The 121,896-nt window shown below is 38.6% G+C and overlaps 2 protein-coding genes across 2 annotated transcripts; one reads left to right on the top strand and one right to left on the bottom strand.

The window, feature by feature from the left end:
* Positions 1-18,007: 18,007 nt before the first annotated feature.
* On the bottom strand, positions 18,008-100,269 carry anapc1 (anaphase promoting complex subunit 1). The gene is made up of 48 exons (XM_062995857.1): positions 100,148-100,269; positions 92,935-93,176; positions 91,938-92,099; positions 91,684-91,726; positions 91,471-91,571; positions 83,734-83,816; positions 83,521-83,594; positions 83,290-83,435; positions 82,202-82,425; positions 81,677-81,886; positions 79,588-79,683; positions 79,318-79,408; positions 78,228-78,293; positions 76,627-76,764; positions 76,054-76,194; positions 72,799-72,859; positions 68,292-68,479; positions 67,692-67,766; positions 67,334-67,599; positions 63,780-63,871; positions 63,457-63,605; positions 57,205-57,283; positions 57,075-57,111; positions 56,855-56,928; positions 51,589-51,767; positions 51,192-51,418; positions 48,557-48,675; positions 46,337-46,608; positions 43,017-43,251; positions 41,943-42,034; positions 39,911-40,045; positions 39,694-39,776; positions 39,401-39,479; positions 38,229-38,303; positions 36,955-37,025; positions 32,974-33,064; positions 32,794-32,856; positions 32,486-32,679; positions 29,853-29,939; positions 29,442-29,559; positions 29,017-29,094; positions 26,988-27,055; positions 26,760-26,898; positions 25,601-25,684; positions 25,292-25,387; positions 20,096-20,300; positions 19,501-19,635; positions 18,008-18,402 (listed from the first exon to the last, which is right to left on the bottom strand). Exons 2-48 carry the CDS (start codon positions 93,148-93,150, stop codon positions 18,272-18,274), a joined length of 5,868 nt encoding a protein of 1,955 aa, XP_062851927.1. The 5' UTR covers positions 93,151-93,176; positions 100,148-100,269; the 3' UTR covers positions 18,008-18,271.
* Positions 100,270-113,098: 12,829 nt separating this feature from the next.
* Positions 113,099-118,317, top strand: vip (vasoactive intestinal peptide). The gene is made up of 5 exons (XM_062994969.1): positions 113,099-113,196; positions 115,960-116,064; positions 116,973-117,104; positions 117,243-117,351; positions 117,582-118,317. The coding sequence occupies exons 1-5, from the start codon at positions 113,102-113,104 to the stop codon at positions 117,588-117,590; spliced, it is 450 nt and encodes a 149-aa protein (XP_062851039.1). The 5' UTR covers positions 113,099-113,101; the 3' UTR covers positions 117,591-118,317.
* The last annotated feature ends 3,579 nt before the right edge of the window (positions 118,318-121,896 follow it).

Here is a 121,896-nt window from a genome sequence, read left to right on the forward strand (position 1 = left end):
TTCACCCAATTATCAATCCAAATTAAGAACTAACTGGATAGGTCAAGTGTACCAGGCCCCTTTTACCTCTAAAGCAAGAGGTGTGGCGATTCTTTTTAGGAAGAATATCCCATTTCAATTGGAAACAACGAAGGTCGACGCTAATGGCAGATTTATTATGATCTCAGGATGCCTTAATCATGTCCCAGTGACTCTGATTAATATTTACGCGCCAAATCTCGACGACCCCAGTTTTTTCCGTAAAGTATTTGACTTAATTCCAGATACACATGCAAATGTGATTTTGGGTGGCGATTTCAATTGCTGCCTGGATCCGTATGTTGACAGACTTTCGACTAAGCCCCCTCCTGATTCGTCAGCTGTACAAGTATTAAATAATCTGCTAAAAACCAGGAAAATGGTAGACATATGGAGATTACAGCATCCAACAGGTAGAGAGTACTCTTACTATTCGAATGTTCACAAATCTTACACTCGAATTGATAATTTCTTAATCTCAGCTGAGCTAATCTCTAAAGTCGTTAACACAAAGTATCACAATATACTGATCTCTGACCATAGCCCGGTGACACTTGACCTTTCCAACATCCTCCCCAAACAAAAATATAGTTGGCGTTTCAACCCTAGTTTAGTCAAAGATGAAAAATTTTTAGACTATGCGAACACAAAGCTAGACGAATTCATATCCTTTAATGACACAGGGGAGGTATCCGATTCAACCTTGTGGGAAACGATGAAAGCGGTTATGCGCGGACATATTTTGGCATATGAAGCATCAAAGAAACGGGAACTAAACAATAGGCTAAAACAGATAGAAAACTCTCTCACAGCACTCGAACGATCTTATAGATCTTCACTTTCACAGACAGAGTACAATAAAATACTTCAGCTAAAATATGAATACAACACCATTCTGAGCACAAGGGTCGAATCTTTGTTGCTTAAGCTGAAGCTGAAACATTTTGAATTGGGAGATAAACCTGAACGGGTTTTAGCTAGACAACTGAAAGGAGTTACGGCTAAGCAGACAATTTATAAGATTAACTCAAGCTCTGGTAGTCTTATTACAGACCCTAAAGGAATAAACAACCGCTTCCGAGAGTTTTATTTGGATCTTTATTCCTCAAAATACCCAGATTCAGATAGCGATCTCAATCATTTTTTTGATGGTTTAGATTTACCACATCTCCCTGACTCAGCGAAACAGGATCTTGAATTGCCATTTACTGAAGCTGATATCCACAAGGCTATTCAGTCTTTCCCAGTGGGCAAGGCTGCAGGTCCAGATGGGTTCGGTGGCGAGTTTTACAAGGCTTTTTCGCCAAAATTAACATCTTTGATTCTTAGAATGTTTAATGACTCCTGCAGAAATGGTAAACTCCCTAACTCTTTGTACGAGGCTAATGTGTGTCTCATATTAAAAAAGGATAAGGATGCCACAGACCCGGCCTCTTATAGGCCTATTTCCTTGTTAAATTATGACCAAAAGATTTTTTCTAAAATTTTGGCTCTCCGATTGGCTAAACATATCTCCAGAATTGTGCATCCTGATCAAACAGGATTCATACCAAATAGATTTTTGCTGTCCAACGTACGCCTACTTCTAAATGTGTTATACGCAGATCATGATGAAAGACATTCCGCTGCAATTGTTGCTCTCGACGCCCAAAAGGCATTTGATCAGATTGAGTGGCCATATATGTTTGAGACGTTGGGTAGGTTTGGGTTTGGGGAGTTTTTCATTAAGTGTATAAAGTTGCTATATCTATGTCCAACCTCTGCAATACTAACGAATGGAGACCGTTCTGACCCATTTAAGCTCCATCGAGGTGTAAGACAGGGTGATCCATTGTCTCCGCTGCTATTTGATCTAGCTATAGAACCACTTGCTATAGGAATAAGAAGTCATGAACGGTTTAAAGGAGTTAGATTCGGAGATCTTGAATGTAAAGTGAGTTTGTATGCGGATGACCTGCTCCTGTATGTTTCTGATCCTGTTGTCTCTGTTCCACATTTGTTAAATTATATTGAAATATTTGGTAGCTTCTCCGGATACAGAATCAATTGGTCAAAGAGTGAGTTCTTGCCTATAGGCAGGAATTTAGATGCCTCTTTTGTGGGTTCGCTACCATTTAAACTAACGGGGGATTATTTCACTTACCTTGGGCTTAAGATTCCTAAGAACCCCAAACTACTATATGAGCTGAATTTTCTGGGTGCACTACACAAGCTCAAAGAGTCCATAGAAAAATGGAAGTTATTGCCTATATCCATGATAGGACGTATTAATGCCATCAAGATGGTGACACTCCCAAAATTCTTATATCTTTTTCAGAGTCTTCCCATCTACCTCCCGACCGTTTTCTTTAAGAAACTGGATTCAATAATCTTATCATTTGTTTGGGCGTATAAAATATCACGCATCTCAAAAGTCCACCTGCAAAAATCATCCAAGGTTGGAGGCCTGGGACTACCCCAATTTAAATATTACTATTGGGCAGCAAACATTAGATCTCTTGCTTTTTGGAAAGACATTTCCCAGTGGCCGGAGAATGTTGAGCCTCGAGAGATTCCTCGCTGGGTAGACGTGGAAAAGTGGTCCGTAACCAAATTTTCACTTTCAGCTTTGCTCTACTGCAAGCTGAGACCGGGTGACCCCTTGTTGCGGACAAATTTTGTAATTAGAAACTCGATTAAAATTTTAAATCAAATAAAAACATACTGTAAGGTTCCTTCAGTGTCAATTTATAGCCCTATTCTATACAATCATACATTTTTGCCTTCACGGATGGATGAAGTCTTTAGTATTTGGGCTAATAAAGGTCTCTGTTCAGTGACAGATTTGTATATTGATAGAATTTTTGCCTCGTTTGCTCAACTAAAAGACCAATTTGACCTCCCAAACACTCATTTTTACCGCTATTTACAGATTAGAAGGTATGTACAAGAACATTTTCCAAATTACTCCTTGAAGCCTACCCCCCACCCAGTTTTTGAATTCCTTTACAAAACCTCCCCTTTTGCTCGTCGCATGGTGGCCAACTTTGTAACACTACTGTCTTCAACCCCTGACACTAATAAACATAGGGAAGATTGGATTAAAGAAATAGGAGGGTCTTTGTCTGAGCAAGACTGGGAGGAAAGCTTGTCCAGAATCTCACGTTGCTCCATTAATTCTAAATACAGGCTAATACAATTCAAGGTGCTTCACAGGCTGTACTTCTCTAAAACTAGATTAAATAAAATATATCCATCAGTCTCCTCGATCTGTGACAAATGTAAAATTGCAGAGGGCACTTTGGCTCACTTATTCTGGTTTGTCCCATGCTACATAGCTTCTGGACTAGCATATTTTCTTTGCTGTCAAGGGTGCTCGGTGAACGTATCTATCCTAATCTTGCGTTGGCACTTTTTGGATATAATGATTCTATAAATGTTTTTTCACAACTACAGCAACAGTTCTTGATGACGAGTATGGTGGCAGCTAAGAAGACTATACTTCTTTGCTGGAAGTCTCCCCAATCCCCTTCTTTTGGAAGGTGGCTGTCTGAGATGTCAGTGGTTGCTCAGCTGGAGAGATTGAGGTGTTCTAGCGCAGCCGCACGTGGGTGTGCTGAGTTATTATGGAACACATTTATGGATGAGTTAGGAAGACCATAGGGAATTTTTTGTTTATTATTATTATTATTTTTTTTTTTTTTTTTTTAATTGTTTAAATATGTATTTATTTTTCTTCTTCTCTAATTGTATTTAGTTTGATTATCTGTTTTGTATTTGTGTGTAGGGGTTGATGTTCTGTTTGTTCATGTTGTTCTTCATGAAAACTTAAATAAAATATAATAAAAAAGAAAGATGAGAGAGGTCTGTAATTTTCATTATAGGTACACTTCAACTATGAGAGAAAATGAGAAAAAAAAATCCAGGAAATCACATTGTAGGATTTTTAAAGAATTTATTTGTAAATTATGGTGGAAAATAAGTATTTGGTCACCCACAAACAAGCAAAATTTCTGGCTCTCACAGACCTGTAACTTCTTCTTTAAGAAGATCTTCTGTCCTCCACTCGTTACCTGTATTAATGGCACCTGTTTGATCTCGTTATCTGTATAAAAGCCGCCTGTCCACAGCCTCAAACAGTCAGACTCCAAACTCAACCATGGCCAAGACCAAAGAGCTGTCGAAGGACACCAGGAAGAAAATTGTAGACCTGCACCAGGCTGGGAAGAGTGAATCTACAATAGGCAAGCAGGTTGGTGTGAATAAATCAACTGTGGGAGCAATTGTAAGAAAATGGAAGACATACAAGACCATTGATAATCTCCCTTGGGGTCAAGATCTCATCCCGTGGGGTCAAAATGATCATGAGAACGGTGAGCAAAAATCCCAGAACAACACGGAGGGACCTGATGAATGACCTGCAGAGAGCTGGGACCAAAGTAAAAAGGCTACCATCAGTAACACACTACGCCGAGAGGGACTCAAATCCTGCAGTGCCAGGCGTGTCCCCCTGCTTAAGCCAGTACATGTCAAGGCCCGTCTGAAGTTTGCCAGAGAGCATATGGATGATCCAGAAGAGGATTGGGAGAATATTATGTGGTCAGATGAAACCAAAATGGAACTGTTTGGTAAAAACTCAACTCGTCGTGTTTGGAGGAAGAAGAAGAACCCAAGAACACCATACCTACTGTGAAGCATGGGGGTGGAAACATCATGCTTTGGGGCTGTTTTTCTGCAAAGGGGACAGGACGACGACTGATCCGTGTTAAGGGAAGAATGAACGGGGCCATGTATCATAAGATTTTAAGCCAAAACCTCCTTCCATCAGTGAGAGCATTGAAGATGGAACGTGGCTGGGTCTTCCAGCATGACAGTGATCCCAAACACACCGCTCGGGCAACGAAGGAGTGGCTCCGTAAAAAGCATTTCAAGGTCCTGGAGTGGCCTAGCCAGTCTCCAGACCTCAACCCCATAGAAAATTTGTGGAGTCCGTGTTGCCCAGCGACAGCCCCAAAACATCACTGCTCTAGAGGAGATCTGCATGGAGGAATGGGCCAAAATACCAGCTACAGTGTGTGCAAACCTGGTGAAGACTTACAGGAAACGTTTGACCTCTGTCATTGCCAACAAAGGTTATGTTACAAAGTGTTGAGCTGAACTTTTGTTATTGACCAAATACTTATTTTCCACCATAATTTACAAATAAATTCTTTAAAAATCCTACAATGTGATTTCCTGGATTTTTTTTTCTCAGTGTACCTATGATGAAAATTACAGACCTCTCTCATCTTTCTAAGTAGGAGAACTTGCACAATCAGTGGCTGACTAAATACTTTTTGGCCCCACTGTATGTAATATAAGCATATACAGGAATGGGCTAAACAGAAAAAAGCACATAAAATTATCTTATAAATTGCAAACATACAGTCAAGCCGGAAAGTCTGCACACCCCTTTCACCTTCTCCATGTTTTATTACATTACAGACTCATTCTATAATAGATTGAGTTCATTTTTGTCACAAAATTCTACACAAAATAGTCCACGATGACAAAGTGAAAGCATTTTTTTAGACATTTGTGCTAATTTATTAAAAATCTAAATGTAAAATATCATATGTACACAAGTGTGCACACCCTTTGATATGACACCCAAATATGAGCTGAGGTGCATTTTGTTTTCACTGATACTGCTTGAGATGTTTCTGCAATTTAATTGGAGTCCACCTGTGGTAAATTCTATTGATTGGACATGATTGGGGATTGCCAACACCTGCCTATATAAGGTCCCACAGTTGACAGTGCATATCAGAGCAAACTCCAAGCCATGGGGTCAAAGGAATTATCTGCAGACCTCAGAAACAGGATTGTGTCAAGGCATAGATCTGGAGAAGGGTACAGAAAAATTGCTGCAGCTTTACGGGTCCCAAAGAGCACAGTGGCCACCATCATTTGTAAATGGAAGAGGTTTGGAACCACCAAAAATCTTCCTAGACCTGGCCGTCCGGCCAAACTGAGCGATCAGGGAAGACGGGCCTTGGCCAGGGAGGTCAGCGGGAACCCGAGGGTCACTTTGACAGAGCTCCAGCGTATCCTTGTGGAGATCAGAAGATCAACCATCCAGGCAGCACTCCACAAATCATGCCTTTAGGGTAGAGTGGCCAGACGGAAGCCACTACTTAGTAAAAGACACATGACAGCCCACTTGGAGTTTGCCAAAAAACACCTAGTTGACTCTCAAACCATGAGAAACAAGAGTCTCTAGTCTGATGAAACCAAAATTGAACTTTTTGACCTGAATACCAAGCGTCACGTCTGGAGGAAACCAGGCACATCTCATCACCTGGCTAATGCCATCCCTACAGTGAAACATGGTGTTGGCAGCATCATGATGTGGGGATGTTTTTCAGCAGTGATGAATAAGAACAAAGGAGTGGTTTCAGAGAAAGTCTATGAATGTCCCTGAGTGGCCCAGCCAGAGCCCAGACCTGAATCCAATCGAACATCTATGGAAGGAGTTAAAAATGGCTGTGTACCGACGCTCCCCATCCAACCTGACAGAGCTTGCAAGGATATGCCAAGAGGAATGGGTAAAAATGCATCAACCAAGAATTAGGCTAAGGGTGTGTACAGATATGTAACCCCTAAATAAACCATTTTTGCCAGTAAAATAAAATTGCATATTTTCTAAACCCTGTTCTCACTTCGTAATTATTGGTGATTGTGTGGAGATGTTTGAGGCAAAAAAAGAACTTAATCTATTATAGAACGAGTCTGTAACGTTATAAAATGTAGAGAAGGTGAAAGGGGTGTGCAGACTTTCCGGCTTGACTGTAGCTGCTGAGTTAGGTTAGGATTACTGGACAACGCAACATAAGGCATAAGGTTTTAAAGGAACCAAATAATGTCACTGTCACTTCACAGCAAGAAGGTCCTAAATTAGATTTCAAGGTGGAGTGGTCCTGGTTTTGTTCTGTGGGGAGTTTGCATGTTCTCACTTTTTCCGCGTAGGTTTCGTCCCACAGTCCAAAGACATGCAAGTGAAGTTAATTGGAGATACTTAAATTGCATTAGGTGTGAGTGTGAATGTGTAAGTGAGTGTATGCCCTGTGATAAAGTAGCGGCCTGTCCAGGGTGTTTCCTACCATTCGCCCAATGACTTGTATCCACCCTGAATAGGATAAAGCGGTAGTAAACTAGACAATGAATGAATTACTTTATTAATGAATCTGACAAAGGTGCTACCACCAAGTGCCCTGAATAAAGCCCTAATATTAATCCAAAACAAATCTGCTATACCCCAGAATCCATTATGCTGTCCCAGAACATGCATACATTACTTTAAAATGTCCGATTTATCAGTGATGCTACTCTGTCTTGGTTGTTGTGTAAAAAATCGTTGAAATTTTATATGCTGAAATATGCACTCTTTATAGGTTCCAGGGAATGATGACTTTGGTCATCATTAGTCAATTATGCCATTGGACCAATAATGCATTTGTTGAATTTGAGTTTTAATATACTGTGAATGATTTATAATGTTTCACAGAAACTTGGTTTGACATTTAATATTTTTTTTCATCTTTTACAGCTAAAATACACTCTAGCTTTAATGTACCGCTGATGAACAGTTATGCTAACAGAGTGCGTAGAGCGGCAGGAGGGATTTATGATAGAAGCATATCTGTCAGAGTGAAAGGTAAATTTTTACAAGACAGTAGTAAGGTCTGCTATGTTGTAAAGCTTGGAGGCGGTGACACTGACTAAAAGACAGGACAAAAAGCTGAAGGTGGCAGAAATTTCGATGCTAAGATTCTCACTGGGAGTGATGAGGATGGACACGTTTATGAATGAGTTTATTAGAGGGACAGTGCGAGTAGGATGTTTTGGAGAGTTGGGACAAGGGTGCTAAAAATGGAGCCTCCAGACAGTCAAGTCAACTTTCAAGTCAACTTTATTTATATAGCGCTTTTTACAATAGACATTGTCTCAAAGCAACTTTACAAAATCCAGGACCAACAGATACAAAAACCCCTACAGGAGGGGTAGAAGAAGGCCAAGGTGTTACGGGAGAACATGCAGGTGGTTGGGGTGACAGAGGAGAATGTTCATGACTGGACAAAATGGAGACAAATGATCTGCTGTGGCCACAACTAATGGGTACGGCTGACTCAGGGGTCCAAGTGTCTTGTCCTAAAACCAAGATATGTATCTTCCTGCATCAGCATTTTATAAAATGAGGTTTAAAAAGCAAATGTGTGTAGTGTGTGAGGGTGAACCTTATCCAATCCAAAGTTCCAGTATAACAACACCCTGAGAGACCAAATGAACAATAATGACTGACTGACTGTTTATATCAGAATGGTCCAGGACTGAAAGGCTGCACTTTCTCTTTTAACACTTCTAATGTGTGACCTCATAACTATCAGCCTCGTTTAATATATAAAATAGCTTTTTATTTTGTCAGACATATTTATGAAATGACTAGAAAATGCAATAAATTACAGCTTTTTGAAGCTAATGACAGTTTACAGAATGGTACCTAAATGGCTCTAAATTGTCCATCTATGCCTGCATTATCTAAAAGAGAGGTCTTATTGAGTTTTTGTTAATAATCATTTATTAGTGAGAAATGAGTTTTTAAAACCATTACACAGTGTAGATGCAGGTTTAGTTTTAACTGGGTTTGTGTACATTGTGTAGGAGCTTCAGTTTGTGGTGATTCATATGTTGGTGCTGATTTTAAAATCAAAAATAAAATATAAATGCCAAAGATGAGTTCAGGTGTCAACATTTAAAACAGTGAGGTCACATTACAAGCATGAAGATTGTCAGAGTAAACAAACTGTCACACAGCTCAGTAGCTTGGTCCTAATAAATGCTGTGAGAAAGAAGCCTTGGTGCTTTCTCACTGGCTCTGGCTCTGAATGACACAAAAAACACTGATCAATATTCTCCCATTACACTCACACTCTGGGGAGTGGGAAACTCTAGAGGGACTCATCATGAGTTCCATTCAGCGTCTTTTACACACAAAGGCCTGCTCTGCTACAGTGCACCTGTAAGGACTATCAATATTCCTTCAATGAAGCTACAATGACTTACAATTTTCTTCCCATAAAGGTCACAAGAAAGTGTCACCCTCACATGGCATATTGATTAGTTATTTAGGGCATATCTGCAACAAGCTGTTGAGGATGGAATGACTAAGCAGGTTTAAATAAGCCTAAAAGTCTTAGTGTCTGCAGAAGTAATAACAGACTATACAGACAGATAGGAAATGACTAGGTGTGCTACTGTGTGCCTTACAATGCAAACATGCACTATTTTAATTTCTTACAATAAATTACTCTATTGTTTTGCTGTTGTAAACTGATGATTAGGTGATGAATTATTATTATTGTTTATTTATTAGAATTTTTACGTCATGTTTTACACACTTTGGTTACATTCATCATAGAACAGGTAGTTACTGGTTACACAAGATTCATCAGTTCACAAGTTTAATGTCATTAATTAACACATTAAATGGAGAACCCAAAAAAAGGACACAGACCGCCCCACCTGGGGATCTAACTCAGGACCTTCTTGCTGTGAGAATAGTCCACCAACTAAAAATATCCAGTCAACAGTGCCCCGTAGGCAGCGTTCTGTGACCACTGATGAAGGTCTAGAAGATGACCAACTCAAACAGCAGCAATAGATGAGCGATTGTCTCTGACTTTACATCTACAAGGTGGACCAACTAGGTAGGAGTGTCTAATAGAGTGGTTAGTGAGTGGACATGGTATTTGAAAACTCCAGCAGCACTGCTGTGTCTGATCCACTCATACCAGCACAACACACACTCACACACCACCACCATGTCATTGTCACTGCAGTGCTAAGAATGATCCAACACCTAAATAATACCTACTCTGTGGTGGTCCTGACCATTGAGGAACAGGGTGAAAACAGGCTAAAAAAAGTATGTAGAGAAATAGATGAACTACAGTCAGTAATTGTAGAACTAAAAGTGTTCCTATATGGTAAGTGGAGCTGATAAAATGGACAGTGAGTGTAGAAATAAGGAGGTGGTTTTAATGTTATGGCTGATCAGTGTACAACCTTATCCAATGCAGTGTAAGCAATTTACAGCAGCCAGTTTACCTCATGACATACTGAAAGTGAGAGAAAACTAAAGGACCTGAAGGCAACCCCCACAAATGTGAGGATAACATGTCAAATTCTATGCAGTAACATTAGTCGAGGTTTGGACCCTGGAGTTTTAACAATACACTTCACCACCATCAGATTTAGGGTCTCTTTGGCTGGGTGTAATGTCAAATAATCTGTTGTGTGTTTCTCAGTTTCACAGTAATTATAAAACTTACTTTGCCAACTTAGCCAACAGTGAACTGTGATTAAGGGAGAATTTGTGGAAGGCAGAAGATACTAAATTTGTTTGGCAAGAGATTTGTCAGCAGAGGTTCTGCAGTGTTTATATTTTAATTAGACCCCAAATGAACTCACTGAAATGTTAAAATAATTGGTTGCTACATTCCAATAGCAGTAATTGTGTATTCTGATTGTGTTTTTCCATTTCCCAAGTCTCATTATTTTACCATACAAAGACTCTCACCTTGGATTGCATCGTGTATGCTGCCACCTTGTGGACAAATCAAAACCTTCCTACAATTAATTAAACTTGTTCATAAATATTTTTGAATATTTCTCACACACAAGAGTAGCAGACATGGAGAAAAACACATAGTTTTCATAAGGATGATACAATTTAAAGCACTTTTGGACTTTTAAATGGGCTTAGAGAGACCAGTATGGCCATAGTAAAGCTGTACTCCTGGCCATCAAAACATTTTGTAATTGGGTATAAGTTTAAAATTGTTGAACTGCTAAAAAAATTCCAGCACAACACAATTTAAACCTTCTTGTAACAGGCAGCCAGATTTACATTTAGAATTTTAATTTAAAAGTCTATGGTGGTCCAAGGTTAATGATAACAGCCCCAAAATATCACATATCATCCACCATACCCAACATTAAAATTGCTCTTTTTCTGATAAGCCATTTTCTTACTTTGGCCAAACCCAACCCATGTCTTTGTTTTAAATATGTTCTTGTGTAAATTCTTTTGTTGTAACTATGTGTTACTGCCATTCTTGGCCCGGTCACCCATGTAAAAGAAATAAGTGATCTTACTTGAATCAACCTGATTAAATAAAGGTTCAATTTAAAAAACTATTAAAAATCAACAAAATATGTTAGTATAATATATTAGTTAGCCATGAGTGGTTAAATATTTTATATAAGAGTCATATACTGTAGATCCAACAGATTATATAAAATATTACACTTAATAAGCAAATGCCTAGGAAGCCTAAAATTGTTCAAGTGCCTGATCTACAAATGTTTTAAAAGCTACCACTTTAATATTTTTATTAAACTGTTTAGTACAAGAATTTGCATTTTTACTATTCAGTCATTACCCTCTTTCCAGGCGGAAGTGAATGTAAGAATGACATGACTTCCTGATTAATATATGCATGATGTCATTTCCAGGCCCTGTGCCTATATAGTACTATATAGTATATATGGTACACATCATAATGTGATGTTAAATTTTTATGTATATGATTGATATTGTTAACGACTTTAGAAACAACTGTGATTTGAATGCAAATCAAGCATTTTTCAGGGTGTAAGACATATGGCTCAAATTTACACACACTCCAACCAGATGTAAGTTTAATTGTACAGTACACATATAACAAACATAAAATTAATGTATAATTAAACTACTGCTGAAATGTATGTAAACAGACGTAACTCAAATGTGGGCCAGTGTGTTTGTTTGTTATAATTTGGATAGAAATCCATCCACATTCACAATCTTCTTTTCCAGTAATTGAATATACACCAATCAGCCATAACATTATGACCATCTCATTGTTTCTACGCTCACTGTCCAATTTCTCAGCTTTGTTTACTATATAGAAGCACTTTGTAGTTCTACAATTACTGACTGTAGTTCATCTATTTCTCTACATACTTTTTAAGCCTGCTTTCACCCTGTTCTTCAATGGTCGATACCCCCACAGGACCATCACAGAGCAGGTATTATTTAGGTGGTGGATGATTCTCAGCACTGCAATGACAATGACATGGCAGTGGTGTGTTAGTGTGTGTTGTGCTGGTATGAGTGGATCAGACACAGCAGCGCTGCTGGAGTTTTTAAATACCGTGTCCACTCCCTGTCCACTCTATTAGACACTCCTAACTAGTTGGTCCACCTTGTAGATGTAAAGTCAGAGACGATCGCTCATCTATTGCCGCTGTTTGGGTCATCTTCTAGACCTTCATCAGTGGTCACAGGACGCTGCCCACGGGGCGCTGTTGGCTGGATATTTTTGGTTGTCGGACTATTCTGAGTCCAGCAGTGACAGTGTGGTGTTTAAAAACTCCATCAGTATTGCTGTGTCTGATCCACTCATACCCTTACAACACACACTAACACACTACCACCATGTCAGTGTCGCTGCAGTGCTGAGAATGATCCACCACCCAAATAATACCTGCTCTGTGGTGGTCCTGTGGGGGTCCTGACCATTAAAGAACAGGGTGAAAGCAGGCTAAAAAAGTATGTAGAGAAACAGATGGACTACAGTCAGTACATTTAAAACTACCAAGTGCTTCTATACGGTAAGTGGAGCTGATAAAATGGACAGTGAGTGTAGAAACAAGGAGGTGGTCAATGTTATGCCTGATCGGTGTATATGCGTACCTGACAGAGTGACCAGATGATGGGTACAGAGAACGTGCACCTTTTGGCAAGTCTGAGCAGGTATTTTTTGTGAACTCTATAAGTGCATAAGGCAGTTCCATAAATAGACACAAGGTGGCACAAAACACTAAAAAGTTCACTTTCATTAACATCTGTTGTGTAGCTTTTATGAATGTTTGCAACGATTAATATGAAAGTTCATTGTAACGTTTTGTTAACTTTCTAGAAGATAGAAGAATTGTTTTTAGTCAACAACCAAAACAAAATTAAGAACAGTTTTAAAATAGATGTTAGATTAGTCTATAACCATGTAAAACCTGTTAAGGTTTTAACATCTTAATAGTTTTAACATCTAAGAATTAGAGCATGCTGATGAATTAGCAATTAGCAATCTCACACAAATGTGTGAAGCAATTAAATAAACATGAACCAAAAATGCCTTTTGGTATCCCTGCAACAAAAAGAAGGCTGTTCTGAGACCAAATAGTAGGGGGTATTAATTATTTGTATTGCTTTTATTATGAAGTGGTCAATAAGAGTAAATTGTCTAGCACACTAAATAATTTCATTGCTTTTTTCAACTGATGTCAGCTGATGTCAGCTGATGTTTTGGCTGCAGTTAAATCAAAAATCAGAATTAGACTTAAGTGGCCAAGTATGCTCACACATACAAGGATTTTGGTTTGGTTACAGTAGCTTACATTGTGTAATAACAGAGAATATACAAAATTTCACAGTAGTAAAGTAGTAGTATTAGTAGTAGTATTGTGATGTACTGTAGTTTTTGCCATATGTAATATAATAGTAACCAACAGCATTCTTTGCATGTTTAGGGACTAGTTTTGTTACACTGTTCACAACTGTTTTGGCTTCATAGCCAGCAGGTGTCTAGGACAATAATTATTTATTTCTTTATTCACTGTCTGTTTTACCACTGCTTTATTCTGGTCAGGATCGCACTTGGTCCTATTAATTGGACAAAAGGCAAGAAACACGTCTGACAGTCACACAAACTCACACTATTGGCCTGACTGCATGTCTTTGGACTTGTGGGACGAAACCAGGGCACCGGGAAGAAACCCACACAAACACAGGGAGAACACACAAACTCCAAACAGAAAGGACCCTGGTCGCCTGGCCTGGAAATCAAACCCAGGCCCTTCTTGCTGTAAGGCTACCCACTGTGCCACCATGCCACAAGAACAGACAAACATTTCACTTGCAAAACTTCAAAAACTAGTGTCCTCAGTTACTAAACCATTAAAAAGTGTCATTAATAGAAAATATGGTGGAACACATGGGTGAACATGCCCTACTTTTTTGGAGTGTGTTGCAGGCATGAAATTTTAAATGTGGCCGCCTGGCTGGGTAATCAAACCCAGGCCCTTCTTGCTGTAAAACAACAGCGCTAGCCTGGACAATAATCAGCAAACAGCAGACACACCCTCACCCTTTTTATATAAAGACGCATTCTTCACATTCATTTCGGTGTACATATACACATCATTTGCTTTGGCCAGTTTTATTTGGACAGTTCACTACCTAGAAACCTCAGCACCGACCTATTTAAAAAGCCACGGTTTACTCGCTAACCACATTATAATTACCACTACCTTAGAACAAGCGTGTTTGGTCAATTTAAAGCTAAAATTGTACGAAAAAGTCGACTGACTTAATGTCACATTCGCTAAACTTTGAAGGCGCTTGAAATTAACAGTTTATTCAGATTCGTGAATGCAGCGCGAGAACCGCTCGGCTAAACCACATGAATGGAGAGAAAAGGAAGTCAGATGAAACTATTCTGTATGAAAAAAAGAAAAGGGAAAGACTGTTTGGGGGACACTTGAACATTAATAAACTTATAAACAGGACAGTGAAGGTCCTTATAACTGCTCATGGTTTAAATCCTCACTCGCTACTGCTTTTCAAGGCTGAAATGTAAAACTTAATAACGCACCATGGAGACAGATCTCCTTTTTCGACCCAACACAGAAGCGCGCGTGCTTTCACACACCACGCCCACCAGACACGCCCTCTTATCGGCTTAGCAACGGTGGGAAATAAATAGCAGTACGTGACTCAACACTCTTGAATATCAGTAACCCTGTTGCTCTCACGTTTACACGTCACATGGGGTCAATATTTCACATAGAAAATAACATGGTATCTGGCTTAAATAAAGACAAATTATAAAACAAATGGGTACAAATAAATAAAAAAAAATCAGCACAATTATATAAACAATTTTATGAACATGCTTTGCATTACTTCTGTAGCTATCTTTTTTTTAAACAGAAAAAGGAAGAGGAAGTTATAGCTCCTCTCCCAGCTTTATCGCACACTTCCTCTTACTGTCGTCCAACCGCCCATTAAGAATAAAGTGACCTAACTTGGCAATTCCGTTCATCAAATTATATATTTACGACTATCATTTACTTTATGCATAATTAAAACTTTTTGCAATTTCAAGTGCAAAAGCTTGAGTAAATATGCACCTTTCTAATGCATCATTCATAAAATCATCATGGTTTAAGTGGCCTCCAGTATAGATGTCTTCTAAAAGTATAATTACTCAACACGGCTGTGCATTCAGAAAAATCCATGTGTTTAGTCATAGAATACCAGCAGTACAAATAATTACAACATTTTGCTTTTAATGTGTTACAAACTGCATGCAGGAGTTTCAGTTTAATGTGTAAAGACTTACCGATATTGTAGCTGAGTGTCTACTGAGCCCTCGTGTTGTGACCAAAAACTTTTGAAAGTAATTTAAGTGTGCACTTTGCACACAGCCCCTGCACCCACACGCAGTGAATAATGTAACAACCTGTTCTCTTTCAGCTGGTGTGAATTGGTCTTTACCCTTGCTGTGGACTTAACTCATTTAAGAAGTGTATAGCCTGAGAAGTTTGGTCAGCGATTGGTCACGCCCACCTCTCCCGTGCTCACCGCAGCGATTCAGATCTTCCTGTTAGTGTGAATGAATGAGGTTTCACTCAGAAAACGTAATAAAGTTTATCTGTAACATCACACTTGTTACTGTCTCTGCCAAGTCTTTTAATACTCCAGTTTGATGTAAAGACAGTAACGACAGCATTCTACCAGAAGAAAGTTTACAGCTGAAACACATACAACTGCTGACTGCTTTGGGTGGTTCTGTTTTTGAAAACAGGGAAGGAAGGAAAAGAATGCAGTTTGCTCAACATTAGCTTTGCTTTTCCGTGAGCTGGTATGGTGAGCTATTAGAAGTACTGGGGTGTGTGGAAAAGCCTATTTACACAAGCTTAAATATACACTGATCAGCCATAACATTAAAACCACCACCTTGTTTCTACACTCACTGTCCATTTTATCAGCTCCACTGTAGTCCATCTATTTCTCTACATACTTTTCAAAACCTGCTTTTACTCCGTTCTTCAATGGTCAGGACCCCCACAGAGTAGGTATTATTTAGGTGGTGGATCATTCTCGGCACTGCAGTGACACTGACATGGTGGTAGTGTGTTAGTGTGTGTTGTGCTGGTTAGAGTGGATCAGACACAGCAGTGCTGCTGGAGTTTTTAAATACTGTGTTCACTCACTGTTCACTCTAATAGACACTTCTACCTAGTTGGTCCACCTTGTAGATGTAAAGTCAGAGACGATCGCTCATCTATTGCTGCTGTTTGAGTTGGTCATCTTCTAGACCTTCATCAGTGGTCACAGGACGCTGCCCACAGGGTGCTATTGGCTGGATATTTTTGGTTGGTGGACTATTCTCAGTCCAGCAGTGACAGTGAGGTGTTTAAAAACTCCATTAGCATTGCTGTGTTTTATCCTTTCATACCAGCTCAACACACACTAACACACCACCACCATGTCAGAGCCACTGCAGTGCTGAGAATGATCCACCACCCAAAAATTACCTACTCTGTAGTGGTCCTGGGAGAGTCCCGAACATTGAAAAACAGCAAGAAAGGGGGCTTACAAAGCATGTAGAGAAACAGATGGACTACAGTCAGTAATTGTAGAACCACAAAGTGCTTCTATATGGTAAGTGGAGCTGATAAAATGGACAGTGAGTCTAGAAACGAGGTGTTTTTAATGTTATGGCTGATCAGTGTACATCACCAAAACCATGACAATTCTTGAGAAATAAACTTGAATACATTAAATGTAATTTCCTTAATAAATCGTTTTCCATGAAACAGAACCCCTTAAAACTTAAACATTTCAAACTCAGTGTTAGGAAATATTACAAATCCAATTAAAAAATATGGGGCAGCAGGTAAAATGCAAATAAATACAGCAATCATTAGCAAAATCTGTTTCAATTGTATTTGGGGTCTCTATTGTACATTTTGTAAATAGCTTCATAAGTCACAAATTGCAGGGACCACCATGGCACCTAAAGTGCATTGTGGAGCAACATTTAGATGACATCTGTTTAGGGATGGGTTTGCTTGCTTGAGCAAGACAATGTCAAACCACATTCTGCATGTGTACCCCAGCATGACAGACAGTGCCTTTTGAACTTTGCATTGGTAACAATCTAGAGAATGGCTCTTTTCTTTTTTGGCCCAGAAAAAAACTACCAGTATTTCCAAAAACATCTTAAAAAGTGGATAATTTTATGGATCGTAAATGGTAAAATTCCCTTTCCTGCAGCTGTAGATTGTAAAACATTGTTCTTAAACTGTTGATTTATTTTTGCAACTGTTTCCTTTTGATAATTCTTCTGAGGTAATTTTATATCAAACGTGGAAAGTTTCCAAAGAAGTGTTTTAATCATTCCATAAAATTCCTAGTCTTATACTGCCCATCTTAAATTTGTGGAGACCTTATTAATAATGGCTCTTTAAAAGAATGATCTTTGTGGTTTTTTTTAAAGGAGGTGGGTGGACATTGTACACTTAAGCACTAGCAAACAACACCAGACTGTGGCAAAATATTTTAAAAAACATTATAGGCAAAGAATAACTTAAATAAGCCAAAAATGGAATGAATTGAAGTAAACACCATTTAAAACTGCGAAATGTAGCCATGCACATTGTGTGGAATGTGTGTGGGTGTTTGCCAATGTGCCTCCAGGATGTGGAATGATTACATCTACATAAACTGCTCTTGTTTACTTTCTCAGAACCAATACTTGTTCTGTCAGTGATGGTAAATTTTGAAAAGAAAGTTGCACCATAAGTTGTAAATTTACTATTTTAGTTATAGACAACATATTCTTTAAAAAAAAAACACTGATCCTGAATGTCATTTATTGACAATAATCAAAGGTACAAACATGGATACAAAGTATTTACATAACTACAATCCTGCAATGGTCAGAAGAATCAGATATTGCATGCACCTTACATATTAAGTCTATCTTTTAAATGCACTAGTATGTATTTTCAGTTAGTTGAATAATAGAGTAAACTCTTCCATGATGAAGTTTCCCTGATGATGAGGTTTGCTAATCTGCTGCAATTCATAAAGGAAGAAGATTGGGATCACGGCATCTACCTATCAAAGGCAAAATTGACGTGCTAGGAAAGAGTCACGAAAGTGTGGAAGTAGAGGACTGAGATGCAACAGGCCTCGAACAGGAACACCCAACTGTCTGAACTTCAGTAGCATTTCTGGAAAGGAGGAGCATCCTGTAAAAGAAAAAAAAATATGGAGTAAATCATGATGAACCACAAAAGGAACACAACATTGAAAATGCTATATCTAAGTAGACTGTATATACCACATCTAAAACAGAATCTCAGCAGCCTGCTTCAGTAGTTGTTTCTGCACTCCTTATTTGACCATCAAATATAAGAAAAGAAGTAACAATAATGCTAACTGATATAATATTTTTTAAAAAGAAAAATGTCTAAGATCTGCTAAAAGTACAGGAATGTATTATCAAAGTGCATGTTATGCTTAATCATGAAACCTTTTGTTATAATGTCCTTATAATACAGTCTTACTATTCAGAATCAAACTACCTGCTACCTATACCTAACTGCAACTCAGTTCAGTTGATTAGTATGGTAGTATCTAGTTTGGGACAGTTTCCACATCAATTTCTTCTTGCTGGTGATTGAAAATCACATGGAGGAAGATCATAACAAAAAGGAGCTACATAATGTCCAACAAGTTACTCTACTTTGGGCATGTGATGAGTGACCCAAATGAAAGCACGTAAAAGCGGAAGGACTCAGATGATAAGAAAGATTACTTATAAGCTAAATTGACATCATGATGTGGATTATATTATCAGTAGCTAGTCTGCTACAAGCGACGCAAGACAGATGGGATTGAAGACAGCTGACCCCTCAGTGTAGCCAACCCTTGCAAAGCAATGACAGCATAGTAATGTTGACATCATGATGACCTCGTTGATGACCTTACACTAAATGGCTGATTACCAATAATTTAAAATCTGTGAAAAATGTTGGAGACTCAGAAGCTGATCATGAACTAATGAAAACGATGCTGCCAAACCTCTCATTTCACACAAGCAGTTGACAAGCACACAAAGTTTGGTTGTCTGTCTTTGCTAGGACTAAAAATTATGTAGTTTACTCTAATGGTTAGGGACATATTTATTTGACCTAAAATCGTTAAATAGTTGTATGAAAACACACCTAGAGATAGCCCTATAGACCAATGAATACCATTAGAGGTCAATGCTGACATGCCCTGTCACACATGGCTTTTTCATGATGGATATAACATACACATTACATACACATGCATCTCTTTACCATTAAGATTTGTGCTGGCCATCTTCCTAAAGCTGGGAATGGAGTGATAGACCAAGAAGCAGGCCAACATGCTGGTGTCTGCATCATTACTGGTAGGCTGGCCATTTATGTATGCCTGCAGTACACACCTGTTGTCTGTAAAAAAAAAAAATAATAATAAATAAAAATAAATAAATAAAAAAAGATAAAAAGTTAAGGGGAAGGTCGTTCATATTATAATTCTGCTGATTTAATATTTTAGAAACAATGGATTTAATACAAAATTACCAATTTCGAAGGCATCTAAGGCATTTTTTTTTTTTTTTTTTTTTTTACATTTTTAGGTGGTTAATAAATATTGCCAAACATGTTTTTTAGCATTATGATGCCTGTTAAAGTTCTTCTGTGCAATTAATGACAGATGTTTAGTGCCTTCCTATGGGAAAAGTGAAGGTAGCTTACTATAATTTACATATAATAAAATATACAAGGTCACTATAAAGGCTATCTAGTTATCACCCGTGATCATCAGAGGCCATAAAATACTTACTTTTAGCTATTAAAAAACATAATCTAAAACAACTCAGCTGTAACTTTAGTATATAGGTTTTTGTACCACAAAGCCAGCGATCGAGGGCCTGGTCAGCTGAGCTCTTCATGACAGGCAGGAACTCTGAGCTTAGCAGCAGACCACGGCTTTGCCTATGAGTGTTCCGCAGTCTTTGCTGTAATATCCTGCTCTCACACAGCTCCAGCACCAACTTCAGCTGCCACAGAGAGAATGTCCCATTCATCTCTCCTTGCTGCAGAGCCTTTACAACCTAAAGGTCACAACCACATATACAGGTCCTTCTCAAAAAATTAGCATATTGTGATAAAGTTCATTATTTTCCATAATGTAATGATAAAAATTAAACTTTCATATATTTTAGATTCATTGCACACCAACTGAAATATTTCAGGTCTTTTATTGTTTTAATACTGATGATTTTGGCATACAGCTCATGAAAACCCAAAATTCCTATCTCAAAAAATTAGCATATTTCATCCGACCAATAAAAGAAAAGTGTTTTTAATACAAAAAAAGTCAACCTTCAAATAATTATGTTCAGTTATGCACTCAATACTTGGTCGGGAATCCTTTTGCAGAAATGACTGCTTCAATGCGGCATGGCATGGAGGCAATCAGCCTGTGGCACTGCTGAGGTGTTATGGAGGCCCAGGATGCTTCGATAGCGGCCTTAAGCTCATCCAGTGTTGGGTCTTGTGTCTCTCAACTTTCTCTTCACAATATCCCACAGATTCTCTATGGGGTTCAGGTCAGGAGAGTTGGCAGGCCAATTGAGCACAGTAATACCATGGTCAGTAAACCATTCACCAGTGGTTTTGGCACTGTGAGCAGGTGCCAGGTCGTGCTGAAAAATGAAATCTTCATCTCCATAAAGCTTTTCAGCAGATGGAAGCATGAAGTGCTCCAAAATCTCCTGATAGCTAGCTGCATTGACCCTGCCCTTGATAAAACACAGTGGACCAACACCAGCAGCTGACATGGCACCCCAGACCATCACTGACTGTGGGTACTTGACACTGGACTTCAGGCATTTTGGCATTTCCTTCTCCCCAGTCTTCCTCCAGACTCTGGCACCTTGATTTCCGAATGACATGCAAAATTTGCTTTCATCCGAAAACAGTACTTTGGACCACTGAGCAACAGTCCAGTGCTGCTGTTTCTGGTTCAAAAGTGGCTTGACCTGGGGAATGCGGCACCTGTAGCCCATTTCCTGCACACGCCTGTGCACGGTGGCTCTGGATGTTTCTACTCCAGACTCAGTCCACTGCTTCCGCAGGTCCCCCAAGGTCTGGAATCGGCCCTTCTCCACAATCTTCCTCAGGGTCCGGTCACCTCTTCTCGTTGTGCAGCGTTTTCTGCCACACTTTTTCCTTCCCACAGACTTCCCACTGAGGTGCCTTGATACAGCACTCTGGGAACAGCCTATTCGTTCAGAAATTTCTTTCTGTGTCTTACCCTCTTGCTTGAGGGTGTCAATGATGGCCTTCTGGACAGCAGTCAGGTCGGCAGTCTTACCCATGATTGCAGTTTTGAGTAATGAACCAGGCTGGGAGTTTTTAAAAGCCTCAGGAATCTTTTGCAGGTGTTTAGAGTTAATTCGTTGATTCAGATGATTAGGTTAATAGCTCGTTTAGAGAACCTTTTCATGATATGCTAATTTTTTGAGATAGGAATTTTGGGTTTTCATGAGCTGTATGCCAAAATCATCAGTATTAAAACAATAAAAGACCTGAAATATTTCAGTTGGTGTGCAATGAATCTAAAATATATGAAAGTTTAATTTTTATCATTACATTATGGAAAATAATGAACTTTATCACAATATGCTAATTTTTTGAGAAGGACCTGTACATGCAAACACACAACAAGGCCAAATTATTCTATTGTTAGAGTGATAGCACATTTTTGAGTTAAACAAAAAAAAGAAATAGTAACAGTATTTTTGTTATATTACTGTATTTGCTAGGCTAAACTTACTAAAGAAAAGAGATTAAAAAAAAAAAGATGTAGTAGGATTCTTATGCTGCATTCTCATGATACACAGCTTTTTGGTGGTGCCACTAAACATGTTGCTGTGCCACCTTGAACATACAGTCAAGCTGGAAAGTCTGGACACTCTTTTCACTTTCCCACATTTTATTACGTTACAGACACTTTCTATAATAGACTGAGTTCTTTTTTTTGCCTCAAACAGCTACACACAAACGGCAATAATTATGAAGTGAAAACAGGGTTTAGAAAATATGCCAAACTTTCAGAGCTCACTTTTGAGTGTCATATCAAAGGGTGTGCACACTTGTGTACATATGATATTTTACATTTTGATTTTTAATGAATTAGCACAAATGTCTAAAAACCTGATTTCACTTTGTCATTGTGGGCTATTTTCTGTAGAATTTTAACTTAATCTATTACAGAATGAGTCTGTAATGTAATAAAACGTGGAGAAGGTGAAAGGGGTGTGCAGACTTTCCAGCTTGACAGTAATACACTCGTCTTTTACACTTTGCTGCTGCAGTCCCAGTTCAATGTGACTGAACTCTGACCCTGTTTGCCACTGACTTTATTTTATTTCACTTGAATTTAGAACCATGGCATTGTGTTTGTTTGTTTTTGTAACACCATGCTGTCATATTTATGACATTCACAGCAGGAATCAGTGTTTTACGCTGGCTGTATTTGTTTTGTATTATGATGACACTGTCAGAGCTGCCTCCTTTTAATCTAAAATATGCAATCATGTACAAAATATACAATCTACAATCATGCGAGTGTAAACATGGTGAGTGGGGTAGAGGCACATGGCAATATGCACCCATCACTTAAAATGTGAAAGCCGTCTGAGACACACCTGCATTTTAAGAAAACTTGTTTTAGTTGTCAGACTACTCTAACAACTTTGGTAATAAATCCCCACTATATACACAACACAGGATACAGTCTCTTATAAAGACACATACAAGAGAAATGTAAATGATTACACTTATTTTATTTATCTGAGTATAAAACCTAATAAACGTGTTGTCTTTTTATAACAACTGAAAGACCCAACACCTAGGCCTGAATATGTTCTTATTTTTTTCAGCTGCTTTCGTTAAAGGTCGCCACAACAGTGAATCATTCATTTTCATCTTGCCCTGTCCTGAATATACTCCTTTGTTACCATAACAATCTGCATGTCCTCCTTCACCACATTCATAAATCTCCCATTAGGCCTTCCTCTCCTCCTCCAGCCTGGTGCTCAATCTGGGCTAAATATAATAAAACTAAGATTAATTTAAAATTTACTAGCCTCTACCTTTACCCTTTCCCAAAAAAGTTTTTTCCTCAAAAATAAAATAAAAATGCAGTGCTTCTTACAGTACATTCACTTTGAATTTTATTTGATAGCAGATAGTTTGAACCCAAGATGTGTCATGTCTCGACTTCATTTAATTTGTTATTATACCTCCATTCCTGCATTTCAGGTCTGCAACACATTTCCAAAAAAGTTTGTACAGGGGCAGTTTAGGGCTAGTAATGAGGTGAAAAAACTAAATAATGATGTGATTCCAAACAGGTGATGTCAACAGGTGATTGAAATCATGGTTTGATACAAAAGCAGCACCCAGGAAAGGTTGAGTCTTTGATGAACAAATATGGCCAGAGGATCTCCAGTTTGTCTACAAATGCGTGAAAAAATGATTGAAATGTTTAAAAACAATAAACCTCAAAGAAAGATTGGAAGGGATTTGCATATTTCTTCCTCTACAGTGCATAATATCATTGAACAATTCAACGAATCGGGTGGAATTTCAGTGCGTAAAGGCCAAGGGCACTAGGCACAACACTGCATCAAGAACCGCAACTCAACAATAGCTGATATAACCACATGGGCAAGGGATTACTTTGGCAAACTTTTGTCAAGCACTACAGTATGGAGGTAGATGCACAAATGCCACTTAAAACTTCACTGTGCAAAAAAGAAGCGTTATGTTAACCATGTCCAAAAGCGGAAGTCCAGAAGACTTCTCTGGGCTCGGAGGCATCTAGGATGGACCATCACACAGTGAAAACGTGTATTGGAGTCAGATGAATCAGCATTCCAGTTCTTTTTTTGGAAAAAATGGACATCGGGTGCTCCGACCCGAAGACGAAAAGGACCATCCAGACAGTTATCAGCAAAGTCCAAAAGCCAGGGTCTGTCATGGTATGTGGCTGTGTCAGTGCACCTGGCAACGGGTTATTTACACCTCTGTAATGGCAGCATTAATACAGAAAAGTACATTGAGATCTTAGTGCAACATATGCTGCCTTCAAGACGTCATCTTTTCCAGGGATGTCCATGCAATTGTCAACAAGACAATGCAAAACCATATGTTGCACACATTACAAAGGCGTGGCTGAGGAAGAAGAGGGTACGGGTACTGGACTGGCCTGCATGCAGTCCTGACCTGTCCCCAATAGAGAATGTGTGGAGAATTTTGAAACGAAAAATGCGACAACGACGACCCGTGCTGTTGCACATCTTAAGACGTGTTTGCAGGAAGAATGAGACAAAGTAAAAGCTGAAACACTAAATCACTTGGTATCCTCGGTGGCAAAACTTCTTTTAAGTGTGGTGAAAAAGAATAACAACATTACAAAGTGGTAAATGCTTTACTGTCCCAACTATTTTTGTAATGTGTTGCAGGCCTAAAATTCAGTAATGGATGTTTATTAATAAATGAAGTTAACCAGACAAAACATGAAATATCTCAGGTTCATCAAGTCAAAGTAAAAGTTGAAACTGTTTTCTTTTTTATAATTTCCATTTTCCATGCTGTCCCAACTTTTTCTGATTTGGGGTCGTACAAAAGGTGCTATCTGATTTTAGTGGTGCTTCAAAACAATAAAGACTGCAAAGCTTTCTCTTAAGTGTTGTGCACTTCACTACAGCACAGCATAAGCAAAGGTTGCAATCAATACTCTTTTAATTAAACAATCTAAAATGCCACCACTTCCCTAGTTTAAATACTAGCTGAGAATAAAAAAGCTTGGGATAAAGGAAAACAGGAAAATAACTTCTATAGGTTTGTCCAGGTTAAGATGAACACATCCAGAGTGGTATATTATACCCAAGAGAATTAATTAGTTTAAATGTACAATACAGGTTTTAGGGTAATGTAAGCCTCATGCTACACACTATGCTTGCATTCCTTGGTCTGTGAAACCATAAAGGGCTGGCTAAGTGTAAAAAATACAACGCTTAGCAAAACTGACCTGGTCAATAGAGATGTGGGTAGGCAGCATCTCTGGGTTTTCCTGAGTCACACATTCGTATAGAATTGCTGAAAATAAAGCCACGGTGTCCTGTTTCTGTGTAAATAAGCATATTCAAACACATGGACAATTACTGGAAAACAATTTCTAATTAATTATGACAAATTTTGTAGAGAAACTAGTCAGTCAGCATGTACTTCAACCTTAATTTTGGTGTTTAGCTTGCTGGCTGATTTAAATCAGTCCTCCTTAATGACAGTTGTATGTGTCTTTGTAGGCATCATACAGAGTACTTTTGTGCCAACTCACATGTTTTAGGTTTTCAGTCCTGCAGAAGTACTTTGCAAAGGAAACCAAGGCATCATCTGATGTAAAGGCTGATATAGCTTCAGGCTGCAGAGAAAAGATTTTTTATCATAAATGTCTTTAAAGGAGCAATAAAAGAAAGCTATTAAAACACATAAAATAACATTCTAAACATGGCTCTTTGATTGCTTACTGATGGCCCGATATTGTCCTTATATTATCCAAGTTACAGCACATTTGGTTTAAAAAGTAATGCATTAAGGTGGAACATTTGTTTCACGGAGATATTATATTAAGTATAAGAGAGATATACTTTATTTGTCATATAAAGTTGTACAGTACAATGAAATTCTTTCTTCACATATCCCAGCTTGTTTGGAAGCTGGGGTCAGAGCGCAGGGTCAGCCATCGTACGGCGCCCCTGGAGCAGAAAGGGTTAAGGGCCTTGCTCAAGGACCCAACAGTGGCTGCATAGCAGAGCCTGGATTTAAACCGCCAATCTTCCGGTTGATAGCCCAAAGCTCTACCCACTAGGCTACAACTGTCCCATAAGTGTTTACATAAGTGTAATATACAGTATAATAAGTGATTAGTTATTGAGTGACTAATTTTATTTTATGTACTTTAAATTTGCTCATACTCATACTAAATCTTTCATACCTGCCGATTCAATTTGTGCTGAAACTTGAAGGGTTAGATTAAAGAAGTCCCACCCTCTGCTGGCAGTAAAAAACAGCAAGACAGCTGTACATTCTCAGAGGTCCAGAGCAAATGACAGTAAAATTGACCAATAGCATCTTCCCTCTAAATTACCAGGCTTTGCTGACACTAACATTGTGACAAGATACACACACTGTGTAATATAGAATTGTTAATAGTGATTGTTTCTGTATGCACATGTTCAAGTCTAACACAAGTGTCAGTATAGTGAAGTGACACACGGACCGGTAGTTAAGAATGAGTAAAATGGGCATATACAAAAGTAGTGTTATTTATTTTAAGAACCTTATTTACTATTTAGTTTGCATGTTGTATGTTTGACAAAACTACAATCCCCTGAAACAAAAAACCCATTTAGGGACATAAAGATATCACAATATCAATAAATTTTAGTCAACGAAGTCTGTGTTTGGTGTGATATTTGTCATTTGCAAAGGCCAACCTTAAAAGTGCGCACTTCCATGTTTCTGTTGTTGACACTAGGGGCCAGCAGACTTTTCCAGCCAAGAGGATCATCCTTGTAGGGCAGCTGTCCAGCGCGTAGCTTCACATAGAGCATGCCATCTCTAGAGAGAATTGATCTGAAGCAGAAAAACAATACTTATGATCTGAATATTACACAACATTAAAGGTGGAAAATCCAATCACACAGCTCTATCTGGAGACTTACTGCAGGCGTTGAGTTCCTTTACTAAGATCGATGTTCAATTCCCAGTACCTTGGACCTTTCACCTTAACCTGTGCACACATATGGGTTTCACTGATTTCATGTTCAAATTTAAAAGGCTTTATTGTCATTTCAGCTTTATACAAGTACATATAGAAATGAAACAATGCTCCTCCAGGACCAGGGTGCAACACAGAACACAAGTGCAAACAGCACAGTATAAACAGTGCTGACTAAAAGGACTGTAATAAATTCAAGGAGCCACAATAAATATAAAGTTTTAAAAAATAAAGGGAAAAAAACCAAAAGATGAATATACAACATATTTTGATATCTAAACAGCGGTGTAGGGTTTTGTATGACAGCTGACATATAAGAGAATAATGTGCAAAAATACAATGGTGTGCAAAAATGTCACTGTATTTTTGGAAATTTGAGTGTGTATGTATTTGAATGTGTCACTGTGACTGTGTGAGAGTCTGTGTTTGTGTGCATCAGTGTGTGCACAACATACTTTTGGGGACAAATGGCAGACATATAACTAATAAAAAGGGCACCTCTTTATAAATGACAAAATCTCATGTCCCCAATCGCAAAATTGCCAGTTTATTAGTGAGAAAGGGTCTGAGACAATGGTTGCTTATTATCATACATTTATTGTTATCATACATACACGCAATATGCAGAAAAATCATTATGAAAGCATGTGAAGAACTACCCAGTGCAACCAATTCATGTCCAAGGTCCTGGAGTGTGTAAAAGGTATGTGATGAAGTATCTCTACTGTGAACAATGAGAGATGATGCATTTTGCAATTGGGTGAACATTTATTTAGACAAATGGGATCAGATCAGAGTAAACATGACTACATCCGGCCAAAATTAAGAGAAAGTGCCAGACTTCTCCAAAAAGCAAGTAAGAGGACCCCACAGATAAAGATGGAAGACTTATTTGTCCCTGCCAACATTTCACATGTCATTCACTGCAGTATTATAGAATCAAATGCCATAATGTTGGAAATCCTGACCTCTCTGTATGCTTTGTTAGCCCCCTTTCAAGCTGTTCTTCAATGTTCAGGACCTCCACAAGACCACTACAGAGCAGGTATTATTTGGGTGGTGGATCATTCTCAGCACTGCAGTGACAATTACATGGTGGTGGTGTGTTAGTGTGTGTTGGTGCTGGTATGAGTTGATCAGACACAGCAGCGCTGCTGGAGTTTAAAAAAAACCATGTCCACTCACTGTCCACTCTATTAGGCACTCCTACCTAGTTGGTTTACCTTGTAAATGATCGCTTATCTATTGCTGCTGTTTGAGTTGGTCATCTTCTAGACCTTCATCAGTGGTCACAGGACGCTGCCCACGGGGTGCTGTTGGCTGGATATTTTTGGTTAGTGGACTATTCTCAGTCCAGCAGTGACAGTGAGGTGTTTAAAAACTCCATCAGCACTGCTGTGTCTTATCCACTCATACCAGCACAACACACAGTGTCAGTGTCACTGCAGTGCTGGGAATGACCCACCACCCAAATAATACCTGCTCTGTGGTGGTCTTGACCATTGAAGAACAGGGTGAAAGCAGGTTAAAAAGGTATGTAGAGAAATAGATGGACTACAGTCAGTAATTGTAGAACTACAAAGTGCTTCTATATGGTAAGTGGAGCTTACCGTGAGACAGTGACTATAAACAAGGAGGTGGTTTTAATGTTATGGCTGATCAGTGTATATGAATATTTGTGTACAGTACAGTAAATTATTTTGCCACATATCCCAGCTTGTTTGGAGACTGGGGTCAGAGCACAGAGTCAGCCGTTGTATGGCGCCACTGGAGCCAAGAGGGTTAGGGCCCTTGCTCACTGACGCAACAGTGGCTGCATGGCAGAGCTAGGATTTGAACTCTCAACCTTTCGATTAATAGTCCAAAGCTCTACCCACTAGGCTACCACTGTACCAGTGCACACATACTTAGATAGTTTATTATTTTTTAAACATACAGATACTTAATTCTATTTTTGTCATTTAGACTGTTACCTGTTTTAGAAGATGAAGTTCAGGCAGCATGGCAGGAGCCATCAATTCCACAGTTGTCTCCTCATACCACTGTGTCTCCTAAAAAGAAACATTTTAAAATCAAAAACATTCAGTATGCAACACCTAGTTACTCATCGCAACTGTGTTCAAGGTGGGTCACGTCTTGGTAATCTTCCAAATATAATTAAATGGCAGCCCCTGGCAGGTCTGACAAAAGTGTTTTCGATCCAACAGTTTAACACCACCTGAAATATCTACTTAACAGATCATCCTTTAATTATCACATACCAGCTATTAAGAGGAGCCAAAAATACTTCTTTATTCACTGTATACTGTTTTTTGTGTCTAATTGCCAAAGAGGTTTTTGTCGCTGCAGTCAAGTTTTTTTTTTTACTCCATCTTCCACACCTGTACACAAGCAGTACCTTGTAGGTGACGTCGAGCAGGGCATAGCAAGGTTCTAGAGTGTCCACATCCACTGGAACAAGCAACCGAGGCTCCGCTGCAAGCACGCAGAGGTGACGCAGGGCCTGGAGGTGATATCTGAGAAAAAACACCAACACATTTCACACACACACACTACTACCAAGACTAAATCCTTTTAACCATTTTAACAATAACTAACAACAATAAATTGAACAACAATAATAATACCACTTCCACCATCACCACACTGGTAACCAATAACTCTAAGAAAATTGTAGAACAAGCAAAATAACCAGTAATTCAAAATAAATATTAAAATCCCACAGAATAAAGAATAGAATACACACCAACATATTGCCAATACATTTTATAAAACAAAAAAGTAGTAGTACAGGCTGTAGCATCTTTACCTGTTATCAGTGCTATGAGCAGGAAAATGGGGATAGAGTGCACAGAGGAGGGCAGCGATGGCTGAGTTGGAGGTACTGAGAGTGTACCTGTGAATAAAGCATGTATTGTTCCACACAGTAAATTGGTACTTCATCATTTAATAGAGAGATTTAAGCACTCTTGTAAATGTTTTCAGTTAAAAATAACAGTCACATTAAAGTAGGTTCAGGTAGGAACAGAAGGTGGAGATAGAGTGATGTCTGCAACCTACAAACCTCATTTCCGGAAAAGTTGAGACATTTTGTAAAATCCAATAAAACAAAAATCTGGGAGTTGATAATTCTTCTGAACCTTCATTTTACTGACAAGTACAAAGAAATAATTTTCACTGTTTTCAATAATCAAAACTGTAGTCCAAGAGAACTCTTCCAAACCCAAGTGGCAATATTTAATCACAATAGCATGACAGCTTCTCATGCAGTGCCATCTGAAAGCTCTAAGGTCACGCTTATTCAACAGTGGTTTCTGGCCCTGTCTTGCAGGAACTGAAATTAAACCTTTTTACAATATTATGCTTAGTAGATGGTGAAAGACCTACAATCTTGCATTAAGATATTCTTTTTGAACTGTTTGACAATTCTTTCACAAAGTTGGCACAATGAGGTGAGCCATGACCCATCTTTGCCTACAAAGACTCAGCCATTGGTGGATTTTCCATTTATACCCAATGATTATAACCTTATTGGTTACTAATTCACCTGCTTGTTGTAACATCAATATTCTACAAACTTTTCACTTATTTTGCCCCTGCCCCAACTTTTCTGTGTTGTGGGCATCAAATACAAAATTTTTTTCTAATTACATAATGCAAAATTACAATATATTATCGAGGACAGCCAAAACATTACGAAGGTAATTTTTTAAAACTTTTCTCAGTTAAATAAAGGTTTAATGGAATTAACAAATTACAGATTTTTTTTTATAGCATTTTACAAAATTTCTTAACTTTTCCAAAAATGAGGGTTGTAGTTCTGCATGTTTGCATGTAAACAACAGTCTCTGATAATTAAACTAATTATCTTCAAATAAAAACTGCACATTTGTGGAAAAATATATCTAACAACTCGTACCAAAAAAAGTTCTTAGAAGTAATATTAGAGCATTAAACTTTAGAGATTCAAGAGTGGGTTCTTTAGAAAAGAATTACCTCAACACTATTGTGCTTTAGCCAAAATGCAAGAAATATACATTACAGACTGTTAATATAATCTGTATATAACTGAAACATGGTGGAAAAACACTACAATAGACAAATGGTTGGTTGAACTACTTCCATGATCTTCACTATTATAAAGTTTTACTATATACACATGCAGTACTGAAAATGACCACATGATTCATAGAGAGCCAGATTTGAAATTGTGCATACTGTATATTATACCAATTAATTAAAACAGTTAGCTTTTTATTAGTGACTGCGTAGCAACTGTATAGTCATTTTAATCTGAAACTACTATACTTTAAATCCTAAAACTGTTTAAATAATAAACTGTCCTAAATCATATATAATTCCTGTTAAGTCAAGCTGACTGTCTGTCATGTCTGTCATCAAGGAGCGGGAAGAGATTTTCAAAAGTGAATCAGTTGGTGTCTTTAGTCCCTAAATGATTATTATCATTAACAGCATTGGTAATATAACAATGGTAAACATCCTGTCTCAGGTTTTCCAGACTGTTTGCTCTACTGGATTTGATACTACAAACAACAGACCAAATCCCACCTATACACGCAAAGGTACTTCTCTTAGCAAATTGTCTTCAATTCCACAAGGTTATTCTTGAAAATCTTCTATACATTTTCAGAGGGGTTTAGGTCAGGGGATTGGTTAGAGTAGGAAATAAAGATGATAGCTATGTAGCTCATTGCAAAATGTTTGTTCACTGTGTATCTGTTGATCCCTCCGTTTTCACTTCATTCTGCAACTCTTATCAAGGTTTATTTTTCACCTTTCTTATCATGAGTCTGAGAGCATGCTGTGAGAATGCTAAACACTTCAGAAAGTTTCTTTAGCTTCAATATCATAGCTACTTGTTGCATGGAATTTTCCCAACCAAGGGCACCATATGTTTTAAAATGAGACCAGGTGAAATACGCAACAGAACACTTGAATGTGTTATTTGTTGCAGTTTGTTTGTTTAATTCTTAACGCCATGTCAGCTGCAATGGCTATTACCATGGCTAACTAATAGATTATGTAAACGTCAAGGTGATGGGTCTATTTTTTCATGTATGTATGGTGGTTAAGAGTGTTTGTGTGACTGTGAGGGTCTAACTTATATGGTATTTGTTGCAGTACTGATACATGGTACTGGACTGTACATTTTTAATAAGGACTCAATAAACTACTGCACCCTTTTTAAACATGTTTGTTTATGCTTATAAATCTGTAATTTTGTTCATATTTATAAGCATCAAGCCAAAAAGCATTGTGTGTAGGTTTGAAGTGGAGATAGTACAGCATCGTATGTACCATAACAAAAGGAAATAAAATTAAATGTAATAAACCATAACAAAAGCTAATAAATTATTGTTTTTATTCACTGTACACCATAGAGCAACATGAGATACAATAGCAGTTCTAAAGCCCACTGACCTGCCTCCTCCGAGAAAAAGCAGACCCAGAGCCATGTGATGAGCCATGTGGAATCCATAGTTCATCTCACCAAAGGTGCGCTTGTGAAGAAAACGGCACAGCTGAAGTACTTTTAGGTTCCCCGAGCCAGCCATCACCATGGAGGTGGCCAGCAGCACCATGCTCAGACATGTCTGCAGGTTATACTGACCTGACTGTTGGACAAATATTTACATTACTTACGTGTCTGACTATTTCTAGCATGCAATAAAGATGTAATTAAATAAGTAATTAAATCATCTTTATTTGTCTTCTGACAAACAACTTACAACTGTGGCAGTAGATGTTGCAGTGCTGGTAAGAGACTGCATGAAGTTTCGAGCTAATTTATACTGTGAAAGTAAGAAAGATATTAAAAGAAACTTAATAAAACATCAGGAAAACTGTTTAAATTGACTAACTCACACATGGAAATTAATCAGATATATTTGCAGTACACTTCATCTTACCAGGCAGTCGAAAGCATCCGAATTTGAAGATCCAGCAAATTTAAAACCCACAGCCATGCAGGCCCCAGCTATAATATAGTCATGAGCTTGCCTAAAAAAGGGAAGAGCATGGTTCTAGCAGGACCTCTTAAATTTAAACATTTATGTTAGTCAGTGATGACTAGATATATAGATAGATAGATACTTTATTGATCCCGAAGGAAATTAGAGTCCCAGTAGCATTGTACATCAAATCTAATCAAATCAAATACACACTATAAAGAAAAAAATTACAACAATATGAATTCGAGAAAGTACAAACACTTTGACAGATTGAATGTAACCTGAGTTTTACATATACTGCATAGCTACAGAGCAGTTATTAATGATGAGGATGGATTGAGTGTGAATAAACAAAATAACCAAATGGAATGGAATTAAAAGTAAAAATGCAGGAAGGTGCGGTTCCAAGTATACAGTACACGATCCAGATTCAATATAGATTAAATATTAAATATATTATATATATATATATATATATATTATATATATATATATATATATATATATATATATATATATATATATATATATATATATATATATATATATATATATATATACTGTATATATACAGTGTATCACAAAAGTGAGTACACCCCTCACATTTCTGCAAATATTTCATTATATCTTTTCATGGGACAACACTATAGACATGAAACTTGGATATAACTTAGAGTAGTCAGTGTACAGCTTGCATAGCAGTGTAGATTTACTGTCTTCTGAAAATAACTCAACACACAGCCATTAATGTCTAAATAGCTGGCAACATACTGTAAGTGAGTATACCCGACAGTGAACATGTCCAAATTGTGCCCAAATGTGTCGTTGTCCCTCCCTGGTGTCATGTGTCAAGGTCCCAGGTGTAAATGGGGAGCAGGGCTGTTAAATTTGCTGTTTTGGGTACAATTCTCTCATACTGGCCACTGGATATTCAACATGGCACCTCATGGCAAAGAACTCTCTGAGGATGTGAGAAATATAATTGTTGCTCTCCACAAAGATGGCCTGGGCTATAAGAAGATTGCTAACACCCTGAAACTGAGCTACAGCATGGTGGCCAAGGTCATACAGCGGTTTTCCAGGACAGGTTCCACTCGGAACAGGCTTCGCCAGGGTCGACCAAAGAAGTTGAGTCCACGTGTTCGGCGTCATATCCAGAGGTTGGCTTTAAAAAATAGACACATGAGTGCTGCCAGCATTGCTGCAGAGGTTGAAGACGTGGGAGGTCAGCCTGTCAGTGCTCAGACCATACGCCGCACACTGCATCAACTCGGTCTGCATGGTCGTCATCCCAGAAGGAAGCTGACGCACAAGAAAGCCCGCAAACAGTTTGCTGAAGACAAGCAGTCCAAGAACATGGATTACTGGAATGCCCTGTGGTCTGACGAGACCAAGATAAACTTGTTTGGCTCAGATGGTGTCCAGCATGAGTGGCGGCGCCCTGGTGAGAAGTACCAAGACAACTGTATCTTGCCTACAGTCAAGCATGGTGGTGGTAGCATCATGGTCTTGGGCTGCATGAGTGTTGCTGGCACTGGGGAGCTGCAGTTCATTGAGGGAAACATGAATTCCAACATGTACTGTGACATTCTGAAACAGAGCATGATCCCCTCCCTTCGAAAACTGGGCCTCATGGCAGTTTTCCAACAGGATAACGACCCCAAACACAACCTCCAAGATGACAACTGCCTTGCTGAGGAAGCTGAAGGTAAAGGTGATGGACTAAACCCAATTGAGCACCTGTGGCACATCCTCAAGTGGAAGGTGGAGGAGTTCAAGGTGTCTAACATCCACCAGCTCCGTGATGTCATCATGGAGGAGTGGAAGAGGATTCCAGTAGCAACCTGTGCAGCTCTGGTGAATTCCATGCCCAGGAGGGTTAAGGCAGTGCTGGATAATAATGGTGGTCACACAAAATATTGACACTTTGGGCACAATTTGGACATGTTCACTGTGGGGTGTACTCACTTATGTTGCCAGCCATTTAGACATTAATGGCTGTGTGTTGAGTTATTTTCAGAAGACAGTAAATCTACACTGCTATACAAGCTGTACACTGACTACTCTAAGTTATATCCAAGTTTTATTTCTATAGTGTTGTCCCATGAAAAGATATAATAAAATATTTGCAGAAATGTGAGGGGTGTACTCACTTTTGTGATACACTGTATATATATATATATATACACATATATATATATATATATATATATATACAGTGTATCACAAAAGTGAGTACACCCCTCACATTTCTGCAGATATTTAAGTATATCTTTTCATGGGACAACACTGACAAAATGACACTTTGACACAATGAAAAGTAGTCTGTGTGCAGCTTATATAACAGTGTAAATTTATTCTTCCCTCAAAATAACTCAATATACAGCCATTAATGTCTAAACCACCGGCAACAAAAGTGAGTACACCCCTTAGTGAAAGTTCCTGAAGTGTCAATATTTTGTGTGGCCACCATTATTTCCCAGAACTGCCTTAACTCTCCTGGGCATGGAGTTTACCAGAGCTTCACAGGTTGCCACTGGAATGCTTTTCCACTCCTCCATGACGACATCACGGAGCTGGCGGATATTCGAGACTCTGCGCTCCTCCACCTTCCGCTTGAGGATGCCCCAAAGATGTTCTATTGGGTTTAGGTCTGGAGACATGCTTGGCCAGTCCATCACCTTTACCCTCAGCCTCTTCAATACAGCAGTGGTCGTCTTAGAGGTGTGTTTGGGGTCATTATCATGCTGGAACACTGCCCTGCGACCCAGTTTCCGGAGGGAGGGGATCATGCTCTGCTTCAGTATTTCACAGTACATATTGGAGTTTGTGTGTCCCTCAATGAAATGTAACTCCCCAACACCTGCTGCACTCACGCAGCCCCAGACCATGGCATTCCCACCACCATGCTTGACTGTAGGCATGACACACTTATCTTTGTACTCCTCACCTGATTGCCGCCACACATGCTTGAGACCATCTGAACCAAACAAATTAATCTTGGTCTCATCAGACCATAGGACATGGTTCCAGTAATCCATGTCCTTTGTTGACATGTCTTCAGCAAACTGTTTGCGGGCTTTCTTGTGTAGAGACTTTAGAAGAGGCTTCCTTCTGGGGTGACAGCCATGCAGACCAATTTGATGTAGTGTGCGGCGTATGGTCTGAGCACTGACAGGCTGACCCCCCACCTTTTCAATCTCTGCAGCAATGCTGACAGCACTCCTGCGCCTATCTTTCAAAGACAGCAGTTGGATGTGACGCTGAGCACGTGCACTCAGCTTCTTTGGACGACCAACGCGAGGTCTGTTCTGAGTGGACCCTGCTCTTTTAAAACGCTGGATGATCTTGGCCACTGTGCTGCAGCTCAGTTTCAGGGTGTTGGCAATCTTCTTGTAGCCTTGGCCATCTTCATGTAGCGCAACAATTCGTCTTTTAAGATCCTCAGAGAGTTCTTTGCCATGAGGTGCCATGTTGGAACTTTCAGTGACCAGTATGAGAGAGTGTGAGAGCTGTACTACTAAATTGAACACACCTGCTCCCTATGCACACCTGAGACCTAGTAACACTAACAAATCACATGACATTTTGGAGGGAAAATGACAAGCAGTGCTCAATTTGGACATTTAGGGGTGTAGTCTCTTAGGGGTGTACTCACTTTTGTTGCCGGTGGTTTAGACATTAATGGCTGTATATTGAGTTATTTTGAGGGAAGAATAAATTTACACTGTTATATAAGCTGCACACAGACTACTTTTCATTGTGTCAAAGTGTCATTTTGTCAGTGTTGTCCCATGAAAAGATATACTTAAATATCTGCAGAAATGTGAGGGGTGTACTCACTTTTGTGATACACTGTATATATATATATATATATATATATATATATATACACAGTATATATACTATACATACATATACATATATACATAAACTTACACCAACGTTTCCATGTTCAGATCCTCAGAAGCTAGTGCTTCTTCCTGAAGTCCAATGTTCTCTTGAATTATCTGTCAACAACATGCAATTCTGTTAGGATTAAAAAAAAAAACTATATGCATTATATATCAGTATCTGCATTCGAAAATATGTGATGTAACATTACACTTCAGTTAAATTCTTGATCATGTATTTTTAATAATAGATAAACAGAAGGCTGTGTTAAATTGTAGTGTTGTAGACCCATTTAAAAAAAAAATACATATGATATGAGAATGCTAAAAACAGAAGGGAAAATCAAGAACTCAGTCAGTACTAAGAACTCGGTTGGTTGTCTACACAGACATGATTGGCTATGTCTGAGGGGGTTGTGGAATGACCAGACAGCATAGCTACTAAGAGGTACACTAGTCTCTTCCCAGTGTCTGGGGACACAGTGTCGGTCCCCAGCCCAGATAGAAATAAGGGTTGCTTCAGTGCATCTGGTGTAAAAACCCTAAATATGGGAACAGCTAAAAGAAAAAAAATCCAAACTTTTATGCTAAGAGAATGAACTTTTGATCTTTAGCAAGTCAGCATGCAAAGTAAGTCTGTGAACCATTCAAAGTCAGAAAACTAATAACACCACCACTAGTGAACTAATCTGACATAGCATTTTGTACAGTTTATGTGGTTTGGGACACCCGAAAAGTGAATGGACATTGGAGGTTTATATTTTAAACACTTGGGCTGGTCTGCTCTTATAGGGTCGCAATTAGAGAATAAAGTGTATCTTACAGTAAAGTGTATATTTATGAATATTTATAGATCCATATATTTTACCAAGGAAAAATGTAAAGGTGCACTATTTTTTATTTTTCCAAGCATTAACATTTATAATAGATTAATTATGGCTAAAATAAAAGTTCTAAGGATCAGATAAAATCATTTTGAGCTTCCTACACGTTTATTATTCAATTTCAATTGAAAACAAAATGCCTGAGCAACCAACAACTGGAAATCTTAAGCACAAATTTACTGCACATTTCTTAATATATGGTAAACATATTCCATTTAAAAGAGTGTCTTGCAAACTCTGAATTGTAAAATATCCTAATGGCTCTAGCTTAGTACAGCAAGAAGTAACACTAAACCAGTGTTAAAAGGTCTCCTTCTACCAAAATGCTAATATTTAGGGGAATGTTATATATGTGGCTGTACAGTGGAAATGCTATGAAATCAAAGAAATCATGTTTCAGATGTGTGCATGTAAGCAAAATTTTTATGTTTTATACCTGAGGCACATTGCCAGTCACCCATTCTTCATTAGGCAGGATCTCATCCCACATGATAAGGCATCTGGCCAAAGTCTGAAAACAGAACAGAACAGAGTTTAGTAATCACTCACATACAGCTTTCTGCCCATCCTTTTGACAAAGGCCTGTACAGTCTCTGTGCTGCCAACAAGATAAGTGTCTTATTCCCATTAAAACTTTAAAAGTGAAGCACTCAAGTGGCACAGCAGAATATTCTGCTAGCACACCAGCTCTAGGATTCTGAACTCTCGGCTCAGAAGTTCGAATCTCAGCGCTGCTACCGGTGGGCTGGGCACCCCCCTGCAGGCACAACTGGCAGTGTCTATAGCAGACGAAATTGGCCACTGGTCTGCTGGGTGGGTAAATAAACAGAACAACAAGGGAATGTAGTCTTCAACAATTTGTAAGGACCATGGTTAGTATCCCAAGGTACCTGTACAGAAGTGAAAGAACACTGAAAACAGTGTGTGACTTCCTGTGTGTGAGACTGGCCTCATGTTCCACAGAAGTATGAGCAAATAAGAAGAAACTGTGGAAGGGAGCCTGTGTCAGGCAAATATACAAGCGTGATCAGGGTCCCCAGCAGCAGAAGACAAACTGGCTATGCTAAATTGTGAGAAAAAGGGAAAAATGCGTAAATAAAATTATTTTAAAAAAACTTGTGGTGGTAAGGGACAGGTAAGCAACTATATTTAGTGAAACAAGTTATTAGCTAATTTGTTATTATTGTAAGAGAATTATCTCTTACAGGTGTGAAGTTTAATGTGATAAGAAAATCAAGGATAAAACTTCATAACAATTATCTAAACAGTATTGATAAACCAAATAATTAAACACTTAAATTACTGTGGTCAGAGAGTTGGTATTTAATAGTTGTAAGCTAATATGCAACAATGTGAGAAATTCAATAAGTCAATAAGTGATCATACACAAGTGTTTCATACTATTTCATCCATGGGTAGCATTAACCTAGAGATACATTTTAAAATTATCCTTTAAAAAGTGTAAATTAAAAAAAACACAGACACAAAAAGCCTGGTCAGGCCAGGCCAATGGAAAGTGTAATGGTGTGAAGCCATTAGAGCTCAAAGTTCACAGTAAACTTGTGAACAGCACTTGCATCACTTTTTTATGTGTTCATTTCTTCTCACCCTCAGAAGTAGAAACTCTGGTTTGATGAAGTCCAGCAGGAACATGGTGTCTGGGGCTTTCAACCAATCAGCTATAGACCTGAAGGCCCAAAGACAGAGAGCAAGGGAGGTGAAAATGTTGGTCATGAAATAAAAAAAAACTAAGTACATCGAAAAATATAAAAACTAAAAGTAGATGAAGTTTTTCAGGCTAATGGAAGATGACTGAGGAAAAACATGAAGACATAAATGTAAGAGACAAGAAAAAAAACATCTGTCTGTCTGTAAATCTGTCTGTCTGCATAGACACTTGCCTGTTGTTGGTTTTAAGATAGATCATGGCAAGAGCTAAGGTGGCACCAGGGCAGGTCACATCCACATTGATTGTGTCCCCTTCCTAAGATTAATAATTAACATGTATGAGTATATTTGACGTTTAATTATAGGAAATGCTGTGCTGATAAAACAGAATTAGTCTGCAGCATGTGTAGTCTGTTCTTTTAAAAGTAACTGTACTTTTCTTTACAGCACCTTGATTTGGTAGCTCGGGGACTTGTGCTTCTCTCTGTTTATACCAGTGTGTGTCCGCCGATGCCCCCCAACCATGTACTGGTAGAGCTGCTCAGGTACATTCAGGTCAGTCATCCCAATCAGGTTACTGCCATGCTACAGGTAGAGAGGCTTAGTCAGGATGAAAATAAAATTGCTTTAAACACATTAAATACACATATTGTGCTCTACTGTTCAAGGTGAAGACTACAAGATCAGTTTTTGAGAAGTTATGTGAAAATAAAAAACAGATTTATTATAATCTGGTTCTGTTTACTGGAATACGTTTATAATAAAATACTTAATCACCACACTTGTCTTTTAGTCCCGTCCCCTTCTTTTTTTAGGCTGAGAAAATGTCACTTATATTTATTGTAAGTCCTTGTATTTATTACACTTCTTTTTTGTCTGCACTGTTCCAATTGTGTTGTTTGCACTTACACCAATCAGCTATAACATTAAAACCACCACCTTGTTTCTACACTCACTGTCCATTTTATCAGCTCCACTTACCATATAGGAGCACTTTGTAGTTCTACAATTACTGACTGTAGTCCATCTGTTTCTCTGTATGCTTTGTTTGCCCCCTTTCATGCTGTTCTTCAATGGTCAGGACTCTCCTAGGACCACTACAGAGTAGGTGTTATTTGGGTGGTGGATCACTCAGCACTGCAGTAACACTGACATGGTGGTGGTGTGTTAGTGTGTGTTGTGCTGGTATGAGTGGATAAGACACAGCAATGCTGATGGAGTTTTTAAACACCTCACTGTCACTTCTGGACTGAGAATAGTCCAACAACCAAATATATACAGTCAACAGTGCCCCGTGGGCAGAATCCTGTGACCACTGATGAAGGTCTAGAAGATGACCAACTCAAACAGCAGCAATAGATGAGCAATCGTCTCTGACTTTACATCTACAAGGTGGACCAACTAGGTAGGAGTGTCTAATAGAGTGGACAGTGAGTGGATACAATATTTAAAAACTCCAGCAGCGCTACTGTGTCTGATCCACTCATACCAGCACAACACACACTAACACACCACCACCATGTCACTGCAGTGCTGAGAATCATCCAACACCTAAATAATACCTACTCTGTGGTGGTCCTGACCATTGAAGAACAGGGTGTAAGCAGGCTAAAAAGATATGTACAGAAATAGATGGACTACGGTCAGTAATTGTAGAACTACAAAGTGCTTCTATATGGTAAGTGGAGCTAATAAAATGGACAGTGAGTGTAGAAACAAGGAGGTGGTTTTAATGTTATAGCTGATCAGTGTATGTTCTGTGTTGTACCAAAATTTGTGTCAGTCATTTTGAAGTGTGAGGCATGCATTAAATTGCAAGTAAGCAAATGTTTACAATAATCAATTACTAATAAAATACCTATAATGAATAGTTTACAAGTCACCTGTTTTTATTTGAATTTGGATATATAATTTCACTTACCTGACTATACATACAAATATAAAATGAATACTTTTGTAAAGAGAAACCCAAGTGTAATTGTTCTAAATGAAATATAATCAATTTTACAAATTACATGGTGCTCCAATGAGAGTGTGTGGGGAAAATTGTAATGGTAGTTAGTTTTTGAATAAACACAATAAAGTGTGTTACAATTTAACAGAATTTTTTTATAGCAGTGGTTATTAACAACATACAAACACTACCTAAATCATGAGGTAATAATAAAAAATGTGAATAAGATCATGAATTAAACAATATGATGCTAAAGTTGCCAATAGCTGTTGTGATTACTGTTAACATGCACAATTATAAACTTATAAACACTACTGTGTGTTGTTTTTTCTAATGTGCTACCGACTTTTTGTTTAGGTGCTAGAAAGTTCGCTCTGTTAGCAGTTTGAATGATAAGCAGGACATACTTCAGGTGACCTTGAGAACCACTAATGCAAATTGTGCTGATAAGCTAGCAGATGGCTTTCCAAGAAAACATAGTTTTGAAAGTCCACATTCTCAGCATTATTCAGCAATGCTAGTACTTACTCCGAGACAAACCATGCCTAGTGCCAGGCCTGCTGCTAGAGAGTAGGACTCTCTGTCTGTGCAGTACTCCATTTCAGGTCCAGGAGGACGGCCTGTGTAATCACAAACAGCTTAATCAAGATCACAGTTTGTATAGAACCAGTAAAGAAAGCATGCACATACAAACAAACAAAATAGGTCATTAATTTCAAATATAAATTAGGTTGTTAGAGGGATTTTATTGTGTTTTCTTAATGCATTTGCTGCTTGGGAAGATAAAATCTTGACTAACTAGCATACACTACTGCTCCTTTAGGACTGAAAGCTAAAAAAAAAGCTGAAATATTATTATAGCACATGTAAAAGCACATGGGATCAGAAATTGGACTGTTGTTCACAGCAAGCATTTAAATACACACTGTAAAAGAAAATGGGCTACTGTAGCATTTTGATTCAGTCATGTACCATTTGCATCAAAAAGCTGCACTTAGTAAGTAAGTGGTGCAGCTGCTGCGCACCAGTGTTTTATTTGCCATTTTGTTGAAGACAATAACAGTAGTAATATTAATATTTATTTAAATATTAATTTCATAATGTCTTAAAAGTCTTATATGTGCATTTATCACGTATGGACAGACATGATATCCCGCATGTAAACCCCCACCCTCCCAATGCCACCTGTGCTGGAACCCAGAGCAGTCCCACAAGGAGAAACCATATTACACCTTCCCTCCCTCATACACGGCAATTGTGTCTGTTGGACGCCAGGCCAGTCAATAGCACCACTTAGATTTGTTAGTTAAGAGATTTAATTCCATTCCTGGCAGGAGCAGTTTTAAACCAGTGTTTTAGTATTGGTTTGGGTGATGATGTCTTTTCTTGTTGGAGCTATGCAAAGTGTTCTTCTTTTGTGATAGTAGATCGTGCATTCTATTATCAAGTGTTTAACTGTAGGGGGGCACTGCTGACAGCTGAACTCATAAGCTCGAACACTCTTTTATACACCCTTAAACACATTAACCTCTAACATATGAATTTAGCATAAACTCTGACCACCATCCAAACACAATATATTTACAAACATGTTACACTGACCGATCTCAGCAAGCAGAACCTCAGCATTATGACGGTGTCCAGTGCCCTGGTAAACTAGACCGATGCCAACCACGGCAGCCACCTGCACGCTGTGTGGCACATCCAGTTCAGTTGAGGTTGGTGGCAGGAGTGCAGGCACATGAATGCTCAGCAGGCGAGTGACGGACATGTCCATTGTGCCCAGTTTAGCGGCTGAAACACCCAGCAGGAGCCCAATGCTTGTCATTTCATGGCCCTTGAGATGAGTAAAAAATAAATAAATAAAACTAATACTAGCTAGCCAAGTATTACATGACCTAGACTGTTTTATAACCAAAACAAGGATTTTCCTAGTTTATAAGCACTGACTGTAGAGTGTCTATAGAACTACAGTGAGGAAAATAAGTATTGGATCCCCTGCTGATTTTGTAAGTTTACCCCCTTACAAAGACTTGAACAGTCTATAATTTTTATGGAAGGTTTATTTTACCAGAGAGAGACAGAATATCAACAACAAATCCAGAAAAAAAACATTAAATAAAAGTTATAAATTAATTTGTATTTAATTAAGGGAAATAAGCATTTGATCCCATACCAACCAGCAAGAATTCTGACCCCCACAGACCGGTTATGTGCCCATGAGGCACACAAATTAGTCCTGTCCCTGTATAAAAGACTCCTGTCACAGAATCAGTTTCTTCCGTTCAAATCTCTCGACCACCATGGGCAAGACCAAAGAGCTATCAAAGGACGTCAGGGACAAGATTGTAGACCTGCACAAGGCTGGAATGGGCTACAAGACCATCAGCAAGAAGCTTGGTGAGAAAGAGACCACTGCTGGCACGATAATTCGAAAATGGAAGAAATACAAGATCACATTCAATCACCCTCACTCTGGAGCTCCATGCAAGATCTCACCTGGTGGGGCAAGAATGATTCTGAGAAAGGTGAGGTCAGCCCAGAATTACACGGGAGGAGCTTGTCAATGATCTCAAGGGAGCTGGGAGCACAGTCACCAAGAAAACCATTAGTAACACACTTCGCCGTAATGGATTGAGATCCTGCAGTGCCCGCAAAGTCCCTTTGCTCAAGAAGGCTCATGTGCAGGCCCGTCTGAAGTTTGCCAGTGAACACCTGAATGATTCCGAGAAAGCTTGGGAGAATGTGATATGGTCAGATGACACCAAAATTGAGCTCATTGGCATCAACTCCACTCGCCATATTTGGAGGCAGAGAAATGCCCAGTGGGGATGGTGTTCTTGGGGTCATATCCAGCATTTCTCTGCTCCCAGCTCCCTTGAGATCATTGACAAGCTCCTCCCGTGTAATTCTGGGCTGACCTCACCTTTCTCAGAATCATTCTTACCCCACCAGGTGAGATCTTGCATGGAGCTCCAGAGCAAGGGTGATTGACTGTGATCTTGTATTTCTTCCATTTTCGAATTATCGCACCAACAGTGGTCTCTTTCTCACCAAGCTTCTTGCTGATGGTCTTGTAGCCCATTTCAGCCTTGTGCAGGTCTACAATCTTGTCCCTGACGTCCTTTGATAGCTCTTTGGTCTTGCCCATGGTGGTCGAGAGATTTGAACGGAAGAAACTGATTCTGTTACAGGAGTCTTTTATACAGGGACAGGACTAATTTGTGTGCCTTTTGTGCACATAACCGGTCTGTGGGGGTCAGAATTTTTGCTGGTTGGTAGGGGATCAAATACTTATTTCCCTTAATTAAATACAAATTAATTTATAACTTTTATTTAATGTTTTTTTTCTGGATTTTTTGTTGATATTCTCTCTCTCTCTCTGTTAAAATAAACCTTCCATAAACATTATAGACTGTTCAAGTCTTTGTAAGGGGGTAAACTTACAAAATCAGCAGGGGATCAAATACTTATTTTCCCCACTGTATGTACTGTTGCGTACACATGGCCAGCAAGACTGGCTAGTGCACATTGATGTAGCTGTTGTGGCCCAGCTGACAAAAAGGTAGGAAACCACTGGTCTACAAAAAAGAAGGGACTAATAACTAGACATGGGATACAGCTAGAATACACTCAGGGTATTCAGGGCTACATTTAAAGCTGAAGTGATAGGACTTCAGCTCTAAAACTCTAGACACTGGATGAAAAATCTCTGCTACCAAGTATCTGATTCATAAATCAAAATACCTACAATTAGACAATGACTTAGTTTTCATATTAGTATAAGTAAAACAGGATGTTTTCCGTTGGTTTCTCGTAACGAAGTACTATCAATATACTAAAACACGCCGGCTGCTATTCTCAGTGTGGTTAAGGACCAGTGTATATACACAGTGTTAAGATGATGCTATAGATTATAGATTTACATTGTAACCACAGAAAGTCACTATAGAGCATGGCCTGACTGGAAATGAGAGGTCTCTGTACTGTCATAGTGAAACTCTGCTTCACATTTGCCTTTCATGTGAGAAAAACAACAGGATGAGAGCAAAACCCAAGAAGAAGAATCTATAGCTCCAACACTGGAGAAAAGTATAAAATTGAGGCTAATAAGAGACAAAGTAAAAAGACAAAATCACAAGAATAGTTTGGCAGTGTGATGTATAAATAGTAGCTGATGCAGCAGTGTTGTTGGGATTTTCAAACACTTAATTTCAATTCTGAGAGATGAACAGTGCTCTAACCAAAATTATAAAGCCAGCAGCGTGATGTGATCAGAAAACACCCACGACTAAATACCAGAGGAAGATTAACCCACGTTGTGTGTAAAAAGAAAGTAGTTCTAGTCTCTAAATGTACACCTACAATGAGTGCCAACAGGTTACGTTGCTAGTTGCCTACACAGACTTGATTAACTGTGTCTGATGGTTGGCAGGCTGAAGGGATTCTTTATTACTGCTGCAACTGTGGCCTCTGCTGGCTGGTTGGAGCAAAGAGACTAGGAATATTGAAGAGCAGTGGGTGACTCTCCATACACAATACTGATCCTTGTGTGAACCCACCTCATGGAAGTGAAAAGAAGCAGTTGACTGCCGAGGGGGTGTGTGTTAGGTGTGGCCCGCCTTGGTCAGGTAGAAGTTTGCAGCAGTACAGGAGATATAACTGAGTAATTGGATATGACTTGACTGGGAGAAAAAGGTAAATAAATGCAGAAGTAAAATAAAAAAGCAAACCCCCAATTGGGATATGGAGTGACGGCATGGAGAGCAACAGGTGGGCTATAGTTAGTAAATGTTTATCCTCCAATTTGTAGGGTAGCTGTAGCTTAAAAACTAATGAACGAATTCACCACATACATGTACCTAATAAAGTACTTGAAGAAATGACAGTTGCATAGAAAGTCCTAAAATGAGACTGTTTACCTTGGTAAGATAGTCATGGATATTAAGAGTGGCCAGCTTGGTGAGGTGGCCATTAAGACCAAGTGCCATAAGGAACCCTGCATACTCATTAGCTAGTTCTGTGCTCTTGGGTTTGTTGTAGGCAATCCAGGCTGATTCAACACGTGATGCTGGTGCAATTTTCAAGCCTGCTGCTACACCATTGTGGAAGCTGGGCCAGCTGGCCATGTTGGGCGGCACATCCACGTTGCCACTGTTAAGGTCTACCGTGGTGTTTCTGGGAGGAGCTCGACCTGTAATGTAGAAGGCATAAGTTTCTTTAGTTTGCTACCTTTAAACTAAGCAAAAAACTTGGAAATGTGAATGATGTTTGCAAACCAATGTGTGAAGAAAAATACTTGATATTCAGTGCATGCTTATAGAATTTATCCACCCTCAGCAAAAGGTAAAATGGGAACCTGGCGTGTTTGCACCAAAAATGTCAAGAACTCACTACGGACTTTATCACAGACTGGACTGAATAATGAAGAACTGCAATTGTTTACATTTTTTTTTTTTGCTAGTTATAACTTTTAGTTCAATTAAATTTTGCATATGTATGATTTGTGTAAATCCTATTTATTCAAATTATTCTCCAGGCCACCCAAGGAGATTGGGGGTCCCTGCTGAGTCTGCTTCCTGTATTTTTAAGGGAGTTTTTCCTTGCCATTTCACTCTCGGCTTTCTCAACAGGGGTTTTTGGTCTGTTAGTCCTGGATTCTGTAACGTTGCTTAATAAATTTGACTTGACTAAAATTTTGAAAATGTTTTACTGAGAGCACCCCACAGCAAGATGTTTCCACTTTAAGGATGGTATTAGCCGTTGACGTGCATTTGTCATTGTGCTTGCAGGTCGGCCAAAAAGGAATTTTTATCTATTAATCAGAATTCCCCCTCAAAGTGCAGTGATATTTCTGTGAATTAATAATGCTAGTCATATGATCAAGATTGCCAGTTCCTGCAGCAGAAAAACATCCCCTCATCACTGACCCACTTCAATGCTTGACCATGGAATGGTATTATTCAGGTCATAAGCCTCGATTTTCTTGCGACAGATGAACTGTTGATCCATTGGCCAAACAGTTCCAATTTTAATTCATCACTCCACAAAACTGTCCCAGTCAAGAGTGGCATGCATTGTGAAGTCCTTGTTTGTGAAGTGATCATCTTATGGTTGTCACTGACACATTAGTCCCAGCCTGCAACAGGTCATCCTGTAAATCTTTTGCATTAGGAAGGTGTTTTTTCCTCACCGTCCTGATGAAATTGTTAAGCTCTCTAGGTGAAATTTTAAGCTTTCTCCCACAGCTAGGCAGGTTTGCTGTTATGCCTTAAGTTTGGAAATTCCGGATAAAACAAAACTCTACATCTAAAATAAATCATCATCTCCTCATTTCCTTCATATATTTGCTTCATTATTCAAACAAAAGTGTAGAGTATAAATATTTTCTTTGGGGGAGGAATTATTCTACTGTAATTGCAACTGTATACTCTTTCTATAATTAACTTTTTACCTATATTTTAGAAAACCATGGTCTGTGCACAACTTTATCTTCTTTAGACCAGTGTTTGTGTGTCATGTTCATGGCCATCATGGTGGAAAGGAAATAAAGTAATGTAGGATGCAAGCCAAAGACAATAGGTGTTGCTATGTTAATCTGTGACCAATACAGTGTTGTATGCTTTAGAGTGACTACCTGGGCTCATAAGCGCAAAAGGCATTTTGAGCAAGTAAAATACTTGCTTCAGTAGTTTTAATGTTTGTTAATAATTAATTGATAGGTAAATATCCACCACAATAGGTTCCCAATGTTCACACAAAAAAATAATAAAGTGTGTGTCTACATCATTGGGTAGGTTTTTTTTTTTTTTTAATTTGCTAGTTTATGAACAATCAAACTATTAAGACCAACACTAAAACACTGCACCATTAGGTTCTTCTCATGGACTTAAATTTCATGTATTAGGTATGTATTTCAAGGCAGATGAACTTTTTCTGTCAATTTAACATAAATGAGGGATTCACTGTTTAGTGGTTGAAGTTTTTTGTATATTATTCAACCCATTTGTAAAGTGCTGTTGTAATGATATCACATCTAAAACTGATTGGCTCTGTTGTATCTGCTTTAAGATGCTTAAGCCTGATTTATTCTTTTTGTTAATGTACGATCTAAATTGCCCACAAAATTAAAATGTGCTTACCAGTTAAGTTCAGCTTTGGTACCGGCAGAGGCTCAGTTGGCACTGGATGATAAGAAAACAGTGTAAAGAGGCCTCTGCCCACAGGAAGAGCCATGGTGCGTTGACACAGTTGAAGAAGTCTGGCAAACATAAGACACTGTTATAGATGAACTATTTGAGGTTGGCAATCCTAAATATTCAACCTGTCTAATGGGCAGAATAGTTATTAAAGTGTTTATAAGGTGTTTATAACCTTACCACACTTAGAGGATTTTTATCCATTTGTTTTACTACGTACCAAATAAATCATGGATACGATTTAAACCATTTTAAATGGCTGTACATTCTGGCTTTGTAAAACATACTTTAAACAAAGTAAATGGCTTTTTGCAGGTCAAGTAGAGGTAAAATATGGAATCATTCAGTGTTGGAAATCAGTGTTGAAATCACCTTGTAATTTTCTTTTCTAAAGCAAATACCAGAATAAATGCAAATTAGTCTGCTAGAGGACTGCTTACAGACCTTAACAAGGTGTTGGATCTGGTTATTTAAAAAAAACAAGGATCCAACATGAGCTGTTAATTGAAACAATAGAACAAATTTTAAAAAACTCTTTCAAAATGGAAATACAACACAAGTTACAAAAGACAAGAAAGACATCAAGGCGGCAGGATGGAAAACTTTTGACTTGAAAATAGAAAATGCACAACAAAGCAAGTAACAATGACTGAAAGCAGAAGTCAAAGTTTAGGAAATAATGGTAGAAAATCTGCTAAATAACATTTACAAATACAACCCCAAGTCAGAAAAAGTTGGGACAGCATGGAAAATGCAAATACAATAAACATTTTACATTTACTTTGACTTTTATTTGATTCCAGACAGTTTGAACCCAAGATATTTCATGTTTAATCTGCTTAACTTCATTTCATTTATTAAAAAATATCCATTCCTGCATTTCAGGCCTGCAACACATTTTAGGCAATTTAGGGCTAGTAATGAGGTGAAAAAACTAAATACTGATGTGATTACAAACAGGTGATGTCAACAGGTGATTGAAATCATTGGTTTGGTACAAAAGCAGCATCCAGGAAAGGCTGAGTCATTGATGAGCAAAGAGAGCCAGAGGATCTCCAGTTTGTCAAGAAATGTGTGAGAAAATTAGTGAAATGTTTAAAAACAATGTACCTCAAAGAAAGATTGGAAGGGATTTGCATATTTCTCCATCTACAGTGCATAATATTATTAAACCATTCAAGGAATTTGGAGGAATTTCAGTGTGTAAAAGCCAAGGGCGCAAGCTTAAGCTGAATGCCCGTGATCTTCGATCCCTCACGCGGCACTGCATCAAGAACCGCCACTCAACAATATCTGATATAACCACATGGGCAAGGGCAAAGCAAACCTTTGTCAAGCACTACAACACGGAGTTACATGCACAAATGCCACTTAAAACTGCAAAAAAGAAGCCTTATGTTAACCATGTCCAGAAGCAGCATTGACTTCCCTGGGCTCAGAGGCATCTAGGATAGACCATCACACAGAGGAAACGTGTATTGTGGTCAGATGAATCAGCATTCCAGGTCTTTTTTGGAAAAAATGGATGCCATGTGCTCTGGACCAAAGACGACAAGGACTATCCAGACTGTTATCAGCAAAGTCCAAAAGCCAGGGTCTGTCATGGTATGGGGCTGTGTCAGTGCCCTTTGCAAAGGTCATTTACACTTCTGTGATGGCAGCATTAATGCAGAAAAGTACATTGAGATCTTAGCGCAACATATGCTGCCTTCAAGACGTCACCTTTTCCTGGGACGTCCATGCATTTTTCAACAAGACAATGCGAAACCACATGCTGCACACATTACAAAGGCATGGCTGCAGAAGAAGAGGGTACAGGTACTGGACTGGAGCTGCCTGCACTCCTGACCTGTCCCCAATAGAGAATGTGTGGAGAATTTTAAAATCAAAAATGCGACGACAACAATGACCCTGTACGGTTGCACATCTTAAGACGTGTTTGCATGAAGAATGGGACAAAATACAAGCTGAAACACTAAATCGCTTGGTATCCTCTGTACCAAAACGTCTTTTAAGTGTGGTGAAATAGAATGGCAACATTACAAAGTGGTAAATGCTTTACTGTCCCAACTTTTTTTTAAATGTGTTGCAGGCCTGAAACGCAGGAACTGATGTTTATTAATAAATGAAATGAAGTTGAGCAGATAAAACATGAAATATCTCAGGTCCATCCTGTCTGCAATGAAATAAAAGTCAAATTAAATGTAAGAAACTCTACGTTTTTTAATTATCTGCATTTTCCATGCTGTCCAACGCTTTCTGATTTGGGGTTGTAGAATAGGTGGGCTACAGTGGGTTAACAAGAGGCAAACATAGCGTGACTAATTGGATGAAAGTAATGTTTAGTAATGACAAATCTACAGTGGCCAAAGAGATAATGCTGGAACATCTCTCTGATACCATTCTAATGAATCATATACAGATGACTGCCTTATTTAAACTATTTAATTTCCCCAATCAATGATGATATAGAGTTGCATGTTAGGTAAACGATTTGGGGGAAATGGCAATCATTACTCTACCATTTAATGCATAAACGTAAAAAAAAAAAAATCAGTGGATGGGATGTATCACTCACTTGTTCTCCTTTTCCTCAATGTACTCATGGTCGCTGACCTCTGGGAGATGGGGCACATTGACCCGGACAGGTCTGGAGCTCTGAAGTAGACGCTGAACCTCCTGAACACGCAGATCACGGCTCCAGATCAGACCTGTCACATCAGGATGAAGATCTGCCATACCATCCTCCTCCTCATCTGCCTCACTTGTTATGGGGGATTCTAGTGGCACGTTTAGCCCTACAGTCTTACTTATAGATATTGGTAAACAAACACACAAACAAGGCATGTTGAAAATGGCATGGTATTTATATAGTCCTGTATCCTAAAGGTAATTTGCTGCTGAATCGGTGCACTATACAGCATATAAATATAAAACTATAAATATAAAATATAAAATATAAATCGCTTCATTACCGTTTTTTCTTTGGCCAGGGACACTTTGTGAGCCTGTTTGGTTAGGTCCTGCCGTCCAATCAGAGCACAGACCTCTTCAGACCAATCTGAGCAGGGATGCTCTCTGCACTGTGTGATGGCGTCTCTGATTGGCAGTGCCACACCGAAAGGCAAAGATTCCAGATCTTTTAACATAAAGCCTGAAAGAAAACCCCTGCTGATTAAGATTGACTTATACATAATTAAAATCCATAAATTGTACAATTGATCATTTGTAAAAGCTACGTTTGTCAACAGTAAAATGCCCCGCAGTTGTTATGTTATTTTCTTATCTATGAATATTATTAGCTTTTCTTTGTGCTTTTCTTTTATTGTAGCCATTTTCCTCTCACTAATTAAACCACTGCCAATGTTCAAGCATTGCCAGTTCTTAGCTAGAGCTTCCCTATACAGTTGTGGCCAAAAGTTTTAAGACGGACACAAATGTTGGTTTTCACAAAGTTGGCGGCTTCAGTTTTTATGGTGGCAATTTGCATTAACTCTAGATTGTTATAGAGTGATCAGATGAATTACAATTACTTTTAAAGTCATTACTCGCCATGAAAATGACCTTAATTACAAAATATTTCCACTGCATTTCAGCCGTGCCACAAAATTACCTGCCAACATCATTTCAGTGATCTTCTCGTTAGCTCAGGAAAACAGTGTTAACAATATCCATCTGTCATGCTGATTGAATTAGAAGAGCAGACTGGTTGCTTGAAATCATTGTCTTCTTCTGTTAACCATGGTCATCTCCAAAGAAACATGTGCAGTCATCACTGCGTTGCATCAAAAGGGCTTCACACGCAAGGACATTGCTGCTTGTAAGATTGCACCTAAATCAACCATTTATCAAGAAATTCAAGAAGAGAGGTTCAGTTGCTGTGAAGAATGCTTCAGGGTGCCCAAGAAACTCCAGCAAGTGCCAGGACTGTCTCCTAAAGAGGATTCAGCTACGGGATCAAGTCACCACCAATGCAGAGCTTGCTTAAGAATGGCAGCAGGCAGGTGTGAGTGCATCTGCATGCACAGTAAGGTGAAGGCTTTTGGAGGATGGACTGGTGTCAAGAAGGAAAGCAAAAAAAAGTCACTTCTCTCCAAAAACATAATCAAGGACAGACTAATATTCTGCAGTAAGTACAGGAATTAGACTGCAGATTACTGGGGTAAGGTTATTTTCCCTGATGAAGCCTCCTTCAGACTGTTTGGGACAACTGGAAAAATGATTGTCCAGGGAAAAAAAAAAAAAAGATGAGCGCTACCATGAGTCCTGTGTCATGCCAACAGTAAAGCATCCTGAGACCATTAATGAATGGTGTTGCTTCTCATCCAAGGGAGTGAGCTCACGCAAAATTATGCCTAAGAACACTGCCATGAATAAAGAATGGTATCAAAACATCTTCCAAGAGCAACTTCTCCCAACAATCCATGAGTAATTTGGTGATGAACAATGCTTTTTCCAGCATATTAGAGCACAAGATTACATGTTACAAGTGGCTCGGTAAACAAAACATTGACATTTTGGGTCTATGGCCAGGAAACTCCACAGATCTCAATCCCATTGAGAACCTGTGGTCAATCCTCAAAAAGCAGATGGACAACTCCAAGCACTGATTAACCAGGGATGGGTTGCCATCAGTAAGGATTTGGTCCAGAAGCTGATATCCAGCATACCAGGGGGAAATGCAGAAAGAAGCACCAATACTGCAAATATTGAGTATTTGCATAAACTTTGATGTATTCGTCAATAACAGTACTTCATTATACCATAGAAACATCTGACAAAAAGATCTAAAACACTGAAGCAGCAAACCTTGAGAAAACCAAAAATGTGTGTCCAATTTTCCAGTTATTTTTTTTCTCCTGTGTGACCTAGATTTTATTTTTCATGACCATGTGATGAGCAACTATCCCAAAGAATCTGGCCTTTTCTGTCCCAATCTGAACCATTTGTAAATGTGGTTTCAAAATGTGACGCATATTGACACCAGTAGATATGCTCAGTCTGAACGGAATCAATGCAACTTTAAGTTTAAACCAAACCAAGGGTTCATCCTGTTTACACATACAAAGAAATTAGAGCAGCCATAATCCATACTTCACTTTTAGTATGATTTATTCTAAAATATTTTCACTCATTAGTCTACAGAACATAATCAGAGATACAGAGATAATCACGCTTGGGAGTAATAAAGGTGTTTTCTGACAAGGTCTAATGTTCCCTGTTTAGAAGTGCCTTTTGCCTTGCAGATCTCCCTCTTTCAAATGATGAAACCATAAATTTTGACCTTAATCTGTGGCTAGCAATTTAGTTACTTAGATGTTCATCTGTCAATGCATTTTTACAAGAATTTTGGTAGGCAGGCAACTTCTAGAGTTACGACTGTTTCAAGTTTTCTACATTTGGGCTTTCACTGCATTGTTAGTGCCAGAGACTTGTAACCCTTTCCAGAATTATATATTCCAATACCAATTTCTTGTTGCGGAATATCTGTTGATTACTCCTAGTTATTTTAGGCTAAAACGTTTTAATAAACAGAACACTATATAGCGATCAGGCCTGGGTGTGACTTGTCTAACTGAACCCAATTATTAGTTAAATATGGTTGTGGTTAATTTAGTTGTTAAGGGGAAAATGCAGAAATAAATGTATACAATGCCAAATCAAAAAAAGTCAGGACTGTATAGAAAATGCAAATTAAAAAATAAATGAAGTGTTTCTTACATTACATCAAGATATTTCATGGTTTGTCTGGCCAACTTAATTTCTTTTGTTAATATACATTTATTTGTGGCGCCCAAGTGGCGCAGTGGTTCGAATCTCAACTCTGCTACTGGTCGGCTGGGCGCCATCTAGCAGCACAATTGGCAGTGCCTGCAGCAGACACAAATTGGCCACCATGTCTGCTGGGTGACGAAATTGCCAGACTAAGTGGGTGGGGTCTTCAAACGCTGTGCATGTATATACACACATCAATTTCTGCATTTCAGGTCTGCAACATATTTCAAAAAAGTAGGGATTGGAAGAATTTAGGGCTAGTAACAACAAAGATGTGATTTCAAACAGGTGACGTCAAGAGATGATTGTAATCATGATTTGGTACAAAAGCAGCATCCAAGAAAGTCTTTGAGGAGCAAATAAAGGCAGAGAATCTCCAGTCTGACAACAAATGCGTGAAAAAATAACTGAAATATTTACAATGTTCTGCAAAGAAAGATTGGAAGGGATTTGCATATTTCTCCCTCTATAGTCCACAATATCATTAAACAATTTAAAGAATCTAAAGGAATTTCAGTGCATAAAGGGATAGCGTAAAACCCTAAGCTGAACACCCTTGACCTCCGATCCCTCAGACGGCCCTGCATCAAGAACTGTCATTCATCAACTTATATAACCACATGAGGAAGGCATTACTTTGGCAAACCTTTGTCAAGCACTACAATACGGAGTTACATGCACAAGTGCCACTTAAGCGGTTTTTGCTAAATAAAGTTTTATATTAACCATGTCCAGAAGCTGTGTCGAGTTCTCTGCTCCACGAGGCAATCTGGAATGGACCATCACACAGTTGAAATGTGTATTGTGGTCAGACATCAGTATTCTAGATCTTTTTTGGAAATAATGGATGCTGTGTGATGCTGACCAAAGATGTCAAGGACCATTCAGACCAGGGCCGGCGCTAGGGGGGGGCTGAGGGGGGCATTGCCCCCCCCCAAATTGTGTCTTTGCCCCCCCAAGCACAATGCAAGCAACGGCTATTTTTAAAATTATCTCTGAACCAATCACAAAAATGCATTTTGTTTTACAGTGTGAAGATATTTCCTTGCTTATTCCTGATTGGCTCTTTGAGTCATATAAAAATCGGCAGACTGCCCCAAACAGTTCAGTTCGGCAGTATATGTTCTGTTAGTGTGAGCGAGAGACAGGAATACTGGTAAACACTTTTTTTTTACAGAATTAGTATTCTTTTGTTTTCTTTATATTTTAATTTCCCAATAATATAAATATTCTCACTCATTCCTATTTCCACGTTTGAATATTCTCAGTCTGTGTGTAGGTACATTTGTCAGCTTTGACTTAAATTTGTATTAAAGCCTTTCAAGAAATAGAGTTGTTCTATTAGTAATGGCAATTTAATTAAGGGGGCGTATTAAAATGAAATACAATTAGATAATCTTTTTTCTCCATTTACATAATCAACATGTATTTTTTAATCATTGGGTTTTAAGTTTAAGTTCGAAAACATGAATTTTTATTTCTTTACCTCATACATCACTTTAAGCCAGTATCAATAGCTTGGCTGTCATCATTCATGCACAAATCAAGCCTTGAATATATTTCTGGCTTCAAAAACATGACTATCAACATGCCCCCTCATTAGGTTTTACTGCCCCCCCAAGCAAAGCAGTCCAGAACCGGGGCTGATTCAGACTATTAAATTTAAACTTCTGTGATGGCAGCATTAATGCAGAAAAGTATGTTGAGATTTTATAGCAACATATTCAAAACAACATCTTTTATAGGGACATTATACATTTTTCAACAAGACAATTTAAAACCACATGCTGCACACATGCAGCCTGACTGCAGTCCTGACCTGTCCCCAATAGAGAATGTGTGGAAAATTTTGAAATGAAAAATGTGACACCGACAACCCCGTACTGTTGCACACCTTAAGACGTGTTTGCAGGAAGAATGGGACAAAAGAAAACCTGAAACAGTAAATCAATTGGTATCCTCTGTGCCAAAACGTCTTTTAAGTGTGGTGAAAAGGAATGGCCATTACAAAGTGGTAAATGCCTTACTGTCCCCAACTTTTTTTGGAATGTGTTGCAGGCCTGAAATTTAGGAATGGATGTGTACTTACAAATATAACCAAATGAACAAATAAAGACAGACAAAACATGAAATATCTACATATTTGAGGATGTATTTATCTAGGCTTTGGTTTAGCAGTAATGTGCCCAGATCATATTTGTGACCCCCAGCATGGGACTCAAACCTTTTTTATATACTTTGTTACTTTTTTGTTTCTGTTATTTTAGCCACCACTTTTAATTTTGCCGTTACAGGTAGATAGTTGTTATTCTTAATCTTAAAACCTGGAGCTGGTCATTAACCATGTAATTAAGCTATATAAATGGAAGACAACTAAAATACAGGGTCAATATTGTACACTGAACATCGTAGTCATTACGCAATCACAACATAGAGTAACACAAGTAAGATGAATGTGAATCAAACCTGCAGAAGTCAGCCACACCACTAATTTCTCTGCGAGGCAGTCTCGTGGAGTATTTTGCTGTACACTGCTATGCCTGCAAACACATCCATACACGCACAAATTAAACAAACAGCCTGGACAGTTTTGGCTTCCAAATGCCCATTAACAGACATCCTGGATTATTACAGATGTTTTACAAAACTGTAGATACCTTTTTTATTTAGAACTGATGTTTATTACCTTTTTAAAGAAGGCTCAATGACACATTTCTTTTGTCCTAGGGAAAAAATTATTAAAACATCTTGTACATTTAGCTGAAAGAATTTTGATGATCACATGCACACCACGCATCAAAAAAGCGATGGCTCACCTGCCGAGAGCCTGGACAGGTATTTAGACACATTGTCTGAGGCCGCATTTTCATCTCCTACTACATATAGTGCATAGCTCTATCAGAGACGGAGAGAGAGTGAGTGGGGGGGGGGGGGGGGGATAGACAGAGAAATTTACAATGTGCAAGTGGATGTCATTAACAATGGGCCAGCACCCATGTGGTTTCAGTTTTTGGTAGTGTATTACAGTAAGTCTGGTTGTCATTCTAAGTCATCCGGTTTTGTAAGCGAGAAATAGCATGTACGCAAGGCTTGTTTTCTAAACAAGGTCATCAACCACATTACTGAATTACCAACCACAGATTAAAAAAACCTTCATGTTTTTTCTTTTTAGTGGATGCTTTTATAGAGAAAAGAATACTACATCAGACTTCCAAAAAATCTTCTAAAAGCACAGGGTATGTTTATTTATTTATTTATTTATGTATCTACATAAGGAAAAAGGTGAAGAGTTAAGGAAGCTCAAATCCTCAGTCAGAACAGACTGGGGGGTTAAAAATGCTCCGACAATAGATAGAGAACAGTGGGGTAAACACAGCCCATAATTGCATGACGGCTTGTCAGCATCTCTATGGGGTTGTGCGTCATTTTGCTTGGCCTGATGGGAAGAGACGTGGCCCACCACCACCCCGGTGATTCAGCCCTCCAATTCCATGGCTTAAATTAAAGCAGAAAAAAAGTGCAAAAACATGCATCACAGACATCTCTTACTCTTTCACTCACTGACATGCACGGTTTATGTCTCCTACATACAGAAGGGAAAAATGCCTTCGGAGACTCAGGAGGGAAACAACTGTAGTAAAATGTCAGTACGATTAGCTAGGGGGACCGTATCATCTAAATGCTTGACATTTTCACAGAATGTGTTGTGTCCGTGTTTAAGGGCATGTGACCCAGATTAAAGCTCTATTAGAGCGCTGAAATGCATTAGCACATGGATGACTTCTTAAATTTATCCCTAATTGCACCACAAAACAGCTTGTACTGAAAATATTACTATTTTTTAACTAGTTCCTCCATTATAGGTTTTTGGATCATTTTTGAATAATTATTTTCATCTAAATTAATGCAGCAATTTCTTAAAACATGTAGATTTTTTCCATTTAATACTACAATTTGGCATTAAAAGAATTTTGCAGTTAAAGTTCCACCAACTGCAACTAAAGAGATTACCACAGGAAATAACTGACTTTTTGTGTATTTTTACAACTTTCGAGTATTTTATTACATAATAAACGTATTTATTAATTTAGGTTTAACACCACTTTATACATGTGATTGTGTCATTTTTTGTCTATTTCATTTATGCATTTTTCTCCCATTTTCTCCCAATTTAGCGTAGTCAATTTGTGTTCCGCTGCTGGGGGATTCCTGATTGCAGTCAAGGTGGGTAAATTGCTGCTCACGCCTCCTCCGACCCGTGTGCAGCCCTAGCGGAACCCTTTCTCACCCATGCATTCTGCACAGGCGCCTCTCTATCTGTCAATCAGGGTCCTTACACAGCGTTTGAAGACCCCACCCACATAGTCCGGTCATACCGCCCTAGCAGAAACGTGTCTGCTGCAGGCACTGCCAATTATGCCCGCTAAATGGCGCCCAGCCAACCGGTGGCAATGGCGAGTTTCAAATCGAGGAGTTCAGAATCTCGGCGCTGGTGTGCTAGTGGAATATCCCACTCGCCATCTGGGCGCCTGATTGTCTCATTTATTAGGGTTATATTTAGTTCTAAATATTTCTTGTTTGTATTTGTTCACTTACATTTTTGTTTTTATTTGCGTTACTGCCACTTAATAAATAAATAAATAAAATGCATAAATAGAGAAGTGCATACCCCCAATTTGTTTAAATTGATTTTGATTAAAATTTCTCTACAGCTCATTTGGCCAGATGGCAAGCTTGTAATTTTAATTGACCATTTTAATAACATGAAATAACATCACATGCTACAGTAAACACAAATTATCTAAAACACACATTTACAGCATCTAGCTTTTATCCAAATGGATTAACATTTTAAACCACTACAGTGCAAGCAATTGAGAGTTAAGAGCCTTGTTTAAGGGCCCAACAGCAACAACCTGGCAGTGGTGGGACTTGAACCAGCGACATTCCAATTACTACTCCAGTGCCTTATCGCTGAGCTACCACTGCCCAAACCATAATAATGCAAAATGAAGGTGTGTAGGCATGAGGTGGCTTTTGATTGGACACTACAAACCAATTTTAGAAAAGAACACAGGAATATAATTATAGTGTACAGAAAGAGAACAAGAAATGCAAGTGGAAAATGGTAACAGTAAGAGAGTTCCTTTTTTCTCTAATTTGATCACCATGTTTAAGCTGTATGCTACCACCCAGCATAGAAATGTTTGGCGCTTGTATATGGCAAAAGTCAGGATTAATTAGTCAAGTTAAATGTCTCTCCTAAGGCCCACTGAGTCAAAACGTTAAAAGGCAGTTACTGAGGGAAGTCAATGAATGTCTAAACAATTTTCCATTAATAACAATCACAAACATTTTATCTCAATCAATCACAAAAATGCATCTCTAACCATCACCAGTTTAGTTTTATGTGTGTTTAGAGACTGTGATGGCCCTTTTTCAATAAAACTGGCCATGTTTCTGCTCAATCAAATCAATACAATGTCAGCAGCTGCATGCTGACTGCCAAAGCTATAGGCCTAGAAAATTCAAGGGGTGAGTTAATGGCAGAGTCATGGAAAAAGGGCTGAGGGTCAGGGTGTGACAAATTAGAGGCTGTGTACAGGACTCAAGGCTCCTTATTTGGTGAGTGACCAAGCCATTCTACACTTATCTATCTCACACATTTAGGTTAAGGTCTGTTAGGCTGTCTGTGTTTAATGGCATGTATATAGGGCAGGGGTCTCAAACTCGCGGCCCGCGCACCAGTTATGGCCCGCAGGCCGATATTTTGTGGCCCCCGACATAACGTCAAAGTTCATTGTTAGTGCGGCCCACGCGGTTTTCTCACATGCACCTATTTTGCCGAGTTGTTGCGCAACACTTTACCCTTCTCATTTTATTATTTTTTTCACTTAGCAACGTATTAGCAACGTCACTTGGCTGAAACGTGATTCAGAGCGACACCAAGTGGAAGGAAAATATATCCTGTCAGCCAGTGCAAGGTACAGAGGACAGAAAGGTGCGATCGCAAAAGAAAACGAATTTACCAAGAACAATTTAATCAAAAAGAGCAAGAATTTAAAATATATAAAACAGACAATGCACTTGATATTAAGAATTAAGAGAGGTGAAGTAACATGGACACCAGAGTTAGCTCAGTGGCGGAGAGATTTGGTAGAGCAGAAGGATGTGTAGGATGTAAACAAAAAGAATAAAATCTAGATCACTTTATTTATGAATGTGAAATGCATAAACACCTGAGAGATAAATTTAATAATGATAAGAAAAACGAAGTGCTCAAAAAAGCTATGAACAATGATAAAATTTTCAAATTCCTCTCAGAATATATAGAAAGGGCTTTCTGAATAATATCCCAAACACTCAGGTATTGGGCAGAGGTGGAAAGAGTACTAAAATATTGTACTCAGGTAAAAGTACTACTACTTTAAAAAATTTTTACTGAAATACGAGTAAAATTACTAGTCTAAAAACCTACTCAAGTAAAAAAGTAACTCATTTAAAACGTACTCGGAGTAAACGTTACTTCGTTACTTGTGTTAGTAAAAAAAAAATTTCTTAACAATGGGGGGGTCTCTCATGTGTAATGCAAACAGAACAAGTGGATATATCTCACAATAGTTGTTTTTAATTAAAATATAATAGAAAAAACATGTTGATAGAACATTTAAAACATTTAGGGATGTATAATGTGTCATTTTAGTACAGAACATCCCATAAAACATTTTCAAACTACAGGGTGGGCCATTTATATGGATACACCTAAATAAAATGGGAATGGTTGGTGATATTAACTTCCTGTTTGTGGCACATTAGTATATGGGAGGGGGAAAACTTTTCAAGATGGGTGGTGACCATGGCGGCCATTTTGAAGTCGGCCATTTTGGATCCAACTTTAGTTTTTTCAATGGGAAGAGGGTCATGTGACACATCAAACTTATTGAGAATTTTACAAGAAAAACAATGGTGTGCTTGGTTTTAACGTAACTTTATTTTTTCATGAGTTATTTACAAGTTTCCGACCACTTATAAAATGTGTTCAAAGTGCTGCCCATTGTGTTTGATTGTCAATGCAACCCTCTTCTCCCACTCTTCACACACTGATAGCAACACCGCAGAAGAAATGCTAGCACAGGCTTCCAGTATCCGTAGTTTCAGGTGCTGCACATCTCGTATCTTCACAGCATAGACAATTGCCTTCAGATGACCCCAAAGATAAAAGTCTAAGGGGGTCAGATCAGGAGACCTTGGGGGCCATTCAACTGGCCCACGACGACCAATCCACTTTCCAGGAAACTGTTCATCTAGGAATGCTCTGACCGGACACCCATAATGTGGTGGTGCACCATCTTGCTGGAAAAACTCAGGGAACGTGCCAGCTTCAGTGCATAAAGAGGGAAACACATCATCATGTAGCAATTTCAAATATCCAGTGGCCTTGAGGTTTCCATTGATGAAGAATGGCCCCACTATCTTTGTACCCCATATACCACACCAAAGCATCAATTTTTGTGTTCCAACAGTCTTGGAGGGATCTATCCAATGTGGGTTAGTGTCAGACCAATAGCGGTGGTTTTGTTTGTTAACTTCACCATTCACATAAAAGTTTGCCTCATCACTGAACAAAATGTTCTGTGTAAACTGAGGGTCCTGTTCCAATTTTTGTTTTGCCCATTCTGCAAATTCAGTGCGCCGATCTGGGTCATCCTCGTTGAGATGCTGCAGCAGCTGGAGTTTGTAAGGGTGCCATTTGTGAGTAGCTAATATCTGCCGAAGGGATGTTCGACTGATGCCACTCTCCAGTGACATGCGGCGAGTGCTACGCTGTGGGCTCTTGCTGAATGAAGCTAGGACAGCCACTGATGTTTCTTCATTAGTGACAGTTTTCATGCGTCCACATTTTGGCAAATCCAACACTGAACCAGTTTCACGAAACTTGGCAAGCAGTTTGCTAACTGTAGCATGGGAGATGGGTGGTCTCGTAGGGTGTCTTGCATTGAAATCTGCTGCAATGACCCGGGTACTGCGTTCACCAGACATCAACACAATTTCTATCCGCTCCTCACGTGTTAACCTCTGCGACATGTCAATGGCTGTAAACAAAGAGAAGCTTGTAAATAACTCATGAAAGAATAAAGTTACGTTAAAACCAAGCACACCATTGTTTTCTTGTGAAATTCTCAATAAGTTTGATGTGTCACATGACCCTCTTCCCATTGAAAAAACTAAAGTTGGATCCAAAATGGCCGACTTCAAAATGGCCGCCATGGTCACCACCCATCTTGAAAAGTTTCCCCCTCCCATATACTAATGTGCCACAAACAGGAAGTTAATATCACCAACCATTCCCATTTTATTTAGGTGTATCCATATAAATGGCCAACCCTGTATATAACCACTGAAGTTGTTCCGCATTAATTGTGGATTCTATAGACCAGCCTTCTTTTCATCACCAACAAATACCAAACAACAGTCATACTGCAAATCTCATAACTCAAAACAAGTCACGGTTACAAGTGTTGCGACTTTCACTAAATGACCCAAAGAAAACCTTCAAGATGTAAGACAATTCTGGGAATAATGGATCTTTGAAGGTTTCTGGCAGCAAAGAGTAGGTAAAAGAAGCCTATGTTCTGAAGAATTGTTCATGTTCTGAACTGTTATTAATAAAGATTGAGAAGTTTGGATCAGTTGTACTTTTGTTTGGAATACCTGAAACCCTTTTTTTGTGGAATACTTGATGCGGCCCAGCCGCTCCTAGACTCTACCTCCAGCGGCCCCCAGGTAAATTGAGTTTGAGACCCCTGATATAGGGTATCAGTTTATAGTCTTTCAGTCTAATTACATAATATCGATAATAATCATAATAACACCACTGTGGACATAAAGCAAATTACAAACATAACACTCACTTATGTTAATTCAGCCCAACTACAATCACTAAATTTTACAAAACTGCATTAATTAAGGTTCAGTGTGTAAAATAAAAAAAAAACCTATACTAGATGAAGTGCACATATGGTGTATTTTGGCAAGGTGAGTTATTAGGGTTGGTGTTTGGATATTACCAGAACAATCAGTTTGGTCCTCCCACAAATGCCAGGCAAGTAGGGGAAATGTGTCACTTCCTGTCCTCTTAAACAGCTGCTGAGCCAGTCAAACACACATGGCACCTCACCCTTCAGGTACACCGGCCAATGCATCAACTCCATCTGAGCTTTAAATGACACACATCAGAGCTGTTACCCAACCCGTGATGATAGCAACATGAGCTGCCCATTAAAACACCACACAGAATAACCTAAGTTTAATGTGTAAATAATTTGTTAAATTAGCACAGATGCCTTTGGCTGCTAATGAGGGGACCCCAAGCCATTGATCGGCGACTTACCCTTATCAATTACGCAGGCTTCCTTGAAGCTGTTGATGAATGAGGGGTAATCACGCCAGTACAGATCAATGTATTCCTCTAGCTCCAGGTCTCTGGTGAGCCAGAGAAGAGGAAATGAAAATAAAAACAATTAGCATCAGTGGTCATTCCATTAGACTGTTCATCAAGGTCACATGATCAAGACTATGATACCATATCTCAATGAGACTTGATTTACATTTGGCTGCTATATACAGTGGGGGAAATATGTATTTGATCCCCTGCTGATTTTGTAAGTTTACCCCCTTACAAAGACTTGAACAGTCTATCATTTTTTATGGAAGGTTTATTTTAACAGAGAGAGACAGAATATCAACAAAAAAATCCAGAAAAAAAACATTAAATAAAAGTTATAAATTAATTTGTATTTAATTAAGGGAAATAAGTATTTGATCCCATACCAACCAGCAAGAATTCTGACCCCCACAGACCGGTTATGTGCCCATGAGGCACACAAATTAGTCCTGTCCCTGTATAAAAGACTCCTGTCACAGAATCAGTTTCTTCCGTTCAAATCTCTCGACCACCATGGGCAAGACCAAAGAGCTATCAAAGGACGTCAGGGACAAGATTGTAGACCTGCACAAGGCTGGAATGGGCTACAAGACCATCAGCAAAAAGCTTGGTGAGAAAGAGACCACTGTTGGTGCGATAATTCGAAAATGGAAAAAATACAAGATCACAGTCAATCACCCTCACTCTGGAGCTCCATGCAAGATCTCACCTGGTGGGGTAAGAATGATTCTGAGAAAGGTGAGGTCAGTCCAGAATTACACGGGAGGAGCTTGTCAATGATCTCAAGGGAGCTCGGAGCACAGTCACCAAGAAAACCATTAGTAACACACTTCGCCGTAATGGATTGAGATCCTGCAGTGCCCACAAAGTCCCTTTGCTCAAGAAGGCTCATGTACAGGCCCGTCTGAAGTTTGCCAATGAACACCTGAATGATTCAGAGAAAGCTTGGGAGATTGTGATATGGTCAGATGAGACAAAAATTGAGCTCTTTGGCATCAACTCCACTCGCCGTGTTTGGAGGCAAAGAAATGCCCGGTGAGAATGGTGTTCTTGGGGTCATATCCAGCATTTCTCTGCTCCCAGCTCCCTTGAGATCATTGACAAGCTCCTCCCGTGTAATTCTGGACTGACCTCACCTTTCTCAGAATCATTCTTACCCCACCAGGTGAGATCTTGCATGGAGCTCCAGAGCGAGGGTGATTGACTGTGATCTTGTATTTCTTCCATTTTCAAATTATCGCACCAACAGTGGTCTCTTTCTCACCAAGCTTCTTGCTGATAGTCTGGTAGCCCATTCCAGCCTTGTGCAGGTCTACAATCTTGTCCCTGACGTCCTTTGATAGCTCTTTGGTCTTGCCCATGGTGGTCAAGAGATTTGAAAGGAAGAAACTGATTCTGTGACAGGAGTCTTTTATACAGGGACAGGACTAATTTGTGTGCCTCATGGGCACAAAATCGGTCTGTGGGGGTCAGAATTCTTGATGGTTGGTAGGAGATCGAATACTTATTTCTCTTAATTAAATACAAATTAATTTATAACTTTTATTTAATGTTTTTTTTCTGGATTTTTTGTTGATATTCTGTCTCTCTCTGTTAAAATAAACCTTCCATAAAAATTATAGACTGTTCAAGTCTTTGTAAGGGGGTAAACTTACAAAATCAGCAGGGGATCAAATACTTATTTCCCCCACTGTACATGCTTAAATAATCCAATAGCACCAAAGAAAGCTCACACTTGTAATCAACTATTAGTACAGTTTTGTCATATGAACATGTGTCACGTGTTTTATTAGCAAATAATTTCCTGAAAACAATTTTTTTTTACTTTGTATACAAGCTCAACTTGAACTGACTTCCTTATATTTTATGCCACAATAGTTTTACGTTTTATAGATACTCTATATGACCAAAAGAATGTGGACACCCCTTTTAATTATGAACTATGTGTGTTTATCTTCTTCTTCTTCTGGCTTTTTCCCTTTTTCAGGGGTCGCCACAGCGAGTCATCCTCATGATCGCTCATTGATTTGGCACAATTTTTTTTACGCCGGATGCCCTTCCTGACACAACCCTCCCTAATTTATCCGGGCTTGGGACCGGCACTACAATGCACTAGTGCAACTAGCGGCTAGGTATCTACAGGACAATTCAGTGTTTCCAATTAACCTGGTGGCATGTTTTTGGACTGTGGGAGGAAACCGGAGTACCCGGAGGAAACCCACGCGGACACGGGGAGAACATGCAAACTCCGCACAGAAAGGACCTGGACCGCCCCACCTGGGGATTGAACCCAGGACCTTCTTGTTGTGAGGCGACAGTGCTACCCACTAAGCCACCGTGCCGCCGAACTATGTGTGTTTATATAATGCATTATATAAAATAACTATTTTCTAACTTTGGCCTTTTCCAAAAGACAGACACATTTTGTTCAGCATGACTGTTCTGCCGTGCACAAATCATGGTCCATAAGTACATGGTTTGATGAGCTTGGTGTGGAGGAACTCCAGTTGCCTGCACATAGCCCTGACGTCAACCACATCAAACACCTTTGAAATTATTTTATAAATGTCTATTGTGAGCCAGACTTTTTCATTTAACATCAGTGCCTGACCTCACAAATGCTCTTTTAACTGAATGGGCACAAATTCCCACAAACACTTCAAATTCTTACAGAAAGTCTTACCAGAACAGTGAAGGCTGTCATAGGGTGGGAGACTGGAAGTTTAAAAGCACATTATTTTGTAATGAAATGTCCAACAAGCTTATGTTCAGGTGTCCACATACTTTTTGACCATATATCAAATATATAAAATTTCAAAACAGAGATCCAGGGTTCAAATTTGAACAGTGCGATTGACCAGTCTGGACAAACACTGTTGGCTATTTCTGAGGTAGGATGGCAAAACAGCATAGATAATCGGAGGTGCACTAAAAATGATTTTTATGAGTAAACACAAAGATGTGTATTCACAAAACATTTGACAATGTGTATAAATCATTTATAAATATAATAGCTTATTTATCTTTATAGCCAAATATTCGAACAAACATAATTTAAAAATAATACAAAACCTATTTTCAATTCCTACAAATGATCCCGTTTCGATTCCAAAGATACTAACACAACAGCAGACAATTAGTTAAATCATTTAGCATCTTAAAATGTAAAACAAAAAAACATTATGAATAGAACAAAATTCTTGGGACAAAAGCACAAATATGAGCGGGATAAGCTTCCAGCCCACACACACACACATTGCTCTAAAGAGCAATCAAACCCTCTCAGTTTTTCTGTTCCACATCAACACAAAAGCAAATCAGCTCTTGACATTTTTTTAAAACAAGACAAGATCTCTTAGCTGACTAATCACTCTTAACTGAACCATGAAAATATCCAGTTTGTCACAAAAAGAAAAACTGACACTTCACTGTTGTGACGAGTGTATACATGTTTACTCATATTGTTTACTTAATATGTATACATGTTAAGTTAACTGTACCTGGCCAGCTGCTGCAGGAGTCCGACCAGTGCACGTGTACTGCTACACTGAAGCTCATCCAGTTTTAGGTCCTCATAAACTAGATGAAGCACATAAAACAGAGCTGGGATATGGGAGAAGAGCACAGCTGAAGGCTCAAGACCTACTGCTTGCCCACTCTCCTCCATGTTACTAGCAGACTCCAGTGCTTCAAGAAAAGACATGCCTGGCATCGTACTGAATGACACCTGGCTGTGGTAGTCTGAGTTACAAAGGTAAGTCCAGTCCTGGAGAAAAGGGAGGTGTATGTAAATGTGCATGTAAATGTAGGTATAAGATCAAGAGAAACTTTATACTGTTTAATCATATTTTATGTTACCTCATCAGAGCCTGTATCTGCTGTACGTGCTTTTTTGGGAGCTATGACTGGAGAGAGAGGTACCTCGAAATGAAGCTGTGGGAAGAAGGGGCTTATTGGTGAGTACAGAACATCAAATAATTCTGTATATGTAAAAAAATATATTTATATACACATGAGGGTTTTTCAAAAAGTTTCCGCACTTTTTTAAACTCTATTTGTTAAGAATTTCAAAAACAAATGACATTTGCTTTCTACATAGTCACCTTCCTTTGCAATGCATTTTTCTCAGGGTCATACCATTTTAATGCCATCAGCAAAAATGTTTTTGGTTGAGCACGTAGCCACTGACACACTGCTGCTTTCACATCATCATCACATGAAAATCTTTTTTTTCTTAAAGCTTTTTTGAGCGGTTCAAAAAAGTGGAAATCAGATGACACAAAATCCAGACTATAAGCTCTCAGTCTCTCAGACTCGACCAATTACTACACCTCCCACCCTCACCATTTCCAACAAAATTATAAAAGCGCGGAAACTTTTTAAAGATCTCTCGTGTGTTTATACATTTTTTTTTTACATATATATAATTAGCAAATGAATATGACAAAGCTTACTAACGTTTCGTGTCCAAGTCAGACGCTCTGTGTTGTAACCCATTAGTGTCATCAAGCATGTGACAAACAGATTCCATTCCAGATGCATGCTGGGACCCCCAGGAGCGTTGTAGATGTTGTACCACTTTAGGAGCACCTTCATAGCAGTATCCTTGGGCAAAATAAACCGAATGGCTTGCAGACATCGCTTCACTAAAAAATAAAAATACACTGTACATTAGCAGTAGTTGGTTCAAAATTGAAATGTCAGCTGTGGGTAGCTTTATTTTGACCACAATGACCAATTACATTAATCTGCCCTGTTTACCCCTCACTACACGTTATATAAACTTGAATCTTGTTTAAAAAAACGGGCAAATGTCCTCTTTAAGCACAGCTGGTTCCAGAACAGGTTTCAACCAAAGAGGCGGCAGATTAAGTAGTAAGCAGCCAAAGTGTAATAAAAAATCAATAAATAAATACCATGCTGGGTATAAGTCTTTGAGTAGAGTGGGAAAATAGAGGGGGCACGGTGAAGAAAATAAATGAATCCAGTATAGAGGGTATCTGCCAATAAGGGATTTATAGAGGCCTGCTTGCCAACACAACATGCCATATGAAGCGTAATGGGGTGCCATTGTGCTCCAATGTGCTTGTAGGAGTGCAATAGGATTAAATAAAATCACATTGGGTAGGAAAGATTTTCCTTTGGTCAAATTTAGTAGGTACCATAATATGCAAACCTACAATGTAGGTCATAGATGTGCAAGAGAAGAAATGCAAAATTTTAAAGCATTAAAAAGTGGAGTTTTCTAAAAAGTTCTAAAAATTTTGTCAAATTTAATGTTTAATTTAATGAGCGCATATATATAATTCACTGTCTTACCAAATAAAAACTGCCATTACATTTAACGTTCATCCATGCTGAGCACAACACATTATCTTTGAGCAAAATCCAATTAGGCTTCTAATGACTCTGCCAGGATCTTAATTGGCAAACAAACTCCAAAAGGTCAAAACATAGAAGGTTAAAAATGGCAATTTATTAGACGTAGAGAGTCCTTAGTTCTACACCAAATGACTTATTAACAGAAGAACAGGCAGGTCATAAATAGTTGTAAAAGGAAAATGAGTAAAGATCAGGCAATGACAAAAAGCTAATAAGTGAAGATTTATACAATAAGATGGCTGAACCATAGCAGAGGACAAAATGCCAGGATGCAGAAGACACATAGTACACCAATCAGCCATTACATTAAAACCACCTCCTTGTTTCTACATTCACTGTCCATTTTATCAGCTCCACTTACCATATAGAAGCACTTTGTAGTTCTACAATTACTGACTGTAGTCCATCTGTTTCTCTGCATGCTTTTTAGCCCCCTTTCATGCTGGTCAGGACCACCACAGAGCAGGTATTATTTAGGTGGTGGATCATTCTCAGTACTGCAGTGACAATGACATGGTGGTGGTGTGTTAGTGTGTGTTGTGCTGGTATGAGTGGATCAGACACAGCAGCACCGCTGGAGTTTTTAAATACCGTGTCCACTCACTGTCCACTCTTTTAGTCACTTCTACCTAGTTGGTTTACCTTGTAGATGTAAAGTCAGAGACGATCGCTCATCTAGTAGGTAATCTTCTGGACCTTCATCAGTGGTCATAGGACACTGCCCATGGGGCGCTGTTGGCTGGATGTTTTTGGTTGGTGGACTATTCTCAGTCCTGCAGTGACAGTGAGGTGTTTAAAAACTCCAGCAGCGCTGCTATGTCTTATCCACTCATACTAGCACAACACACACTAACACACCACCACCATGTCAGTGTCACTGCAGTGCTGAGAATGATCCACCACCTATACTCTGTAGTGGTCCGGGGAGAGTCCTGACCATTGAAGAACGACATGAAAGGAGGCTAACAAAGCATGCAGAGAAACAGATGGACTACAGTCAGTAATTGTAGAACTACAAAGTGCTTCTATATGGTAAGTGGAGCTGATAAAATGGACAATGCGTGTAGAAACAAGGCGGTGGTTTTAATGTTATGGTTGATCGGTGTATACACAACCTGATGTATTTTGTAAACCAATTCAGTAGAACAGGATATTAAACATGTGCATGCATATACAGTGTATCACAAAAGTGAGTACACCCCTCACATTTCTGCAAATATTTCATTATATCTTTTCATGGGACAACACTATAGACATGAAACTTGGATATAACTTAGAGTAGTCAGTGTACAGCTTGTATAGCAGTGTAGATTTACTGTCTTCTGAAAATAACTCAACACACAGCCATTAATGTCTAAATAGCTGGCAACATAAGTGAGTACACCCCACAGTGAACATGTCCAAATTGTGCCCAAATGTGTCGTTGTCCCTCCCTGGTGTCATGTGTCAAGGTCCCAGGTGTAAATGGGGAGCAGGGCTGTTAAATTTGGTGTTTTGGGTACAATTCTCTCATACTGGCCACTGGATATTCAACATGGCACCTCATGGCAAAGAACTCTCTGAGGATGTGAGAAATAGAATTGTTGCTCTCCACAAAGATGGCCTGGGCTATAAGAAGATTGCTAACACCCTGAAACTGAGCTACAGCATGGTGGCCAAGGTCATACAGCGGTTTTCCAGGACAGGTTCCCCTCGGAACAGGCCTCGCCAGGGTCGACCAAAGAAGTTGAGTCCACGTGTTCGGCGTCATATCCAGAGGTTGGCTTTAAAAAATAGACACATGAGTGCTGCCAGCATTGCTGCAGAGGTTGAAGACGTGGGAGGTCAGCCTGTCAGTGCTCAGACCATACGCCGCACACTGCATCAACTCGGTCTGCATGGTCGTCATCCCAGAAGGAAGCTGACGCACAAGAAAGCCCGCAAACAGTTCGCTGAAGACAAGCAGTCCAAGAACATGGATTACTGGAATGCCCTGTGGTCTGACGAGACCAAGATAAACTTGTTTGGCTCAGATGGTGTCCAGCATGTGTGGCGGCGCCCTGGTGAGAAGTACCAAGACAACTGTATCTTGCCTACAGTCAAGCATGGTGGTGGTAGCATCATGGTCTTGGGCTGCATGAGTGTTGCTGGCACTGGGGAGCTGCAGTTCATTGAGGGAAACATGAATTCCAACATGTACTGTGACATTCTGAAACAGAGCATGATCCCCTCCCTTCGAAAACTGGGCCTCATGGCAGTTTTCCAACAGGATAACGACCCCAAACACAACCTCCAAGATGACAACTGCCTTGCTGAGGAAGCTGAAGGTAAAGGTGATGGACTAAACCCAATTGAGCACCTGTGGCGAATCCTCAAGTGGAAGGTGGAGGAGTTCAAGGTGTCTAACATCCACCAGCTCCGTGATGTCATCATGGAGGAGTGGAAGAGGATTCCAGTAGCAACCTGTGCAGCTCTGGTGAATTCCATGCCCAGGAGGGTTAAGGCAGTGCTGGATAATAATGGTGGTCACACAAAATATTGACACTTTGGGCACAATTTGGACATGTTCACTGTGGGGTGTACTCACTTATGTTGCCAGCCATTTAGACATTAATGGCTGTGTGTTGAGTTATTTTCAGAAGACAGTAAATCTACACTGCTATACAAGTTGTACACTGAGTACTCTAAGTTATATCCAAGTTTTATTTCTATAGTGTTGTCCCATGAAAAGATATAATAAAATATTTGCAGAAATGTGAGGGGTGTACTCACTTCTGTGATACACTGTATAATACATAATTAAAACTCGTTTGACGTTAAAACGCACCATTTTCCATTGCACAGTACCCTACAATATAAGACCACACAAATCCAAATCCAGAACTGTCTGTACCTAACATGCTATTGTCCATTTCTAATTGCACAAAAATACCTGTGAAAGTGGGGAGTGTTCACTGAAAGTGAGGCTACAACGTTCTTACTCACCAAACGCTGAGAGCAAATACAGCACGGTACCTAAACAATAGCAGTGGTAATAACAGGACAAATTTTTTGCCGGGCAGCAGTTGTTGTGGTGTTTACTTTTCTGTAGCCATTTAAGTCTTTCCATAATTTTAACTGCTTTAGTAAAATTACTGTTTCAGTAAAATCTACTGCTGTTGAGTTTTCAAATATGCCAATGGCAATCTTGTTTGACCACCAATCAATGGTCTGTGTTGTTTTGTGCTCCATATGGCCTGCCTCAGGCCACTTAGTCCCTGGTTAGGAAGGGTAACCAGATTTAGCATGGGTACTTAGTTACAGTATGAGTTCCTTGGCAATAGAAACAACCACAAATTGTGGGATTGCGGGTTTAAAAACATACTACATATAAAGGTACAGTATGTGCAGTGAAAAAGAGAAATGTAATAGTAACTGCATCTCAGATCCACGTAGAATGAAAATCAATCTAAAAGAATACAAAATTTACTTTGCGTGTAAGGGGTGTTAGATATTGTGCTTGTAAGTATGAACACTACAGACATGTGTTCAGCATAACTCATTCTCTAACACATAAAAGTCATATGATAAGTGAATGTTAGTGTGAGTGCATGTATGTTCTGACCAAGCTCTGATGTTGCAACTTCAGGAACTGTGATTCTCAGCAGGGAGCCATTGCTGAGTTCCTAAAAAATAGAACATCATGAGAACAAATTACAATGTATGGCTAATACACATGGCAGACCAATAAATAAAACAACCCTAATTTGTCATAAGGACCCTAAGGTACATTATAAGGACCCTTAAATGACAGATTGGACAAAATTAATGCAAGATTGTTTTGACAGGTCTGAACAGAAAATACTCATGGCTGAAAAACATGTTTCAGCAGTGCTGACAAATTTATCCCTGCAGACAAAAGAGATTAAGGAACAGGGACTTAAATGAACCATGTCAACATTGTGACAGGCTTCTGATGCTCCCAGATTAAAGCCAATGTGCAATTGCTTTCTTTTAATATGTAAGACCTTGAGAATACCAGAATTCAAAATTAGTTATCAGCTTCTGTCTATTAGGGGTATAGGGACAAGTACAAAATTCAGCAATTTACTTTATCCAGCTGGACCACAGAAATGACTTATTTTATTTTTATTAACCACTTTATCCAAGTCAGGGTCGCAACGGGTCTGGTTCCGCTAGGCGCAAGGCATAAATAACCTGGACAGGGCATTGATTCATCATAGTCAGACCCCCACCTCCTCAGAAATGAGGGAAATATATTCATTACAGCAGCAGGAACACAGAAATCCACACATCACAACCATTTGTTGCAGAACTATTGGGGGGGTGGGGGTCAATAAAGAGTAATAGTAAATAAAGAACACAATAAGGAAGGGAGGTATAGGGGCTTATCTATATACATAAAACACAATATATACAGTCAAGCCAGAAAGTCTGCACACCCCTTTCATCTTCTCCATGTTTTATTACGTTACAGACTCATTCTATAATAGATCAAGTTCTTTTTTTTGTCACAAAATTCTAAACACAATCGCCAATAAGTACAAAGTACTTGGTTGATGCACCTTTGGCAGCAATTACAGCTTCAAGGCATCTTAGGAAAGAAGCTTGGAACACTTACGAGTTTGGCACACTTGTTTCTGGCACACTTGTTTCTGGTCCCATGGCTTGGAGTTTGCTCTGATATGCACTGTCAACTGTGGGACCTTATATAGGCAGGTGTTGACAATTCCAATCAATAGAATTTACCACAGGTGGACTCCAATTAAATTTTAGAAACATCTTAATCAGTATCAGTGAAAACAAAATGCACCTCAGCTCACTTTTGGGTGTCATATCAAAGGGTGTGCACACTTATATACATATGATATTTTACATTTTGATTTTTAATAAATTAGCACAGATTTCTAAAAACATGTTTTCACTTTGTCATTGTGGGCTACTTTGTGTAGAATTTTGTTCAAAAAATGAACTCAATTTATTATAGAATGAGTCTATAATGTAATAAAACATGGCGAAGGTAAAAGGGGTGTGCAGACTTTCCGGCTTGACTGTATATAGTAATTAATAGGTTTTGCACTGGCAAAAACAAACACTGGCAACAACATACAACAAACCCACAGCAGGGATGTGCACGCATCAAAGAACCGAAGTTTCCTCAGAAAACAGATGATGTACAAAACATCCGTCTTCATAGTCTACTTTAGTTTGTCTCCCAAATGCACTAGGTATTTGTAGGTCTTCACCACTTCGACATCCACACCATGGTAACTGGTAGTCTTCTTGGTCTTGCTGATGTTGAGCTGTAGCTGGTTTGTCTAACACCCCTTAAAAAGTATTTCACCACAGCCCTATACTACCCCTGCACACCCTACAAAGGCTGTATTAAACAAAGATTTCTGCAGATGGCATAAGCCAGAGCTGTATGTAAAGTCTGAGGTGTACAGGTTGAATACAATGTGAGCCATCACAGTACCTTGAGCAGCTCCTGTACTGCACATAGCCATGCCCAACACATAAGCCTGAGGACTCACTGTGGTCTTCCAGTCAGATAGTTTATAAGATTAAATTATGTGTTCATCCAACCCCATTACCCAGAGCTTCTCACCTTCTAGCACTGGCTGATTGCTTTTAAATGCACAGAGGGAATCTAAAAACATAATCCTTGCAATGCTGCCCATGCTATATGTTCTGTTCAGAAAGCAGATTACCATATCACCCAATACAATGCCATCCTGGTAGGAGAACTGCAGGGGGTCAACAGATGACCTAACCAAGGGTCGAACATGAGCTAACACCAGCTTTTCTAGTGTCTTCATTATGTGGGATGTAAGAGCCACTGATCCAAAGGCATTAAAGAGTTTGGTTGACCTTTCTTGAAAACTGGAACCACACAAGATGTTTTACAAATAGTGGGGACTTTTTCCAGGCTGCATCTGAGGTTAAATATGAGCTCACGGCTTTAGCACTATGGGCTCAACACCAGCTCCTCCTTCACCAGGTGAATGTTAGCCTGGTATTCTGGCTGGGAGTCTATGGTAAGGGGTGGGGGTAGAAATTGTAATTGTTCTCTTTCGGTAATGGTGATGGCTGTTCAATGGTGTAAACGGTGGAAGAAGGATGACATAGGGGAGCTACAATGTAAATGTAAGCTACACTGAGGCACTGCGGATTGTGTCAGCTGAGGATCCGGAGTGTTAAGCATTAGAGATAATGGCTGGAGGGAAAACCATTGTCTTTTATACCCTTAAACTGCGACATACATCTGCACTTCAGTTTGTTCTCTAGCTTCCTCCTGTCATCTTTGGCCTCTTCAATCCTCACCTTGTGCTACTTTTGGATCCTCTTTACTTCCTCCCAGTACTCCATCCAGAAGACTCTTTTCTTTTGGGTTGAGAAAGAATTTCAGATCACTGCTAATCCATGGTTTGTTTTTGGCAGTGCAGCAAACCCTCTTGGTTGGCACTATCAAGTCCACACAGAAATTGATGTAGCCAATAATAATAATAATAATATAGCCCTTATCCTGTTGTCAAAACAGTTTAAATCACTCCATTTTCAAATGGCTTGACTTTAGAAAACATGAAGAACACGAAGAAGTAAGGTCAACCGCCAAGCATTTGAAAAAACAATGCAATCAACCTGTTGTAAATGAATGATTTAGCCCACACATTTGGCTATGGTGAGTTATGAGGCATGAGCTGTATCATTTAGAGCTGACCACAAGCGATGTGCACAAAACAGCCCTACTTTGTAAGTAGTATTGTTAGTATTGTTGTAATGTAAATTGTTAGAATGGATTGTGTAAGTAAGAGAGAGACAGAAAGAGAAAGAAAGAGAGAGCTAAGAGCTGACTGACCAACGTGAGACGGTTGCTGACAGGGTCTCGCAGGGCCTGAATATGCGGTGAAGCCTGTTGAAATGGAGAATCCTCTAGCCACGATGACTCATGATGCTGCACCGAGCTTCTCACCTCTGACACCGGCGAAGGCATATCAGGCTGAGGGCCATGGGTGGGGGAGATGAAGGGATAAAACAGAAATTAACACACTAACAAAGAACAAGAACAGCTGCCATAGTGTGCTGAGAAAAATCAAAGACATCAATGTTTAAGACGGTGAGAATTTAATTAGTAATCTGGGTAAGTCAGAAGTCTCTTACAATTAATATCCACATGTAAATTGGTTGCACTTGTTTAATTTGCTAGAACTTTTTTCCTAAAAGCTTTTAAGTGGCTTTTTTAGTTTTGTGGTTTATTTATATTAGAAACCTACAAGGTAAAGAAAAATAAAAGATAAATTTTTTTAATATCTAGCTGATTTGACATCAATGTTTTTGTATAAATCCCCTAATATTAAAATGGTAAGAGAAAATGTAATCACCTTTAGGGATGTTCAACAACATTTCTAATTAAATTATATATAATTAGTACCTCCTCAAGCCTGCTCATATGTTGAACGGTTGCTTTGGCAGGAGTGCTGATGTTCTCCAGTGGAGTGTTCATGCGTGACATGGGATTGGGCAAACTGAAGGTTGGTGACAGAAGGCCAGGAACAAACACTTTGCTTACCTAAGAAAAAAAGACATGCTTATAAAATCTTCATCTATGGCTAGCTTTAATAATTACAGCTCTAAATCAGCTCTGACTTGTATTGGAGACATTCTGTGTTTCTGCAACTATTAGTCATTCCATTCGTGACGAGGCTGAATTTTTAGCCTTGCTCCTTCAGACCATATCCAATCAACCCATCAAACAAACATGAAAGTAAGATGAAAGCAAACATTATTAACGTTGTATTTATTTATTAGGATTTTACCATCATGTTTTACACACTTTGGTTACATTCATGTTCACGTTCAAGTCTTTAATGTCAAATACAGTCACGGACAATTTTGTATCTCCAATTCACCTTACTTGCATTTCTTTGGACTATGGGAGGAAACCCACGCACACACAGGGAGAACATGCAAACTCCACACAGAAAGGACACAGATTGCTCCTGGGAATCGAACCCAGAACCTTCTTGGTGTTAGGCAACAGTGCTACCCATCGAGCCACCATGCCGGCCTATTAACGTTATATGTGTAGGTGAAGTAAATGAAAGTCGTTACTTCCACTGTGTTTACGGTTTATGGCATCGTATGCCAGTTAATAACACCCAAAAAATGTGGAAACACTCAAAAGTAATACAGCAAAAATTAAGAGTAACTGACCAGAAACTGTGTTATTTTAATTGAGTGTCAATATGACTGAAGGTGCTGGTACTGATCTGGTCCACCAATTTTCCACCATGACTACAGTGATTTTCACAAGGAAGAGGCAATAAGACACAAACATATGAAGACACCAAAAAGGTTTTCTGAACCATGCCCACGTTTGATAGGTGTCAGAGGCCAAAATAATCCAGTATATTGCAAATCTAGCAACACAAACTGAGATTAAAATACTGCACACACCCTGCTTGCAGAGTCACACATAACTGTATTTACTGTTACTCACAAAACCAGCAAATGCGTTTATTGTCAGCAAATGACTTTCACAGATTTTAATGCATCACTGACTACCATAACAGGAAATATGTAGGCCTTGCATTAGACACGATTTCTCCAGCCCTGTCTGGCTACTTACTAGCATAACAAATCCTATGTAGATAAATGATTTAACATCATTCAACATTTGCCATTATAGAAAAGAGAAAGGACGACAAAGAAAATAGCTTTTACTTATTTGTTTGCTTTTCAGTTATTTTCGACCTGCTCATTCAGATGTTGATTGTAAAAGACACATTTAAATATATGGTTTAGTAATTCAGGGCCTTAATATATTTTGGCTGCATTTGCAAAACAGTTTGCAACAGATAATACCATTAAAATTCATTTTTAACCCGAGCATAAAGTTTTTGTTTTTCTTTTCCGCATATACAATTAGATTAAATATACTAAAATGAATGCAGATTAGATCAAGACTATTACACAGGCATCTTAAAGGCAAGAATGTGCAGTTATCGAACTGGCTTCATGGTACAAACTCACCCGTGTAAATCCTGTATATAAGACCAGGCTGCCATTCGTCTCCAATACCAGCAAAGCATCAATGTCCTAGCCAAACAAAAAGATACATTATACATTAGAATTTAATGCATTATCACAATCTCAATACTGAAATTCCATGTGGAAAAATCACAGACATCAGTTGTAAGAATTGTAAAGCAGGTCTAAACATAAATTTAACCAAATCTGATTGGTTGTACTTTGATAACAGAATTGTTATGTATGAACGATTGTAATTTGGTAACCTGTCCTGTAAAGCCTGCATGTGTAAATGACAAGTAGCCATGTCTTTATTTGGAATTAGTCATTAGGTTTGACATGTTAAAGGGATGTTATGCTCCTGTGACTGAACAAAAGTGAATCCCTAGTCATGTTACAAAGTCAAAAGGCTTCCCAGAAAAGTGGAGGCTTTCTATACTAGTGAAAAATGAACCACCAGATTCATTTCTGTGGTTTTAAACATTATGTGCACATACTGTTGACAACAATGCACAAGACCTAGTGAATGACTACTGTAGTGACATGTAAAACATGTGAGTTCAAACTGGGTATTTATACGGACAATGATTGGCTCGCCAATCGGATAGGATTGCCAGAGGGGATTCCTTATAACTGCTGCAATTATGAGCTCTGCTGGCTGGCGGATGGTGCCCGAACAGAGATTGGGGATAACAGAGATGGGTGCGTGACTGCCCGTATGTGATACTGATCCCCATATGAACCCTTTTTGTGCAGGTGAACAAAAACAGTTGGCTACTGCACACATGTTAAAGGGGGTTTGTGTTAGTCACAACTCTTCTCGGCCAGTAGAGGAGGTCATCAGCAGTAAAGGAAGTAAAATGTGATCGGGTAACTGAATACGACTAGATCGGAAGAAAAATTGGGGTAAAATGCGCAAAAAAAAAAAAAAAAAAAAAAAAAAAAAACAGTAGTGTAACCAGATTATTGGCTAAATTATACAGACATCTGCAGAGCTTAAATGGCTTCATTATACAGTTACAGCTAAGCTGCACTACAGTTCCATATTTCTATTTGTTCTGATTTACACCTTGTAGCTACATTGGGTTCTTACGTTTAAAGGTGCGGCATCTTTGGCTGGAATAGATGAAACTGATGCAAATATGAGCTGGGATGTTTCATTGCTTTCCAGAAACTTTACACATCTAAAAAGAAAAACAAGCAATAATACACAGTAAAAGTTAAACAAAACCATTCTGTGTTCGAGTTAAAAAGAAACTTCCTGTTCTTTAGTATAAAAATTGGGGAACTGAAGAAATACGAAGGGAAAAACGACTGGAAAAAACAGTAAGCTCTGAGCTGCAACAACTGTATGTTTGCTTACCTAAGCTGCTGTTGGGATTCAGTCAGGAAGCAAAGATACTTGTTCTCACACAAATCAGAAGTGATGAAGACTTTGGAGGCCTGGCAGCTCTTCTCCCTGATCAAGCACAAAAAAACATGAGCTGTACACTACTGTTAGCATTTCAGATGTGTGAAATATTTGGCTTGACACTCCTGCTTCTAATATTTTATATACAACATATAAAGTGGAGGAGTAGAAAAAATGTAAACGTGTAAAACAGAAAAATGTATAAGGATGGAAAACCGCTGGCTGGTTAAAAGCACATGTACAGAGACAGGGAATACGGAGAGCAGGGTCTGACTCTCTGTAAATGGCTGGCTACTTAACACACATCAGAGGGGGCTTGTGTTGGGTACAGTTCTCATCTGTCAGTGTAGGGGACTGTAGTGGTGAGGAGTGACATATCTGGGTAATTGAATACAACTAGATTGAAAGATAAAGTGAAAATACATTTTTAAAAAGTTTTATTTTGCACTGACGACATTTATTTATATTATAATACATTTATTTAAAACAGTACTAAGACAAAAATGCAGTTAAACATGACCCTTAAAAAGTGCTTTTGCTAACATTTGCTAACCACAATCCTTAGGCTGATCCATGCAGTTGATTCTGAGATTAAAGATTGTAGTACTGTTAAAAGACAGCTTTTCTCTGATTAAATATAGCTTTCTAACTTTGTAAAAATAAAACTTACACTATGTCTATGTGTCTAGAAGCTCAGGCTAACAATGCAGCCACTCGATTACTCTCCTCATTAGCTAAGATTACATCATCAATAGTATTAATTGTGTTTAGCTTGATGTTGATCACCTTTATTACCCAAACTAAACATGCCACATTAAGGTACTGCTTTATTAAGGGGGCTGCACTCATGGGGTGTGACAATATAAAAGTGGCAACTTAAATGACGTTGCAAAACTGAGATACTAAACTGGATTAAGAAAGTATTAATACTCAACCTTTTGCACACTTTATTCTGTTGAGGGTTTGATTTTGAATGGATAAAATTGCCATTCATTCCCATCAGTCTACACATAATCCCCCATAACAACAAAGCAAAAACATGATTTTAGTTTTTATTACTATTTATTGAACATGGTTATTCTCATATTCACAAAAGTATTCAGACCCTTAATTCTTCTTGGATACATGTGTACAAGTTTTGCACACCTGGATTTGCACAGTTTATCCCATTCTTTATGTAATCAGGTTTAATGTTTCTCTATTTGTCTGAATTCATCTGTGCCTCAATTCTTACCTCTCCCCATCCCTGCAGCTGAGAGGCAACCCCATAGCATCATGCTGCCACCACCATACTTCATTGCAGGAATGGTAATATCAGATGGATTTATGGAGTGCTGCAGAGATATTTGTCCATCTAACATGTTCTTCAATCTCCGTATAGGTTATTTGGCATTCTTTCAGAGTGACCATTTTTACTTACCACCCTGACCAAGACCTTCTTGTTTCAACATCTTATTTGGATGGATAGCCACCTCTAGAAGGACACAAAGTTGTGCCAATCTTAACTGTGCTCCTGGCAACACTTAAAGCCTTGGATTTTGTGTTATATTACTGTCCTGATCTATGCCTTGTCAAAGAGCACCAGAGACAGTTCTTTGGATTTTATGACTTGTTTTCTGTCCTGACTATGCAGTGTAAATTGTGCGACCCAGGTTCCTTTCTAATCTATTCAGATTGCAAAATGTAAACAGCTGAGCTCTAGACACATTCAAGTAAACAGGATGCACACGACTACAATATACAATATACAATATGACTAAAGAGTCTATATGCTTTTATGAATAAGATGTCTGTTTTTAAATTAATATAATTTGTATTTGTAATTAATTTTCAAAATTAATTTTCATATGGGTGACAGTGTTTCATCTAAAATCAAATCCTTAACACAAAAAACTGTGCAAATGTCATGACTTATATGCCAACCAAGAAAAATGTATTATTATTAATTAGTATACCCAATGATCATGCCAAGAAATACTGTTGGCCAAAAGCATAGTTAGCAAATCTCAGTAGCAAATATAAAAGCAGTAATGCCAGTAACCTGTAAGTAGTAGTGGTCTCTGTCCACAGATGCTCGATGCAGAGATCTGGCAAGATGGGCTCCATCTCAGGCATTAAAGCAGTTTCATTCAGGGTGCTGTTGGGGGATGTCAGCAGGCTGTGTCCACGAGGCACTGACGAGTGGCACGATACATTGAAGCGTTGTGTTCCCGTGAAGGAGGGCGCCGCAATGCCAGGAGAGTGTGCCCGGCTAATCATTATGCACACACAGCAATTAGAAAGACTCACAATAGAAATGCTGTTGTAATTATGTCTGGCTGGTTATAAAGATGCTTTTCTGATCTTAAATTTCTTTCAAAGCCAAAAAGCTTAATTATTAATTATAATTATATTAACTACATTTATAACACAGCTTTGTTTTTCGAATTTAAATAAATACATTTTTAAAAACACACAGTAAGGTTAATAAATACATATACGAGAATCAGCTGAGATTTAATCAGAGGTTGCTAATATCAACAATGAACAATAAACAATGCAGCCTACAGTACAGATCCAGCCTAACCTGAGGGCAGCCATGTTAGAGATACTGGGAGAGTGGGCACGGGAGTGCAGCACTGGTGAGGCAGGAATCCGGCTCTGGTTATGTAGAGCATGGCAATGAAGTGGCGAGCCAGGTGAATCTAACCGAGACATGCTCCTTAGATGAGTGCCAAAAAATGTTGGTGCAGCTGAAGGGGTCTGAGCTGGGCCATCCTGACCAGGACACTTTAGAACAGTGGACTGTTCCTACAGGAGCAACATTTCAACAATGACATCAAACTCATTAATACAATAGCATCACTTTTAAATAGGGTGTAAATACAAAACATAATGTTTAGTGTAAGTTTATGCGAGCACCATAAAATTCAATTAAATTAAAAATTAAATTTGATTAAAATAAACTACACAAGGTCTTAGTAAACAGAGAAAGAATATTTATTGATATATACAAGTAATTTAATAAGTTAATAATAAGTCCGACACTTCTCTTCTCAAGCATAGGTTCGTTTTTATATCTGCACTTTCTATAGTGTGTTGTTGGAATGTGTGTTCAGTGTTGCTCCATGATCCTAGACGAACACTGTTTCATGTTAATATGACTATGTATATATATATAGCTGTAAAGCCTCTTAAATCTTAAATTAGACAGTTTTAAGATAAGCAATGTAATGTAGGGATTGAATCATTTTGACATGGCAGTATTAACAAAATATCCTGCTACTGTAAAATACTACATCAATTATTTCCCTTGTTCATTTGCATCATCAATAAATAATTATTAAATTATACACAAAAGCCACATTTTTAACACTGTTGGTATAAATTATGTATGGTAAAATACCTCTAGTCAATTACCAGTAATTACAGTCTAATTGCTTAATTACATCTAGGTTATCTAGATTAAAAAATGAAAACCATTTAAAACACACGAGAACAATGTGGATTACACATCAAAACAATCAAAAAGATTTTCCTTGTGTTTTAATATTTTAAATAAGGTTTTATAATTTCCCACGCATTCCCTATTTGCTTCTATTTAAGTAACTGCTATTAAAACTCTTAAAACACATTAACAAAACATTAGGAATTTGAAAGTAGGATCATACTTACCTCTGGTGTGACTCTGCGCAGAGCCCAGATTGTATGAGTGCACTGCAGGGTGTCATAGGTCATGATTATTGAAGGATCTTCACAGGAGAATACCACTCTAAGTGCATTGTCAGATACGTACTGCAGTCTCTGCGACTCAAACAACCCTGCCACAGCCAGACATATGAATTTAATAGCTAACAATTAATATTTCAGGAAATCGTTCATCAGAGGGCAAAGATTCTGACTTACCTGTGGACCTGGACACGACTGGAGCTATTTCATCCAGCGGATGGAGCATGCTAAAGAGGGTGGGAAGCGGTTCTCTAAGCAGAAATGAAGCAGACAAAAACAAAAATAAGTTTACAGAAACACTTCAACACATAGAGGTTAATAAAGAAGCCTCTCTGTCACTACTATCTTTTGTAAAGAGGGGAGGAAATAATACAAAACAGATAGCAGTACCTTGTGGGACTAGCAGGAGCATCAGTTGTGATGTTTTTGCGCTCAAAAAGCAATCCAAACTTAGTCGGCCACAGAGTGGAGACCTACGTAAAAAGACAAGTGACTAAATAGAACATTTTAAATGCCGAAAATGCTACATACACCCTGGATTTGTAATTCAATCCAATCCAATACTGAACAATACTAGTCCAGGTTTTGAATATTGACATTTACATTTTCTGCACTTATCAGGTGCTTTTATCCAAAGTACAGTGACAATATACTGTCTAATTGAGGGTTAAGGGCCTTGCTCAAGTGCACAAGTGACAACCTGGCAGTGGTGGGGCTTGAACCAGCGACCTTTTGATTACTAGTCCAGTACCTTAAAATATAAGTATGTATGTGTGTGTAATATATATATATATACAGTGTATCACAAAAGTGAGTACACCCCTCACATTTCTGCAGATATTTAAGTATATCTTTTCATGGGACAACACTGACAAAATGACACATTGACACAATGAAAAGTAGTCTGTGTGCAGCTTATATAACAGTGTAAATTTATTCTTCCCTTAAAATAACTCAATATACAGCCATTAATGTCTAAACCACCGGCAACAAAAGTGAGTACACCCCTAAGAGACTACACCCCTAAATGTCCAAATTGAGCACTGCTTGTCATTTTCCCTCCAAAATGTCATGTGATTTGTTAGTGTTACTAGGTCTCAGGTGTGCATAGGGAGCAGGTGTGTTCAATTCAGTAGTACAGCTCTCACACTCTCTCATACTGGTCACTGAAAGTTCCAACATGGCACCTCATGGCAAAGAACTCTCTGAGGATCTTAAAAGATGAATTGTTGCGCTACATGAAGATGGCCAAGGCTACAAGAAGATTGCCAACACCCTGAAACTGAGCTGCAGCACAGTGGCCAAGATCATCCAGCGTTTTAAAAGAGCAGGGTCCACTCAGAACAGACCTCGCGTTGGTCGTCCAAAGAAGCTGAGTGCACGTGCTCAGCGTCACATCCAACTGCTGTCTTTGAAAGATAGGCGCAGGAGTGCTGTCAGCATTGCTGCAGAGATTGAAAAGGTGGGGGGTCAGCCTGTCAGTGCTCAGACCATACGCCGCACACTACATCAAATTGGTCTGCATGGCGGTCACCCCAGAAGGAAGCCTCTTCTGAAGTCTCTACACAAGAAAGCCCGCAAACAGTTTGCTGAAGACATGTCAACAAAGGACATGGATTACTGGAACCATGTCCTATGGTCTGATGAGACCAAGATTAATTTGTTTGGTTCAGATGGTCTCAAGCATGTGTGGCGGCAATCAGGTGAGGAGTACAAAGATAAGTGTGTCATGCCTACAGTCAAGCATGGTGGTGGGAATGCCATGGTCTGGGGCTGCATGAGTGCAGCAGGTGTTGGGGAGTTACATTTCATTGAGGGACACATGAACTCCAATATGTACTGTGAAATACTGAGCAGAGCATGATCCCCTCTCTCCGGAAACTGGGTCGCAGGGCAGTGTTCCAGCATGATAATGACCTCAAACACACCTCTAAGACGACCACTGCTTTATTGAAGAGGCTGAGGGTAAAAGTGATGGACTGGCCAAGCATGTCTCCAGACCTAAACCCAATAGAACATCTTTGGGGCATCCTCAAGCGGAAGGTGGAGGAGCGCAAAGTCTCGAATATGAATATGCTCCGTGATGTCGTCATGGAGGAGTGGAAAAGCATTCCAGTGGCAACCTGTGAAGCTCTGGTAAACTCCATGCCCAGGAGAGTTAAGGCAGTTCTGGGAAATAATGGTGGCCACACAAAATATTGACACTTCAGAAACTTTCACTAAGGGGTGTACTCACTTTTGTTGCCGGTGGTTTAGACATTAATGGCTGTATATTGAGTTATTTTGAGGGAAGAATAAATTTACACTGTTATATAAGCTGCACACAGACTACTTTTCATTGTGTCAAAGTGTCATTTTGTCAGTGTTGTCCCATGAAAAGATATACTTAAATATCTGCAGAAATGTGAGGGGTGTACTCACTTTTGTGATACACTGTATATATATATATATATATATATATATATATATACAGTGTATCACAAAAGTGAGTACACCCCTCACATTTCTGCAGATATTTAAGTATATCTTTTCATGGGACAACACTGACAAAATGACACTTTGACACAATGAAAAGTAGTCTGTGTGCAGCTTATATAACAGTGTAAATTTATTCTTCCCTCAAAATAACTCAATATACAGCCATTAATGTCTAAACCACCGGCAACAAAAGTGAGTACACCCCTTAGTGAAAGTTCCTGAAGTGTCAATATTTTGTGTGGCCACCATTATTTCCCAGAACTGCCTTAACTCTCCTGGGCATGGAGTTTACCAGAGCTTCACAGGTTGCCACTGGAATGCTTTTCCACTCCTCCATGACGACATCACGGAGCTGGTGGATATTCGAGACTTTTCGCTCCTCCACCTTCCGCTTGAGGATGCCCCAAAGATGTTCTATTGGGTTTAGGTCTGGAGACATGCTTGGCCAGTCCATCACCTTTACCCTCAGCCTCTTCAATAAAGCAGTGGTCGTCTTAGAGGTGTGTTTGGGGTCATTATCATGCTGGAACACTGCCCTGCGACCCAGTTTCCGGAGGGAGGGGATCATGCTCTGCTTCAGTATTTCACAGTACATATTGGAGTTCGTGTGTCCCTCAATGAAATGTAACTCCCCAACACCTGCTGCACTCATGCAGCCCCAGACCATGGCATTCCCACCACCATGCTTGACTGTAGGCATGACACACTTATCTTTGTACTCCTCACCTGATTGCCGCCACACATGCTTGAGACCATCTGAACCAAACAAATTAATCTTGGTCTCATCAGACCATAGGACATGGTTCCAGTAATCCATGTCCTTTGTTGACATGTCTTCAGCAAACTGTTTGCGGGCTTTCTTGTGTAGAGACTTCAGAAGAGGCTTCCTTCTGGGGTGACAGCCATGCAGACCAATTTGATGTAGTGTGCGGCGTATGGTCTGAGCACTGACAGGCTGACCCCCCACCTTTTCAATCTCTGCAGCAATGCTGACAGCACTCCTGCGCCTATCTTTCAAAGACAGCAGTTGGATGTGACGCTGAGCACGTGCACTCAGCTTCTTTGGACGACCAACTGAGTGTCTGTTCTGAGTGGACCCTGCTCTTTTAAAACGCTGGATGATCTTGGCCACTGTGCTGCAGCTCAGTTTCAGGGTGTTGGCAATCTTCTTGTAGCCTTGGCCATCTTCATGTAGCGCAACAATTCGTCTTTTAAGATCCTCAGAGAGTTCTTTGCCATGATGTGCCATGTTGGAACTTTCAGTGACCAGTATGAGAGAGTGTGAGAGCTGTACTACTAAATTGAACACACCTGCTCCCTATGCACACCTGAGACCTAGTAACACTAACAAATCACATGACATTTTGGAGGGAAAATGACAAGCAGTGCTCAATTTGGACATTTAGGGGTGTAGTCTCTTAGGGGTGTACTCACTTTTGTTGCCGGTGGTTTAGACATTATTGGCTGTATATTGAGTTATTTTGAGGGAAGAATAAATTTACACTGTTATATAAGCTGCACACAGACTACTTTTCATTGTGTCAAAGTGTAATTTTGTCAATGTTGTCCCATGAAAAGATATACTTAAATATCTGCAGAAATGTGAGGGGTGTACTCACTTTTGTGATACACTGTATATATATATACACAGTATATAGTATATATACAGTATATATAGTTATGCTCAAATATATGCTCATATATATATATATAGAATATGAGAATATGAATGATAATACAAAAAAATATATTTTATTCATGGTTAGTGGTTGGGTGAAGACATTTATTATCAAACAATAGTGTTTGCCCTTTTTAAATCATAATGACAACAGAAACTACCCAAATGACCCTGATCAAAAGTTTACATACCCTAGTTCTTAATACCCTGTATTGCCTCCTTTATCATCAATGACAGCTTGAAGTCTTTTGTGGTAGTTGTGGATGAGGCCCTTAATTTTCTCAGATGGTAGAGCTGCACATTCTTCTTGGCAAAATGCCTCCAGTTCCTGTAAATTCTTGGGCCGTCTTGCATGAACTGCACAGTTGAGATCTCCCCAAAGTTGCTCCATGATATTGAGGTCAGGGGACTGAGATGGCCACTCCAGAACCTTCACTTTTTTCTGCTGTAGCCAATGACAGGTCAACTTGGCCTTGTGTTTTGAATCATTGTCATGTAGGAGCATCCAAGTGTGTCCCATGCGCAGCTTCCGGGCTGATGAGTGCAAGTTTTCCTCCAATATTTTCTGATAAAATACTGCATTCATGCAGGCAAGTTCCCTGTGCCTGTGTAGCTCACACATCACCAAAACATCAGCGATCCACCTCCGTGTTTCACAGTAGGGATGGTGCACTTTTCATCATAGGCTTTGTTGACTCCTCTCCAAATGTAGCAATTATGGTTGTGGCCAAAAAGTTCAATAACTGTTCCAGAAATGTTGAGGTTTGTCTCTGTGCTGTTTGGCATATTGTAAGCGGGCTGCTTTGTGGCATTGGTGTAGTAACGACTTTCTTCTGGCAACTCGAACATGCAGCCCAATTTTCTTCATGTGCCTCCTTATTGTGCACCTACACCACTTTTTTTCAGAGTGCCCTGTATGTCAGCTGACATTATTTGTGGGTTTTTCTTTCCATCCCGAACAATTTACCTGGCAGATTTGGCTGAAATTTTTGTTGGTCTACCTGACCGTGGCTTGGTTTCAACAGAATTCCTCATTTTCCACCTTCTTAATTAGAGTTTGAACACTGCTGATTGGCATTCTCAATTCCTTGGATATCTTTTTATATCCTTTTCCTGTTTTATAAAGTTCAACTATCTTCTCCTGTGGATCCTTTGATAATTATTTTGCTTTCCTCAAGCTTGTAATCCAACAACATCAGTGGCAGCACTGGATGGAACATGCAGGGGTCTGTCAGGAGCCCATAAACTCACAGACTTCTTATACACACCCACGAATTACAAGCAAACAGATCACAGGTGAGGATTGGTACCTTTAGTAGCCATTTAAACCTGTGTGTGTCAATTTGTGTGCATGTTACCATGCCAAAACTTCCAGGGTATGTAAACTTTTGATCAGGGTAATTTGGGTAGTTTCTGTTGTCATTATGATTTAAAAAGGGCAAACACTATTGTTTGATAATAAATGTCTTCACCCAACCACTAACCATGAATAAAAGAATTTATTTTGTATTATCATTCATATTCTCAGAGAAATGGCCAAAAAATCACAAATTCTGCCAGGGTATGTAAACTTATGAGCACAACTGTATATATAGTATATATATATATATATATATATATATATATATATATATATATATATATATATATATATATATATATATATATACACACAGTGTATCACAAAAGTGAGTACACCCCTCACATTTCTACAAATATTTCATTATATCTTTTCATGGGACAACACTATAGACATGAAACTTGGATATAACTTAGAGTAGTCAGTGTACAGCTTGTATAGCAGTGTAGATTTACTGTCTTCTGAAAATAACTCAACACACAGCCATTAATGTCTAAATGGCTGGCAACATAAGTGAGTACACCCCACAGTGAACATGTCCAAATTGTGCCCAAAGTGTCAATATTTTGTGTGACCACCATTATTATCCAGCACTGCCTTAACCCTCCTGGGCATGGAATTCACCAGAGCTGCACAGGTTGCTACTGGAATCCTCTTCCACTCCTCCATGATGACATCACGGAGCTGGTGGATGTTAGACACCTTGAACTACTCCACCTTCCACTTCAGGATGCGCCACAGGTGCTCAATTGGGTTTAGTCCATCACCTTTACCTTCAGCTTCCTCAGCAAGGCAGTTGTCATCTTGGAGGTTGTGTTTGGGGTCGTTATCCTGTTGGAAAACTGCCATGAGGCCCAGTTTTCGAAGGGAGGGGATCATGCTGTTTCAGAATGTCACAGTACATGTTGGAATTCATGTTTCCCTCAATGAACTGCAGCTCCCCAGTGCAAGCAACACTCATGCAGCCCAAGAACATGATGCTACCACCACCATGCTTGACTGTAGGCAAGATACAGTTGTCTTGGTACTTCTCACCAGGGCGCCGCCACACATGCTGGACACCATCTGAGCCAAACAAGTTTATCTTGGTCTCGTCAGACCACAGGGCATTCCAGTAATCCATGTTCTTGGACTGCTTGTCTTCAGCAAACTGTTTGCGGGCTTTCTTGTGCGTCAGCTTCCTTCTGGGATGACGACCATGCAGACCGAGTTGATGCAGTGTGCGGCGTATGGTCTGAGCACTGACAGGCTGACCTCCCACGTCTTCAACCTCTGCAGCAATGCTGGCAGCACTCATGTGTCTATTTTTTAAAGCCAACCTCTGGATATGACGCCGAACACGTGGACTCAACTTCTTTGGTCGACCCTGGCGAAGCCTGTTCCGAGTGGAACCTGTCCTGGAAAACTGCTGTATGACCTTGGCCACCATGCTGTAGCTCAGTTTCAGGGTGTTAGCAATCTTCTTATAGCCCAGGCCATCTTTGTGGAGAGCAACAATTCTATTTCTCACATCCTCAGAGAGTTCTTTGCCATGAGGTGCCATGTTGAATATCCAGTGGCCAGTATGAGAGAATTGTACCCAAAACACCAAATTTAACAGCCCTGCTCCCCATTTACACCTGGGACCTTGACACATGACACCAGGGAGGGACAACGACACATTTGGGCACAATTTGGACATGTTCACTGTGGGGTGTACTCACTTATGTTGCCAGCCATTTAGACATTAATGGCTGTGTGTTGAGTTATTTTCAGAAGACAGTAAATCTACACTGCTATACAAGCTGTACACTGACTACTCTAAGTTATATCCAAGTTTCATGTCTATAGTGTTGTCCCATGAAAAGATATAATGAAATATTTGCAGAAATGTGAGGGGTGTACTTACTTTTGTGATAAACTGTATATATATATATATATACATATATATATATATATATATATATATATATATATATATATATATATATATATATACACACTGTCATCAGAAAGTATTCACACCCCTTCACTATTTCCACATTTTGTTACATTACAGACATATTCGAAATCCGATTTAAGTATAGTTTTCTTTTTAAAAATCTACACGAAATAGCCCATAATGACAAAGTGAAAACTTGTTTTCACACATTTTTGTAAATCTATTACAAATGTAAACATTTAAACATAATAGGTACATAAGTATTCACACCCTTTGCTATGACGCTCAAAATTGAGCTTAGGTGCATCCAGTTTACACTGATCATCCTTGAGATGCTTCTACAACTTGATTGGAGACCACCTGTGGTAAATTCAGTTGATTGAACATAATTTGGAATGGCACACATTTGTCTATAAAAGGTCTCACAGTTGACAGTGCATATCAGAGCAGAAACCAAGCAATGAAGTCAAAGGAATTGTCTTTAGACCTCCGAGACCAGATTGTGTCAAGGCACAAATCTGGGGAAGAATACAAAAAAATTTCGGCAGCACTGAAGGTCCCGAAAAGCACTGTGGTCTCCATTATTTGGAAATGGAAGAAGTTTGGAACCACCAGAACCCTCCCTAGATCTGGCTGCAATATTCAAAAAAGAACACTTAATTAATAAAAGTAAATCTAAAATCATTATACCTGAAACGGAAGTGGAGAGATAAAGTCCTTCCCACTCTCAGTGTGCACATTCACACAGGCGCTTTGGACTATGCAGACACTATGTTCAACTACGTCCTTTTCTAAAGTTTAAAAGCCAAAAACATGAACATATCAAAACATTTTTTCAAATGTCACAATTATTAGTATATTAGAAACACACTCACAAAATACAACAATGAAGATGTTGCTTACCCTCTGTCCGAGACTGAGGAACAATAAAATTACACCACAAGGCCTACAAAGGTACAGTGGAAATAAAATATTAAGTTGGTCAATAAACGATTTAGTACATTAGGCACATAAACACCTTCAATTATTTTAAATTACCAATAATAATTGCATTAATGATTACATAAGCCCAGTCTTTAATGCCATCCATATAACTTTAATCCACTTATTCAGTTGAAATTGGTTGGAATGCACAAAATTCCCATCCACTGCAATACCTGCTGAACCGGGCTGTCTACTGTGAAGGCCTTGTAAACGTAAGAAGCTTGACTGTTGGTGCCACGGCTCCAGATAACTGTGTGCCCAGCCACATACAGCTCCTCTTCATAGTGAGCGTCATCAGTTATTATAGCTGTGCCCTTCCTGAGCTGCCAATACTCCTGTCCAACAAACAGCAAAGTATACTGTTAACATTTTCCAAAAAATAAAGATTTATATAGAGACTGCAAGAGAAAAAAAGGTGTATCGCTACAGTGAAGTGAAGTAGCTGAAGAAAGTAAATGTAGCAAACCTAGGTCTGACACCACACCATTTACACCGTATAGTGTTCTGTCGTCATCGCAGAAGTCCCACAACATACTACAATGATGTCCAAGCAAGAATCTACCATGTACCAGAATAAACTGTTCCATTTGTGTAAAACACAAGCATTACACGGTGTGATGACCAGAATGTAATTTTAAACCGGGGCGTATGGCAATGTGTTTGGAATGGTATTAACAAAAACACTTTTAGCACAATCCAGTTGGATTGAATGTTATAATACTTAGTACATGCATGTTTGTAACAGGGATGTACAAAATTATAAAACATAATAAGATTGCTGTGCCAACAATGCAGCTCCTGCTAGATATCACCCTTGGCTTGCTCAACAGGGGTTTTTGATCTGTCGGTACTGGATTCTGTAAAGTTGCTTTAAAACAAAGTCCATAGTAAAAAGCACAGTACAAATTAATTTGACTTGAAATAAATTTGGAGTACATGGTTTCACAATAAGTGTGCAATGAAGGTAGTCACGGTCAGTCCTCAATTCATGCACGTGTGTGTCTAAAGTTGTAAATTATTCAAATGCCAAATGTCGCATTCATGTGGCATATGCTGGTGTTTACACAACTAAACCTAGTCACAAACTAAGTAGTTCAATCAGGTGTAATTAAGTGACCAGGGATATCAGTGCTTTTACATAGAAAATAGTGGTGTTGAGTGCATACTCACTCTCTCTCTCTCCTGGAGGCTGACCTCCTGCAAGGAGCCCACCAGACCAGCTGCTCCATCAGAGCACCAGAGCTCCGGAGCAGGCTGCAGCTGGCGCAGCTGGAGGTTCACGGCACTCGGGTGGCGTTGACAGTGCTCACGGCCAAACGGGACAAACGGCTGCAATTCCCCAGCGGCTATCATCATGCCAGCTTTCTCTTCATGCACGTGCGACATGAGTCCCCAATATCAGCATTTTATTTCTGTAACACAGAGAGAAATAGTAAAATACTTTGTGACAGACTGAAAGCTGAGGCAAAATGTGTGAGTTGTTTTCAATGGTGAGGACTCTCCCAGGACCACTACAGAGTAGGTATTATTTGGGTGGTGGGTCATTCTCAGCAAAGCAGTGACAATGACATGATGGTGGTGTGTTAGTGTGTGTTGTGCTGGTATGACTGGATAAGACACAGCAGCGCTGATGGAGTTTATAAACACCTCACTGTCCCTGCTGGACTGAGAATGGTCCACCAACCAAAAACATCCAACCAACAGCGCCCCATGGGCAGCGTCCTGTGACCACTGATAAAGATCTAGAAGATGACCAACTCAAACAGCAGCAATAGATGAGCGATCGCCTCTGACTTTACATCTACAAGGTGAACCAACTAGGTAGGAGTGTCTAATAGAGTGGACAGTAAGTGGGTACGATATTTTAAAAAACTCCAGCAGCGCTGCTGTGTCTGATCCACTCATAACAGCACAACACACCACCACCATGTCATTGTCACTGCAGTGCTGAAAATCATCCACCACCTAAATAATACCTGCTATGTAGTGGTCCTGTGGGGGTCCTGACCATTAAAGAACAGGGTGAAAGCAGGCTAAAAAAGTATGCAGAGAAACAGATGGACTACACTCAGTAACTGTAGAACAACAAAGTGCTTCTATATGGTAAGTGGAGCTGATAAAATGAACAGTGAGAGTAGAAACAAGGAGATGGTTTTAATGTTATGGCTGATCAGTGTGTATATATACAGGGGTTGGACAATGAAACTGAAACACCTGGTTTTAGACCACAATAATTTATTAGTATGGTGTAGGGCCTCCTTTTGCGGCCAATACAGCGTCAATTCGTCTTGGAAATGACATACAACCCCTGGCAAAAATTATGGAATCACCACTCTTGGAAGATGTTCTTTCAATTGTTTAATTTTGTAGAAAAAAAATAAATCACAGACATGCCACAAAACTATCATTTCTCAAACTGTCAACCCTCTGGCATTAAGAAAGAATAAAAAAAGAAACAAATATAATAGTTGTGGTCAGTCACAATTGCTTTTTTTTTTTAGATCAAGTAGAGGAACAAAATATGGAATCACTCAAATCTGAGGAAAAAATTATGGAATCATTAGAAAACACTGCACCATTATTACTTTGTTGCACCACCTCTGGCTTTTATAATGGTTTAAACTCTCTAAGGCATGGAGTTAACTAATGACAAACAGTATTCTTCATCAATCTGCCTTCAACTGTCTCTTATTGCTGTTGCCAGATCAGCTTTGCAGGTTGGAACCTTGTCATTGACCATTTTCTTCAATTTCCACCAGAGATTTTCAAATGGATTGAGATCCGGACTATTTGCAGGCCATGCCATTGACATTATATGTTTTCTTGAAGGAAAGTTTTCACGTCCTTTGCCCTATGGCAAGATGCATTATCATCTTGAAAAATGAAGTCATCACCACCAAACATCCTTTCAACTGATGGAATAAGAAAAGCGTCCAAAATTTCAATGTGGACTTTGGCATTTATTGAAGACCATCTCCCCTGTGCCTTTACCCGACATGCAGGCCCATATCATCAACAACTGTGGAAATTAACATGTTTTCTTTAGGCAGTTATCTTCATAAATTTCATTGGACAGACACCAAACAAAAGTTCCAGCATCATCACCTTGCCCAATGCAGATTCGCGATTCATCACTGAAGATCACTTTTATCCAGTCACCCACAGTCCACGATTGCTTTTCTTTAGCCTACTTTAACCTTGTTCTTTTCTTTTTAGGTGTTAATGATGGCTTTTGTTTGGCTTTTCTGTATGTAAATCCCATTTCTTTTAGGTGATTTCTTACAGTTCAGTCACCGACATTGACTCCACTTTCCGGCCACTTGTTTCTCATTTGTTTTGTTGTGCATTTTCTGTTTTCAAGACATATTGCTTTAAGTTTTCTATCTTGATGCTTTGATGTCTTACTTGGTCTACCAGTATGCTTCCCTTTTACAACCTTCCCATTTTGTTTGTACTTGGTCCAGATTTTAAACACAGCTTACTGGGAACAACCAACATCTTTTCCGACATTCCACAATGATTTATCTTCTTGAAGGAGTTTTATAATCCTCTCATTTGTTTCAACTGACATATCTTGTGTTGGAACCATGATTCATGACAATCTGCTTTGTGCAACAGCTCTCCGAGGTGTAAGCACTCTTTTTAAACTGAAGAATAATTAGCAAATCTAATCTGCTGCAGATGTTTTGTTTTTAAACTGCAAATTACAAAGTGATTCCATAATTTTTTCCTCAGATTTGAGTGATTCCATATTTTTTTCCTCTACTTGATCTAAAAAAAGCAATTGTGACTGACCACAACTATTATATTTGTTTCTTTTTTTTATTGTTTCTTAATGCCAGAAGGTTGACATTTTGAAAAATGATAGTTTTGTGGCATGTCTGTGATTTATTTTTTTTCTACAAAATTAAACAATTGACAGAACATCTTCCAAGAGTGGTGATTCCATAATTTTTGCCAGGGGTTGTACAAGTCCTGCACAGTGGTCAGAGGGATTTTAAGCCATTCTTCTTGCAGGATAGTGGCCAGGTCACTACGTGATGCTGGTGGAGGAAAACGTTTCCTGACTCGCTTCTCCAAAACACCCCAAAGTGGCTCAATAATATTTAGATCTGGTGACTGTGCAGGCCATGGGAGATGTTCAACTTCACTTTCATGTTCATCAAACCAATCTTTCACCAGTCTTGCTGTGTGTATTGGTGCATTGTCATCCTGATACACGGCACCGCCTTTTGAACCTTTTGAACCTGCTAATTGAACCTTATAAAACGGATAGTTCCGGTCCTAAAATCTGATTGGCTGAGCCGCGTTCGAAGCCATTGTAAAATCCCCGATAAACTCACACCTAGGACCACCTCACATCATTCCATATTAATACGCCACTGAATAGAGAAAGTTAATGTTATTTTCGCCCTCACGTTGCCTAGCAACACTGTTAATCGGATTACCTTGCGTCGCGGAAGAATGCTTTATTGTAAGTTTATACACAATAAATACATTTATGATTAAACATTGTTGTATTTATTATATTTTATGTTGACCGCCGTTTTATAAAAGCAATAAGCCACTCGAGACCGTACGTTACTGTTACGATTTTAGCACGGGGAAAGAAGTTTTCGTCATCCCCGTGCTAAAATCACAGTAATGCACGGCCTCTCGTGGCTTATTGCTTTATTCACACTCTGCTCTTACTGGTGCAATGTGCAATTAATGAAGATTGGCCACCAGACTGGTCCAATTTAGCCATGAAACCTCCCACACTAAAATGACAGGTGTTTCAGTTTCATTGTGCAACCCCTGTATGTATATATATATTATACATTACATATACATATATATATATATATATATATATACATACATAACATATATATACATATATATACACATTACATATACATACATACACACATTATATATATATATATATATATATATATATATATATATATAATATATATATATATATATATATATAATAACAAAATAACTGAAACACCTGTCATTTTAGTGTGGGAGGTTTCATGGCTAAATTGGACCAGTCTGGTGGCCAATCTTCATTAATTGCACATTGCACCAGTAAGAGCAGAGTGTGAAGGTTCAATTAGCAGGGTAAGAGCACAGTTTTGCTCAAAATATTGCAATGCACACAACATTATGGGTGACATACCAGAGTTCAAAAGAGGACAAATTGTTGGTGCACGTCTTGCTGGCGCATCTGTGACCAAGACAGCAAGTCTTTGTGATGTATCAAGAGCCACGGTATCCAGGGTAATGTCAGCATACCACCAAGAAGGACAAACCACATCCAACAGGATTAACTGTGGACGCAAGAGGAAGCTGTCTGAAAGGGATGTTCGGGTGCTAACCCGGATTGTATCCAAAAAACATAAAACCACGGCTGCCCAAATCACGGCAGAATTAAATGTGCACCTCAACTCTCCTGTTTCCACCAGAACTGTCCGTCGGGAGCTCCACAGGGTCAATATACACGGCCGGGCTGCTATAGCCAAACCTTTGGTCACTCGTGCCAATGCCAAACGTCGGTTTCAATGGTGCAAGGAGCGCAAATCTTGGGCTGTGGACAATGTGAAACATGTATTGTTCTCTGATGAGTCCACCTTTACTGTTTTCCCCACATCCGGGAGAGTTACGGTGTGGAGAAGCCCCAAAGAAGCGTACCACCCAGACTGTTGCATGCCCAGAGTGAAGCATGGGGGTGGATCAGTGATGGTTTGGGCTGCCATATCATGGCATTCCCTTGGCCCAATACTTGTGCTAGATGGGCGCGTCACTGCCAAGGACTACCGAACCATTCTAGAGGACCATGTGCATCCAATGGCGGTGCCGTGTATCAGGATGACAATGCACCAATACACACAGCAAGACTGGTGAAAGATTGGTTTGATGAACATGAAAGTGAAGTTGAACATCTCCCATGGCCTGCACAGTCACCAGATCTAAATATTATTGAGCCACTTTGGGGTGTTTTGGAGAAGCGAGTCAGGAAACGTTTTCCTCCACCAGCATCACGTAGTGACCTGGCCACTATCCTGCAAGAAGAATGGCTTAAAATCCCTCTGACCACTGTGCAGGACTTGTATATGTCATTTCCAAGACCAATTGACGCTGTATTGGCCGCAAAAGGAGGCCCTACACCATACTAATAAATTATTGTGGTCTAAAACCAGGTGTTTCAGTTATTTTGTCCAACCCCTGTATATACTGTATGTGTGTATATATATATATATATATATATATATATATATATATATATATATATATATATATATATATATACAGTGTATCACAAAAGTGAGTACACCCCTCACATTTCTGCAGATATTTAAGTATATCTTTTCATGGGACAACACTGACAAAATGACACTTTGACACAATGAAAAGTAGTCTGTGTGCAGCTTATATAACAGTGTAAATTTACTCTTCCCTCAAAATAACTCAATATACAGCCATTAATGTCTAAACCACCGGCAACAAAAGTGAGTACACCCCTAAGAGACTACACCCCTAAATGTCCAAATTGAGCACTGCTTGTCATTTTCCCTTCAAAATGTCATGTGATTTGTTAGTGTTACTAGGTCTCAGGTGTGCATAGGGAGCAGGTGTGTAGTACAGCTCTCACACTCTCTCATACTGGTCACTGAAAGTTCCAACATGGCACCTCATGGCAAAGAACTCTCTGAGGATCTTAAAAGACGAATTGTTGCGCTACATGAAGATGGCCAAGGCTACAAGAAGATTGCCAACACCCTGAAACTGAGCTGCAGCACAGTGGCCAAGATTATCCAGCGTTTTAAAAGAGCAGGGTCCACTCAGAACAGACCTCGCGTTGGTCGTCCAAAGAAGCTGAGTGCACGTGCTCAGCGTCACATCCAACTGCTGTCTTTGAAAGATAGGTGCAGGAGTGCTGTCAGCATTGCTGCAGAGATTGAAAAGGTGGGGGGTCAGCCTGTCAGTGCTCAGACCATACGCCGCACACTACATCAAATTGGTCTGCATGGCTGTCACCCCAGAAGGAAGCCTCTTCTGAAGTCTCTACACAAGAAAGCCCGCAAACAGTTTGCTGAAGACATGTCAACAAAGGACATGGATTACTGGAACCATGTCCTATGGTCTGATGAGACCAAGATTAATTTGTTTGGTTCAGATGGTCTCAAGCATGTGTGGCGGCAATCAGGTGAGGAGTACAAAGATAAGTGCGTCATGCCTACAGTCAAGCATGGTGGTGGGAATGCCATGGTCTGGGGCTGCATGAGTGCAGCAGGTGTTGGGGAGTTACATTTCATTGAGGGACACATGAACTCCAATATGTACTGTGAAATACTGAAGCAGAGCATGATCCCCTCCCTCCGGAAACTGGGTCGCAGGGCAGTGTTCCAGCATGATAATGACCCCAAACACACCTCTAAGACGACCACTGCTTTACTGAAGAGGCTGAGGGTAAAGGTGATGGACTGGCCAAGCATGTCTCCAGACCTAAACCCAATAGAACATCTTTGGGGCATCCTCAAGCGGAAGGTGGAGGAGCGCAAAGTCTCGAATATCCGCCAGCTCCGTGATGTCGTCATGGAGGAGTGGAAAAGCATTCCAGTGGCAACCTGTGAAGCTCTGGTAAACTCCATGCCCAGGAGAGTTAAGGCAGTTCTGGGAAATAATGGTGGCCACACAAAATATTGACACTTCAGGAACTTTCACTAAGGGGTGTACTCACTTTTGTTGCCGGTGGTTTAGACATTAATGGCTGTATATTGAGTTATTTTGAGGGAAGAATAAATTTACACTGTTATATAAGCTGCACACAGACTACTTTTCATTGTGTCAAAGTGTCATTTTGTCAGTGTTGTCCCATGAAAAGATATACTTAAATATCTGCAGAAATGTGAGGGGTGTACTCACTTTTGTGATACACTGTATATATATATACTGTATGTATATGTATATATATATATATATATATATATATATATATATATATATATATATATAAACTAAAGTGTGTTGTTGATCACATGAACAAAAAACCTTCAAAAACAGTAGCCTATAAGTCCATCATGGTGATGTACAGCTCACAGTCACCCATATTTGTCACATTTGAATTCATAGCAGACTTTTATTTTTGTGGTTCTTGGCACATGGTGGATCTTACTACACAAACAGCCTGTGACAGATAGATGGCTAATCAGCTAAGCAGAAATTAACCTCAATTACCCTGGAACAGTTGATTTTAGATTAAACGTTTGCTATAAATCGAGGTGCACTGGGGTGTTGTTTTATGAACTCGTCTGTACAATCTTGGTCACAGCTATCGTTAGCTCATCTAGCTAGGAAGGATTAGCAGGTTAGCTAATAAATCATGACAAACCTGGTAATAAGGAATAATCTGGCTCTTGTCTCGGAGTCCTGTTCTTTCTTTTAACTGATGTCGCCAAAACTCCACTGTCAGTCAAAAATCACACAAAATATAAGTAAATAATACGCTTTAAAATAAGAATCTAACACACTTTTAAACGCGCGCGGACATATTTGGAATCACGTGATACTCTGGTTGCGAGCACAGCCAATCATATTGGAGACGTAAACGGAAGTGTGTCTGGGCAGATCCGATGATCTACACACAATGGGTACGGAACATTTACGTACGGTCCGAGTTGCAGATGAAAGCAGATATGATTTGTACATTGTAGAATAAGCAAGCTGACCGCGTATCAAACTGCAGTACGAAATGTACAACTCTGCAGTGTACTAGTTTGGCAGCTGTGTTATTGTAACAGAAGCTGTGGTGCAGTTGTAAATTGACATATTTCTGTTTTATTTAAATTGTGTATTTTTTTGGAAGGTACAGTGCATCTGGAGTTGGTGTTTGGACAACAATACACCAGGGTCTTGGCGACAAAGTGATAGACAAAGTGTGCTGGCTTTTTACACCAGCAGAAAACTGGATAACAGTTTCATGAGAAAGGCAGTGTAACTAAAGCATGCAGTGAAGCCCCACATCTGCAACAATGAAAAGAATCCAAGAGCAAGATGCTTTAACAATGGTAGAACAATACTGTAGCTAAAAAGCTACAAACATAGAAGGGGATATTCACAAATAAGTTGGCCAAACTAACAGAAATGAAATACACAAAAACACCAGCAACAGAGAACGGGGATAATACATAACTGAGAACTGGTTGTCACCTTATGGCACACACAAGTCCACTCAGTTTGCAAAAAAGGGAAAGATAGGGTACCAGCAATGCACAAATTTGGTAAAGCAGAAGGACATGATTCCGTAACTGAGCCAGGCCTCCAATCACCTTGGCAGGAGGTCTGGATTACAAAAGTATACATTTTGAAATCTATGAATGAATTCTATATACCCCATTCCTTGGAAAAGTAATGACATTAGGTAAAATGCAATAATAAATAATTGTGAGTTGTTAATAACTGACAAAGACATCATTTGAGATTTACTCAGTACTTGCCAACACCACACTTGTCTTTTGGTTCTGTCTCCCTCACTTTTTAGATTAGAAAATGTCCCTTGTAGTTACTGTACGGTTTGTATCTGCTTTGTGTATACTGTGTTGTTTGCACTTGTGCTCTATGTTGCACCATGGTCCTGGAGGAACGTTGTTTCATTTCAGTATGTACTTGTATATAGCTAAAATGACAATGACTCTCTTGAAAAAAAAATCCAGTGTTTTTACTGACCAATGTAATTCTATTTTATAAATACAATGAAGTTTCGAATTTGATGCCCTCAGCACATTCAACAAAGGCATGTTTACATTTGTGTTTATTAAATTTTTTTAATCATCTGTATATGAAGCATGCTTCCTTAACCTGGCAGTGATTTGATCAAATAAACATGGACTTTTACTTATTAGAATTGTATTTATTTATTTGGATTTTAACGTCATGTTTTACACACTTTGATTACATTCATGACAGGAGATGTAGTTATTCATTACACGAAGTTCATCAGTTCACAAGTTCAATGTCAAACACAGTCATGGACAATTTTGTATCGCCAATTCACCTCACCTGCAAGTCTTTGGACTGTGGGAGGAAACCGGAGCACCTGGAGGAAACCCACGCATGCTGGAACAGGAAAGGACCTTCTCTAAACTGTTGCTGCAAAGTTTGAAGCATGTAATTTCCTTTATATTATTGATTTATTACACCTGTTATTGTTGTGACTGAAAAACTAAAAAAAAATCTAAAAATAAATTATTAGAGTGTTCCAATAATTTTGTCCATATAGTGTATGCCTCTCTAAAATCCCAATATAAGCATCTGCATGGTACCTTTACACATATATGCTCTGTGGGTACTGATGCACCCCATACCAAGACAGATGTTGGCTTTACAACCATTCACAACATTCTGGATTCTGGTAACATGTTTTTTTTTTTTTATATGCTGAAATGTGGACTTATCTGACCACAGCACATATTTTCACTGCCCCTCTGGTTGGTTTTCCACAGGTTTACAAAGTACTCACAACCCATATGTCTATATTTATCACAATAGCACAACAGTTTCTCATGCAATATTGTTTTAAGGTCTTGCCCTGCCCAAACAAGTCTTTTTTCAGAATCTTTTTTTCATAATATTATGTTCAGTAGATGGAAAAGATCTCAATCATTTGCTATTTTATGTGCACAACTGTTTATTGAACTGACTGACAATTATCTTGCAAAGTTTGTCACAACCAATCTTTGCTCGCAAGATGTCGTTGGTGGATCCTTTTTTATATCCAGTCATGATCCTATCATCTGTTACCAATTCACCTGTGTGTAACGGGTCCAGCTGGGCACAGATGCAGGATCTTGCTTCATGTGCCATACCAGTTACAGCCAGCAGAAAGAGCAAATGATTGATCTGTCAGTTCTTCTTAACTGTCACCTGCACCTTGTTGAGTGTTAATTTACTCCAGGTAGAAGTGTTTCTGTTTATCACATTTTTTCACAGATTTGTCAGCTCCTCATTTTGGCAACCTGCTCATTCTTTGGAACAGTGATGCTGGGCTTGGTCTAGTCCAGTCCACTTTTATCTCTTTTTGAGAACTCATCCGGTGTCGCAGGTGTTACAATGAAACCACCCTGGTATTTTTCTGACTTGAATTAACATCCTGCTTTTGGGTTTATATTTAATTCTTAGGAGTGTGGGGCCTCACCTCACGCTTCAGTACCAAGGTGCAACGTGTCCTGTTACAACCTGCTTTTTGTTGCATATTTTAAAACAATGTAACTTGAATATTTTTTAAACCTATTCTATTTAGCTTTTATTGAGTGTGTTGCAGACATTACATTCAAAATTTGTTTATATTAACAGAATTCTTTTCTTTTGTATTTTACATAATGTCCCAACTTACTTCTGGATATGGGATTTGCTGTGCTAAATCCACACAAAGCTCCAGCAATGGACTGCACAACACTATTGGCACCCCTTTCAACACTGCGATAGATAGTCTAATTTCAATCATGTGATGCTCCTCTAATTTGTACTTGTGACCTGTAGCAAGTACCATACTGGCAATATAGAAATCACATTTCAACCAGTTTAAATTGAGGTAAGTTGACTCAATGTTTGTATGAACCACACTGAGCATGGAGAGCAAAAATGATTAAATAATTGTTAAAGGATGCAAGAAGGGAATTTGTGCAAAACCATGGACAATCTCCAGGATACAGAGGTTTAAAACCCATGGCCTATAGTAAGTAAGTAAGTAAGTAAATTTTATTTATAAAGCACTCTTAAAACAACTTACGTTGACCAAAGTGCTGTACATCGAATAAGCATACATAACACAACATTATGTTAAAAAAGTAAGAACCAAATAAAAATACAGAGTAAGAGACAAAATAAAACAGATACAAATAGACTAAACAATTAAAATTAACACAGCTCCTCACTGTTCAAATGCCAGCTTATAAAGGTATGTTTTTAGGAGTGATTTAAAAACAGCGGCCGAAGGTGCTTGTCGAATAGTAGGAGGTAGAGTGTTCCATAGCCTCGGAGCATAAACTGCAAATGCACGATCACCTTTTAGCTTCAAACGAGCCCTACGAACAGTCAACAAGTTCTGAGTGGCTGATCTTAAAGATCGCTGTGCGGTTGCGGGAGAAAGCATACCACTGAGATAAGCCGGGGCTTGACCATTAAGCGCTTTAAAAACAAATAAAAGCACTTTAAACTGAATCCTGTGCTGAACAGGCAGCCAATGTAGTGAGGCAAGGACTGGTGTAATATGGTTTCTTTTCTTGGTATTAGTCAGTAACCTTGCTGCTGCTATGGCACGACTGAACTCACTGGATGTGTACAGAAGAGAAAAAAATCATGTAAGATCATGTAAGCAAAAGATTTTGTTATCTGAATGATGGATAAAGAACTTAAATCAACCCTTAAACAAATTTAAGCTGTCCTGCAGACCCAGGGCACAACAGTTTGTCATCATATGTATAAAATGGAATGCTATGGTGTGAGACCCAGAAGGACTTCACATCTTACACAGAGATTAAAAAACTTGTGTTTGCCAGAACCTACCTGAGGAAGTCACAGTGTTTCTAAAAGAATATTCTGTAGACAGATAACACCAAAATAAAGCTTTTTGGTATAGCACAATGTTGTATGTAGTTCCTACAGTCCAACATGGTGGAGGTTTACAGATTTGAGTTGCTTTGCTACTTCCGGCTTTCCTTATGTGTGCAATGTAGGGCCCAGAAAGGGTGTCAGAAAGCTGGGTCTTTGTCAGAGGTCTTGAGTCTTAATCAACACTATGTTAAGGTTGCCCATTGAGAGAGTATAGATAATATTTTAAAGGCTTTATAAAATAGCACTGACAGCATACAATAAAAATTCCAACTCATTCTAATTCCACTTACAGTGTACTGATTTAAATCTGTTAAACTTTTTCCCCTACAGTAAGAGCACAGTTTGTTGCAAATATCAATAACAAAATAGTCAAAATAGAGACTAGGATAGAAAAGACTTGGTTGTGATTTGTGACGTCTGATGACAAAATCAGGTGTCTGAAGGGACAGAGTGTGTCACGATCTCTCTGTTTAATCAAAACAAATGTTTGCTTCCTTTCAGCTTAGAGACAGTAAGGGACGAAAACACTAAGAAACACTGAGAAACAATTTAAAGATGGGTAACATATTTTGTTAAAGTGGGTTTATTACCAACAGTAAACATTTTATTTCATTTAATTAGCTTAAATTTTAACTTAAAGCTAACAACCAGCATATTCTGTGTTTTCATACCATACATGTAAGTTTCCACAGTAAATGATAAGCAAATTAAAAAACTAATTATATTGTTGTAAAAACACATAATGAACTAGAATACTGTAAATGTTCATATCTGTATACTGTTGATGTTAATACTGTAAAATGTAATGTTGTAAATCCCTTTTTTGACAACAAAAAGGATTTCATGTTTTTTGAACTGAGAACATCTGTGCCGTTTTAGCTGGGTACTTATTTATACTTTTTTGTTAAAATAAAAAAGCAATAAATCCGCTCAGGTGGCGGAGTGGTAAAAAGTACGCTAGCACACCAGGGTTGGGGTTTCGAATACATCGTATAGAATCTCAGCTCTGCCTTTCCGACTGGGCTGGGCGGCTGCATGAACAACGATTGGCTGTTGTTCATAGGGGTAAAAAGTCGGACCATAGGTCCTCATAACTGGTGCAACTGCGGCCCCTAATGGCGCCTGCACAGGGCTGAGGAATAATGCTGATGGGGGTGTGGCCCTCCGTACACAGTGCCCGTCAGTGTATGAACTCGACTCGTGCAGGTGAAAAATGCAGTCTGTACCGACTGTATGTGCCAGGGAGAGCGTATGTTAGATGAGAGGCATCCTCAGTCAGCGGTGAAAGGTTGAATCAGTATAGAGGACGCAATCAGGGTAATTGGACACGACTAGATTAGGAGAGAAAATTGGGGGGGGGGGGGGGGGGGGGATTTTTTTTTAAAAAGCAATAAAAACAATTTTACATTTTGCACATTTTGTACAGTGCTCATGAAAACTATAAAATACTGATAATACTGTAAATGTTCTTGTTCATACTGTAATGATTTATACTATAAACTAAAAGAGTCCTTAAATTAGTGAAACAAAAATTGCAGGAAGCATATTGTAATTACATAGGTACATGTAATATAATGTGCTGCAATGGTTTTTTCAGTATATTTTCATTAAACTAGATTTAAATTAAATTAGATCTCCAACAGTGCAGATATGCTGAACATGTCAGTAAAAAATAAATTATAAATTGTAATTTAACTTAAAAAAGGTTCTTCTTTTTTTTCTTTATCATTTCAAACAAAACTATAAGCCTTCAGCTAAAGCTCTTTTATTGTTTTGTGTGACACTTTGATATATGTGTGTATTTTACACTCTAAGAGAAAATACAGATTGATGTGTTAAGATCCTTATGAGTACAGAGGGAGACAAAAGCATTTCTTTTCTCCACCGGGCACTCTGAAGATCTGTGAATTGTCTTGGTCATTCCCAGATGGAGATGAATTAGAAAAGGCATCTTTACTGTGCTCATTTTACTCAATTATTTTTCAATAAAGCTCCACCCTCTCACATATGGCAGGCCTCATCCCTGAGTTCTGTCTGTTTACAGTTGTGTGATATATTATTACTGGATCTTTAGATTTCTGTTTCACACACTACATTATAAGCTGTAGCTACAGTATGAAAGATAAACGTATGTTAGTATGTTTGTATATTAGATCAAACATATTGTGCAAGAAAAAAATGCCATTATCTGTCGAAAAACAAGTGAGATACATTCACAGTGCTTTTTTTTTTTTTTTTTAAATAGAAACACATCAGCAAACATAGGGAAGTTGTGTAAATTATACTGAGCATTTCATTTCTTTAGTTGCTTTATTCTGGTCAGGCTCAAAGAAAAAAAAATGGATTTCACCACAAAACACTGGGCACAACACAAGAGTACCTTGGACTGAGTGCCAATTCATCACAAAGCTTTAGTCGATCCCCTTTTCCTCAAACATAGCCAATCATGTCCATGTAAATGCCCGACCGGCCGATAGCACCGATGAAATTCCAATCTGGGTCTCAGAATTGGTGGGAAGACATAATACAGCGCTACCCAGACACTCCAGTGCGAAGTTGATATGATATATTTGTGTTAGAGAATTAGTAGCGCACTTGCTTAGACATGTCCTATGTAATAATATTATAACATTGGTGGGTATGAGGGTCACACTCTGACTGGGGTTTAGGGACTAATATGTAAATAGTTGAACTGCATTTTAAAAGGTTATCATTTCCATGTTGCCCGTTTTAGAGAGCCTCTGTGAACTGTGATGTGCTTTATATGCTTGAACCTGCACATATTGTGGTTGGTGTTGCTACGCATGCAAAGACAACTGTCTGTCTAAAAGAGCCCTTCCAAAATAAATAGCCACGAAAAAAGCTTTTTGCATTCTAGTCTGGTTTATGCAGAGAATTAGTCTACGTTACATTGGTGTCACAAGTGGGATACACTCAACCATGTAACGCTTTATGGGCTATGACTGACAAGAGGGGTGGACACACACGCAGAGATGTTATTAACAAAATGTTTGATAATAACAACAACAACAACAACAACAACAACAACAACAACAACAACAAAACAGGACAGATTACAAAACAAGACAAATGAACACAGGACCTAAGCTAAAAATGCTAAGCTAACTAAACACATGAGAAACCTATGCTAATGCTAATGACAATTCTAAACTAAACACACAGGAAACTGGAACCTAAACCATAAGCTAAACAAGACTGGTAATAATGAGCACACAGACAAGGGCAAACGGAATAAACAGGACAAACAGAGCAACCAGGACAAACAAGAACAAACAGGGACTAACAGAGCTAAACAGGGCTAACAGAATTAAACTGGGTTAAACAGAGCTAAACAAACAAAAGCTAAGGCTACGGCTAAGAAACAAAGATTAACAGATCTAACAGGGCTAAACGGGGCTAAACGGGGCTAAACAGAGTTAAACAGAGTTAAACAGGGCTAACAAGGCTAAACTGAGCTAAAAGTCATGCAAAGGGGAAAAATCAAAAGAATAAACCAGATAGACAGACAGACAGACAGACAGACAGACAGACAGACAGACAGACAAAAATCACTTGCTGAAATAATTCAAGGAAAACCAAACCAACAAAACAGAGTCACATTAAAATCCAAATACAAACAGAGTTCACAGCTGAGAAACCATCATAGCTGTAAAGAACCAGGCTAAACTTCTTGGAGGAAGAGAACAATCTCCCGAAGATGGTGAAAGCCAGCAGCAAATCGCGAAACACAGGTGACCAAGGGGTGTCCCATACCTGTGGCCCTGAGTAGGAGTACACTCTCTTGTACAATCCCCAATGCATAGCTTCGCATCTGAAATATTCATCCTACAGTGGTCAAAAGGAAACTTAGCAGCAATTTTGTCCCCAGCAGCTTCCTAGCCACTCTTGATCATCACCACTAGCTCCCGCTGCAAGCATAGAACCAGCAAAGTTTCCCTGAGCAGAGTGAGCAGACACGAACAGTTCAGCTGCCCGCCGCACTAGAACGCAAAGCTCTGCAAGCATTAATGGATCTTTCAGCAGAACAAGGCGTTATGTGGGAAAGACTGGCAGAGAGCCTGAATTGGCGTTCTGTTGAGCAGAAATGTTTCCTTGATCTGTGCCAGAGAGATGCTGACATCAGGAATGCAGTAGACACAGTGTAATATAAGTCCCCAGAAGCCAAAGAAAACCTCTCACTGAATAATTTCCTCCGAGCAGTATAGCCCACACAGTTACATTCATACAGTTAGATTCAAGGAATCTAGAGGAATTTCATTGTGTAAAAGGCAAGGGTAGCAAGCCGTGATTTCCAATCCTTCATATGGCCCTCATTAAGAACCGTCATTTATCACAATAGCTGATATAACCACATGGGCAAGGGATTACTTTGGCAAATTTTTGCCAAGCACTATAATACAGAGTTACATTCACAAATTGCACTTAAAACTTTACTGTGGAAACAAGAGAAGTCTTATGTTAACCATGATCAGAAGCAACATTGAGTTCTCTTGGCTCAGAGGCATCTGGAGTGGACCATTACACATTGGAAACATGTATTGTGATCAGATGAATCAGTATTCCCGATCTTCTTTGGAAGAAATGTAGACCATATGCTCCAGACCAAAGGCGAAAAGGACCAGCCAGGGTCTGTCTGGGGTGGTTTCAGTGGGCTTGGCAGAGCTAATTTACACTTCTGTGGTGGTAGCATTAATGCAGAAACGTTAGAGCAACATATGCTACCTTCAAGATGACATCTTTTCCAGGGATGTCCATGCATTTTTTAACAAGACAATGCAAAACCCTCATAAAAGTCCAAGTAAATGTAAATGTTGTTTAAAATGTATTGTTTTTGATTGTACTGAAAATAATATGTGCAGATGTATAATGCATATAATGCCAAATGTCATTGGTTGTAATGAAAAGCATGTCCCAGAAGCATCACAGCACAGACCTCGGCTTTGATTAGAGCCCTAATGATGCTCTAAAAGCATTGTTGTACCTAATATCCTCCATGTGACCAGTTCCAGATGTAAGTTTACAGCATTAGTTAGGGACACACATCATCTTATTGTTTTCCAGTCAATCATGGAGGTCTACCTGTACATTATTAATGTGTTTAACCAACACAACATGAACAAAACACCCAGCCATTGTGGGAAAATGCACACACACTTACTTATTTTATTACACCTGAGAAAGCTTTAGGTGTGCTCCTTTTGTGTTTGTTGGCTTTATGTATTGCAATTGGCTTAATCTCTGGTTGATGTCTATGTAAAGCTATCTTCTGTTATGTTCTTTCCGTGTCTTTATTTGCTTTCTAGATTTCCACCAGAATTATACACCATCCCAAAGCATGCTGATAGGTGGACTGTCTACTAATTAACTTGGCTGCCACCATTGTGAAAGTGACCATAAATTAAGAAATGGGTGCATGTGTGATCTGTGATGACTTGCACCCTGTCTAGTACATATGCCTGGTTTGGGCTTATTTGGTATATTATTTGTTCATCCCAAGCTTATTTCTAAGAAATTGTCAAATATAAGAAAAACCATAGTGTGACACAATGGCATAGTAGATAATGCTGATGATGCACAGCTCCTGGGACCCAGATTTAAACTTTGTTTCCAGTTTGCTTTTCTGTTGACTTTTGCATGTACTCTTCATGTTTGTGTAGATTTCCTTCAGGGTTTCCGTGCTTTTCTCTGTTTTTAGGGTTTCTCCCAACTCCTAAGGCACATACTGTAGGTGAATTACAATCTGTCTAGATTGTTATGCCTGCCTGGGTTTCTAGTATAGGCTCTGAACCCTTCACAACCCAAACCAGCATAAATTATTTATAATTCATAAAAAGATAGATAAATAAACTAATAAAATATAGTACAATTATCACCAATTGTTTCACCTCCTTTTATTTCAAGTGGCCTGCCTTCTAGCTCCAGCCTATAACTGCCTGTTGGTATAAATCATACATAAACTGACAAGCGTGTGCTACCCAAAAAGTTCACAACACTATTTATATTTATTTGTATTTATATAACCCCTGTATAAAACAATTACAGAACAACTCTGTCATCTGCTTTAAGTTGCAGGAAACATGTGTCATTGTTGAACCAGTCACCACACTGACATCTTTGTTTTGTGTTTCAAGCTCTTTCATTTGTGTGATTTATTGGAGTCGATTCTAGACTTTACCTCCCTCATTAATCACTCCATAGAAAATGGTTCAGGCCATGGCAAAGAGCAGGGCAGATGAAATCATTTGGGATGTGGTTAAGGTCACTGAGTGAGTAGTGAGTGTTTCTGCAGAGGACTGCATAAAACTGACTCATCACAGAGGCATGCCCACTCCTGGATGCTTCAGCCCCGCTCCCCACTCACAACCAATTCCTATCTCAGCCAATTTGTCAACAAATGCCATGCCATACTCTAGAATGTCCAGAAAGCATATCAGATAAACCAAAAAGTCCTATATAACATAGACATGTACATGTGAAAGGATTTACCTGTAGCATATTTTTAAAAAATGATAATACTGAAACCTAATCACACTAATCATCCTCTGAAGATTTGTGCATGTCAGATCTATATAATACTTAGTATTATTTATAGTATTTAAATAAATGGATATGTGTGTCTTACCCTGCAAGGGATTGGTACCCTGTATATGATGTATTACTGCCTTGCACCAAGTGTTTCTGGGTGACTGTGGATTTACTGTGGCTCTACCCAGGTTGAAGCGATTTGGAAAATGTATAAATGATAAGAACCTGTTTTTCCATAGACTGGACCTTAATGCATTTAATGCCATGAGTGATTCCATTACCAGTCTGAGTCAAGGCTAAGAGAGGACTGTAATACTGTGGTCTGATGTGAGCAAGGCATCCCAGAAGCACCCAAGAGTCTCATTAAGAGACTTCATCTTAGCAGACTTCCATGTCATTACATCATTTACAAACAAACAAATAATTTTACGATGTGAATTTTAAAATGCCTGTTTATTTACAAATAATCTTAAAATCAATAAATAACTGTTTTAATTTACAGTAGATGAAATGGAAGTAATCTGTTTTTATTACTCTTATTTTTTTTATTATTATTATTCTCATTCTAATTTTTGACAAAATATGTAATATCACTAGCTAAGGTTCCGATTTTTTCAGATTCTCCTATTACATGAAAGCTCAGTGTGGTAAAGTGAGAGCTATTGCTTAACTTATCTGATTTCCAGTATAGTTGGAACATTTTGTAAAATGCAATAAAAACAACAACTTGTAACCTTCTGAACCTTTGTTTAACTAACAAAAGTACAAAGTGAACTTTCTAACATTTTCACTGATCAACTTGTATTTTGTAAATACAAACAAATGTACAATTTGATGCCTGTAACACTCATGTACTCAAGTACACTCAAGTACTCATGAGCTCCAGTGCTATATTTATCAGAGTAGCATGACAGTTTCTCCTACAATGTCACCTCAAAGGTCACATTCAACAGTAATTTCCCATCTTGCCCCATTTCTCCAGATTCCCTAAATTATTTCACAATATTGTGTATGATATAATTTTTTATTCATAATTCAAAATGTATATTTACAAAATACAATCAAGCTGGTCACCCAAAACATTAAAGATTGTATTGGTACTTTTGTTATTTAAAAAGCTAAGGAAAATGAGCAAATCAAATATTCTTGTTTTTATTGCATTGCATTAGCCTACAGAACAGAGGTGATTACTTTTCACTACTTTTCACTCATACAGCATAGTTAATTCATTCATTCATTGTCTGTTTTAGCAGTGTTTTATCATATTCAGGGTGATTCACTGAATGGCTAATAACCACTTGTTCACCCTTTCTATACCTTCAATCAGAAATTATACCTGCACACAGTTGCATGGGGAATTCATAAGACCATGAAATAAAATAAAAACTCTGCAAATTCCAGCATCAATCTTAGAGTCAAGCACATTAATCTGGCGGGACTCCTCTGATGACGTAGTAGCTCTGATCTGATTTGAAAAAAAATCGGGCATATAAAACAGGGCGAGGTGGGTGAGGCCATTCAAAGAGACATCAGTGCAGAATAGATCTCCTACAGCTGACTTTCACTGAAACTACAATCATCAGTTTCCGTACCACGGTCTGCGCTCCAAGAGGTGCCATCCGCTCATCCTCCACAGTCTGAGCAAATGTAAGGACTTCTCATTCACCATCCAAAAAATCATATACACGGTTTGTCTGATATTTGTTGTTGTTTTTACTAAAAGTTTTTTTTTAAGTATGCTGAAATTGTACTAATTTGCTGTTAATACTTTGCTAATGTGTTATACATAAAATTGTAAACGTATGCGCTTGCGTATTTTTTATAGTCTAAAAGAAAAACCTTGACAAAGGTTAACTTCGTATGAAAAATCCGACTAAATAATTGTTACTAGAGGGTTTTACACGCTACAAAGTTTTGTGTATATATATAATTAAAAGCAACAGCGTTGTGCTTTTAAGTGAATGTGTGGGTTCGAAAACTTGATATTTATAGTCAATATGTTTGATATTTGCCGTTTATTAAAATTGAATTAATAAATTTTTTCTTACACATCTTAATTCATGAAAAATGAACTATTTGAACTGAACTACCCAAACTACCCAAACTATTTGCATTATGGATCTCACAGAGATTGTGAAGTGTTAGTAGAATTTGAAGTGAAAGTGGTTTTGTGTGCAGGTGTAAGGCGATGTTACACAGGAGCGCCTCTCAGCTGCTGCTCTTAGTAGCGATCTGCAGCCTCTTTTATACGCGGACTCTCAGTTTGCCGATAACCTCCTCACGGTAAGAAAGCACCTACAAAATCAATGATGTTAAGAAAAAGATTTATATATATATATTACGGTATTATTATGTGTTTCTTTTGATTGTATCTTGTATAGATTTAATTGTCACTTTTGTATGCAGAACTGCAAAGTTTAGTAGTTGCGCTTCGTGTCTCATTTCGGATTCATGCAACTCTATATGTGTAGAGAACCTGCATCAACTTTATATGTGTAGAGAACCTGCATCAACTTTATATGTGTAGAGAACCTGCATCAACTCTATGTGTAGAGAACCTGCATCAACTTTATATGTGTAGAGAACCTGCATCAACTCTATGTGTAGAGAACCTGCATCAACTCTATATGTGTAGAGAACCTGCATCAACTTTATATGTGTAGAGAACCTGCATCAACTCTATTAGTGTAGAGAACCTGCATCAACTCTATTAGTGTAGAGAACCTGCATCAACTATATTAGTGTAGAGAACCTGCATTAACTCTATATGTGTAGAGAACCTGCATCAACTCTATATGTGTAGAGAACCTGCATCAACTATATTAGTGTAGAGAACCTGCATCAACTTTATATGTGTAGAGAACCTGCATCAACCCTATTAGTATAGAGAACCTGCATCAACTCTATATGTGTAGAGAACCTGCATCAACTATATTAGTGTAGAGAACCTGCATCAACTCTATATGTGTAGAGAACCTGCATCAACTATATTAGTGTAGAGAACCTGCATCAACTCTATATGTGTAGAGAACCTGCATTTGGGATTCTGTGGGAAAATAATCGTGCAGCCAAAATGATTATTATTGACTTTTATCTGTTTAACCCTCATTCTCTGTTGGAATTAGCCACTACTTGGTCATTGATAACCAAATAGTGTGTACCCCAAAACACACGCAACCTCCACACAACGATGTATTTAACATATCAATGCGCATTATACAGCTTCCACACACTTCTAACATTGCAGATGTGATACGATCACGTTGGTTCTGCATCCTGTTCTGCAGCCTGTTGATCGGTGCCGACATAACCAACTACGTTCTGACAACATTGACTGCTTGGTGTCGTTTCAAATTTGTGCCCACTGATCTGGAACATAGTGAAGCTTCCCAGCAAGCACACAACATCCACGCAATGTTGTATTTAAGTTGTGTATGGGTTTGTCTGCTTTTCTTATCTTTTTTGTGAGCCAAAAGCTAAAAAGTGCTTGAATAGTAATAAATGTAAGATTATCTGAAACTTGTAATGCTATTAGATAACACACGGCTTATTGAGAATAAGATAATACATTACCCTATAGTGAAGGTGATAAAAAAGTATGGCGACTTAAGGTGGGTAGGAACTCGCTACATGGACCATTCCACCGAATCAGTGCCATTTCCATCCCATGGGCATTGTATGTATAAATGTACATGAAAATTAACCTGCATTTTAATGCTTTTTTTATTTGAGCACCCTATAAAATAGTATTTTTTTCATGTCCCCACTCTCTAACACTACACTTTACAATGAAATATAATGAGTAAAATCTCTCAGAAATCCTTTTTTCCTTGCATTGTTTGGTGACTACATATCCTATCTATGTTTTTAATATAAATTTTCCATAGGAAATGTATACTAATGTGGTTAAAATACGTGTTTTAGTCATGTCCTCAGGTTTTTACTCAGTCCAGTTTCCCTAACATATTCATTCTTCCAAAAAAATTTGAAATATTCTGCAAGTCACATTTTCAACAGAAATTTACATTAAGACCATGGAAAGACCAAAAGTAAGTTGTACTCAGTTCTACTCAGATTCTGAGTAGTTAAGTATGTGTGTTACTAGATTCAATGTTGAACAAAGATAAAAAAAAAGAAGTTTTATTTCATCGACTTACTACATGCAAATGGCTCGCATTTGGTGGAATGGCCCACATATTGAATTACAATTATTTAATTACCTTTTTAAAATAAAAAGTACATGTAAGAATCATTGTAATTATTGCCACTTTAAAAACTAAATTGTACTTTCACTTTGTTTATAACTTAAATGACAAATAGTAAGAAATTGTGAGAAAATTACTAAAGATTATTATAACAGTTTTACAATGTCATGCTAAAGTAGCAGACTACAAAATTACTACAGACTGCAAAACATTGAATACAGCATTGTTACAACCCCCAGAAACATTTTATTTCAATTTTATAATAACATGAAGACAACGATGCAAATGTCGAATTTTGTGTTTTGTGGGTTCTTGCTTGTGTTTTACACACTTTGGTTACATTCATGACAGGAACGGTAGTTACTCATTACACAAGATTCATCAGTTCACAAGGTTATGTCAAACACAGTCATGGACAATTTAGTGTCTCCAATTTACCTCACTTGCATGTCTTTGGACTGTGGGAGGAAACCGGAGCACCCGGAGGAAACCCACGCTGACACAGGGAGAACATGCAAACTCCACACAGAAAGGACCCAGACCAGGACCTTCTTGCTGTGAGGCGACAGTGCTACCCACTGAGCCACCGTGCCGCCCTATCCATATTGTAGACCAAAAATCAAGTCTTACTTCATTGTTTTGTTACAAAGTAGGTGTACCTATTTTATAGAAGAAAACACTGTAAATGACCACTAAGTATCATTGGTCTAAAGAATAATGTTTTATGGTTTACTTATTAACTGAGCTAAATGTAAACATATATGCTTTTTTGGTAACTACGACAAAAATGTGTCACTGAATTGTGTGAATTGTGTCAACAATCATTTTTGTTTGTGTTCAGAGGCCTGCGACATGCGGACGGTCTGTTCACCAGTGGCTACAGCAAACTACTGGGTCAAATCTCAGCCAGGCGCTATCTTGAGTCTCTGATTGGCAAGCGAGTCAGGTACACAGAGCTGCTACAGTTGTACTTTTACTAAATCTCACTTTTACTAAATCTCACTGCATCAGAGTTGAAAGCCTTTAATGAGGCTTTCAAGGAGTTATCAAGTAGTGTTTTTAAAAACTACTCATACTCTTATGTTGTCTAAATGTGATTACCCACAGTAGTATAGAAAAGGAAAGAGGTTCCAATTAGTAAACAGAAAGAGTTAAACATCCACATTGGTTAGATGATTATGGATAACTGCAAACTTCAGGCTTCAAGCATCTTAGTGTATCATACAGATTACCTTTAATATTGATTGGATACAAAATTATTTACTGGTCATTAAATAATTATCGGTCACATTTATCCACCACTTAAATGTACATGCATGCCTCTTTGCCTATATTATTCTACTAAAGAGTGTCTAGGAGCAATAAAGACAGCAGCAAAGAGGAAACATCAAGACTGAACACTGAAAATGTTTTAAACAAAGACAATCCATTAAAACTGGCTTTAGAGAAATCAGGCTTAAAATGTAGAACAGTGATTGAGACCATTATTCGAGCTGCTGTGTTTTCTGACTGTACAATTTCAACAATATACACAATGTTTAACTCTTTGTTACATGTCTAACCAGTGACATGAAAACTAGCTAAATTAACCTAGCTGATTTAGATTGGCGGCTAGACATGTTGCTGACTTTGTGTCACTTTTGTTGGAAATGTAGTTTATTTATTTTGTACATAAACCTGAGCCAGACTTTGGAATTGACCCTGAATTACTGATTGGAAACGTTTGTTTGATCACAAGACAAATTCGGAGAAAATGATTGTTATTGCTTTTTTATCATACCACTAACATTGTTCAGTTCAGTGTCATACATTTACTACTGCTCACATTTAAGTTAGTGTCTTATTTATTTTTAGCAGTGGTCTGGTGGAAGAACAGGTACCAGTGAAGCGCCACTCTGATGCAATATTCACAGACAACTACAGTCGCTTTCGCAAGCAAATGGCAGTGAAAAAATATCTGAACTCTGTCTTAACAGGAAAGAGAAGGTAGGGAACACAATGTCACACTTACAAACAGTGAATACATAGCTGATTTTTTGAATACTATTAAATGGAATGTTTTATTTTTATTCAGTATTTACTATTATTGTTCTGAGGGAAGCCTTACATTGTGTATGTTTTTAGTCTTGAAGACCCCGTCAGTGAGCAGGAGGAGTCTACCGGAGGAGAGACCACCTACCGGGAAAGCTATGATGATATCACTGTAGATGAACTTCTAAATCATATACCTCTGGTAAGGATATGAAATGGTCAGTTCTTAAGCATCTATGACTTTTTTTTTTGTTCATTAATGTATTGCGTTTTAGGGTCCAGACATCAGTCGTGCCTCTAATCTTGTCTCTTTGTTTTTTTCCTGCTGTCCTGTTTTCTTTAGTAGAATTTATATATTTATAATTCAACTGTAAATTTATGACTGTTAGATTTATTGTCTCATTCATTCTGTTCTGTTTCTCTCTCAATTAGCCACTATGAAGATGACTGCTTGATAAGAAAATAATTATCAGTGACTGTCACCGAGATTCCACTTAGAGTCTAGTAAAGATTAGTAATGTTTATTTCTAAAACAATGTGTCTTGACATAATGAATCATAAAATATGCTTGTCTGTAATGTAAATGTTTACATTGTATTGTAACCAACCCCTAAAGAAAACCCCAAAAAGGGGCTACAGAAAAACTAAAGGGTGGGACACCTGAGCCTGAATGTTTCCAAAAAAGTATGTCTAGAAGCAGCCAAGCAGAAAGGAACAGAAGTGATCACACTCCCAAACATTCCAATCACCCCAGTAGTCCCCTGTGAAGTGAACTACACAGAGAATTCTGACATTTTAAGTGAGATTTCAAACCAAAGGGGTGAAAGCATTCAGTTTGATAGGAACTGTGTAGGGAGTAGTGAGTAACGGTTTAACACTATGCAGGAAGTTGACCCATCAATCATTGTGTGTTTTGTGGGTTAAGTTAGCTGGTGCATTATTTCAGATAAGATTAATGAAACCTTAGTTTAATAGCACTAACAGACAAAAGTAAACTTCACCATAATCCCACATGTACAGTTTGCTGATCTTGAGATACAAGAGATGCAGCACAGGGTATGAAATATATATTTTTTCACGAGTAATACAACACAATGTAAACACAACACAAACCTGTTGTATGTCCATAAAATCACATTTATTCTTAGATTAAATACACAACATGATTATGGCTGCAGTTCTTTAGTTTGCCAGTTACTTAAGTAAGCAGAGAAACGGTCACGAATTGCTGCTTTATCACATGATTAGTGTGTACGAAATACAAAGGCACTGCTTAGGGACACTGTTGAATGGAATGCTGCTAAAAAGTTTTAAAGCAGTGCCATTTATCAGTCTATTTTCATTTTAATCCTCAGCGTACCCACATCACATTAACAACCCAATAAAGTCACAGAAGTTATGTACAAAAGACATTACATACATGTACATGAGGAATTCTCATTATCTCAGGATAAGGAAAAAAATTGTCCCACTAGGAAAAATGGTAGTCCTTGGTGTCTGTTGCTATAAGTAGAAAGATACATAATGAAGAGTTACTGCTTCAAAGCTAGCCTGTTAGGCTTTGAAAAATGATAATGGGCCTTGGCAATGAGTCTTTTGAGGGATGGTTTCCAGCACACCATACAGTTCCTCATTCGAAGCCAGTCTATCAAACATTACAATAGAAAAATCTCCTTCTGTGTAAAAAAAGGTAGTTGCATATAACAAATACCCAACACAGAGGCAATAGCTTTAAACTTAATGTTAGAAATACCTTTAGCATACTCCCAAACAGTTATTCAAGCATTTGCCCTTAGTCAAGGTATAAGCTTAAACCAACAAAATTAGATGTTTCTACTACAAAAATAAGACTTTCCTATGACCCCCTAGTGGCAGTGACTAGGAAACCCCACTAACCCACTCCTGAGAAGACTAATACATTGCTAAAAAGACACAAGATAGTTACCATTTCCGTTACATTATATAATATATACAGCATAGAAGGTTTGTGTTACTGATTTTAACAGAGAAATACACAATTCTTCCATATGTTCTCTGTTAAAAAGACACCAATAAATGAATTGAAATAAGTTGTGGATTGGCATAGTATAGACAGAACAAGCTTATGGACCTGAAAATTGCAAGTGAAGAATTGACTAGATCCTAGCAGTATTGTATAAGCTTTGAACAATGCTTGAACAATGAATTTTATAAATCTGAATCATTTTGTAAGAATCTATTACTGTTTTTCTTTGTTGATTCTTAACATAAGGACGGACACTTGTGGCTAAGTGGGATTGGGGCATTAAAGAATCTTTATTTTTGCCAATAAATTATAATAATAAAAGTTTGAAAAGCCATTCATATTTCAGATGCATTAATTTAATCTCATTTTAATCTGGTTATGACCCAGTAATTTTAATAACAGTGATAAAATATATTGCCTGCATCAGTAACCGTTGTTCACAACCAGTTGACAAATGGTCGGAATCTCATTTATCAATATATTAATTGTACAACAAGCTACTTCAAACTGAAACAAGTGTTTAGATGTTTTCATTAGTGTAATACAGCTTAAATAAATTAGTGCAATACAGCTTAAATAAATAAAATATATTATTACATACTCAAAATGATTGTTTGGGAGAAATATATTTGGCCCTGGTGTTCATATGGCTAGGTCCCTTAGTTTCCTTCAGCCAAGCAAAAGCAAGCACAAGGTGAGGGAGTAAATGCGTGTGAACCAGGTTCCCACCTCTGATTACTGTCCTGTTTTTGTCAATTCCTAACACTATTTCAGTATGTCGACTGGTCTTATACTAATTGGCCTAGATTAATAAATCATTCAGTTTATGGTACCTTACAATAGACTGGAGTTCTGTTTAGTGTGTATTTCTGCCTTGTGCATAGTTTCTCAAAGATAAGGGTCTACTAAGACCCTAACCATAATACATTTGTTTCTTTATATGAAATATTAAATAAATAAATGATATGAATGTACAAATATAAAAGTTAAAAGGTAGGCTGGACATGTGGCTAACTCATAGACATACAGAAAATATAGAAAAAAATTTCAATAATCTTCCCAGTTTCTCTGATGTTGATTTTGTTGTTGATCAGACATTTATTTTTAATTCAATAAATGTCTTAAAATGAGCTGGCCAGTGAGTCAGAATGCTTTCTATATCTCAAGTGTATCCTTAGAAAACTGAATCATAAATGTCAGAGGTTGGAAAATGTCAGAAAAAAAAACATTCACAAGACATAATAATGACAGGTAGTAGGTTCTAAAATTAGTCATCATGTCAGAGTTTATGTCAAGTATAATTAATAGTGATCTCTTTGATCTAAACAAGTAGCCTAATTTCCTCTAATAAATAAGCTTTTAAAGGGGAGAAGACTACATGGACAATTCTTGTCAAGACATGTTCAAATCATAGCAAAGGTTCCATTTTAGTTGTTTTGGCCTAGTTTATATTTAGAGCAATATTCTAGACCAGTGAACATCTATAACATACTACATACATATTCCAATAATCTGATATATTTTCTTAAGGTGATGATTAATTGATTTTTAAATATTACAACAGTTTATAACAGAAAAAGGTGGGTCCATCATATATATCATAGATGTCATTGTATTCTTGCTATTATAGATTCTGGAGTCATCTTGACAATCAAAACCTATTGATGGTTCTCTAGTCCTAAAAATTGCCAAACACAACTGTTGTTTAATTATTTTCACCAAGTGACTTTTTTGATCACATTTCAACAACTAGCCTAGAAGTGTAAGAAGACATTTAGATGAAAACTTTAGCTTTGCCTACCACAACACATTCTAAGTAAGGTGCTTACTGCCTTCCTTTATATAGAGTTCACTAGCACCCAAGATACACTGTTGCTGTCTTGATTGACAGACCACAAAAGGATATTATACCTTCCACTAATTATGCTTTCTTTGACTCCAAGCCAGGTTGTAGTAAGGCAAGACAAGTCACGGGCATTTGCATCATTATAAAAAGTGCTGAACAAATAAAATATTTAAAAATAAAAAATAATCGGAGTTAAACGTTAATAGAAATAAATGTGGTATAAAAGTGCGGATAAGAATAAGATAAATAATTAAAGAGTGAAAAAATGAAATTATAGCTTTATAGCACGTGATTGCACAAACATGTATGTAAGCATGGTATAGTCAGGATGTTATCTGCAAAGTGACCAGTCTGGTAGAATTATTGTCCTTTTCGGAGGTTCAGGTTACAAGTGCCAATTAAAGCTAAGATTGTTTACTTCCCATGTGTCTATTCTCCAGTAGTCACAGACTTTTTTTCTTCTTTCTCCTTGGAACAAAGCAACACAAGCCAACCCAGGGTCTCTTTAAGGTCATGTATAATGGTTAGGACAGTTAGCTTTTTTAGAGAGACTTTGTTGTGTTGTGGATTTAATTTTAAATATATGAATAATAAAAAAGTAATAAAAAACTGTGTTTGGAGCTTTTTGAAAATTATGCTTTTAAAAACATAAAAAAGTTTCTCATTCACAAAAAATATTTACCCCTGCTGTGGTACTCTAAATTGAGGTCGGGTGCACCCTGTTTATCTTTGAGATGTTTCAACAATTCTTCTAAGAAGCAGACTAATAAGAATTAAACAAGGATGAATGCAGCCAAGAAAGATGCTTGAAAATAACTTCATCATTTGACTACTGATCTGAATAAAATATTTTATTTTAAATTTTATTTTAATTTTGGAAAAACTCAAGTAAATAA

Source organism: Trichomycterus rosablanca, chromosome 5 (assembly GCF_030014385.1).
Source record: "Trichomycterus rosablanca isolate fTriRos1 chromosome 5, fTriRos1.hap1, whole genome shotgun sequence".
Taxonomy (NCBI): Eukaryota; Metazoa; Chordata; class Actinopteri; order Siluriformes; family Trichomycteridae; genus Trichomycterus; species Trichomycterus rosablanca.

What these genes read in the sequence shown, in the direction of transcription:
- anapc1 (XM_062995857.1), bottom strand. Translation starts at nt 93,150, where the DNA reads ATGTCGCACGTGCATGAAGAGAAAGCTGGCATGATGATAGCCGCTGGG. An exon ending in CTCCTGCAGCAGCTGGCCAG is followed by an intron (nt 63,872 to 67,333) that starts GTACAGTTAACT and finishes CTGGCTCACCAG; the next exon opens with AGACCTGGAGCTAGAGGAAT. An exon ending in GCTCATAGCACTGATAACAG is followed by an intron (nt 29,560 to 29,852) that starts GTAAAGATGCTA and finishes GTTTTTTCTCAG; the next exon opens with ATATCACCTCCAGGCCCTGC.
- vip (XM_062994969.1), top strand. Translation starts at nt 113,102, where the DNA reads ATGTTACACAGGAGCGCCTCTCAGCTGCTGCTCTTAGTAGCGATCTGC. An exon ending in TTGCCGATAACCTCCTCACG is followed by an intron (nt 113,197 to 115,959) that starts GTAAGAAAGCAC and finishes GTTTGTGTTCAG; the next exon opens with AGGCCTGCGACATGCGGACG. An exon ending in GTCTTAACAGGAAAGAGAAG is followed by an intron (nt 117,105 to 117,242) that starts GTAGGGAACACA and finishes GTATGTTTTTAG; the next exon opens with TCTTGAAGACCCCGTCAGTG.